This window comes from Pagrus major, chromosome 2, assembly GCF_040436345.1.
Source record: "Pagrus major chromosome 2, Pma_NU_1.0".
Classification (NCBI taxonomy): Eukaryota; Metazoa; Chordata; class Actinopteri; order Spariformes; family Sparidae; genus Pagrus; species Pagrus major.
The window spans coordinates 30,217,336-30,331,560 of record NC_133216.1 but is presented as its reverse complement, the minus strand read 5'-3'; the positions used below and the strand labels follow the sequence as shown (position 1 = coordinate 30,331,560).

The 114,225-nt window shown below is 41.2% G+C and overlaps 3 protein-coding genes across 4 annotated transcripts; 2 read left to right on the top strand and 1 right to left on the bottom strand.

Annotated features, from left to right (window-relative positions):
• Positions 1–52,497: 52,497 nt before the first annotated feature.
• Positions 52,498–68,270, bottom strand: LOC141014910 (A disintegrin and metalloproteinase with thrombospondin motifs 15-like). Its single transcript, XM_073488852.1, has 8 exons — positions 67,299–68,270; positions 64,453–64,585; positions 62,895–63,062; positions 56,748–57,031; positions 56,479–56,656; positions 55,392–55,567; positions 54,243–54,418; positions 52,498–53,275 (listed from the first exon to the last, which is right to left on the bottom strand). The coding sequence occupies exons 1-8, from the start codon at positions 68,268–68,270 to the stop codon at positions 52,498–52,500; spliced, it is 2,865 nt and encodes a 954-aa protein (XP_073344953.1).
• Positions 68,271–70,354: 2,084 nt separating this feature from the next.
• Positions 70,355–89,235, top strand: LOC141020420 (A disintegrin and metalloproteinase with thrombospondin motifs 8-like). Its single transcript, XM_073495477.1, has 10 exons — positions 70,355–70,600; positions 70,637–71,047; positions 73,339–73,578; positions 79,776–79,908; positions 80,090–80,257; positions 81,130–81,422; positions 83,248–83,434; positions 84,982–85,154; positions 86,071–86,246; positions 87,855–89,235. The coding sequence occupies exons 1-10, from the start codon at positions 70,355–70,357 to the stop codon at positions 88,597–88,599; spliced, it is 2,772 nt and encodes a 923-aa protein (XP_073351578.1). The 3' UTR covers positions 88,600–89,235.
• A 3,531-nt stretch (positions 89,236–92,766) lies between these two features.
• zbtb44 (zinc finger and BTB domain containing 44) lies at positions 92,767–110,585 on the top strand. Of its 2 annotated transcripts, none has more exons than XM_073487879.1 (6): positions 92,767–92,918; positions 95,338–96,441; positions 98,655–98,739; positions 100,330–100,481; positions 103,044–103,344; positions 106,824–110,585. In XM_073487879.1, the coding sequence occupies exons 2-6, from the start codon at positions 95,376–95,378 to the stop codon at positions 107,230–107,232; spliced, it is 2,013 nt and encodes a 670-aa protein (XP_073343980.1). In that variant the 5' UTR covers positions 92,767–92,918; positions 95,338–95,375; the 3' UTR covers positions 107,233–110,585. The 2 variants fall into 2 exon arrangements, with proteins under 2 accessions (XP_073343980.1, XP_073343989.1); XM_073487888.1 differs by having other exon boundaries at positions 92,866–92,918; positions 103,044–103,127; positions 106,824–106,922.
• Positions 110,586–114,225: the final 3,640 nt, after the last annotated feature.

Here is a 114,225-nt window from a genome sequence, read left to right as displayed (position 1 = left end):
AAGATACTTGGAGGCTACAGAGAGGTAAACATAAGGGAGGATTAGAGAGAGGCCGTCACAGATGGATGGCCCTGATATTTGCTACAGACATTAAGATGTCAAGATGAATCATACTGAGACATTTTTTTATTTGTCCAATTCTTTGGTTAAAGCTGCTGTGATTTTTTATTAAAATAAGTGTTAAACAGCTCTTTATTCCAACAGCAATCACAGAGTGTTTGGTCAGTATGTCCCTCCTCCTCCTGCTCATGCAGTAAAGAGAAAACTAATTTTCTGGTATCACTGCCCGCTTTATCCAATCAGGACAGAGAGCTCTATGAAGAGGCGGTCCTGTCTGCTCGTGAACACACAGAGAGCAGGATCCTCCTGTCTGCTGCCATGTCTGGTGATTACCGCTCCCTGTTCATATGGTGATGTAGAGAGGAGGGAGGGGATTGCTAACTGCAAAACAGGCAGTTTTGCAGTTAGCATCTATCTACCAGGGCCTGTAATGAATTTGCATCCTTCTTCAGTGCCAAAATTCATAATTTTAGAAAAGCGGTCAGTGCCACCATACGAGGTACAGGAGGTGTGTTGTCCATTTGTCCACCTAAAACCAACTCAAATACCATGACACAGTTTGATCCAATCAATGACAAAAACCTGCAAGACATAATACAGCATTTGAAAATCTTCCTCATGCTGCCTTGATATATTACAAACAGGGTTCTTCAAAAAAGTTTCAGACTGCATGACTCCAGATCTGCTACAGATTGTCAACGTGTCTCTTCTCTCAGGCATCTTCCCACAACCCACAACTGCAGTTGTTAAACCACTCCTGAAGAAGAACAATCTAGACACATCTGTAATGAATAATTATAGGCCCATATTGAACCTCCCAATTTTAAGTAAAATCATTGAAAGAAGCTGTTTTTCAACAGCAGAACAATTGCTTAATAATAAATGGCTGTTTTGATGCCTTCCAATCAGGATTTCGACCACATCACAGCACTGAGACCGCTCTAGTCAAGGTCCTCAATGACATTAATTTAAATACAGACAATGGCAAAATTTCAATCTTAGTATTACTGGATCTCAGTGCTGCGTTTGACACGGTCGACCATAATATCCTACTGGACCGACTGGATAACTGGGTGGGACGCTCTGGTACAGCACTAAACTGGTTTAAATCCTATCTAAATGATAGAGACTACTTTGTGTCTATTGGTAATTACACATCTGAGCAGATGAAAATGACAAGCGGAGTACCCCAGGGCTCCATTCTGGGGCCTCTACTATTCAACATTTACATGCTTCCTCTAGCTCAGATAATGGAAAATAACAAAATATGTTACCATAGTTATGCAGATGACACACAAATTTACATAACCATCTCACCAGGGGACTATAAACCCATACAAACGCTGAGTAGATGTGTTGAACAAATCAATGATTGGATGTGTCAGAGTTTTCTTCAGTTCAACAAAGATAAGACTGAAATAATTGTTTTTGGAGCCAAGGAAGAACGACTAACAGTCTCTGCTCAGCTTCAATCTGTAATGCTAAAAACTACAAACTGAGCCAGAAACCTCAGTGTTATCATGGACTTAGCCACAGTAAGACAATTACAAAGTCAGCCTACTATCACCATAAGAATATATCCAGGATAAAAGGACTTATGTCTCGGCAGGATTTGGAAAAACTTGTCGATGCATTTATCTTCTGCAGACTTGACTACTGTAACGGTGTCTTTACAGGACTCTAAAAAATCCATCAGGCAGCTGCAGCTGATTCAGAACGCTGCTGCTCGAGTCCTAACAAGAACCAAAAAAGTAGATCACATCAGTCCAGTTCTCAGATCTTTACACTGGCTTCCTATCAGTCAAAGAATAGATTTCAAAATCCTGCTGTTGGTTTATAAAGCACTGGATGGTTTCTGATCTGCTGCCACGTTATGAACCATCCAGACCTCTGAGGTCATCAGGTACAGGTCTGCTTTCAGTCCCTAGAGTCAAAACTAAACATGGAGAAGCAGCGTTCAGTTATTATGCGCCACATATCTGGAACAAACTCCCAGAAAACTGCAGGTCTGCTCTGACTGTCACCTCTTTTAAATCAAGGCTGAAGACCTTTCTGTTTGCCACTGCCTTTCATTGAAGCAAGTTTAAGGCTTTGAACTGCACTGTGACTTTTACTTTCTAGTCTTGTCTTTTTTAAACCTCTTCTATTTTATCTTACTTTCCTATTTCTTAACTTGTTTTAATGTTTTGTTTCTTGATGTCTTCCTACTTGTTTTTAATGTATTTTAAATGACATTTTTAATTTCTTGTAATGTAATTTTTCTGCCCCTGTAAAGCACTTTGAGTTGCCTTGTGTCTGAATTGTGTGATACAAATAAACTGCCTTGCCTTGCCTCTGAGATATAATGGAGTAGAAGAATAACGTTTAGGTTTAAATGGTATTTATCCTGTATATGTTTTTTGTGAGAGAAGCGCCATCTGATGGTGACACCCTGCAATTGAATGAATGGGTGTGTTTACAGTGGACTCGCAGCGGCTGGCAGCGGAAAGGCTTTGACCTTGTGTTCAGTACTAATTATCAAATGTTAGCATGCTAACAAGCTTTATTACACACTACGATGGGGACAATGCAATTATAATACCTGTTAAACATCTGTATGTTTGCATTGTTATTGGTAACATTACCGTTGTATCTCAATGCACCGCTGTGCCTTGGTACAGCCTCGCACAGCAGCGCCAGCATGGCTGAAGAGTCTGTACATTTCTTTTGTATTATGACAAGTAATGTGATTATGGCTGAACCCTGACAATCACTGCTTTTGGCTGTATTGAATGTTTTGTCTGTAACAGCTGTCGACTGAAGAAACCCTTTATCTCAAAGAGACTGAACCAGATAAACAAAGTTATATAAAGAAAAAAAAGACAAATCAAACAAGCGCCCTAATAAGGAAAGGCTCAGCAGTCCATAGGAAGACTGGATTTGGACTGAACTGTCTGTGAAATGACCCAGTATAGCGTGTCCTGTGTACTCATTACATATCTGATTAACTGGCCAGCTAATTTGGTCTGTATGTGTGCTGGTTCAGAAGCACCCCAAACACACATGTTTAATAAAAGTAATAAATGTTCATGGATCTTCTTTTTAGTCATACTGGCCTGATGTGGTAACTGATGGGACATGTTTAAAAATCATAGCAAAGAAGTCAGGTCTATAGCATCACATAGTCCCAGTGTTCTCCAGCACAGGCATGATTTCAAGTAACAGAAACAGATTTCTTCAGACATCTAGTCTCAATTATTCAGTGTGTCAATAAGCTTTCAGCCTTTGGGCACAACCAGAAAAAAAACACTTTCAAAGATCTACATGGTGGACATGAAACCATAATCTGAGTTACACATGCCACATCATACAGTATGTGGTTGACTTTCAAAGCCTCACTTATGCAATAGCTGTTCCACTGACTCATTGTGCTGGCAGGATATTATATTAGGGACTTTTTGGAATGGTAATCAGCCCACTAGCTCATACATTAGGTGAGTAAATGCCCTAGTTTACTCTCAGGCATATATTTACTGTGTAATGTATGTTTATGGGCTGTTTTGTGCTTGAATTAAACCTTTTGGAAACACCCATAAACTGAATTGATGAGTTGCCAAATCTATCCAGTCTAAATTAGCAACAGACGTGTTATTCACAGTCAGCTGACATCACGTAAACCTGTGGCTGCATTATAGAGGTATATGTTCACACACACCTAATGTACAGAGGTGGTTTGGATTTTGATTGTTTATTGCTGATACCTGTATGTAAACGTATGTATGTGTATGTGCTGTATAGCGTCACTCGTCACTACACAAGCATACTACCTCATTTCTCCTATTCTTGAAGGAATGTCGAGTGCCTGGCTTGGCAGCACTGCAGCATCATTTAGTGCAGCTGTGGAAGTCTGTGCCAGTGGCTCTGCTACGCATCAGTCATGGAGTCCTAGCAGGCCAACAGCTGACCAGGCTCCACCCAGCACCAACCACACACACGCACATTAAAAAAACTGATAAAACAGTGATGTCATTGTGTTTGACGGGACATAACAGCAGAGTTGGCTTGGCTGTTCTCTGTGGTTTGTGAAAAATAATCCCAGCTCGATAGAAAACGGCAAATCCACACCGCCCAGCCCACAAGTCTCCCACATGATCTTCTGCTGGAAGAGAACTACATGTATGTATTTTTCTGAAATGTAACTGAGTCACGGTTAGAGAACAGACATCCAGCGCGTGGGACCGAGTGAGAGATGTTCTGTAAAGTGAACAAAACAGAGCACAACCTGTTCTTAAGATATTTTCTAAAATTCTTTCAGTGCACAGTGGAACCACAATCCATTTCCAGGTTCTAGGTTTTGCTTTTGAAAAATAATTCATAAAAATATATCTAGTTTGACATTTAAAAAATGCATAATCAAACATCTATTTTTTATTAAAAGTTTTCCATGTTTTGAGATTAACAGATCATTACCATCATTGATTGTTCAGATAGAAAGTTCATTTTTCTTGGAACACAGTCTCACCATGAGGTCCAGTAGTAGCTAACCTTGAGCACTTGAATGTACCATACAGTCGTCCTAGATAGTTATCCCAGTCTTCATGTCTTTTGTCTTCAAATTTCAATAATTCCATTTTTCCATGACCATCCTAAAACATTTGAATTTTGTTTTTCCTAAGACTTTATAAGGGCTGGAAACTGCACTGCACTTTCCACCACTTCCTGTTTGCTTTGACAGTACAAACTCTGAATCATTGTAAACATGACTGACTGCAGATTAAGTCTGGAGAGCTAACAACTTGGTCGTGAGATACTATCACCAACTCAGTTTTTAGTCTGAGCCCTCAGGACTCCTGTCAGTTAGCCGTCACAAGTTAGCGAACCATCAGCTACAGTGACACCAGTTAGCACTCACAGGCAAGCAAGTAACCACACTGATACCCATTCCACAACACCCACTAAGATCTGGCTTTTGTCTTTAATGTGAATGAGTACAACTGGCATTCACTGCCCCATCAGTTGACTCTGCATAAGTCCCAGGTGTTTATCGGCTCCAGCTCTGATCGGCTGTGATGGAAAAACAACAGCCGGATGGACACGCTCATTGTCGCCCCTTTTCTGGTATGATGCTATGATGTATGTTGAAATTAAGGACACTGCCTTTTCCATCTGCCTCTGTTCTGTTGGTGCTGAGTTTTGAAAGAGAGACTGAAGTAATTAGTAATTAAAAAAGTTAACACTATAAAAATGTAAGTTGTGTTGAGCCTTGCCTTCGGAAAAAAATAAAAGCTCAGCGCACTAGTGTGTTTAGGGCGTGTCGAATTCCATTTTGCTAGTTAAACGGCGGATAATGTGGGTGCAAAGAGGTTGTATTTATAATCTGAATGAGTCAATGGTGTGTTTTGGGCGGGTGTCGTCTCCCATTCCCCTTAAGAGCCAGGTGCACCAGGACCTAATATATATTAAACAGCCAATATAAAAAAGCCATTTCAAAATCATCTGTCCCATCAACAACTCTGTTTGACTTAATCTGAGAAAATACACTGACATTAAACTGAGGACGAGGAGGAGCTGCTGCGTCCCTCTGCGTGTGCACTGATCTCAGTCCATGGATCAGACAGGACGGGTCATAAAATGTATCATCCTGATCAATAACAGGTGGGATAAGAGGGGAGAAATACGTCCTTAATGAGGAAAATATTGATGACATCACCTGCAGAGATCCTCCAGCAGCAGAAACAGTGTATCTCTACGTTAACATGCACATTTTCGCACGAGGAACAGCTGATAAAGTTTTGTTAATTACATGTGCAATGATATTTGTTACAGTGACATGACTGTGTTCATGGAACTGTGTTTAAAATAACTGAAGCAGCCTCTCAAATCATAAAATCAGTGTATGAACAGTGTGAACCTGCCTGTGTGGGCCCATCTAATGCGTCCTTTAAACAGCAGGAAACAGACTGTGCCTTTGACTTCAGACCAGCTTTTTGTTGGTCTATGGTGCTGTCACTTTCTGCTGCCTCAAGATAGCAATCCACCATCAGTGCGTCTGACCACACCTCACTTTAAGACCAACACGCCCAGGGGTGCACAGGTGGGCACAGGTACATTTACTGTTTACACAACGTGGGCGCTGGGAGTGAAAATGACAACTGCGTCAGTCTGAAACTAGCAATGACTCTTGTGCTGTTCTGTGCGCCGGTTTGTACTGAGCCTAAGATCAAGCCCATCATTTTATTGATGTTGATTGATTTTATTGTTTTAAAAATCATATCAAACAAAACATTTATACAGCACCCTCTTATTCCAGCCAGCAGGACAATCGTGCAGTTGTGGTTCATCGTTTGGCTCAATGACACTTTTAAGTCATGGACAGGAGACAGTGATTGAACCAACAACCCTGCGATTAAGCCACTGAGTGACAGCTGACCCCTTTACCGCAAATAAAGTTTGTTTTTTTTTGTCAAAAAGAGCCGTTCTCTGCATTGTGTCACAGTAACTGCTACAGACATTTTTAAAACATGTAAGCTATGAAAAACAAACAAACAATAAACTTCCTTGAAGAACATATCATGGTAAAGAGGGGAAACGCGTGCTAAATATCTATGCCTGACACAACAAAGTTGAATGTCTTGTGAAAGTATGAGGGTGAGATCTACACTCTTTACTCTGTAATATCTTCCACATGATAATAACTACAACTATATTGCAATAATGAATCCCAAATGATATAAACTCTGAAAGCAGCTGTATATCCCAAATGGGAATTGTGCTCCGAACATTGTGTACAGTACAGGATGTTATGTCCATCATGTACATTCAGTCATGTGTTTTGTGTTGATGAAAATCCAAATGAACGCGGGCCAATTCAGGCACATGTAATCTTTATTACTTTATTATTTCTCTGGCACATTGTTTGGCTTTGAAATTCTCTTACTCAAAGATGAGGCGGGAAATGTCAGAGAGTGAATGTGCACACTGGCAACATGCACGCTGCGTGAACTCCAAATAAACAAAGTCTGCTCGCCACATGACAATCTTTACAGGGTGGTAACACAATGGCAATCACACACACACACACACACACACACACACACACACACACACACACACACACACACACACACACACACACACACACACATAGTTGTCGGTGTAGCTGGTAGCATTGCTTCCAAACATTCCAGTGCTGATAAAGACATCTTGATAGCAGCTCAGAGCACTTTTGCGACACTCGAGGGGAAGGGCAATGAGACTCCTCTTGGAATTTGCTAAATGATTTTTTCAGATCCAGGGCGGTGAAGACTCGTGGTGACCAGCTCATCTCTTGGATCTGAGGATGGAGTCAACAAGCTCCACTGACGTCACTGTTTTCCACTCCTCAGTGCACTGACCTCATATCAGTTTTACCACCACAAAATACGTTGCAGCAGAAGGTGCAGAAACATTATACCTGCCTTACCCACAGCGCATCTCCCGCACGTCCCTCCAGGACATTATTCATCAGCCCTCACCTATCATTTAGGGAGAGGATAGTTGCAGGTTTCCACAGTGCCAAAGTGAACTATTGTGCTGTGGTTTTGACGGAGCCTCCCACTCAGGCAACAAATAGACGTACTTTTACCTAAGCCCTCACATATTTGTTGCTGCTAGATACCTCCAATTTATAAATTCCTCTGACAAAGAATCCTGTGTCTTCTGTTTGTGTCTCTACTTGACTGTCATTTCTCCCCTTCTCATCTCATTTTATTTAGCGTTATAGGGATTGCTGGGTTTACTTACACACAGTTTATCCATCAGGACAACACACCCTCATGCCTAAACGGCAGAATACGTCGATTGACAGTGACTCCCAAAACAACATGACTGTTGCAGCATACAGGCGCCTGGTGCAGCAGACCTTCATTGTTAGGTTGCAGCCTGGTCAGGTTTAGGCAACAAAACTTCTTGGTTAGGCTCTGGTAAAGATTGTAGTTTGGATTAAAGTAAGTCACTCATGTAACTTCAGTTATGACGTCTACGTACAATAAGTATGTAACTTAATTTACATTATGTTTGTGATGCAAGTTAACTACGTTACTAAGTTAAAACAACTTACTTTTGGTTTTAATATGTCATAGATATGTCTATGCAGTTTTCACACTTTAACCTTGTATTACATTGTCCTTTCAGGAGGATACATGCCTTCTCTGTTTTGCCTTTGTCACTCTTACTCTGTTCTATATACAGAAAAAACAGCAATGTTAAAACTCTGCCAGTTACTTATTCTTAAAAAGTATGGTAAATAATTATAACAACTGAAAAACTGGATGCAGATGTTAAATGACTGGAACATTTTTTTCTTGCTCGCATGTCCAAACCTAAACACTACCACCTTCTAGTGCTATTTTATTGTTGTCACAAGCAAACTGGTCCACATCCTATTAAACAATGAGGTATCCATGAATAAAAACTGCTTTACCAGCAACAGAAAGGCTTCTCCTGTTACATACTCAGTGTACAGTATGTGTATACTGCAGAAGCACATTCATGCAACTCTAACAATTGTTTTTCTGACTGATAGTTATGCATTAATAATCAGATCTGAGTCAGAGATAAAGGCAAATATTCATCAAAGTTATTTCAGTGTACAAATATGAGAAACACAGCGTGTTGCTTTACACAAATCAAATGTCTATTCAAGAATCAGCTATAGCAGTCACAGCCAGCACGAGCTGCGTCTCTGCTCCTGAACCAAACAAACAGCATTTCCCATGAACACAATATTACACATCCTGTTCAAGCTGTACGGAGGTGAGCTGTGATCACTGCGGCTCACAGAAGGGGATAACCTCGGTGACCCGTGCTATTGTTCTCCTGCTTGGCAGCAGGTCTGTCTGGAATCAACCCATGACTGCTCCCTCAATTAAAGCCATGTCCTGCTCTCAACTGATTGGCTCCACACGCGTGGCTCTGCTTGTGATTAGAAATAAGGTGCTATTTTCAAATATCTTGCTAGGTTCAGCTTTGAGTACTTAAGTTGTTTGTTCCTGAATCTCTCTGAGTTTTATTACAGTCTTCTTATGGATTGTTGTCCTATCACATCAGTTATCACACCATGCTAACTGTGACGAACTGTCTGTCTGCTGTTTGGTGTCAGGCAGCTATAAGTCCTTTCAGGCAAGTCTTGCCACTCCAGCCAACATATTTAGAAAGCATGGTTGAATGATGTTTATCAAATCGGCATATCAGGTCCACAGTGAAACATTGCAATGGACAATGACATTGTTGTCTTAAGAATAATAAAAGTGACATGGAGTTGGATGTTAGTGCACTGAGCAGCAAAAAACTACTCAGTCTTCCAGCAACTCTGAGGGGACACACTACTTTATTGGTCTTTATCTCTGGTCATGGGTCAGATTATTAAATCACAACGTGAGAATAATACAGTGTTCAGTATACTCGATGCCACTCAGCCATCGGTGATGGACGATAGCATTAACCATGTTACAAATACAGAAACGCACTGTGTTTTTCAGAGATCACTAAAAATTGCTGAACAGCTTGGACTTGCATGTTGTTGTAACTCATGGCGCTATTGATGTCGGGTCCATGTGTCATCCGTTAATGTTTATATTGTGGATTTCTGATTTCTGCCACTGCCTCTTCTCTGTGCACGCTCAGAATTATTTTCTTCATTTCAGTGATTTGTGAGGACATTTAGTGTTTATGACGGATATTAACATTTACTGTCCTCCCACTAATGTTGACAGACAGTCTTGTAGCCTGCATGCTAATCATATAGGCATTATTATACCAGATATATCTCAAGGTATAGACTACAGAAGGCCAGTGCTTGTGTTTTGTGTATTTGCATGTGTATCTGGAGTTGCAGTGCCTCAAGCTCTCTCGACTGCTGTATGTGTGTTTAACATTAAAAAATAATGGGCACATTTGTAAATAAAATAAGACAGGCATCAAAATCCTTTCTGGTGCAGTTTAGCCTTTGACTGCTATCAATTGCACATTTTAGGATACCTGCCCCCGGAGTGACGGCTGGATTGTCAGGATGGAGGTTTTTCACAGACAGAAGTGAAACACAAAACCTCTGTGTTGGGAAGATTTGCCTGGGACTGTTTCTTTTGACAGACTGGGCCTCTACATGCATGAGTGGCTTTAGACATGGCTTTTACCAGTTTGCAACCATTGTGAGAGGTCGGTCAATCAGTCAGCCAGCTCACAGCTGTCTTACCTTTGATGGGCAGCTAGAAACTGAAGCCTTCCAGTATTTTGGCTTCCTCTCAAAGACATTTTGTCCCTTGGCTCAGTGAGATGACGTCCTGGCAGTTGACTAACAGAGGAATGTTTAGGCCTGTCAGTGGGATCAATTCAACCCCCTGTCTAATTGTCAGTTCTGTGAAGTTTAATTATTACTTTGCCTTGAGCTATGCTTTTTCACTGCTCTCCTCCCACCCACTCAGGACAGTGGAGCTCCTGTAGCATTTATCTCCAAATACAAAGAACCTTTATTCACACTGGCTTCTTAAATTCCCCCCAAAATGTCCTGTTATTGTTGTTGAAATTGTTGCAAATGTTTCAACAAGTATTCAGAGGCCGATTTGTTCAAACCAGATCGTGTCATTTATTGGTCTTGTTTCGTTTTTTTTTTTTTTTTGGTTTTTTAATATTTTTGGAAGCATGTCAATAATATTTAGTCAAGAAAGGATTACTTCAGAAAAAATTATTTAAGTCGAGAAATCTATTCTATTCTTTGCTCATTGAATGTATTTGTTTCTCCTGCTCCCAGGTATGCCTGCCTGCAACCATTGACTGTAAAAAATAGCAGACAGAGTCACCATGACATCACCCACAGGTTTCACCATAACGCTTGACAACACCTCACATCCAAAAATATGAGAAGAGGTGGAGCGTGGATGGAGCTGGTGTGACTCGATGAAGCCTGGTGTTGTAACAAAGCTACCAAGGTAGCTAAGGCTAACAAGCCTTTTGTTATTCACGTGAGTTGATCTTGGGGTCATTTGTGTTTTTTCAATTTATTCATGCAAGTTTGATTGTTTGAAGTTTATTCACCTAAAACAGCCAGAATATCTAACTTTACTTCTCGTCCAGCCAGCAACAGCAGCCACTAAGGGTGCTTTGTTTGTGTTCAGTTTAGCCTCTGACTAAATTCAGCACTCAGAATATACTCTTCTTGTTATCCTCCTGTCATGTCTTTTTCACATCTCTTCTCTGCATGTTCATGAAGTACATTTCCTCCATTCAGCAGTCAAATAAAGAATTTCAGCACGTTATCATGGATTTGTGAAAGTGAAAATATATCCAGTTTTTAATCTAAAAAGTTTGAAAACAAACTCTGAGCTCTCCTCGACTCCAGGGGATTATGCCTCCAGAAGCTCTGGGCTCTGCCAGAGGGACAGTTTATTACTGGACAGTGTTGGAGGTGGAGTACATAAGTTACAGTTTTGGCTACATTTTATAAGCCTTTATTAAACTCTATTTGCAAGTCAGACTGCTCTTTGTTAGCCTGCAGTCTAGCTGTCTTTGTATGTGGGTCATTCCCTGCCAAGTCGCCCGGAATTCAAAACTTTTTCCAACTCAAAAAGTATTTGGAGTACAGCTATAGGATTTTGCAAGGACCCAATAATTTAATAAAGGTTTTTAAATAAATCAATGACATGAGTTGGTATGGAATGACCCGTATAGCTAGCTAACCTCTGCCATATATGCAGCAGCTAACTGAGCTAGTTGGCTACCTTGATGTTTGCCAGCTACTTAGCCAAAGCATAGAACTCATCAGTGTAACTGTGCCTGTATCTTTGTTTATACTCAGTACCACAAGTTATTTGAATTTAGTCTAATAACTACACAGCTAGCTAACTTACTAATTACTTCAAACCATCTTAAAGGACACTTTCACAATGGGATGTAGCACACTCTGATCTATTAAATCTTAGATTTAGATTCATTTAAATTTACAGGCGCAGTTAAAAGTATGTTTTTAAAGAAATACTAATGATTATAATGCCGAGGCAATGACGCTGGACTATGGGATCTACCTTGGCTAAATGTTGTTCATCTGGTGGAACCAGACAGCTATTTATAAGCTCATGAAATACAGACAGGGATTCATTTAACCATGTAAATTAAACTGATAAGCAGAACAACATTGTGCATCTGGCCAATTTTCAAAATAAAACACCCTGTGCTGACTCAGGATCTACATTACAGCAAAGTTGGAAATATTAACAACATACTTAAAACGGACAAATAACAAAATAATTCAACTACGTAGCCAACTCAACCACAGTAGAGGCAAAAAAAAAACAAGGAGAAATGATGAAATAAACAGATTCTGAGCAGGTCAACAACATCAGGCAGGCATGACGCCCCGCTTCTCAAACTCTCCCAGTGGGATATGAAGTTGAGTGGAGGATGGAACAAAACAGTGTCGCTCACCGCAGGTAACAGAGACGAGCACAGTGAAACCAGAGTGTAACACTAGTTGAGGGAGCAGGCGGGCAAACCTGAGAGCTGAGATGCGAAATAAAAAGAGGAGTGTTCTGACCCATTGTTGAAGGAGGGCAAACACATAATACAGTTATTGAGGACAATTTTTTTTATATATATATATTTTTTTTGCGTATTTTTTTTTTTTTTATATATTAATTTCCCTACAAAATATAAACAAAATATATTGCCACAGACATGTGGGTAAAACACATAAAAGAATAGGTGGACTTAACGCAGGACCCCCAAATTAAACACACTTTTACCCAGCACATAAACTCGTATACAATTGTTGACTTTTATATTACATCATCTCCCAAGGTAGAAATGATCGTCAGTACGCTCTGACGAGATGTATAAAGAATGCAGCACAGTCACAGCAGCGCCACAAGTGAACTCTCTTCTTTCAGGTTAACGGTGTGGATGTAGAGCAGTCTACCTCTGGCCTATGGGCAGGTGTTAGTTGTAAAACCCAACCGCTAAGCTCCCCCCTGCTGTTTACTAGCGCAGCAGGCCCGGCCAGGCGCGAGCCCTGCGCTGATGGTACATCAGTGCTCGGCTCTACAGCAGGTAATCTCTACCAGGTGCTGTCATTCATGCCAGCATGAGTATGTGACTGTACAGAACTATCATGAGCAACAGGAACCTAGTATGTTGAGGCATTTCACACACACACACACACACACACACACACACACACACACACACACACACACACACACACACACACACACTGTGCCTTCTTGGATAAAGTCCAGGCACAAAGAGCTCGTTCTAGTCTGGGCTCTGTTTCAGGGAAGTTACACTCAGACACTAATTGTAAGAGATTTACAAGGAGCAATATAATTGATTGACTTAATTTAACACAGTGTGAATGGCCATTTCTCACTCACTCTGTAAAATATTGCTCCAGGTGGATCAGGTGGGGACTCTGGAGGCAGAGTAGTTAAAGCAGGTCTGTGCAGACTACATGCGTATGTTACCATTATTTTTCCAGGACTAAAAGAGGCTTTAGACAAGGACACTTTTTTCACATTTATTATACAGGTTAAAAGCCTTTTTATGGATCTAACAGAATTACAGTATTGTATATTAAAAGCTATTATTTACTAGAGAAGGCACTGCTGGCCCACCCTCTGGAGGTACTCAATAACAACAGTATGTTTTCTAAACTTCCAGTCTGGGTTTTGTAGGTTTAACAGCAAAGAATCAGCTCTTTGTAGAGTTACAAATGATTTACTGATGACTTCTGACTCAGATCAATGTTCTGACTTACTATTGCTTCACCTCAGTGCAGCATTTAATACAATCGAGCATGAGGCAACAAACACGGTAACAGGGAGGTTTACTCGTAATTATTCAATACAGGCTTGTATAATGAAATGAGAGCTTGAAGTTCAGCAGTCTCTGATTTCTGTTTTTCTGAGTCCCATTTAGTCCATTTATTTTCCTGCAACCAGACATTACCCAGGAGCTGCTTAAATCCAACATGGATAAGCATGGCTTCAATCCTGACTCTCTGCCTCTCCTCCCTGGTGCGGTCCGGCTGGTCCGGTGCCATGCTCAGTGGTCGTCTCAAACTGCTCTTCATCCAAAACCTATTTCTGTCAAAGGTAATACATGTTTCTGCCAGTTGAAGGAGAAGACCTGTTTTGTTCACTCTATATACGCTAACCTTGGGACATATCATCCTCCATCACACCATCTCCTTACACAGTCATGCAGACAGTACATTTTAGTTTCTTTATGCAGATACTTCAACGGTGTAAAAAGTCTGGAAAACCTTTTATCTGAGATGAGGTGTTGATTAGTAGCCATGACCACTTTCCTAACAAATACTGCCACTCCTTGGTGACTTCACTTCTAACATAAATTTAGCCACAAGAAATGTGGGTGTTACTTTTAATTGTGTCTTAGGCATGGAGGAACAAGTTATAAATTTAGTCCAGTCATGTTTTTACAAACTGTGAAGGATCATTAAAACACAGAGATTCATACGTGCTTTTATATCCTCCCCCTTCATTATCGTTTGAACAGCCAAGTCATGGATCTCTTTGTGAAGAGTTAGTGCATCTTTGCTGTTTTAGCTCCTCGACTATGGACCAGCCTTCCTCTGAGCATCAGATCAGCTGTGCATATAAATCTCATCTTTAAAACACTCTTAGTGTTAGACGTGATAGTCCTGTACTAAAGCAAAGAAAGGAAGAATAATGGTCAAGTCATGGACTGTGTCATGGTGCTAGTTTTTTCCAGGCAATCAGCATCACATACAAGGACAGAACGACCGGAAAAGAATATGTCACTGGGTCAGAGTGAATTAAGTTGGCATACAGCATAAATTAAAGATTCATTATTAAATAAATTAAACTACAATTTTAGAATGATATCCCTGAGGAATGATGCAGCTGCAGCTCAAAATCTCTAGCAAACCATAGCAAAACATCTGAGCAGTACCTCTGCCAACTTTGATGCTAATAAAGTGAATCAGAACAGACTTAGAGAGGTTTTAGTCCAGAGTACTCAGGCAGAATCTCCAAATGTGCCATTTTGGCACCATCTGTGCCATATGCCATATGTTAACATAGGTGCTCAAAAAATAGCCCAACTGGGCTCCGCTCAGGCTTAACAGATTAATGAGGCAAATGCAGGAGTGAGGAACTGGGTGGACACCCAAAATGTTGGCAAAAGGAAAACTTTCACTGTGGAAACATTTTTAGTGATGGGATCAGTGTCATTATTAGTCTATAACAATACGTTGTTAATTTGTTCCTACAAACCACAAGACAAGCGCCAGCTGGGCTCTGACCTCCTCACAGCTAAATGGCTTCATGTCTAATAGGGTGACTCAACCACTATAAACCAGAACATAACAGAGACAAATTGGGCTTGAAGGAGGAGAGAGATGATGAGATAGGAGTGTGGGTGGATAAAGAGAAAGTGTTGGGAGGGGTGAAGGGGGCAGACACAGAAGCAGGTGACAGCACAGCAGTAAAATAAGAAAACAGGAAGTGCTATAACAATAAATGCATCAGTAGAAGCTTTCAGCCAGTCTTTCCTGAAACAGGTCAGGAGCACGTAGAGAACCTCCAGACAGCCACACTTTCTTTCTTGTTATACATGCTCACACTGTTCCACAGTAGAAAAGAAAATGAAACCTTCCAACACAAGCAGACGTCAAATGTATCTCTCAGGGATTGTTAAGAGTGTAACAGGTGCACGTCTAAGATTTTTCCAAATCAAGGGTCACAAAGGGGCCTTACTTTACACAGCAGGCCTGGCATATGTGGAAGGTCTGCCCAGGAAAATTTGGGCATTAGACACTTCATTTCCTGCATTCTGGTGACTTTTCATATGTACGTGTAAAAAAAACACAAAACCTACCTAACAGCAAATTACCATGGAGTGGAATTGTTTTTGAAAACACAAAACTCAGACACCAGACAACAATGTTATTTTTCGGAGGGGGGAGGCTGAAATTGTTCATATTTATTATAGTTTATGGACACAACATACAGAGGCTGAAAAAAAGCAACTTCACTTCATTGTATTATATTTTAGTATAATACATTCATTACAGCATACTGTATACAAGTTTCACATTTAAATTTCAGCTAATTAAAGGGGCACTTCAGGGGTCAATCAGATTTCAGCAGCGGCCCCTGTGGTACCGCCTCTAGACGAACCCATGATACCCAACCTCCAGCCCATTTGCACCTACTGAAGCAAGTGGATTTTTTTTTTCTCAGCACACAAATATGAAGTAAATTTTAAAAAAAAGCTTAACAATTTCTAAAACTCAAACTAGATTAAATAATGCATTTGTTATTTGTTTGATTCTTTTCAGTAACACATTTATGGTGGCTTTTACGAGAGCATGCTAGAAAACACAGGTTACATTTGACTATGTATAATATGTGTAAGAATTTAAGTTCAAAATATTCAAGATTTACTAAAATCACCAACAGAATGAGAGGAAATAACAGTTTTGACGTTCTATCAAAGATGTCTAAGTATTGTGTTGTAGAGATGTCTCCTGATGTTAGCATGCTAGTTCACTGAAGACTCTGTCCGGAGGGCTGACCGTCGTGATGACTTTTCCTCATTAAATTTGGTGATTTTTTTATATATAAATTGCCAGAGACAGTAACATTATCCACATCTGCTAAATGCCCTAAAATGTAAAATGTAAATGTAAAGGTTCGCCAATACTCCGCATTTGTTTGTTCACAGAGAACTTAGCAGCGCTGGTGTAAAGCCGTACCAGTGTGTCATTTCATACAGCACTCCGGCTCTACGGATCCAAAAGAGGCGTGACGGTACACATCATAATGTTGAGATCTGTGTGGTTTTTTTCAACGTGTTTCCATCGGTGTCCTCCTGTTAATAATTAATTAATTAGAAATAAACATGTACCTGCTGACTGTTAATCATATGGATGCTGTTTATAATGTGTTGTGTTTGAGATCCTGACCCACCATGCATCCTGGAAAATGTCAAAGTTAGCTAAGTTCTAAATTACATAATTACATAATTGCCATCAGTAAACAGGATGCTGTCTGACTCTCACTGGCAGGGAGGGATGCTGTTTTCTGGGGGAAAGTTCACTGAAGTCTCGGTCAGGTCAAGAAGCTGAAGACACGACCTGCTACCACATCACTGTTGTATGGTCCTGTAGCGTTGCTTTGTGTGTTGAAGTGTGGGACGTTTCTCTTTTATTTTGAGTGATATCCAGTGAAGGACCTGTTTAGTTGTCAGACTGTGAACACCATCAGAACGTCACACCCCTGTTCCGCGCTGCCGGCTTACACTGACACAGAGGTCGTCTCAGTGTGAATGGGGCTTATGTTAGCTAGCGGTTAGCTTATATTTGCTAGCTAGCCACAGTAATGGTAGCCAACATTTGAAAGCTGTTTGAATTTGAAGCAAGGAGAGAAGATGGAGAAGCAATCTAGTTTCCGTTGGCAGAGTTACAGCAGTACTTTTGTTGTCCCCCTCAGGAATTGCTCTTTAGAAAATGTCATGTTGTTGGCCCCTCCAGAATGTATATTACATTTTCACAATTGCCTCTCCTGTGCCCACCTAGGGTCTTCATCATCTCTGGAGTCATAGTCCTGGTTAGAGCTGCAGTTAATCATCTCTGTACTGTATCACTGTCGTCAAACACCAGCCTCAGTCTCAGAGGCTGTGTTCAGTCCCAGTCCAGTGTCTGGCCATATTCACTGGGAGGCTACTGAGTCCTGTTGCCCGATAATGCTCGGAGCAAATCAGCTGATAAAAACACTGACTGCAGCTAGGTTACAGACAGATAGCTATACAAAGAGGACAATGAGCAGCAGTTCATGGTTACACTGGTCATATCATGCCCCCTTATATTTTTTTGGAGTTGATCTTTGACAGGTGGCAAATTTTTACACATTAAGAAACTGCTAACATTACGAATAACATCATTTTAACCTTGTTGTTAACAGACACTGTGGGTTTTTAAATCCCTGGAAGTTTTCATCCAGTTTAATTTAAGTGTGACATTTACAGCATGGGTCCTTTCCTGTACAAGATCTTTTGCCTTTGCTTTGCTGTTTTCCATGTTTCCCACCCTGAGTGTGACTTGCATCAAACAGGCTGAACATGAACGATGACGTTATTCTATGACACAGAGTAACGTGAGGGTCAGTGAACATGCCAGAAAACAGAGCTGCTGTACGGCTGCTAGAGATGCCAAGGCTGTAACATGAACCATAGTGCCAACCAGCTGTGTTGTTATTCTTCCCTCCAGCTATGTTTGTTAAGTGTCTGTAATAGGACTCTGCACGTCTTTGACAACTGCAACAGCGAACATGAAAATAATATAAATATGGGGATTGGATTGATTACACAATACGTAATCTATATCCTGCGTCATCTATATAACATCAGAGGAAGAGAAGGAGACAAAGATCCAGCCCAGTTTGAACTGTTATCATGATCAACCCAGTAAATAAACGGGTGTGTTGACACCATAGTTACGTACGGTATCACCACAACACACACACCAGAGGATTGCAGTGATGTGTGAAACATGCAGGTGTGTTTCTTTGTGCCACATGTGATTTATTGTCCGTGACTCAGAGATCCTATCATCAGTAATAACACCTCTGTGTCATTATTACAGAGAGAGATGCTCAAGATTATTAAAAGTCATGTTAAACTGCACTTCACTGGTGTGTTTGTCAAAGTTGTTCATACACTTACATGTTCAAGATTTGACATAACATGTTGACCTGTTGCTGTTGCTAGGATTACTCATTCAGAGGGGAACAAGAACCAAGTTTAATGTTTAGGGATTTTTCCACTGTCATGGTTGGACAGCAGGTCAGAGTTCTTCTGTACTGATCTATAGGCAGAAATGACCACTTATACTATATATGTGTGTTTGACAAAAACAGACATGTATTTTTAGGAAGGTTTTACTATATTAACTAATTAATAAAGAAGTCTCTGGTATGGTTTCTGAAGTTGAGCTGAGTTCAAACTCTATATGCAAATAAACATTACTGAGACACAATTTCTTTTGAGCAAAGAAAGAAAGAACTTCATGTAGAACATTTGCAAAATTTACAAAAAGGCCCAGTTAGTAAGAATTTGTTGTAGTCAACGTTTATAAAGATTATCATAACTCAACAACTCACAAAATTGAGCAATACATTTAGTGTAAATGCTGAAATCAGCTGAAAAAAATGTTGGCAGGTAGAACACACTTTCAACACGGGAGCAGACAGGCTGGTACAGCGGTCCCACGACAGACCGATGAAAGGAAAAACTTAATATGTTGCATTTATTGCTGAATTTACAAGAAGTCATGAAGGATTTGAAATATGTTGTAGAAAGTGTTTCGTAACATTTATAAAGTTTCTCCTCACTCGACAACTCTTAAAATAAGACGATTTGTTAAGGGAGTCTGGTGATATTGTGGTTGCTAGTTCAATGGTTGGATCAGTTGAAACAGACAGTGTGTTCACAAACAGCTGCTGCTAACATCGGCAGGTTAACAGAGACCAAACATTTAATTTACATCACAGTGAAGCACATGGAGCTCAGACAGAGGGCCCTATTTAGACAGTTTAAAGCGCAGCGCACTGGTGCGTTTAGGGCGTGTCCAAGTCCATTTAGCTAGTTAAGCAGCGGATAATCTGGGCGCAGAGTGAGGCACACGCCGTAAATAGGTGGTATTTAGAAGAAGGAATAGATAAAACATATATGATTACGCATGTACACATAGTATGGCCAAACATTCCTGCAAGCAGCCACTACTAAGCCTGCAGTAGGGCTGAAAGCTGAAAAAATTAATAAATAAACAAGAAAATGAGTGATTGTGTGAAGCTCGTTGTTTTTAACATTTTGAGAACACAAACACATTTATGGATCAGTCAGTGGGTGTGTATCGGCTAAAATTTAACAAAGGTCAACACATAATGCACGATATTTGTGGCTAAAAGTTAATCACTTAGCTCAAGCAATAATCACGTTTATTGTAAAATACTTGCGATGAAACCCGATCCTGACCAAAGGCAGCTTCAAGTGAATTAAGGCTTTTTCAGAGTGAAATGAAGTTGTGAATTTAAGAACTTGTGTTCACAGAGGGATTGCAAGTCTTTCCAGAAGCTGAAGTTTGCCAGAAGATAGTTTCGTAACAGAAGCATATTTTTGGCCTCGTAACTCACACTGAAGCTGTTGTCAGAACAGTCTCCAGACTTTTAAGTTTTCCAGACCTGTCACTGATCCAGACTACAACGTGTAAGGCTGAGAAAAGGTTGAAGAGAGCAGGACACCTGTACTTTTTCTGTTGGAGTCGATTTAATTAGGAATCTTGTGAAGTATGCAGGTGATCCATCAGAGGCTGTCGGGGCTGGGCCTCCTCTGCTCTGCTCTCCTCCCTGCAGCGAACACATTCTACATATGGAATCTGAGGATGATAAATGGAGCTGGAAACGGTGAGGCAGTCAAACACCCCTGTCACGCCCACGCTTCTTAATCTCAGCTCCTCATAGCATCCTCACACCCCTGGTTTCTATCTTTCAACTGTTGCAGGAAGGCAGCTATTAGAGAGATAAAATTGGCTTTTTCCTCATCTGATATAAACTTTGGTTTTTGTGTTTGGCTTTGCTTTTGGGTGCACCTGGCAACAAATGAACTAAAGCCAAACTTCTGCACTGTACCATCCATAACTTTGAACAGGACAGCCGCAGGATTCATTACTCACAGATATTATGATCATCTGTTCGAGACCGTTCAGCTGAGCTCTCTTTAAATCTACAAATCTGTTCGAGTCAACCTGACATATTTCCAATTAATGTGGCAATTGTGACTCGATGTGACATGCTAACTATCCTGCATTGCAGAGATTTGATCCGACAACAATCCAAATAAACAGGATTTTGACATGAATCATTTCAATAACTTGTCTCTGAGTCTGACCAAAAGTAAACACAGAAAGTAGCACCTGACATCAGAGTGCCACGGGAATGAGTCTTAAAAATAAAGACACTTCTGGTTCCCTCTTCTTGAAGTCAATGGGTTTTTCTGAATGGGTTTTTGGTTAGATGCCTGAAATATCACAAGCATAAGTTATTTCAACATTTTTTTCCACAACATGAAATATGTCAGTTGATACCCCACTTGTGAATTTCGAAGTGCCTTAAAGAAGGCTTTTGCTAACAAGTGGCTAAATGAGAGGACAGACGTCGTTGGGGGCATTTAACGTCGTCACGCGAACACAGAGACATGTCTACTCACTCGTAGCCTAACATTAGCCTTTTACTTCTTTTGATCACAATTTCGTTTCAAAAATCGTAAAAAGTGGTATTTATTTGTGAAGATTATCTTGCTGGACAAAATGTGGCGAGGGGCAGTCAGGGGAGAATTAAGGGAGACGCCGAACAACGCCACCTGGAGAACTGCACCCCAGGAAATACTACTTCAACTGTGAATATGGTTTGGAAAATGGATAGTACGACACACGATCGTTCCTGAGGAGTCAGACCCAGGCTGCATTTGTGGCACAAACAAGTCGGGTTCTATTTAATATTAACAGTGATTTCATGGATGTACTGTAAATTTAGAGGGTTCTGATTATTTTTCGTATGTGTTTATGTGGGTTTAAAAAAAATAGATGGAGCACAAAGGTCCCTTAAACCCTTGTGTTTTAAAAAGTGATAATAAACTTACCCTGTAACTTGTATCATAAACCTTTGCCACAGAGCTTATTTTCTCCAATAATCCAAAAAGCTATTTAAATATCCCATAGGCTTTTTGTGAAGGAAACCAGGAGATGTTAACTTCCAGGTTAGCCAATAGAAAAAGCGCGTCATCCCTGCAGCAGTATATGACCATTATGGCTTACTGCCGAGGCTTTTATGTCCGGGTTAAGCCGGGCATACACTACGATATTTTAAATCCTTTGATTCAGCTCCATCTCAAATTGCACGACTAGATCGCAGAGTTCAAAAGTTTGCAGCCCACGAATCATGTTCTCACACTATACGGCCCGATGCTCTGATGCGACTTGACTGCTCACACTATACGTCCATATACCACACGTCAGACTTTTGTATCCGGAACTGCAACGTCAAAAAGAAGTAGAAGAAGAAGAGGAACCCGGAAGTGGGAGAGGCAGCACTAGCAATTATTGCTTGCTAATCAAAGATGACACAATCTGATTGACCGGCTTTCTGTCATCGCTGCCTCTCTTCATTCATTCCACACTCGCTCAACCGCAGCAGCAACACACACACACACACACACACACACACACACACACACACACACACACACACACACACACCACACACACACACACACAAAGTGACAGCAGCAGAGGCTAAAAATATTAGCTCCTCATCTCATCACAGCGGTGCAGCTGAGTGCTGTGTGTGTGTGACAGAGACAGACAGCGGTGCAAGCGTCTCAACTTTTAACTATTTACTTTACTTTTTTTTTACTACTGTGCGATACCTTCACCTAATGGCCACTCGAGGTGGCTACTTCTGTGTTTAATTTTGTCAGACTCGTAGACAAGTGTAAAAATTCTGCTTTTATTGAGTAAGCGGCAGGATCCTTGCACAGACTGCGCCTACATTTGTTGCTTTGTGCAAGCACTTGCTTCCCCAAATGTCTAAAAAGGAAATAGCAAGCCCAAAGTCAGTGTGACCATTAGAGTCACAATAGCCACAAAATGAGAAATACACCACGTTTAAATATAACAGAATTGTCCTTCAAGTAGCCACAGGTTGAAGTAGCAAATATTCTTTCTCCACTCAAACTCCATTTTCCATCCATTAAAACTAAAAACATTAAACATAAAACATTAAACTAAACTCTTCTCCATTCTGCGTTAGATTAATAGCATTTATGTATTCACATTATGCTTCAGGTCAGCCGTCACTATAAATGTATTTAAGTTGCACATCCAGGACCTCGTTCAGCAGAACTTGAATCATTGCTCATGTCAGGAGTCTGATAAACTACCCCCAAGTGGCTTTCATGGAGGTATTTCCACATTACAGTCAATGAAGCTGATGGATTAGAGGCTGGGAGCTGTCAATGAAGGCTGTCTGATGGATGTCCAACTCAGCCAATAGTGCTGTTAAAGTGGGATTCCTGTCTGGACATGTAAATTGATTGGCCATCTTAACAATGGAATGACCTAGAGTCAATAATGATTGGTGATGTGTGTCTTATGTTGTTTTTCTTTACTGACTGCAGGTCTACTAACTGTAATGGATTGCCACAAACCAGTAGGAGATTGGTCATTATAGTATTGATTGTTTTAAAATTAATAGATGATCTTAACACATGTGATTTGTGTAAATGACTCTGCACAGTGGAACTAATCAGGATCAACTTACACAGGATGTTGTTTTATGTATTTTCCCCTGTTTGGTCATATCAATACTCCAGAGTCCTGGTGTGTAGTGATGTAGACATGCTGCTCACCATTATTTCAACAAACAAGTATAGATAAAAAGTCTTGTTGTATTTGTGTTCTTGCATTGATAAAAGTGTTATTGTGTTCAACTGTGGTGCTCACCACAGTGCTTGGGAGGAAAATCAGCAGCCATGTCTCATTATGGACAATGTACTACCTTTATGGTATATTGTTTTAAAAAAAATACAAAATAAATACAACATAGCTAAATGATACAATTTGTGCACCATCAGACATTAATCAAATTTCAACTTCAGAATGCTGAAGTGTCATGAGATGGCTTGAATGCTGAAGCAAACTAACGTTACAAAAGGATAGCGAAATGTCTTTCCAAAGGTCTGTCCCTCAGGACCTTTGCTGTCTCACCACCACTTGTTTACTTTTTTTGTGTGTTTTTTCTATGAGTAGTTTCTTCATTTTCTTTGTCCATTGCATTGTGGGACAACAGTGTACATCAACAACCCACTCAAAGATTTTATTAGTACAGTATCTTTTGAGCCATGCAAGTGTAGGGATGGCGATGTCAGTTGGTCAGTCAGTCGGTCCTGTTTAAAGTATTAAATGTATGAGTATTAAATTAATTAATTACATTACATAATTACATCAACACAGAGTATGGTTTTGACCTGCTCAATTGGAAAGTGCCATGAGATGGCTTGTTGTGAATTGGCGCTATACAAATAAAGATGAATTGATTGATTGATATTAAAATAATGCACAGACATGTTCTGTCGGAACAATATTTCAATGAGGACGATGAACACTTATTACTTTACCTCTAGTGCTGCCAGCAGGTTGATACCTTTGGTTTATAGCCAACAATTGTGAGGATTGCTGTGAAATTTATTGCAGATTTCCAGGATGCCCAGAAGATAAATCCTAATGACTTTGGTGAACCCTTTTAATTGTTTAACTAGCCCCACCAGCCGGTCAAAGTTTAACTTCTCGAGTGACATATCTCAACATCGAACACATGGTGTAGCACAACATTTTGTAGAGACATTCATGGTTCCTAGAGGATGTATCCAAATGCTTGTGGTAATCACGTCATGAGGTTTATATTCATTTAGTCTTTTTCAGTTACATATCTTAACTATTGAATGGATTCTCATGAAAAGTGAGAGATTAGACATCTTCCTGAGGAAGAACTGCAATCACTTTGGTGATCATTTAACTTTTTATCTAGCAACACCATCTGTTCACAGTTTTAGGAGAAATACTGGCAAAACGGACATTTCCATCATCCTTAGCTATACTTCAAGATTCAATACTTTATTGCCATATCAACATAATTGAATGGGATTGATGAAATAAAATACATTAAAATAGTGTGAACAGAGAGATAGCAGATAGCACACCAGCACACATCATGGGGATTAGCCGCCCCACTAACGACCTACAGTAGTAGATTGAGTCTATGAGTGCCTACCTCATGTTTAGTGTTAATTCACAAATGTTAGTATGTTAACATGCTACTAAGATGGTGACCATGGTAAAAAATTATACCGGTTAAACAAGCTTACCATGTTAGCTATGACACATTAGCATGTAGCCCACAGAACCACTATGTCTAAATAGCCTGACAGAGCTGCTAGCATAGCTGTAACCTTCTGTGTGAGTATACTGCTTTGAATTATTCTGTAGTATGTAATCAGGACACAGCTGATAACAACATAACATAAACATAACATAAATGTTTCAGTCATTATTTGTTCAGAGATAACATTATGCCAGACTCCATTTGAAAATCTGGACCTTTGACACAGGGAAGCAGGTACCTTTGAGCAGAACAGTGTTTTTTGGTGGATGACACATTAAACATAATACTGAAGTCTATCCATGATAATTCAAAGAACTCCTACGTTTGTTGATGAACAGGGCTGCATATTGTCAGCTGCATTGTCTTGATGGTGAGTGTGCTCTCTCCATTGAGTTACACTTAATGGATGACTATTGGATGATATCATAAAAGTGGACTGCACCAGATGTTTAGCATGGCATCTGCACAGGCATTTCTGTGGCTTTACTTCACACAGAACAAATAATTGGTCAGGTCTTGCTTTAGTCCTTGGGGTCTGTGTCCGTAGAGAGGTGATTTATTTTACTCCTCATTTCATCTCAATCTTTTCGTAGACATCAAACCAGTGTCAGGTCAACCATTCACCTGGTATAAATGTGTAGCTGAACTCCAAATGCTTGGTCCTACTGTAGCTCTTAAGCTTTTCTAATACTCCCCTCTATTTTGTAGAGTATTTGCAGATAGTGCAAGGGCTGAATCACCTATTTTCATATGATGAAGGGTGTTTCATTTGTCCAGGCAGCACCCAGTTTGAAGAGAAATGCACTCAGAGGTCTGAGTTGCTTTGGATGAAAGCCCTATGAAACACTTCATGCTATTCTCATTTTTGCTTTTTTATTTTGTAATATTGGCAAAGGAGCACACTTTCAAGCATGTTTTATAATGCTTTTCAACACTGTATTTCATAAAACTGACATTTATGGCACAGGTATTTCCACTTGTGCCACAATGACGAATGGTGGACAATGATGGATGAAGCCTGACTGACTGTATATGGGTGTGAACGCTGTTCCCAGACAATGTCCTCTCCCGTCTCTGTAGGAAGACTGGAGGAAGTCTGAGTCTCACGGTTTGTTCCAGAGATGTTAGCCTTTTCATAACTGAGAGGCAGATATGGGAATCGTAAGAAACCAAATCCAACTGTGGTGTTTAATAACAGAGAGGAAACAACAGACAGAGATGAACCAGTGGAGATCGAAGGTGAGGGTGTAAATTATAATAATAAGCTAATATTGGCCGTCTGTGGCCCTGGTTTATGTGGTGTGTCCTGCATGGTTGGTGCTCTTCAACCCTTTTTGGTGTGAGAATGATGGGTAAACACTGCACCAGCACAACATTTTGTATATCTGCAGTCTGGACTCTTCAAGTTTCTCTTTTTCAAATGACGCTGTTACGTCCCCGTAAAGCCAGGGGATGAGGGGAGTAAACACAGTAATTGAAAACCGGGAGTAAAAGAATGAAAAGAAACAGGATGTAGTTGTTTAAACTAAAAAATGATTTATTTACAAAACTTGATCAACAAAAAACATGCGTCTTCCAAACAGGGCCGTCATATGCTCAGTCAGTCTGGCTCACGCAGTAATCTACAGCCCCCTGCCTGGGCTTTTTATGACCAGGCCTAATTGGTTATTAGGATCAGGGGTTGGACCTCCACACACAGGCAAGGACGGGGGGGAAGAAAGAGGGCGACACCTGAAGAAAAACACAACACAGAACACCAAACAAACACGCCCACAACACTAGGGCTATAACACACACGACAAGATCACACTTTAGGCTCTACCACAGGTTATACTCACGTGGACACTTGCAACACACACCTCAATACTTGTGTACCAACATGTCAATATGACACACAAGAACTAAACCAGTCACCTTACCCACGGGACAGCGCATCTGCCACTATGTTGTCGGCGCCCTTCTTGTGCTGAATCTGGATGTTACATCCCTGCATGAACAGAAAAATAACACACAGGATGGCTCACACCTCTTTTGCCATCCTGCAACACACTACCTGCCCCTGACGCACTGGCATCAATCTCAAGCTTGAACAGCTGTAAGAAGTTTGGGGCAGCCAGAACAGGGGCACTACAAAGAACGGACTTAGCCACTTCAAAAGCACGTTGACACACCTCACTCCACACAATAGTCTGTCATGCCTAGGAACTGCCTGAGTTCACGTCTGGTGGACGGGACAGGATACAACAACACTACCTGGACAGTAGCATCCACCGGACGGACTTGACCATGGCCCACCTGCTTTTCCCAAATAAGTGATGATGGCCTTTCCGAACTCACACTTGGAAAGGTTTAACGTCAGCGAGGCCTTAGCCAACCACTGGAACACCTCTGACAAACTGGACACGTGCTTTGTCCATGAGTGAGAATACAAGACTACATCATCTAAATACACATTACAGTTTGGCACATCTCCTAACACCAAATGCATCAGATGCTGGAAGGTAGGGGGCGCGTTCCTCAGGCCAAAAGCCATCAGGTCATACTGCAATAGAGTGGTTGGGGGTGACAAACGTGGAGATAGCAGACGCACTGGGTGTTAGCGGGACCTGCCAGTACCCTTTCAGTAGGTCTAATTTCGTGATGAGAGTGGCGGGACCAATGCTGTCAATGCAATCTTCCATACATGGCAGAGGAAATGAGTCAAGCACAGTAACAGAATTAACCCTACGAAAATCTGTACAGAAACGTGGTGTGCCATAAGCTTTAGGAGCCAACAAACTCGGGGAGCGCCAAGGGCTGCAACTAGGCTTGGCTAAACAATTTTCTAACAGATATTTGGCCTCTTTGTTTATCACCTCCCTTTTAGGGAGTGGACAGGGATAGGCATGTTGCTTAATAAACCATCATCACCCAGGGAACCCACACAAACCAACGAAACAAAGCTCCCCTCAGGAGCTGCAGTCTCTGGAGCCGTTTCCCTTATTTCTGGAATAGAAAGGCTTAGGAATGGTCACATGGCACAACCACGTCTGCGTTCAGGTGTGTGGATGACATAATCTGTGGGCGACACCTGACTTTTAACTACATAGGGACCAGAAAACTGTGCACGAAGAGCAGCACCAGGTTATGGCAATAGAACTAACACCTCATCACCAGGGTGAAACTGTTGCTCCACTGCTTTTTTATCAAATTGCCTTCATACCACTTTGAGACAAAATCCAAAACATCAGTCTTCAGGGACTCAGACATGAACTTTTCCGTTAACACCTTTAACAGACCCTGCACAATGTGCCCAAAAACTGAATCAGCCAGACTGAAACCAAGCGTTTCCTGTTTAGCATCCCCGATCGCAAACAGAAAACAAGGGACCCCCTCATCCCAGCTCTTACCAGTGTCATAACAGTATTTACGCAACATTGATTTCAAGGTCCGGTGCCATCTTTCAAGTGCACCTTGTGACTCTGGGTGGTATGCACTAGACACCAGATTTAGTCCAGGGCAATGGACCCACACAGTCAACAATCACATTTTCAAATGGCTCACCAAAAGCTGGAATGGAGTGCAAGAAACCAGTTATCAGCTTACACTTGTAGACAACATGGAGCGGCGCAGGTACAAACCCCATTTTTAAAGCAACTGCAGTACGCTCTAATGCACTGAAATATGACTCAACTCACACTTGTGAAACAGGGGAACCAGAGGAATATTTCTACTCAAGTCAAACGTGGAATCAGAACACTGGGCACCGACAGGAGAACAGACTGTTGCCTTCTGCAGCTCCAGCTGGAAGTCTCTGCCGCCACCCTTTCAAACTCCAACTCCCTTCGGAGCTGAAACTCTTGTTTTCAGAGCTGAAACTCCCGTTCCTCCCTCCTCTCCTGCTTTTCTAACTGCAAACGAGCTATCCAGAGCATTAACCGAGCATCTACCCTTCAGCCCGGAGGTGACTCGACAGAGAGTGGCTCAAACTGAGGGCCTCTCCCACCTGAGGAGCAGAGCGGCTGACGACCAAGGGTGGTCCTCACCCCACCTAACACAAATGTCACCATACTCACTGTAAAGCGGACAAAAGACACCAATCACACCTAGCCGACAGCTAGTTTAGGCTAACACACTACAGCACAATCGATCAAAACTACATCTGGTCGGTAAGCAAAACAAATCACAATCACCCCATCTACCAGCAGCGAATGCAATAATACTGACGCCCGATGACACGCACAATTATTACCTGCCCACCCTTGCAAAAACAAACCCCTCAGATCCTGCCTATCATAAACTTTACCTGTTTATCTTCTGGAGCATGAGGCAACTTGGCAAACTATCAGCGGCCGAGGCCCTGAAACGAGGCTCCTTCAGGGACTTTATCCCTGCCCAGGATTACTCCAAAAACAAGAAAGGCAAAAATAATAAAAGAGCGCCTGATGGAAAGGCTGATTAACAACCCAGCTGGACACTCACCTATCTTACCTGAGAAGCAGTCTTTAAAATTGTAAGGCTACATGCATGTGCAGAGGAAAGGTAATGTAAAGTAAAGGAAATGCTCAACACTGTGAGAATACGCTTATTTGCTTTTACAAGAGAGCAGAGCTAAGATAAAGTTTCCACATCTTTCATCTTTATGCTAAACTAGGCTAACCACCCACCTCCATATGTAACACACAGAAGAATGTTTTCGATCAAAACTATGTATTAGCATGCACACAGGAGAAAGTTTCAGAGCTGCAGGATTTTGACCTGGCTACATTTAAAGTGTATTTAAAGTTTTAGGTTTTAAAATATCAGCTGTTGGAATTTATTGGATGAAAAAAAATATTGGTTCAGATCTCACCTGTCTTTGAAAACAGATGAGATCTGAGCCATTATAACACTGACAGTCAAACTCTAGCTGACAGCAGTATGGCTTTCCATAGTCAAGGTTTTGCCCTTTGGCGCTGCATCAGTGCTTCTCCATCCAGGAAAACATCCTTCAAAAGTTACATCTTTGCATCACTGTCCACACACAACATGTAGTCTAACATGTTTCCAAGAAATATTGGGCTGAAATGACAGGATGTTGGATGTGAATTTTGAAAGCAAAACATCACCTGTAACTCATTAACTTCCCTGGAGAAGGTATTTCCCAAAATGCAGTGTGTGTTAGAGCTTGCAGTTCTTTTCAACAGTCTGGTCACAGCGATGAAATCATTACCAAGCTTCCATGTCTTCATTAGTTAATGAACCATCATTGAGACTGACTAAACTGACATTACAAAGAAGAAATTCATTTCCACATGTTAACATTTATTATCAATCATTTTGTGTTCAGATTGAATGTGAAATGATCTGTACCACATATTCATTGACTGTACCAAAGTATTGCCTGTGTACACACCAGTTATGTGGTTGGACTGTGTCTGTGTTTGTTTGACCTTGAAATGTACCAGAAACACTGTCTTAGACCTCTATCTTATTCTCTGTCCCATTATTACTTTATATTTTAGAGTCCTAAAACCTCATGATAACGCTCAAGATGACATTTTTAGTGTGCGCTTACGCATCTTTGTCTAAATTTGTGTCACTCATTTAGAAGTTTCATCTGTTTGCACTCTGAATTGAATTTACATGCACAGACCACAGTCACAGTGTAGACTGAGCTCCACATGTGTTTAGGTCCAGGCAAGACTAGCACTGTGGTTAAGGTTGAGGAAAGATTATGGTCTGTAGAGTCTACAGCCATGTTAGCTGCTCTGTGAGGCGTGCTAACGTGCTCACAATGACAATGCCAACATGCTGATGCTAAGCAGTTGTGAGTTAGTTCTTAGTTAGTTTAGTGTGTTTGGTGCTAACATGTTCTAATTAACAATCAAAACAAAGTACCAGATAAGTGTGAAGAGATTACCAAAGTCATGATTCATCCTTAGTGGAATGTGAGTGTCTGTTCCAACTCTCCATCCAAAAGTTGTCTAGATATTTTACCTTGAACCAGAAATGAGAACTTGCTGGCGGAGCTCAAGGAATAAGTCAGGGGATCACCAAAGTCAGTTTGATTCAGCCTCTGGGGACCATGAACGTATGTAAAAAAAAAGTTGTTGAGTTGTTGGATCAGAGTGGTGACTGACAACGCCACCCCAACAGCCACATGTTTACTTGGTGAACCACAATCTTTCACTCACCTTAAAGGTGCTATAAAATAATCGAAGAGCTTGTGAAAGGTAGAAAACTCATCGCTCACATAAATGTCACAGCTGAAACTGAGGGGAGACTATTTTATCTTATTATTGTCTCTTGAGGTACAAAGTATTACGAGAAAAAGACGGGCCGGGGCTAGCGGGTTAGCATGCCAACTTCAGTAGACATAAATGCCTTTGATACACAGTTGAAACTGTTATATCTTCACATTCTGTTAACTAAACTTACATTCTTACATATTGCACCTTTAAAGCAGCATTATGTAATTATTTTACCTTTAAACAACAGCTTCAAAATCCTTTTGACATGTTGATGTTCGTTATAATAGGGTGAATGGTGTCTGTCTCAGCCACAACACCCTCCTATCACTTGTGTCTGCACTATGTCACGTCTGTGAGCGAGTAGCATCACAGTGGTTAACACTTTACAGCACTACATCACACACAGCACCAGCTGACAGTGATTTTGTAGAAACTGGATCATATTTTATGGAGAAAACGTTTTCTGGTATTCCCTCTGAGTCTTCCGGCTGCTCTGCAACAACTCTCTGTGATTTACGGAGTTTCCTGAAAGCAACCCATTAATTAGGCAATGCTTTAGGTTCTACAGTGTTTGCTACAGTACAAGTGGATTGTATTACAAAAGAGAACACTGAAGGGAAAGCAATTTTAATGTTGTCACTGACCTTTTTGTTGATAAAAAATATATTTTGAGTGGCATTACATTTCTGTCAAAATTAGTAGTACATCAAAGTATTTTTTTAGGATTGGTTTAGGGGCTTTCTTCAGATACATACTTTTTAGATATCTATAGTTTCCACAATGGCTTAATGCTTTTCATTAATGAGCTAGCAGGATTGTGCAGGACAGCTTAAGGGTCAAGGATGGTCGTTCCTTCCATAACCCACTGACAAAGCTCCCAGAGAGGCTATGAAATCACTGCCAGGCTTAAATTACATCTACATTAGTGAATAATGTTTGTGGATTGCTCAACCATGACAAAAGGCGAAATGTATTTTCATAACTCATTAATGAGTTTGGCTGTCAGATGATAGTTTGAACATGTGTTAATTCTTATCTTAAATTACTTCCAAAACACAATGATGGACTGCAACAGGGATTACTGTGAGTAAAATATCGGAAGACAAAGATCCATTGTCAAGACGATAAGTCCTGAGTTAAATCCTTGGAGAGAATCATGTTCACTGTGAAAGTGGTGACAGGGTGGGCCAACTGAAAAAGCCTCAGCTAATACCAAATGTGTACGGTTTGTACAGCAGTAAATACTTATTTAGATTGGACAACATTTTGCAGAACATACTTGCACGTTTGTGTTGTTGACGGTGTTCAGCAGCTGCTCATCTGAAACAGTCAGTCTTGGCTACAGTTGCACTGTGCATTAGTGTATGTCTGTTTATACGGATAACGCTATCTACATAGAACTACACGAGTCACTGAGAATAGTATGTAAAACATGTATAGGATTTCTGACTTTAAGCCAAATAACCCTTATCCAGCCTCAGCCTACAAACTGATAACATGTCCTCAAATGGATTTCAACAGCGCAGCTTTAAGCATGAATATCTGTAAGGCACAGTACACAAAACCACACTATCATGTTCAAGTGGCTCCTGTCAGACTAAACTATTTGGAACGAGGCTACATTTGCCGTGACAGTGATGTATTGCAGAGTGTGGTAGGATGATAAGGGGGTAACCTGAGACTCCCCACACACACATGAAGACAGACGTGCACCATTTTCGCTCACACACACACACACACACACACACACACACACACACACACACACACACACACCTAACATGTTTAATACCACAAGGATTCTGTATATCAGTATACCAGGCCGCTGTGGGGACATTGCAAGAAAGTTCATCAATATTGGACAGCAGGCTTTTTGACAACCTGACAGTGAAAAAAAGAAAAAGTGAGAGCTAGAGGCTCGTGACCTCCTCTCAATGTCAATTAGAGCAAATACATGTACAGTTCAGACAGGAGAGCTTAATGTTGGCAGCCATGACTTCATCCTTTAATGCGGTCAACTGTACATCATCAACCAGTGTGAAACATCCTGTTGAAGAATTGAATCACTGCAGGTCCTAAAGATTGCAGCGGTGTTGAGATCATCCGAAGTTGATAAAAAGAAGAGGAAAGAAGAGTCCCATGTGAAGCTTTCTACTGTGGTTAACTGTGTTACCTTTTGCAGAAAGACAGGGGAAGACACTCATTTACAAATGTGAGTTTCTATAAGTTCTCCTTACTTGGACTTGTCTCTGTCTCAGCTTCAATTAAAGGTTTCACATGTTTGACTTTTCTTTTGATTCCAATGGAGTATTCAGTCAGTGCACTAACATCAAGTCTGAATCATTTATTACAGCCATCTGCATTTAAGTTTGACAGCTTCAGAGCCTGAGATAAACACTGGAAGTGACTGAGGTGATGGGACTACAGATGTACATGAACAATGAAGGCACCACTTTTCTAATACAATCATTTCAGAATTACTGATCAGCTGACTTATTTTATTGTGTTAACTGGTAGCTGTTACATCTGGTGATTACCGCCCTGTGCAAAACTGTTAGCTACATCAACAACAACGCTTACAGCAACTTTAAGAGGCAGGATCATAAATAGCATAAATATGAATTGTAGAATAATAAAAATCAATTGTAGACAATAATATAATATAACTCTGCTTTGGCTGGCTTTGGCCTGACTGCCTGGTAATTAGTCCGGTCCTCACAACAGATATATATTAGCTTTGGCTATACAATGTAAACATAAGCACTGTAGTCAATAGTCAATATCAATCCATTGCTTTCATCTTACATCAGCCCAGAGTTGTAACTAAACCAATGTGTATAATTAATATGTACTGTGTTGATATACTGACGTTAGCATGCTAACCAGCTAGCCCTGGGCCTGAGAACTTCTTTCTCCCAGCAGTCCAAAGCTTCTTTGCAAGCAGTGTAAACACCAGAACTCACCTGGTAGTCCAGCTAGCTGTACAGCTAACTGAGCTAACAAGCTAACGGTAGCTAAAGTAATTGATGAATAAAAAGAATACAGTTGGCAGCAGTTAGCAGGTACTCTGGTGATATGCTGCCCTAATTGTTGGTTGACTTCAAGGTGGCCAGCTTTAATGTATTGCATCTTTAATAAGGTCATAATACAAACTCAGAAATATGCATATTTTCCATAAGTGAATAAACAAGCTGTTCTCAGAGGAAATTAAGGTCCCAGAACACTGTTTGAAGCTAGAAAGGTGGCAGGGTCCGCCACCACATATAAACAAAGTAAAACAGCATGAAACTGTGTTGTCCTTTAAGGTCAGTTTGTTTATTCAGTTTATTCAGTCATGAAAACAAAGAGAGTTTGATTATTTAGTTTGTTAAGGCAGAAAATAATCAGCCAATGAAGATCTTTGTCTGCTCATTAACATTTCTTCAATAAAACTGCAGACTGCTCCTTTAAGAGTAATTAAGTTAAAAAAAAAAAAAAAAAGAAGAATTACACTGTGAATACTGCAACCACCAAGGGTTTGCATGTGTCTGATATGACAGTGTTATAAACAGATGCACACTGACGCAGCACAATCAGCAGTTGACAAATCTAACTTTTTGTTAAATTGTTCAGAGAATCATGATAGAGAATAATTTCAAGTGTTTCTGTAGCTGCAACGTTGCCATCCTATGAAATCTGAGTCCTGTTGTGGCCACAGGATTGTATGCAATGATTTGGACCCGTGACTGTTCCCTCAACTTGTTTGCTCTGTTCACTGCTGCTTCAGAGATTCTTTGTGGTTTGTCATCATCCCTGACCACAAATCCCTGACTTGTTGACTAAACTGAATGTCGCTGCAATATGTCAAATCTCCATAAGACATATTTGGTGTTGGGCTTTGCTAAGCTTTTCTCTAACATGCTTCATATACCGTGTGCGCCAAGAGAACCCAACCAAATAACATGTTCCTATATGACATAAGAGTCACTGTTTGATTATTTAGCTTTGATCCGCAATTTGTTGATAATACTGGAGTGGATCCAGATGCTTGTTCACTCTTTCTCACATGAACACACGCTCACACTCTTGATGTAGTTTGGCAGGGTTCACATGTGTAGTGAAGAAGAAAATAGATTCCCAAGAGCTCAGGACTTTTAAACAAGGAGACCCAACATGAAACGTAGACCCGGTTATTGGTTCCAGCGCCTGGGGCCACACACAGTTCACAGAATACAAGGTCGTCATGTTCCTGAAGTGTTCACACATTTTTCTCAGAATGACTCACAAATGTCTCAAGATCTTTTCATATGCATTGTTCAAGGTAAATATACACATTTTGTTTTACAAACATATCTGACCTGAAATAGTTGTACAATACATCAAGATTGACACTGATGCTGCCATAAATATTTGTCATGTAAAATGCAGTAAACTGGACAGTTTGACAGTTTGGTGCAAATCTTTCGTTATACTCGAGGGGTCCAGTGTGTAGGATTTAGGATCTGTTGGCAGAAATGATGTTTTCATTAGTGCATAATCACCTGAAACAAAGAATTGTAGTGTTTTTTGTTACCTTAGAATGAACCTTTTATATGTACAGCTCCTCCTCATAGATTTATATTGAACTAGACACCGGGTGGAAAGATGGTGGTCATTCAAACCCATGAGAATTTCTCGCCCAGCGCTTTCGCCAAAAAAGTTTTCTGTCTTCCATGTTTACTTCCTGGTTATGCGTCCCATTAAATATGCACAGTAGGGTTTCCCCTGCTGGCCACACGGGAAACCCTACTGTGCATATTCCCGCTCAGTCCAGAGACTTTACATTGTGATGACGTCACAGTTTTCACAGTAGCCCAGAAAGGACAAATCACACACTGACTCTAGAGAGGGACTTTCACATTTTGATTGTTTTTAGCAGCCGCCATAGGGGAGGGTGAGGAGAGGTGTGTTCAGTTAGTTGCAATCTACAACCTCACCGCTAAATGCCACTAAATCCTTCACTCTGGGCTTTTAATTATAATGTTTGTTAGGGAGGTTACTTGGAGAATGTAATCAATTACTTCTAGTAAATTACTCATTAGAAATACAACAGAAATGATTTCACTACTCATTTCATCACATTACAAGGTACTTTCTTAGAAGTCCAAAGTCACCACAACAACAGATCAAATGTTCTCTATTTACGTGTGGGACGAAAAAAAAACAAAAGTAGAAAACATTGTTGCATGGAGGCCATGAACAATTAGCTTAGCCGCGGTGACCTGTCTGCACAGTGAAGCAGCTGGGTACAAACCTCACACTCTAAACAAAACCAGGTGACTCCTCAATGTAGGCTAACCAATGACTAGCTAGTTTTATATATTTTGCTTTATACTAAGTCACCTGACACATGTAGGCAAACTTATGAGTTCCAAAACACCCACAGCCACTGATGTTAACCCTCCAATCCAACCTGCGATTAAAAGAGGATGAAGACCTGCTGAAACAGGTCTGATACCAGGGATGCAGTTTAAATAGCACGCCACTGAGGATATTTTACCTGTCATAGCTACACTTTTTGGGCTTGTCGTGTGTCATTTAATGTCATCTGTATTTATGAGTAATAGATGTGTAGGACAGGATGAAGTCAGGTGACCTTCGTCATTATGGTAGCAACAGGTGATCTGTGTTGTCACTGTCAGGTGAGCTTTGTTGTCATGGTTCCGATTATAAAAACATGGTTTACATTGTGAAAAGGTCGAAGTTTCTTTAGGTGAAGGCAACAAAACTACTGGGCTAGGTTTAGAGTAAGATGATGGATTGGGTTAAAATAAGTACGTAATGTAAGATAGAATAAGTTGACTTTTGGTTTCACACAGGGGTCCTTGTCTATGAGCCTTCCATCTCTCCCAGCCTCCTCTCTCACTCTTTATACTACTACGTCACCTGACACCCGGCCTGACATTCGTGTGTAAAATGACATGAAAAAGCTAAATGTGGATGGCGTTAAGGACCTGAAAAACAAAAAATGAGTTGTCCGAACTGTAAAACTGTAGCAACAATCCCTTCACAGTTATTCACAGCTGGTAGGACTAAACTTTATTGAGAAACTTTTTACTGGTCGTATGTGTGAGGATTGTAACGTGAAAAAACCCTAGCTTTAAGGCACTGTGCAGTCAGTGTCACATACGATCTTAATGAAGTTGAAGGATTTGAAAATATATCATTCCACTGAAATAGTCAATCACGTGAAAATAATACCTTGGTTTAAAAGTAAAAAAACACAATCACTCATCTTAAACAGAAAGCAACATTGAAATGCCACAATCAGTTTCTGGTGCTGAGCTGAATATATAATATTAATGTAGTATATTTTCTTCAGGGTAGTTAATGACACGCATATATTGTCATCATTATTATTATTATATTACATTATATTTGGCGGAAATTAACAACAGTTTAACTATAACATAACTAGAGAAAAGAAAAGACAGACGAACATGCTGAGCCTGCTACAGTCAGAGTTACTGAATATGGTTTCACTTTGGATCCGGCTCAGTTCCCGTCCCAGCTGAACTAAGCGGTCCAGTGTGAGGCATGAGACTGCTTTGAAGACGTCAGTGATTAATGGTCTGTGTTAAAGTCCTCTGCTGTGTAGGTTACATCACTCTCTTCTTCTCCCTCTCTTTCCAACATGACACCTGATACCTTGTCAAACCAAAAAGATCATGTCACCAGCATCAGAGTGTAGTGTTTCATATGTTTCAGTATCTTTGATCCAATGCCGTCACATTGAAAACAGACTGTGTGGATAGCATGAGAACACCCGTCATAAAGAGAGCCTTTTATTGCCTGTGCGTATGCAGGCTTGACCGCATGTTTTCCTCACTTCACTGTGTTGTTAAATTGCTTTGACACACACACACACACACACACACACACACACACACACACACACACACACAGGTATGAGCATGGCTATACTGTATGTGCACGCTTCCTGCAGGTGAAGCATGAAGCATTATGTAATCCAACTCAACCCTGTGATTTAGACAGAGGAGCTCTGCTGAGATCAAAACCAGTGATTCATACAAAAATGCTGTCAGTTTTTGGCAAAGCGGAAAAATGGAAGTCAAAATAATGTTATTTCAATACTAAACATAACAGTGCCTCAATCAAAGGCTGGAGTTCAGCTGTAGATGACTGTTTGAGCTGGAGATAACAAGGGTTCAAAACAACAGAAGGCGTCTGCTGAGTGGTTCTGATAGATGGGACAGAACGGGCTGGTTAGAGAGCGCAGCACAGGTAACTGATCATTTCATAAGCCCCTCCCCTCAGCAGAAATTGTCCAGTGGTTTATCTTTTTACTGAAACTTTTCCCTAGCTTTTCCAAAACCTTTTCCTGATGCTAAATTGTTAGCATGTCTGGCTAACTAACTTGTTACCTACAGTAACCAAGTGTAACCAGGGAAAGCTACCAACTCCAGCACTCTTATAATACCAAACAGGCCAAGTGATGAAAAACGCTCGAAGAAAAGAAAGGAGACGTGCAAGTGTGATGATGTGGTGAGGGGACTGCTAACTGCAAGACAGGAATTTAGCTAAAACAGCAGCTATAACTAGCTATGTTAGTGTTATGTATTACAAAAAGCCCTTTACAGTTAACTGTAACTTGCTAGCAACAGCTGATAAAAGCTGCCACTGACTAGAAATTAGAAGCTCCTGTCAGTATCTGTTTGAAGTGAAGAATTTCTGGCAGCATTATCGTTGTTAACTGTGTATGTGATGTGTGAGAAGAGGATACCGGTAACAAGCTGGACACACTGGATACCTGTGTGCTGGGTGGCGGCTGCGTTGCTGCTGCAGCGGCTCCTGCCTGTCCTCTCTGTTTACATGGAGTCTGACTTTGATAATTATCAATAAATATGATGACGTGATTTTCCTTTCCCCTGCTCGCTGAACGAGAGGGAGGGAGGGACAGAAAGAAAGAGAGTGCACAGGAAAACTAACTGCCCCCCACCTGTTATATGTGTGTGTGTGTGTGTGAGTGTTTGTGTGTATGCGTGTGTGTGTGTGTGTGTGTGTGTGTGTGTGTGTGTGTGTGTGTGTGTGTGTGTGTGTTAGATGTCCTCCAGATTGCTTCTCTTTCGCCTGACCATCCTCTGAAACGTGGCCTCCCTTCAGAGAGGCTCATCAGTGCGGGCTGAGGCGAGCTGTTCTAGTGTAAACTTGTTAAGCAAACACAGCGTGTTGTGATGAAAACCACGCTGTCTCACTCCTCGCCTTCACACAATGATAACGGCCAGCGTTATTACAGCTGAGGAATAGCTCTCGCTCTGCTTCTTCCTTCCTTTTCTATTCCAAACTTTTCCTACTTTCCTCCTAACCCACTTCTCCCTCCTTGCTCCGGTTAAGCTAAGTCCAATTCACAGTTTGAACATGCTGTGGCTGTTAGCCAAAGCAGACTAGAGGCCACTCTGTGGGATCAAAGCCTATTGGCATCTTCGGCGGATTCCTGCCATCCGTCGGTTCCATCTCCTTCAGATAACAAAAGGCGGTTTTGTTGTGTGAGAGCAAGGAAGCGTTTAAAATGTGCAAAGTCTCTGTGGGGCAAGTGAAGCACTCATTGTTGGTGTCTTCAGCAGGACGGCAGGCCGGATCCCAAAGGTGCTGCCCTCACTTTTTCATCTACTTGACCTTTGCTAACCAACTGGGAATCAGTGTAGCATCTCATATACAACTTTGCCACAAATGTGCAGCAGAAAACTGTCTATTTTAGAAGTGCCTGTTAAATGTTAATAAGGCATTTTATCCTCATGGTATACACACGTCAATCACAACATTTTAAGAGTCTAAGCACATTTGTAAAACTGTTGTTGCAGGCATTAAAGCTATAAAACTAGGAAGACCTGACTGTAAAGAGCTGTTTTTTTCTAGCATGCTGCTTTTCATTACAGCCAAAATGATTGCTGAAACATTAGGAGAGCAGTTAACTAAGCCCGGCCCTTATTTTGCAAAGTCTCCATGGCAACTTAAATCTATGTAGGCGCTGGAAAAACCCCAATTTAATCCTCATTAGGTTTTTTTACTTTGTGGGGAGCAAAGAGGAGGAAGAAGGGAGAGGAAAAGGATACAGAGGGGCTGATCTGTCTTTAGCCTGTCATGAAGGCAGATCAGAGCTGACAGGAACACTAAAACAGTCTGACAGCATAGTTTTTGTACGGTTGAGTTAAATGTTTGGAGTGTGTGTGTGTGTGGGTGTGTGTGTGTGTGTGTGTGGTAGAAAGTAACTAAATAGATTTACAATTTTGAGGACCTTGTACTTTACAGGAGTGTTTCTGCTGCTTTATACTTCTTCTCCACTACATTTCAGAGAGAAATTCCTTTTACTGTTCTCCATTTTTTTAATAACTTCAGTTACTTCTCAGATTCAGATGAATAATTCAAAATAGAACCATCAAATATATTATGATGCATTGATGACGTAACTGATTCCTGTAGAGAAATTCACAAGCTACCCAGCAGTATACAGAATAATTAAAATGACCAGCTGCAACACTGAGGTGATGGCTCATTAAAGGAGCTCTATGTTACATGAATTATTCACTTTTTTACTGGTCGTATGTGTGAGGATTGTAACGTGATGAAAAAGTAGACCTTCCACTTCTCTCTAGGTTGCCTAAACAAGCCTGTGGACGATTTGATTACATATGGCTGTATGCAGCAGGTAGAGCAGGTCGTCCACTAAGTGAAGGGCAGCTGTTTCTATCCACATCTCTTTAGTCAAAGTGTCCTTGGGCAAGATACTTAACTCCAAATTGGCTGTTCTTTGGCTCTGGGGCTGTGTGTTTTGTGCTACTGGGTTAGCTGCTGAACAACAGGCTCTGGGGCTGTGTGCTTTGTGCTACTGGGTTAGCTGCTGAACAACAGACTCTGGGGCTGTGTGCTTTGTGCTACTGGGTTAGCTGCTGAACAACAGACTCTGGGGCTGTGTGCTTTGTGCTACTGGGTTAACTGCTGAACAACAGGCTCTGGGCTGTGTGCTTTGTGATACTGGGTTAGCTGCTGAACAACAGGCTCTGGGCTGTGTGCTTTGTGATACTGGGTTAGCTGCTGAACAACAGGCTCTGGGCTGTGTGCTTTGTGATACTGGGTTATCTGCTGAACAACAGGCTCTGGGGCTGTGTGCTTTGTGCTACTGGGTTAGCTGCTGAACAACAGGCTCAGGGGCTGTGTGCTGTGAGCTCAGTGCATCGTTGTCATGTTCAACAACCTCATGTCTTCTTCATATGTAAGAACACCCCTTACATTATCATACAAATGTAAACAAACAACATGGCTGTTGTCAGTACTCAACACTGTCAAGCTAGCATGTTAGCATCACAAAACTTGCGCTTGCACATCCTCTGCCATTCTTGTGCAACAAGCTCACCAATAGCTTTAGCAAAATATCCACTCCTCTGTAGAAGATTCATTTGATCCATTGATTTCTGGAGGGATGTTAAGAGATTTTCTACCAGACAATGCTGCTAAAATAACTTATCAACCCTAGCTTTAAGGCACTGTGCAGTCAGTGTCACATACAATCTTCATGATATGAGAAGTTGACAGGATTTGAAAATATATCATTCCACTGAAAATATCCTTAAGTACAACTATACTTGCAGCACTCAGTTTGTATCAGTACCTGTCATGTGTTCCTGGTCTCGTGTTAAACTGTACAGTGTTCATTTTTGAAGATTTCAGATCATTCTGATGTGCTCCTGACTGCATCCTGTACTAAAACATAATTAAATCCACATACTGCTGAAATCGCACATGTGGCTGTGGTCTGACTGTATATTACAGTATCTCATCTCCAGTTTAAGACCATCAATCCTTCACTTTAAAACAAGATTGGTACGGGGACATGACACCGCTAATAAATTCTTGCGGATTAAGTTGACTTGACTGTTAACCTCCGCATTCACAACCCTGAGCCTTGAGAATTATTGATTTAAACCACAGCCTCTCTTCCTCCAGAGGAAAGACTCCTGCCTGACCTGAACCAAGATTTAGATATGACGACACAGGCGCCAGTGCAATGACCTTAAGTGGTTTGTGTTGACTTTGAAGCCCCATCTGCGAGCCCTGCTGTATCATGTAAGGTTCTAATAAACAAAGAGATAAATCACAGCACATATTCAAGCAAAGCCTCAGGCAGAGTATCAAACTCATTTATTCTGCTGAAGCTATTCTCCCACAGAATGACTGAGCCCTAATGCTAGCCACCATTAGCTGTGAGAACTCTGACCCCATTTACAATTTGCCACTGTGAAGATACACAAACTTCTCTGTGCATCAAAGTGTGTTATGGATAACCTCAGCTCACAATGGAGCCAATGCACGTACCTCCCAACGTGTCACATGGACAGAAAATACACAAAAATGAGCCATTTCAGACATTCTGCTGAGCACTGTGTCTGAAGCCTTCACCTTAATGTGCTGCTGCAGCGTTTATCTCATCCCTGTTCAATGCAACTGTTGAATAATTCATATAGCTGAGGGAGCGACATGAGTGAGAGCCTGTGAAGACAATAAAACTTTTGGCAGGTTCTTTTTTGGGCGCAGTTGTTAGCGCTGTTTCCCCACAGCAAGAAGGTCCTGGGTTTGAGACCTGGCTAGGGCAGGGCTCCTCTCCAGGTACTCTGGCTTCCTCCCACGATCCAAAGACATGCAAAAAGTTAGGTTAGTCGGCTACTCTAAATTGTCTGTAGATGTGAATGTGAGCGTGAATGGTTGTTTGTCCCTAAATGTCAGCCCTGTTATGAATTGGCGACTTATCCAGGGTGTACCCCGCCATCGCCCAATGTCAGCTGGGATTAGCTCCAGCCCCCCTATGACCCTGTAAAAGATAAGTAGTCACAGACAATGGATGGATGTTCATAATCCATCCATGTGTTTGTGTTATGTTGTGGATAGTCGTTAGCTAGTTGTTAGCTACAGTGCTAAAGCTTAATTCTTCTCCTGTTTAGGGGCATGGCTCGATAGAGACGGCAATGTCACTCTGTTGGTCTGTAAACCAGTTTTCTCCAGATTGTGAACGTCTCAACAACCATCAGAAGGAATGCATGAACTCTTGAACAGTCACTTACGGTCCCTATAGAATGAATCCTCCGGACTCATCTAACGCCATCATCAGGTCAGCCTTTAATTGGTCCTAAATGGTGAGTTTAGACTACAAATCAATAGGCTACAAGGCTATGAACTCCTTCCCCTTCTGGTGGACCACCATGGGACCTTATTTCAGAATAAAATGTTCTGTGTCTGTTAGTGAATGGAGAAAGGCAAATCCTTTTGGATCCCGAACCAACACTACAACAATTTGAAGAGCTGGTTCTGTATATTAGCAGCTCAAAGAACTGACTTACTCTCCTTTAGCAAAACTGCAGCTGTCAAAATAGCCAGACTTGTGATTTTAATCTTTTTTAATAATGTGGTTTTACACCAAACTAAATGGTATTTTACTACCTTTAAGACAAACTGTGAATTTCTTGACTTGGAAAATATTCTTTTAAATTTAAATTTAAATATGTATGTGTGATTCATGGCACAATTCAAACAGGATCAAAAATGTGTTTGTCTCTCACCATTGACTGCTGTCCACATCAGACACACCAGAAGGGGCAAGACTTCTCAATAGAAGCTGGCGATAATAAGCCAAAAACTGGCGACACTTGAAGTGTGAACGTAACATTAGTTTGCTTTGTTTTTTAACCAATCCCAAACAGCTTAATGTGCCTTTTCACCATTCTAACGACAGCAGTGGAGCTTACACTGACCGGCTGTACAGACTGGAAAAACAGAGATGGATACCTTCAGATTTGTACACTGACCAAATGCTGTGTCTAAAAACAGTGCATTCAATTGTATCAGGATTTTAGCTTGTATTTGCATTCCTCTCCTCTACCAAAAAGATTCATTTCCTTTACTGTACTTTACTGAGTGTGTTTTCTATTGCTGCCTGTTTCTAGTTTTGGGTAAAATGATCAATGTCACCTCCTTTCACAGCTTATCTGTCTGTTACCTTTTTTTCTTCTATGCCTAATGCATCGTTCACTCCACAGCTAAACATATAGCTTTTACACTGACATTATTTACTTTACTAAACACATCAATAGGACATATGTAGCTGCCACTGAACCTGAGTCATAGCAGTACAGTATAGGACAGTCTGTGTAAGTTTACATGCTCACTGCCCAACATACTTGTGTTTGTCAGAATAAGACATTGTAATGAAAGGACCGACCCTCTGAAAGCACCAAGCGTCAAACAATTCCCATTCCCAGCATGGAAAAATCTGTCTCCCACTGCCTGTAATGGAATAACTTCAAGGCAAGGGGACCTGCTAACAGGAGCTATAGGTCTTCTGAAGAAAGCACAGCATCATTTGTCACCTCAGGGATCCTCTGAAAGATCTCTGCAGCAACCGTTTGGCCTAAAATGGTGTTCAACAAGGTCAACCTCTGAATCCAGAGACCTTTGAAGATTATTCAGCTTTAGAGAGTGAGACGTGACGGAGTGAGAACATAGTTTATATTAACAAGCTCTCTGTTCTGTTTCTGTGCAGAGGTGAAAATATCTCTTTCACCATTGCCTTACTTTAAAAGCAGCATTACAAGCAGCACGAGGTGAGGAATATGATCACAGTTTTAATGGAGTTTGGTTCAAAGAAGAACTGAATCACAAGTAAAGTGGCACAGATCCTTTCATGTCCTGCTGTATTTTACACTGCATACTCTGGTGAATGGTAGTTCGTTTCAGTTCTATCTTGTTCCCGGCACCTTGGCTAAGTAAATGAACTTCACAGCCAGTTGTTTACAGCCCTCCACATGCATTTAATTCTGCAACGCTGGTCATTTTGACTTTGCGCTTCAGTCAATGTAAAGAAAGGCCAACTTAAAGCCTCAGTGGTTCCCATGGACTGGGAAACATTAACCCTTCATGCTCATTAGCCACGTGAGCTGGGTCTGAATAGGTGGACAGGCCTCTGGCTGGAGCAGAGGGGGGAAAAGTAAATCAGAATCCACTCAGCTCTTGGCAGAGGCCAGTGTCAACTGCTGTGTTGTTGTGTAAAGCAGATAATGTGATTTCCGGACAAGAGTTCTCTTCACACCTCTCTGCAGCAGCGGCCCACTGTGAGGTAAAACTCTTTAAGATGAACTCCAAGAGGGTGATTTTCTAAATACGCTGGACCAAAGCTCACACTCAATAGAGCTCTGATCCATTCAGGATCTTACAGGCAAAGTTCAGGTCCATTAAACTGGCCCAAGACTCACACAGTAATAGTGACACAGGAAGACACTGCTGGTCTGTGCTTCTGTACTGTATAAAAGATGGTGTGGGGGGATGAAATGGGTGGAGCTGCTGTGTAGGCCAGTGGAACAGAAGAGTAATGGCTGACTTGAGCCAGTTGATCTAATTTCCAGACACATTCAAATCAAATATTTTTATTGATGCAGTGTCATACAAGGAGTCATTCCTCAGATCCCACAAACTCTCAGAATCTAATTGTTTTGATAATTAATTCAGTACTTCAGTGTACTTGGTCACTGCATGAATCATGGCCCGGTCCATCCTGCCGCACCCTTCATTATAAACATGTTACTTTGCCAAACTTTATCAAAACTCTTGGAACAGTCTTTAAAGTCTAGTGGAGATTGCAGTGTTTGCAATATTAGTGTGTCAGGCTAAATTACTAAGTTTGCAGAGTTGTTTAAAGACATAATATGAAACCTTTCTGCATTACAATATTCAAACGTGACTTAACCTATGTTGTATATGTTGTTGAGTTATGTTGATAGAGTTGATAAAACTTTTGGGAAGGTTTCAAGTCATGTCAGGTAGATTTTCAGTGGTTGTTAAACAATTAAAACAACAATTCCCATGATCCCATGCTACTTATGTCTGCAGCTGATTACATACTGTGCATTTAACAAAATGTCCTGTTTTCCATGTATTGTAATGGGCAACAATTTAAAAATCCATCTTGTGTTCGAATATTTCACTCAGCCCATGTCACAGCTTGAAATAGGCTGAAATATTTGATTGTTGTTTCACAGGCTTAAAACCATCAACCAACTTTGAAGCAATTAAAAGGGAAACCAAAGTAGAATAATAGGGTTCAGGAAGATAATTCACTCACTTATATCATTAATATATTGTATTTAGTCTGAGGGCAACATTAGGCCTACCTCATTTTTTTCAGACTTTTTAATGGTGTCCTAATTAATGTTTTTGTACAGTATCATCACTGTATCCAATGACTATGTGTAATGTGAAATTCACAGAAAACGATCATCCAACCCTGTAATTATCTCAGTTTTGCAGAATGTTTTGGTCTCACAGCTTTAATGTTTTCAGAGAAAAGGCTCAGATAAAGCCTCTGTACACTACGAGTCCTGCATCAAACATCAGACAGACATAATACAGACTAGCTGGTGAACATAGTGGAGCATTTAGCAGCTAAAGCAGCAGCTATTTCCCTCAGGATTTGGTGTGGAGCAAAAGAGCTCAGAACATGTCTTATGTGTTACTGTAAATGTGTTACTTTGTATCTATTGAACTGGAATAAATAGTTGGCTACATAATGTAAATAGTTGAGATCAAAATTCTACTGGAAACCCTCAGACTGAATCATATAAAGAAAATGCATTTTTCAGTTAGGCAGGAAGACGTTAATAAGAGAGACTACACACCCATCTGTGTCCCTCCCAGCTTGGGCTCACTGATCTCCATCCATCCCCTCCCTGCTGGGTCGACCAGTTCACCCAGCATGCCATAATGTAACTTCATCTCACCAACGTGCTCCAGAGATCCTCCAACAAATCATTTAACCCATCACACAAGGTCCACTCTTTTATTGGACAACCAGGAGTTAGAAGATGTGACTTCATTAAATCGCATACAGTCGTGGTCATATTTACCAACCCAGCCTGTCTGCACTGCTTTATACCAGAGACACCAAAGGGACACTTCAAGAGAAAGATCCAACACTGATGAGTCACTCAGTACGTTTCCATGCACACAGCTACGGTCATAGCTCGATTAGGCCATTTAATTGGACTGCTGCCATTGTCACAGTATACAAGCATCAGGGGAGAATCGATTTATTGACAGAGGTATGTCTGACTCCACCACAGCCGTTGGTATTTTGAAACGGTTACCATTCCGTCCATGTACTTCAAAATGTTTAATTCTTTCAGCTGAGACAACATAAACTGTGTCTCCTCGTCGGCCCAAAAATGTGTATTTCTTGCTCTAGCCCTCGCCATGTTGATACCTACGTAGTCATCTTCTTCTTTTGTTTTTCCCGGCTTCCTGCTATGGATTTATGCCATTGACGACTTCCGGGTCAATGCTCGGCATGGGAACTGTGGTGCATGCGCAGAACGCAGTCCGACTTTGAGAAAATTGATTTAGTATTGTTTCAGTCGGACTAACACAATAGTCCGACTTTTTCTAACATCATGTACACGTAGTGACTGCTGTTTAGGAGACATTTAAATTGTGTGTTTAAATCAAAAACTTCACCTCCTGTGGGTGGAGACGCAGACACACTGACACCACAGCTTCATTTCTGCAAATCTGCAGCATCTCAGTTCGTATACATTGGATTTAAAAGAAGGCCTTTGGATGACCAGGGAATAGTGTTTGTGTTTTAGAAGCGTCCTCACAGGCTGCACTGACAGAGTTAAATGCTTTAAGTTTAGGCTCTTCAGGCGAGATCTGGTGGTATTCAGAGCATGTGGATATTTGCTTTGTTTATTCAGTTTATTCAGTCATGAAAACAAAGAGAGTTTGTTCATTTAAATCAGTTAATGAAGATCTTTCTCTTCTCATGAACATTTCTTCCACCAAACAACAGAGTGCTCCTTTAAAGGTCCATTTTGTAAGAGAATAGGACTGTTAACTTACATAAGTTACAATAAGTCAAACAAGCTTTGGTCCAACATATTCAGATGGCAAGAGAGATCAAATCCTGACGCTTTGGGATGGTCACCACCCCTGAGCATCATAACTTAACATATTTGACTTCCATTACATACATACATCACGTACGTAACCTTTTTTTTGTCCGCAACTGTTCTGGCAGAAAGATTTTCCTGCAGTCTTATACAGATGTTAAAGGGAAGCTTGTGCGCCTACATGAGACGCTGATGGACGTAACAAGATGTTGTCAGTATTTGATGCTCTGAGAAGGAGAATGTACTGGATGCACTTTGAATCACCACAACAATACTTACACCTGACCAAACAGTAGTTCATCAGTCCAAGGCCAGCCTCACTGTTCCTGTCAGGAGTGATATACTGCTGATTGTATTTTTCTAGTGATAAAATCATCTTACTACAGATCCTAATGTACAGCACAAGGCTCATGGCTCAGGAGTAGATTTTCTCCATGTGTGAGATGCCCTTCGACCCTCTTAAAGTTATAGGGCTGTCACTATTTTCAACCCACTTGGGTTTCAGGCACGATCTGTCCACCAGACAAAAACAACAAATTACATGGAGTATTTCAATTATGATGTTATACAAAGTGTATTTTTGTAACATCCAGCCTCATATCTCACTCGTCACTACAGGCAGGGCTGCTTGAAAAACGGCTTGCCAAACCTCATCGGGCAACGAGCTTGTCGTCTAACCAAATGTAAACGTATAGAAAAAAGTGTTGCGGTGAAAAACTGAGAATATTTAAATTATTATGTATGTTGAAATAATAACACAAAAAAAGGGCAAAGAACAGCTCAAGAGAGGGGTGCACACCAGCCGTGCTGTGCCGTAACATAGGAAAACAATAGTTTTGCTGGTGATGCGTTCTTTAGTGACGTTTCATGAGATCATGATTCATGATTCATAAGCCCCCACTGGAGTTTATGGTTTCAAACCAACCCTTCAGATCAAACTCATACTACACCTGCTTGGACGTTAATATTAACCATCCACCTCTTCCATCCAAAAATATTGATATCACGTAGTATGGCCCTTTAAAATATTATATAGGTCAAAATACTTGGGGTGAGGGTGTCCAAGTCTGAGAGACGTCTGTCCAACAATAGATCAGGCTTACTGGGCAGGCGCTGGACAAACTGGGTGTGTTATTACAGTACAGCCGGGACAACGGAGCTTAAATCAGCAGAATACCAAAGTGGATGAATGAATGTGTTTTCATCTGCGGCCATGCTTCAGTTGGAGAAGAGCTGAGGTATCAAGACTGTCTCGTCTCATGTGTTAGAAGACTGCATGGCACAGCAGAAATGTGGTGTAACAGATACTACTGGAGCAAAGAGAGATGTTCAAGAGTCAATAGATGTCTCTACTGATATCCAGTCTGTCATCAGATGATGTGGGATAGACTTACAGTAATATTTCCTTAATGTCTTAATGTAAAATATCTGGTTAATACCTGAAAACCCAAAGTTTCAGACGGATCATCAATCAGGATTCAGCATATGGTTATATTCTTATATATATACTTTATTTTATACAGTTAGATGGATGTATACATAGTATACAATACAAAAGACAACAGTAAAAAATAACATTATCTGTACATGATGTGAAAGAAAGAAAAAAACAACTATACAATACCATCTTTTAGATGGTATAATTGGGCCTCTGAACCACAACAGACTGAAGATGAAGAGTGATATGAACCGTCTGTTTAAAGGACAATTCCACCTTTAAATACACATAATCATCTATTATTGTGTGATAATTGTCTGTCGTTGTTATTTTATGATGAATGTTGGAATTGGAGGCAGTGAAAGTTTTAGTCTCAGAAGATTTCTGCCATTGTTGAACCTTGTAAAACATGTAGAACGGTCCAGAGAGACACCCTCGTACTGCGAATCTTGGGTGTGTCACCAAAACTGGACTTTTACCAAATATTTTTCAGACTGCTAATCCATTTTCTACATAGCTATACATATTTCAAAATGCAACAGCAAAATAATATTCCCTTCAAAACAACAAAAACTGAATAGAAAGTAGACCAATATGTGTGTGTGTGTGGTGAAGGATTTTGTTTTAGGGTGGATTTTCTCTTTAATGTCACAAAGGATGATGGAGATTACAAGCATTTGTCTGTTTGTGTATATGGCAGGCCAAGTAAGTAAGTAATACCAGAGAGAAATAATCAATCCATATACATTTTGATGGCTGGGACAGTAAAATGTAAAAAAATACACAACATATACATTATGTCTTGTCATTAAGGTCTGGAGGTGATGAAGCAGCCATGCAGCAGAAGGACAGATGCCAACAAGCATTTGACTCAGAGCAACACAGCAAACATGAACTTGGGGGTGACAGCTCAGCCTGTAATATCATATAACTAGTGTATGTGTTTATTTGTCCTGACAGTTGACCTATGGTCCAATTACTACATACACTGTAAATATCTTTCAGGACTGATTTTGATGGACACATGAGACCGGGACTGGGAGGATACAGTATAAACCAGTTGAAAACTCTTGCTGTGCTGGTTCCTCGTCAACCTCCCACTGAGCATCCCATCAGATAATTTTTTTTTTGCTTTGAAATGTTTAACAGTACTGTGTACCTTTTCCTCACAACTAATTCATTTTCTGTCTTTTATTGTGGGATGGCATTTTTACATAGCTAATTTCCATATATGGGTATGTTTTAGTTCTTTCATTATGAGTTCACCCCTTTTTATATTTTCTACTACTACTATGTATGTTTGCTGATTTTCATGTCATGCACCTTTTTCTTAATGCTGCTCATGTCCTGTCATTGTCTTTTTTAAAACTAGAAAAGTACTCTGTGAATAGACATTAGACTATTATTACAATTATTCTGATTAGTGAAGATATACTCACCAAATCACACATAATACAAATTTCTACAAAATGTTGCTTTAAAGTCCAACTGAAATCACATTTAGTCATCCCTTTTTGTGGTAAAATAATGTCAGTGTGTTGTTTTTATTATTATAATGAAGAAAAAAAGGTCTCTGTGAGAATTATCACAATTGTTATTTTTCATCTCAGCCTTCTCTATCTATGTAGATCAATACTTGGCAGTATTACTTTTAAAGAAACCTTGAGGGCACCACCATGAAACTGAAAACTGTCAAATATAAATTTCTCCCTTTTGGTTTCTGATTTGTTCTCAAAGGAGAACACAAGGCAAGTGATTTTCAGAGCAGATATGTATGCTGCAGCCAAAACAATACGATACAATGTCAGATGAACTCTGAGGTGATGACAGAAATATAAAGCGAGGCTACTTTGAGCAAGCCATGCTTCTATAGAGTCTCTAGCAGAGAGGTGCGTCTCACAGTACTAAGGCTCTTTGTAACTCTTTGGCAACATTGAACAAATAGCTGAGCATCGGTCAGTTTAGTTTACACAGAACGGACACAGATCCACTACATAGAATGTGCTAACATTGTAGCTCTATCTAAATTTCGTTTGCAAAATAAAATATATTCAGATTTTTGGTCACAAGTTAAATTGAGGAACCCTTTGATATTAATGGAAATCATAAAGATTGTATCAAGTGCAAAGGATATATTGTTGACTGGTTTTCATTTTTTGAAAGTTTATAAAGCTTGTGAAGATATTAGTCAAGATGATCTGACTGAATGGAAGTGTAATTGCCATCACACAACAGCCAATGACACTGAATCAAGAAAAATGACAACACAAAATCAGTTGAAACGGTGTGGACCTGCATGAATGATACAGTACTGTGTTTCACATTTTGATGAATTCTTCAGTAAAAGGAGAAAAATGTCAATTCACAGATGAGATATCTGCTGTTGACAACTGCACAGTGTGAGTGTTGAGGTTTTTCCTCACAATGCTTCGTGGACTCACCCTTTACATGTAACGATACCAACAAACTATGTTTGTGTGCAGACGTGTGTGATCACTGTCTCTGCATCTTTTCTCCTCTGTCACTCTGGCATTGTGTCATCTTTCATAGTAGAGGTAGACTAACCACGAGTCAGATGGTTTGACAGTTTACAAGAAGACAGCTCTCCTTTTCTCTCTAAATAGATGTCTCTCTTTTCAAATAATGGAGGGAGTCGTTCTCCGTCTCCGTTGACTTCCTTCGGAGCAGCAGATGTCCTTCAGACACAGCCAGGCTGCATTTGAAAATCTTTCCACCCAACACAGTCATGGAATCGTCACGCTGATTTGGGTTAAGTTTAATGTCAAATTGTCACTTTGACTGACAAAAATGAGTCCTTGGTCTGTGTCTGTTCTGCTCTAACATGGCTTCAGGTTGCAGAGGTCCAGTTCCTGAGGCTTCCTCCTTCCAGAGCAGTGGTCTCTGGGTAGGTTCAGACCATTCTCGGCCATGCAGCGCACTGGCCGCCTTTTAAAGCCCCTTCCACAGGACTTGGAGCAGTGAGACCAAGTCCCTACATCCCACATGGGACATGGATCCCCACATGCTCTCACTGCTACAGGCCTGTCAGCACTGTCACAGTCCACCGCAGGACGCCCCTCCATGCTCTGGCACTGCACCAGCCTCTTCTGCAGTCCATTCCCACAAGTCACTGTGCACGAATCCCAGCTTACTGTCACCCAGTGACTGACTGGCCTCTTACCCATCATCTGCTTCTTAGCTTCGACCCTATTACTGTCGGCCAAGACGCTGTTCTGTGCTGTGTGACTTCTCTCCTCTTTCCGCAGTGTCTTCTCTTCCTTGGTCTCCTTGGCGATGTAGAAGGAGTAACGCACCCTGGGAGGAGTCATCTTCCCCACAGAGAGCACCTCCACAGTCAGAGGCTCCTGCAGGGGTCTGGTGGCCTGAAGGATCTCCACTGATGTGGAGGTGCCACTATATCGCAGTAAGCTGCCCCTCACCAGCAGGTCGCGCTCCACAGCTGATACCACATAGTTGCCGTTCAGCAGGTACTTGCCGTGGCGATTCTTTACCGCTAAGTAGTTTTCATCACTGACCATTCCTCGATAGCCACGCTGACGGACGTCAATATTGGAAGCTCCAACAGGCAGCGTCACCACAAAGTTGTAGCCATGACTGAAAAGGAAGTGTGGAGATGAATAACATTAACAGTGCTGAGTAGCTGTTGGTGAGAAAGAAAAGAAGTGAGACTAAAAGAAATTCTACATGATAATGGATCACAGTGACAATCCTTGTTTACTTGTTCTTACATAGAAAATCTCAAATATTAATATCAATTTCATATATTTGTTTGTTGTAGAGAGAGAAAATACATAGTCCAATAACTCTAAATTGGTCTTTTCTATTTTTTACTTTTACACATTTTAACTTAGCTAGGCTAGCTGTTTCTTTCTCCTTCCAGTTTTTGAGCTAAGCTAGGCTAAGGGCCCAATCCCAATAGTACCCATGTCCCTACCACTGAGCCAAACCTCTCCGTTCTGTGCGTTTACACCGCGGGGTGTCGTGATTCTTGTTGTGATAGAGGGGTAGGACAAAGTGTCATTTCAATGTATTTTGGTCTTTTTCTTTATCACAATAGAAGAGTTTCCAATAGTTTGCTCATGTCTCTAGCCCAAAATTTAAGTTATACTGGCAAGGTAGGAGCGCTGAATGCTGGCCTGTATGATGATGGCCTATAAAGCACTACTAGAGTCCAGGTAATGAAGCAGTGTGCTTTGTTATTTGTTGACTTGATTGATGGTGTGAATTAGTGAATGAACTGCGAGCGTCCATGCTTTTCTACATCCATCAGATAAAAGTCAAATGGCATTGTGATAACACCAGGATGTAATGTCCGGTACATAAACACTGTTGAGGACAACTGATGATGTATGAGGGTCTTGAAGGGTTGTTACATTTGGGGGAGATTTCAAACGGCCTCTCAACACTTTACAGTGCCATGTTAAAGGGCTACGCTCCTTCTCCATTGGTTTTGTGTGTAGGCAAGGTACGATGGCTCCAGAGATACTACTTTGGGAACTTTGTGAACCCAAGTTGGCTTTTGGATGTAACACTATAGCGCGGTACATTTTGTGCTACTCACATAGGTTTGGTGAACATTCCTGAGACCTTCTTGCAGCCCTGGTTGTCCCCACCACACACACCGCACTTGTCAAACTTCCTGTTGGAGTCCAGCTTGCCATCACAGCCTGCCTTAATGCATTTTCCTTGAACACATACAGCTGAGGTGTCAGGAGAGCAGGGCGTCCCATCCACAACCTGCAGGGTTTGAGACATCACATCATGCGATCTTTAGATGGATCATATGTCAGTGGGAACAAAGGAGAGAATGAAAGAGCTGGACAGAAATGTTTGCCACATAAATGGTCTATCATGTTTGCATGCTTCATTCTTCTGACTTAACGAACATGAACCAAAGAGATACATAAATAGAAAGTCAAAAGTAGCAACCGTGTACAGTGTCCTTTAGTGTAAACAAGGTGTTGGCTTGGATTGCAGCTACACACTTATTTCCTTGGTGGTTGCATAAATAGTTGCTGACAAGCCACAGCTGTGAGGTGATACTTTCCCTGCATGTTTAACTTCCTCACCACTCCATCTATCTGCAGCCGCTCTCATCAGTGCCACTAACACATCCACTCTCACTGCTCTGCTGTTGATGGAAATGGCTGTTACTTCTTGCACTGTGGATGAGTTCACAACCATTGTGAACCGAGAGACGCTCAATATTTCTGCCTAAATGTTTTTCACTACACCTCCCATGAGGTTTTGACTCATGATGAGGTGTTCAATGTCAAGACATTCAGACTGCATTAGCAAGTACAATAGTTGATAACCATTAAGCTCAGACAGATCTTAGTGTGGCTGGTTTTTATTCAAGCAGCATAATAAAAGCTGACAGCATTGCTCTATGCACCATCAACAGGCTGCACCACATCTAGCAATTATCAGGCTCACATCAGCCTCCAGATGGTTGGGTAATTATCATTTGCTGGTAATGTGAATGCAGTCAATATGTCATTTGGCCCAAACTTTTCAGAGCTCATTGGAGTTTCTCTACTTTATTAACACAGCGTACCCACAGGGCTGTCTCATAAATATAATTTGTGGTGTCTAACTAATGATTTTTTTCAGTTATTAGAAAAAGTGAGCAGTTGATGAAACAGATACAATCAGATGGTAGGTTTGCAATGAGGAATGGTTGAGTGCACACAGCAAATTGGTTACATACCTTTGGAGCGAGGACATAGAAGTATCCAGTCCCGTTGGCACGGCAGATGAGCTTGCATTTGTCTTTGGGAGAGATGCCAGAGTACTTGGGAACCCAAACCACAGACGAACCCAGTCTGTTGGTGTTTAGGTTTAAGCCATTGAATGCCTCACACTGCTCCTCACGGAAACTCTTACCTGGAGATGGAAAAGCAGCCCTTAGAATAGATTGACAACTACTGTACTCCTACACTGTCGAGCTCGTAATTGACCGCTCACTAAGCCTCAGCACTCTTGGTCACTGTTGCTTAACCCATCGGCTTTCTGTTCTTGGATGGCACATATGCGTTTACAATGATAATAGTAATTTTTAAAATAAAGGGTCATCAATTTCAGGTAGACCAAAAGGATATTAGCCAAATAGTGGCCAAAATTGAGTTATGGGTGGCTGGGCTCAGCATTAGAAACAGGGTGAGGAGCACGGACATCTGGAGAGAGCTCTGAGTAGTGCCCCTGTCCTTTGTCCTTGCCACCCAGCCCTGGATAGACTGAACAATGGATGGATGAATAGAAGCTCCTCATATCTGGCCAAATGACAACTATTGCTGACAGATCTTATTCACTGGCTAGTGACTTTCTTCAGTTGACTAATATTAAAATAGGAACCCTTGAAGGGAATCTTCATTGTAAATTTGCTGGCTCCTTAGTTTAGCCTATATGCTGTGTATGTTTTACTTTTTACATGACAAGAGAAAAGGCTTACAGCATAAGCAATGTGTCAACCGGACCCGCTAACAATTGGGCTTACACATTAAGGTGGATGAACACTCTTTAATCCATTGCTTACATTGTTGGTCACTTGTCACTGTGTTTTAATCGGCTTAAAATAAAGAAACTACCCTCTATACTCAATACCTATACATATATCAAATATTGCTCTTACTACAACTCCATGTGCACTGCTTCAATGTGCTGATGCGGCCAAAGCTTAAAGGCTGTGCTAAAGTATTGTTGGACAATTGCTGTTGAGGGAAAGGTTCAGGGAATGGTCAATGACAGCTCTTAACACGTGTCGACCTGGGTGAACGTTCTCAATCAGATGTGTGTACCTGATTCAGGACAAGGGTTGAGGTTACAGGAGCGATATTTGATGCGAAGGCCGTAGCAGAATTTGCCTCCATTCTCAGGGACAGGGTTGTCACACTCTCTCTTGGCCAGCTGAACTCCTCCACCACAACTTCTGGAACAGTCTCCAAAAGCACCCCACTTCCCCCACCGCCCATCCACCTGGGACAAAAGAAAAACAGGCACATTGGTATATCAATCTGTAATAGAAAAAATGACCAGGCAGGACAGGACAGTGCTTTCTGTCTCTCACCTTGATGTCTATGGTGCTGTTCTTTTCAGTGCAGGCTCCTCGGTAGCAAACCTTGCCATTGCTGCAGCTGGTACCGTCCGCCCAAGGGAAGTGTCGGGTTTGGCAGACCAGCTGGCCGCGGGCCTTCCCGGTGCACCACAGCTTGGAGCAGGGCTGCATGTATGGGCAGGGCTTGGAGCCGGGGCCGAAGGCGAGCTCACACTGGCGATGCAGACTGTAGCTTGAACCAGGCAGGTTGTCTGAGAGAGACAGCTGCCTTTGAGGCTGGTCCAGCAGACAGTCTCCTACAGAAATAAACCAACACCACTGCAGACAGTCAGACTGATGCTGCATTGACTAATATGGATATTATAATCAAGGTGACTATATGACTAGACGTGTGCAAGTGTTCAGACATTCTTTCATTTGAGTGTAGTTTTCTGTCGTCCTCAGCTGCTGCTGATCAGCCTTTTAAACACTGAAAACATGAAGCTGCACTAATTTATATTTTTATTTTTGTATTTTCAATTCACAATGGAAGGTGCTTGACGAACCCACCAGCCCAAACAGGAGCGTTTTGGTATCTTTATGCTACCTGTCCAGCACCAAACAGCAGACGGACAACATTGGTAACTACCTGGTGAACATGTAGCAGCTAAAGAGCAAAATACTTCCCTCAGGTCTTGCTGGAGAACAAATCATACATTGGCTTTAGTAAAGCTGAAAGTTGAACTCATCTGTATGATGTGGACAGAACACAACTCTAAATGAACAACAACTGTTGTTGTATGTCTGCTGGATGTGTAACAGCTAACACATTTAACACCCTCTCAACATAATAAGGTTTGTCATATGTCAGTGTTTGTATGCAACTTGTTGCTTTGCAGAAGTGGCCAAAAAAATAATTAATACGGCTTTAAAGGTGTAATTTCTAAGAAATGGCCAGAAGGGTAGAGGTAAGGTAGCTCCAAAACTATAAGGGCTAAATAACTGCTAACAGCTGCTCACCGTACCGTTTGCTGCAGCTTTCTTTGGCTGTAGTGACCAGCTGCCGTTAGTAAGTAGCTCAGGTAGACGTGGAGCTAAGTGGCCCTGTTGGCTGAAGGTACACTGCCTGGATTACAACATCGAATCTCAGGGGGAGCCACGGCGGGCATCGGGGCTCTGCTCAACTGGGCTCAGCCACCTCTACAAAACAAAGCTGCACACCAGACTGTGACTAGACAGAGTCACGCCGAGGCCAATTTGAAGACAGACAGACTCGCCCCGTGTGGAGAAGCAGCGTGTAGTAGCGACAGGGAAGCAGAACATTGTACTGCTAAACGGGGGAGCGTACCTATGTTCCCCGGGTCCTATGTTCCCCACTGTTGCCGGGGAACATAGGACCTTTTTTCTAAGAAAGGGTCCTATGTAACTAACCATAACCCTAACCCTTTTGGGGGAAAGCGGGGAACATAGGACCCTTTTTCTAAAAATGGGTCTTATGTTCCCCGGTCACATACACAGCGGGGAACATAGGACCCTTTGGGTGAACAGCGGGGAACATGGGACCCTTTTTTTAGAAAAAGGGTCCTATGTTCCCCCGTCACATACAAAGCGGGGAACATAGGACCCGGGGAACATAGGGATGATCCCGCTAAACGGTACTGACAGCAAGATTTATTTTAGCACACCTAAAAAAATATATTTCTGTTTAAGTCTACGCTATACTTTGAATATTTTTGGTGCTTTATGTTGTCGTCAGACTGCCCTTTCCTTTGGCACAACATTCTCTCAACCGTACAACATCTGTATTCCTACACACAAGCACAGCTGTGGCTGCTGTGCACTGTATTACTGATCAGCTGTTTGGGTCGGACTTTCAGCGGCTGTCTGACGGCAGTGTAAAGCGCCAAAAATGTTCAAAATATAGCACTTAAACGGATATATATATATATTGAGTTGTGCCTTCTTTTAGGTGGCTAAAATACGTCTTGCTGTCGGTGCTGTTTAGCAGTACAACGCTCTGCTTCCCTGTCGGTGCTACACGCTGCTTCTCCACACAGAGGGAGAGCTGACAGTGACTAGAGATAAGTACCTCATACAACCCAACATATGACCCCAACTATCACTTTAAGCTCATCTTAGTTCAGTAAATGAGAGAAACTTGAAGTCAGACGGTGCACGGTTGTATTTTTCTGTTTAGTTAGGAAAATAGGTGTCAAAATATTTCCTTTCGTGACATTTTGTGAGTTTATTTTGTTGACTTATTAGACTAAGTAGTGAACTGGCTGTTTTTGTAAAAAGCGGTATTAGCGAACTGCACAGGCCGGGGCCAACTGGTTAGCATGCTAACTTCAGTAGACATCTCTGCAACACAGAACATCAGTGCTGTTGTTTCTCTGTTGATAATGTTAGGTCATCTTTTCAATGTTTCTTGCAAAATTTCTGGCCATGTCTCACATATTGTCCTCTAAGGACCAATGAAAAATCTCAAACAAACAAATAAAATCCGTACTTCTGAGTAATTTTGTGATCAATTGACTGATGTGGTGAAAATAGTACTTTTTGTGGCTAACCAAAGATTTCTTTCACCTGCATACAGTCCTTGACATTGTGATTCATAGGTCCACAAATTAATGAAGAGAATATGAAAGAGTGAAATTAACTTTTGTTATTTTCAATGGAGAGGAACATTTTACTGGATCAACCTTTAAATGTCCCTGACTATCAATTTTGCCCTTTAACCCTTGTGAAGTCTCAATTGAATTTTAAACCAAAAGTTTATTTTGCATGACAACACAACCTGTCATTCATTACAAACTTATTGAATATCTGGCTTATCCTTCTTCATAGTGCAAAAAGAATGCACACCAACTTTTTTTACAACACACCTGTCATAACTTCTTTCTTCACTATGGAAGAGATTGATGATCACTATTCTTATTGCTATAATCGTTCGGAAGATATACAAAAAAATCATAAAAAGCCCATTTTCAGAGATGGAGCCATCACAAAAACGCCACGTGGCAGCCATAACTGAATTATGTATTTTGCATCATATCACCTGAACCAAACATGATAACACAGAAAAGGTGATGTCTACCCTGATGTTTTAAAGGTCAATGATTACAGTGATACCATATACTACATCATAAACTGTTCAGGTGAACACTTAATGTTGAATTCTGTTACATTGTGAGAAGGAAAATAGAGACCATCTTGCAGTGGGAATACACCAGTTACCATTCCATTACCATGTTGACCCCTCTAAACTGGAGCTGTGTTGGATGGTGGAGGGTTTTAAATAGGTGTCTCCTCCCTCAGTGTCTCATTGATTTAGGTCCATGACATCTTTGGGGGGCTCAACAACGCCCCTGGTGCTACCCTCAGACTCCACCAATCAATGATGTTGTTAATATGATAATAGTAAAACAAATTTTACTTTAACTTACTGTTCATACTTGTTACATGTGAGCCTACAGCTGCAGCTAACTGATTTGGTTGCTCAGTAATAGTAATTTTGTTGAGAAAGCTGAAGTCATCAACATTCCTGATCACATACTTGTCTAGAAGGAAGAGGGCCGGTTCAGGATCAGATCAGAATCCTTTCAAATCCTGCAACTTTTTCACAAACAACTAGAGACCATCCTATGATAGGATCACACCAGAACAAGGAGTGTACAACATTAAACCTGGTATAGTTCACTTGTTCTCTAATGTCATCTGTTCCACCGCACCATTCATGTCACAGCAGGTGTGATCCCGCTGCAAGACAGTCTCCAGTTTTACCAAACCTCACTTTTATCTCAACAACACACCTTCAAGAGTCAAGTTGCTAAGGTCATATTGGGGGGCAGTGGTAGCCTAATCCATGGACCAGCAGCACTTGCCCCTCCCCCATCATCACCACTGAGGTGCCCTTGAGCAAGGCCCTTAACCCCAACTACTACAGTGGCTGGCAGATCAGACTGTGGTTGTACGGAGGAGCTTTCAGGTGTGAATGTGATCAGAGCGTTCCTGAACAAGAGAGCATTGCTCTCAGTGAAACTGCCTGAAATAAATTAAGGTTAAAATATATATATATATATATTGAATACTGTTCTACTCTTTACAGTCACTGTGTTAACAGGGTTAATGAATAAAAGGATTAAGCTTTAAAAATCTTCACAACATGCATGCAACTGACATGATATTAAGTCTCACCCAGGTTCTCAGATACTGTCATTTCCTTCTCATAATGTCGCTGAATTCAGCATTAACTGTCCACCTGAAACGTTTATGATGTTGCATATCATTGTAATCCTTGGCCATCAAACATCAGGGTAGACATCACCATCTCTATGTTATCATGTTGGCTTCAGGAGATATGATGCAAAATACAAACTTTTATGCATAGCAAAGGGTGCTCAGGTGAGTTCATGTAAAATCATGACTGAAGGTTGTACCACCCTGTAACCTTTATATTATTATAGCAATAATGAAATGTTCAGAAAACACACAGAAAAATATCGTTATCGCAAAACATGTTTGCACAGTATGATCACAGACAGATAATATTTGGACATTAAATAATGCATGATCTTGAAACTGCTGGTACTGTTTGTTCAGTCCCTCTGGCTTCAGTCTGGACAACAGCAGCTCTGTGAGACAGTGCAGGCACCGGATCATGTTTAGATTCAGCAAATGACTCATGCAGAAAAGACGGTCGTGATAGCTTCGGAGCGTTAAACTTAGTCAACGCTCATTTGCTTGTTGCAGTAAGTGGACTGGTCGGGGGGAGGTAATAAACTGGTGTGTTTAATTCTGTCTATTACACAGAATCCACTTACAGTCACTTACTGGAGTTTACACAGAGACAGAAAAAGACTTGGCATAAATGAGCGACTGAGGAGAAAAAGCTGCATGATATATTAATACACTTATGAATGTTACATTGAATGTAGAAGTGGAAAGTGTATATCAGCAGCATACATGAATCACATGTAGGAAATAATAGATCCTCAGATTTTTCCAGGTTTAATAATTGTTGCACTCACTGGTCACTGGTTGTTGCACACTGACTGGATTCTGATCACATGAAAGTTCATTTTTACCTTGTTGGCAGCTGGATTCATGAGATCACCTGATTGTGTGATCTAACAAATCCATCTTGCCAGGCTTCAAGCTCATTTAGCAGAAGTTTAAATGCTTTAGAATTATTTCATCATTTCAACATTTTACCATGAACTTGTCTCCGAACGAAAATATGGGTCAAGGTTTTTTTTTTCAACATGTTTACTATGAGATGGCAACTGCTGCACACGTGTCAATCACATGGTTGACATATTGTGGCCTTGATGTTGCTAACATGTTGCCTGTTTACGCATCCAGCAGACACACAGCAACATTAGCATTAATCTGAAATGATGTTTTTGACCACCTGTAAATTATAAATCTCATTCACAGTCTGTTTTCATCATCATCAACATTCAAGGGGAAAAGCTTTTTCTTTAGCTGCTGAACGCTCCAACATGTTCAGGAGCTGATCATGACTCTGTCTGTCTGGTGCTGAACAGGTCGTTTGTGGGTTTATCAGAGCTGTAGAGCTGAGGGAAACAGTCAGGTCTTTTCATTATTACTAGTGATCCATTTCACATTACACACGGGGACTTAACCTACTGTGCAGCTTTAAGTCCTCCTTTCTTGTTGATTGATCAACTTAGACATCATGTCAGTCGTGTTGATATTTTGCTGGTAGAAGGTTTTATCCTCCTGCCGTTGACTTGCGCTGTTTTATTTCATGTGAAGTGCGCTGCCTTAAGATATTAGCACATTATGGCTTTTTTATTCCATGACCCCAATTTGTAAGAATTATTGTAGAAAAAGACACTCAATAATTATATAATAATAACACTTAAAATGTCTGTTTCATCTAATAATGTGTTTTTTTTCTTTGGGCTTACATCCACCAGGATAAACCATACATTAAACCAAAACCTTGTATTATAATAATACTATAATATATGGCATGTGTGAATGTTTTATGACTTCCAAGTTGAAGCTGAAATTGAAATGACAAATTTAACCATGACCAAATAGAGTCCTGGTCTGTTTCTTGTGGGTCCAGTTAGATTTGAACCAGCTGAGGGCTTGAAGCCTGGACAGAATTTGTTAGTCCAGAGACACAGACAGGAAGTGTTTACTAACCGTGACCTCTGTCCAGGAACTCAGTAATGATGGCCGCGCTGCACACGGACCAGGGCCTGCTCCTGTCGATCTGAATCAGTGTGGGAGACATCATGTGGTTGTCCTTTAGCTTCCCAAATACCTCCTCACATGCTTTCACATTGTCGTGGGGCATGTTGAAGACGTGGCCTGAGGGATGGAGGGTGGGAAGAGAGGCAGAAGGTCAAGTATTTGTTAGAGTCAAGTTATTCTGTTTTCAGTGTCCCACGATTTAAAGCACGTTAAGCAGTAAGTAATACAGCAAAGTTTCTGTGGTGATGACAGTCAAATATGGGAATACTAGCACAAAGGGAAACTTTTTACCAGACACCAGCACATGTATGTATAAGGCAAAGAGAACTCAACTTGGACTGATTTGAACATGATGTCATAGCAGACAGGAATGCAGTTATGCATGGGAATATTCAGCGTGGCATATATCCTGGTTCTGAACCGGCCAACAGGGGAATTTATTTCCCATGGAAATCATTTTATTCCCCAAATATGAACATGTGGTACTTTCCAATAGAAAAAAAAACATAAACTGTGTTTCAGCACATTAAATCATGAGACTTAATTACTTCACATATATGAGCACAGTGTAAACCGATGCCTCTCTTGGGGGCTCAGGAGTTTGTTGTGCATCTGGTCTCAGGCATGACTCTTGCTTTGTTTAAAGCCCTCTCAACCCCTGATTATTGCAAATGTGAGAAAAAAACTGTCACTTGTATTGTTGATAGGATTAGCCTTATTAGCTAGAGAGATTTAAGAGTATGTCAAACTGCAATATACGCAGTGTAATGCCACGAAGGATTAGCAGTTCTCAATTCCAGATCCTTTTCCATTTTCACCTTCCATATCAAAACAGGTCATTCAAGGCTGCAGTAAGGAGATTTGTTTTTTTGTGAAAGAATAATTTTGCAAATTATGCTTGTTAGCTTTGGTAAACTTAGCTTAGCACAAAGACTCAAACAGCTGTAAACTGCTAGCTTGCATCACAGACTAGCTGGATTGTAGTATAATGTTATCATGAGATAGAATTCAACTGAACTTCTGATTTTTCAACTTGTTATCTCTCACTCTCCATCTGCAGCTGCCAGCGTTGTGCAGCTGTGATGTTGAACATGGATCTCTCTCTACACAGAGACCAGCTGGTTTTGATTGAGCCCATCTAATGAGGGGCTGATTTGCAAACAGAACATCAGGTGAATGTACTGAAATAGCTGGTAGGACTGAACCCCAGCAGTGCTCTGGGACCACGACTGAAAACCACAGCCATATAGATCATCAGGAAAGTTGCAAAGCCCTCCGGCCAGGCCAGCTTCCACTCTGATTATGCATGTATACATCTGTCAAAGCTTCCTGCAGCATTCCTTTGACATTTTAAGCTCAGGTTATATGCAGCTCTTGCCCTGAGCACATCTCACTCCGAGGCCAAATGCACATTAACGTAAATCTGCAACGCATAACGTAAGTGTTCAGACCCTTCTGATGAACAATGTTCCTCACAATTTTATAAATAACGGGCCAACTTTCTCACCAAGTTCGTGGGCAGTTGTGAAAGCCGAGGGCAGGCCATCATCTTCGATGACAGAGCAGCTCCTCTTCGGGTCGCACATGGTCCCAACGTCAGCCATCCCCAGTGTATCACAGGTTGTAGCCCCGCAGAGATCCTGTGACACAGAGACACAAGTGTTAACTGTGAAGTCTTTCTCTTTATTCTCATGGGAAGCTTGAAAAATCTGATAGGACTCAGGCCATGTTCCAAACATGTTTTGTATGGCTGTGCCGCGAGCTACAGAATGATCAGACCGTGAAGAGCACTAATACAAAGCACATGGGACTATGGTTTGCTTATTGCTGCTCTGTTCTTAAAACATACTGAAGCAGAGGGTCAGGGGAGATAGGCCACCACAGATTTCCTCATGGTGTTTAGTTAAAGATGTAAGAAGAGAGTTCAGGAGGACTAGATGAGGCCCACCTGTGGCACACAGCCCAGGGTAAAGTAAAACCAAGACAGTCTTGACATGTTTACCACTAACTCTCTAGCTATCTCTCCATCTCTCTGCAGGGTTGACTGGCAGAATCAGAACACCACATTTCCCTCAAATAAATATCTTCGTCAGTTTTGTGTCATGACTGTAGGATTATCTTTTCAATCATGCTAGCAGCAGAGTATAAACCCAAATCACTGAATTTCCCATTAATTCACTCCACCGACCTTTAACAAAATCCATATCCACGAGTTTCCTGTTGAGGTTACTGGGGAAACGATTATGGGTGATACTTCCGGTGCTCGTCAGAACCAGTGTTATTAACAAACTGATGCACCGGCAGCACTTTCAATAAAGAATAGTGTTTTCACTCTATGAAGTTGCTAACCTAGATCATCACGAATTAATGAAATGCCGTACCGATCGGTCTAAAAAAGAGGATTGTCGTCCTCTTACCATGGGAAACACTGGTTCCAGTTAGGTGACAAAATGCTGAAAATTCATATAAAGATTTGTCACTGTTAAACGCTCTACTCCCCTGAGCCTTCCTCTAGTGCCACCATGAGGTAAAGGAATGAGGAAATGTCTTGACATCTGTTGGTTGGACTGCCATGAAATTTAGTGCAGACACTGGTGTTCCCTTCAGGATAAATCAGACATGTGACTCAAGTCTAAAGCAAGTCCCAAGTCTTTTTTTCTTGGGTAAGTTGAGTCAAATCACAGGTTGTTTCAAGTCCTAAGTGACTGGAATCAACTTGAGTCCAAGTCACAATGACTCGAGTCCTGTGGTGATACTGTAACTTATGTCTAGCACCACCATCAGCCTCAACTGTAGTTTGTGTTTTTTGCTAATTAGCAAATGTTAGCATGCTAACATGCTAATATAAGATAAAAACATGGTGAACATCATACCTGCTTAACAGCAGCACCACATGTTAATATGTCATTTTGAGCATGTTAGTATGCTGGCATTAGCATCTCCCTCAGGAGCTATTCATTATTAATGGAAATGGCTGACTCAGCAGGAAGATGGTTGCTTTGTTCTGTCTCAAGGCTGACAGGAGAAGTTACATCTGTTGAAAATGTGTTTCATCTCTGTTTCAATATTTCTGGTCAGGACTTATGATAATATATTTAATCAACATGACTTCCCTGTGCTTTTGTAGTGTTCAAAGTAAATATGAACACATAGTAGATGATGAACTTGTTAACCCTGGCTTACAGCAATGCCAGAAGCACCCTCTGCCAGCCATGTGCACACCACACCACTTGCTCTCCGTAACCTGTTACAAGTTTTTTCCCTCCTGAGCAGCTGCACTTATTGTGCCCTACAAGGACAGCAACACCGGACCTGGACCTTCTGACATATGATGGCCCTCAGTGTAAATAAGGGATCTTTCCCAGCACTGGGGTGATTCTTCACATTCATTCTTCACTTGTTTTGATCTTGAAGTGTTTTTGTATGTTGCTATGCAGTAAAGGAGACAGGCCGTGTATCAAATGGACCAGCCTGAGCCAAACAGGACCTAATGGAAAGCAGACCAGCACCGACGAGCAGACATCAGAGAGGGAGAGACAGAGAGAAGTTAGTGACTGTGGAGAAGGATTCACTAGTTCGTGGTCACAGCTCTGGTGGCCACATGGGATTATCTGACAGCTGTGATCAGGCTGAATGCTTCAGATATTGCCAATTTATAGTCATCAGTTTGAATGAATGAAGAAGGAATCTGGATTCTGATCAGATTCTATTAAAGTATTCTGATTGTTATGAAGGTGCCTTATTGGCAGATAGTGACCCAGTTCTTATTCTGCAGAGGCAGACGGAGGTGAGGTCTTTCATGGAAACAACTGGCTCAGAGGCTCTTTTCCAGTGACTCACTGAACTAAATGAAGGAGACTTGCAGAAGTGTGTAGTTGATAGGCCGGACCAACACACATGTTCACACAGGATTACTGAGTGAGCACACAGGGCACAGGCCTCTGTGTGAAGTGACAGCTAATATTTCAGATGATTACGAAGACACACAAAACAAACCCAAAGATGCAAAGTATCAACAAAGAGACACATAATGAGTACATCTGGAGAGATTGGAACAAAAACAAAGAGACTGTAAAGTGATGACAAGAGTGTGTATCACTGAGATTCTGAGATTTCTGTTTCACTGCAAAGTTTTACTGAAAGAGAAGTCATTATACAACTCTGTCTGGTTGTCTTTCTGATATGAAGAAGGGACAGGGGGCTTTTACATGTCTGTGCTCAAGGCCAGGGGCCCATTGTCGCAGGATCTACTCATGCACAAGTATGAGTGCAACGTTTTCTATTTTATTGTTTGTGCAGCCAATGTGATGCATTGTACCTGAACTTGATGCAGCTCACTCCTCCCCTGCTTACCTGTTTGGTGAACAGGACGGCAGTGTCCCAGTACTCTGGGTGCTTGTCATTGTGTTTATTCAACTTCTTCTGCCAGGAGCAGAAGTTGCGCAGAGTCAGAGCTGCATTACTGGAAACCTTCGGCCCCTTGTCAGCTTCATTTATCACCATGAAGCCCACCACCACTACGTTTATTGAGTTGAGAATGCTGGGGTGCTTGTAAAGCCTGGCTGCTACTGACATGAGGGTCAGGAGGTAATGCTTCAGGTCATCCCCGTGAAATTTAGCCATAGATTCATCTGCTACCACCAGCACCTCCACAAATCTGGGGATGGAGGCAAACCTCTTGGACCTCCCCAAGGTCTTCAACACAGTTTCAGTTAAGCCATCAATCTCCAGCTCGCCCATGTGCTTGTATTTCTCCAGGGAAATGTTGAAGTTGGTGTCAGGTGTGACTCCACACCTGCTGGTGGAGTTGCCGCCAGAGTGCGCAGCGCGTCCCCGGCGGCGGATGACATGCGTCCTGTCGAAAGACTGAATGTATCCAGACGCGGCTGCTGCGTCTTCTGTCCTGCTTTGGCTGATAAAATACTCCATGCCATTGAAGGAGAAGCCTCCGTGGAGACCTTTACACAGGCTGAGCGCAGCGAAGGAGTCCGGATCCGCGTTGACATCCCCGGAGTAGAAGCATTCCCTGAGGTCAGCGGTGGCCGAGCCGTTGGATGCTGAGGAGCCGCTCTCAGGCGGCAAGCTGCCCGGTGCGAGGAAACTAGAATCCGGCGTGAGGTGGAGGTAAAATTCCTGTTTGAATGCACTTAGTCTAAAAACAATCAGTCTTTCATTCATGTGCTCCGCACGCCGGTGCACATGCTTTTCATGCTTTTGATGATCCACGCGAACAGGTATGCAGAAGTCTACCTCCATGCAGTATGTCAGTTTGGAATAAAGCATGAATTTGGTAAAGATAATCAGAGAACTAATGAGTATCGCCATCTCTGCTCCGGCTCTGAAAAGTCCACTCAGTAATTCAGCTGTTCAGCCCAAGAAGTTGTGCGCAATGGCACGAAGCGCCGCTTGTGCGTCCTCGGAAAACTAAGCACCCGCACTGCCCACCAGCTTCATTCCCATCTTGCACCTTTTCCACTCTGGCCACCAACTTCTCTGAGCTGCTGAGCTTTAAAGTCGCGCATACACACCGACGATCACTTTCAAGTGAGATCTGGGTATGTGCGCAAGAGAGAGCTCATTGGTCATGCGTCTTGGTTTGTGCTGCAGACCGCAGCCACTTGTAACTCTCCAAATATTATTGTTGCTGTACAGCATGTGTGACAGGAGCAGGAGCATCACCCCCTCCCACCGGCCGCACTCACTGCGAACAGGGAGCAAACACACAAGAGACAAAAGCAGACACACAAAGACACAAAGCTTTAAACGAGTGCACATGCACCATAACTCCAAACTGATAACCTGATGATGTAACATTGTATTTATTTATTTATCTATCTATCTATCTATCTATCTATCTATCTATCTATCTACCTATCTATCCAGAAAGTTCCTTTGAGATTCTCCACAATTTACCCAAAGATCTCATGTGATTTCTTTTTCTTTTTCCTTAAAAAAAATGTGTAAAGAACAAACAACAATACAGATGAATAAGTTGAATGAATAAAGAAAAACACTAAACGTCATCAGATGGGTAACACCTATGTTAGAATAAATACATGATCTTTCTTCATGCTTCAGAGAAAGTGTGAAGACAAATGCAAAGTGAACTGCGGGCAAAGAGCGACACCTGTTTGTCTCTGAGCTCCGGTGGAGCTTCAGTGCGCCAAACCGCCTGAGCAGCTTTATTGTACTGCGGCGCCATCTAGCGGTCAGAGAGTCAAACTGCACCTCCAGGATCATTTTAAGATGCTGGCGTTCTCCTGCAGACAGTCTCACTCTGGTGATTTACAAGGGGCCTGGCCGAACATGTGTCGTATTACAGCAGAAAACAAAGCATCGTGAATAAACTGCTTCTCTACGCAGCATGGCGGTGGGAGGAGATGCATGGGTACCAAGTAAAAGCCTTTTTTTAAATTCAAACACTGGGGTCCTTGTTTTAACATTTGAAGAAAATGAAATAGGTTTCTTTGAGTCATTGCTTCATTACACGCACAGTAAATGTATTAAAATCGTTCTTTATGTAAAGAACTCTGAGGAAAAACATGTTTCTTTCTGATAAAGATTGTTTTCTAAATCTTAATATTCAAAATAGTTTCTCTGCAGAAGAGTTATGGTGCAAACACACATGATTAAATAATAGTATTCCTTCTGTAGCTGCACTGATGTGATGAAACCTCCCCAGTGTTGAAGGTGGCGGTCAGCGCCAAGCGCACTCAGCGCCTCTCTCTGTCCAGCGGTGATCTTTTGTGCGGGGATAAAGCAGCCCGGCCTTGTGGGGGCTCCGGACTCTGTGGGGGCCTGCCACTCACAGACTGCTCCAAAATAACTCGAGTAGCGGACTTCCAGCTATGCGTAGTATAGATGTCCTGCCTGCCATATAGCACGCTGGGTTAATAATAGGAGCACGGTTGTCAAGCTCTTGCAGAAGGGGGGAGTGTCGGCCTATTCTCATTGGATCCGTTTTATCCGCGAGTATCTCACGAAGTGCGAGTGGGAGGAGAATTTCCAGCAACGGAGGATATCAAAAATAACCCCCCTCATGTCCAGGGAAGAGCAGAAAGTATAAATACCCCCGATGTGTCCAGACTGCAGCGGTGCTGGTGAGTGGTACAACAAGACTCAGCTTGGTTTGGAAATTAGAAACGACGACTTAGATTGACTGAAATTAAATACCACATAGTTTGACCAAGACTGGCTTTACAGCACTGGAAATCACTTTTAATTTGGAAGAGCTGATTTGAGAAGATACCCTTTCGGTTGGAGAAGACGCGCCACTGACCAGAAATAAAGGACACAAATTGTAATAAACTCTTTATTTTTTTATTTTTATTTTTTACCACACTTGAGTGCAATTTCCATTGCAGAAGATGTGCTCCACTGTGTGTCTGATATTTTCACTACTGTGCGTAATGAACGCGGCACTCCCCACTCTATTTGAATCAGAGGATATTGTACCTGTTCGGATAAATGGAAGAGTCAGCGGTCGTTTTTGGAAGAGAAGCGAGGAGCATCCGCGATTTATCCTCAGCGCCTTTGGCAAGGACTTGACCCTGAATCTCATTCCAGACACCAGCTTTATCTCGCCTTCCTTCACCATACAGCGCATCAAAGCCAGAGATGTTGGCGCTTTACGCAGCGCTTCAGGTGTCCAACCTGTAGCGGATCTCCAGAATTTCATGAACCAGACAAAGGAGAGTGAAGGGGAGCTTAGGAGCTGCTTCTACTCGGGGAGCGTAGATGACGATCAGCACTCGGTTGTATCTGTCAGTTTGTGCTCTGGTATCTTTGGCTCCTTCATAACGGAGGGGAAAGAGTATCTAATTGAGCCCAAACTTCGTGGCGGCCTGGGGCCAGACACTGCAGAGCAGCTGCATGTCATCAAGAGGAGGACATTCACCAAAAGCCACGGTGTTCCCCTCCTGTTTGATCATGCGGCGGCGGAGAGCCGAGCGGAGAAGCACAATGGGGAAAGCTTTACGCACGGCGACAGTGACGCACACAGGGAACCTCGCCGGAGACGCTTTGTTTCCGCGCCACGGTTCATAGAGACCCTGGTGGTGGCAGACTCAACCATGACCCACTTCTATGGAGATGAAATAAAGGTCAGACAGATGAACTCATTCTTTCCTGCACACACTGTTGATAGGGACCTAAACAAACTATAGCTATTTTAGCAGATTACATAAACAAACGTCATATTTTCCCTTTATTTCTCCACCCTGTTTGTACGGAGTCATAGCCATAGCCACAGTGGCAGTGACAGGTTTGTTTTTCCGAGCTGCTTCATAAAACATGTTTTGGCAATGAGGCAGCTTGGGAGGAAGTCGGTGGGCTCCCTGTTTTCCACAGGCTGAGGAAGAGGTCAGGCAACAGAAACGCGAGCAATGCTGAAGCACATTCTTCAGGACTTGGTCACGATTTGGCAGCAGAGCCTGAGCATCATCCAGGGAAGACTCACAAGCCCACAATATCTCTTCTGTAACTGTTTTTACTCAGTAGTATAAATTCATTAAATTGAGCATTTCCTCCACACATCATTTAAAACATCCAATATTTGACGTACACAATATTGTATGAACGGTGATATAATACTGTATGACAAAACTTCTGAAATCATCACCTCAATCATCATCAACACCTAACATCAGTCCTGTTTTAATCTGAAAGCTAAACCAAAGAACTGTTAAAACAAAAGTAGGACAATCCCTGGTCCTGCTACAGTCTGGAGCTGCCAAATCCTTGTCTGTTTGTATTTAACAAGCTCCTCAGCTGCCAAACCCTCTGCCTCATGCCACACTAAGTAAGTTAAGTAAACAGGCAACCAGGCACCAGGGTCACATTAGACCGATAATCTGATTTATATCAGTTTTTCATTACAAATGATCAATTATTTCAGGTTTCACCTTTTTACCCTGCGTTCCATGAGCAGGGGCGGTGTTAGTTATTTTGAGTCCCAGGCGAAAATCAACATGTGGCTCTGTGGGTGTGTGTACAGCACATGTGGAAAAAGCTTTTATGCAGGAATATTATCCCACCCTCGAAAAAAAAAAAAACTGATGGAAGACTTTTCAGTGCGCACCATGACACAATCCCCCACATTCATCGTGATTTACCAGCTCTCCGCTCAAACACAACTCCATGACAGCACTGTGGAAAACTCTGCTCGTCCCTACCTCCCATGACACAATCATGGATACTGAACCAAAACTATTTAGAGACAACGCTGTAGAGTTAATGAAGCCAAATGGGATTTTTTATTGAGTTCTTCACTGAGAAGAAGACAGTGAGGCATAAAATATTGTTTAACTTTAGTGTCAAATAGATATGAGTGTGTACAACAGAGTATGTCCTGGACCGATACTGTACATTATTAGTGGGAGGAAAACATAGACGTCCAGACTTCCATAATGACCGATCACATCTGCTCCTCTCATCCCCTTTAAAGGCAGCAGACAGTTTATTGGGCCGGGAGGAAACTCTAGGCCAACGTCTTGGAGGAGAGAGCTGTTCCTGTCCAGCAAGGCAAAAAATACTGTAGATAACAACACAGCTATGGATATGCATCACCCAGAATACTATTATACAGTATTCAGGCCAAAGACATCACATTTTGACACAGTTTTATCTGTGTCTGGTGATATAATAGAAACTTGCACTACAGTGTAGTAACTATTTATATATTTTTCAATTGATCGTTATCAAATTTTTGCTGTCACATAGTAACAATGTGTAACAACAAAAAAACTTCACACACTTAACAGTTTTTTGGGGGGATTTCAAAGAGATCTCAGCCAGTTAAAGGCATGAAAAAATTGTTTTGTATGCTAGAGCGAAGAAAGAGCATGCTACAGCCCGAACTACAAATGTAGCATTGTAAATGATTTTAGCCAATAGCTGATGTATTGTGTCAGACAATAAGTAACGAGAAATTGCAGATATGTTAGCAATGATTTAGAAGAGTCATTTAGGTGTGTTGCCATTATATTGTTTGTCCAACAGAGGGCACTAATAAGCTTCTCTCTACTTTTTAACCATAGGGTTTCCAGCTCAGTACGAATCACGATCACAATTCTTAGATAACAAATTTGAAGGAATTTTTAAAAACATGGCTGTTAGTTTGTGTTACGTAGATCTGTTAAAGATAAGTTAATATCAGTTTCTGCAACTCAGATATCACTGTTGGCCACAAAAACACAATATTGATTGGGCTGTCTGCAGCCAGAAGCATAAAAACATAAGCATGATGTCATGCACCACGTGACCTTCACGCGTTTGACTTAAACCCTGCTCCCTTTATCCCTCATTCACTGTGTCTTTGAGCTGTCTAAGCTTTGTAAAAGTCTCGAGCGAGGAAGTTGAAGTTTCTAAATGTCCTATCTTTAATCCTCACCAGCACTACCTTCTGACCCTGATGTCGATGGCTGCCCAGCTTTACAAGCACCCCAGCATAAAGAACTCAGTAAACATGGTGTTGGTGAAGATGTTGGTGGTGGAGGACGAGGAGGTCGGCCCAGAGATCTCCAGCAACGGTGGCGTGGCTCTGAGGAACTTCTGCTCCTGGCAGCAGCTCTTCAACCCACCAAGCCAGAGGGATCCAGAGCACTATGACACTGCCATGCTCTTCACCAGAGAGGTGAGTGCATGTAAATACCTGGTTGAGCTTCTTTATACTGCTGCAGACTGGCTGTTGAGGTCTCTGCAATACAACATACCATCATCCGCATATAATATTTAAAATTTGATGAGAGACAAGAAAGATGGTTGCTGACCTTGGAAGCACTATTATGATAAAAGTAGATCTTAACTCAAGGTCCACTTCCCAGCTTTTTTTGAGGGCTTTCATCTACGACTAACAAATGTCATCAATAAAATAACAAGGACCCGAGACAAGAGACCGAATGAACACCGGAAACAGACATCAGCTGTCTGTGAACACACTGAAACTGGTCACAGCATCAACTGAGACGGGGTCAAAATTCATTGACCAGAAGTCAGTGGACGGTCGAGAAATATCTAGAGGGCCATTTGCATCTGACGCCAAAGTACATCTTTGAACAGAGACAGGGGTTGCCATCTCCCATGTATAATCACGTTATCAGATGATCAAAGATCCATCCTTATCCACCCATGATGACAACTGAGCTAACTTGATCCACTGAGGAAGACAGCAAATTGCGGTTGAAATCATCAGAAAAAGCTAAGAAGTGGACCATGAGCTCTGAGTTTTTGTAGAACATTTATGTGAATTTCAAATAGCAGTGGCCCGAGAAATGATCCTTGGGGAACACCAAGTGTTGTATGAAAAGGAGCAGTAGAATCGTGGATTTTACTGGAAAGGTTTAGCTACAGGAAATGCTTGGTGTTTAGTCATGAAACTATCATTTAAAGCTGCACTATTTCATAGTTTTATAAAAATAATGACTGAAATGCCTGTGAGTAATGTGAAAAGATATCGCTCATGTTTTGGTTTTCTGGTCTAAAAATTTCAAGCAGCAGAAGGTAGTTTTCAGAGAGAAATATCTCTTAAACCGATCAAACAGCAGGCAACCAAAGTTAGTTACAGACTGGTGAGTACGAGTGGAGGAGTTAAAAAAACAGATATTTCTCTTTGGAGTTGGTGGAGACCAAAACAAAACTAAAAGGAGAGTGGATATTGGACATAGATTCTCAGGTGGCCAGAAACATGATGCTAAATACATGTCAGTGTTTCGTTGTGTCTGCTGAATGTGTGAACAGTCTATATAATTTAGCTAACACATTAGCCATAACAGCTGTAAATGGTGAACAAACCATGTTTGATTTTCAGCTTGTTGCGAAGCTCTGCCCCCAAGTGGCTAAAAAGCCAAACAAGATCAGTGCAGCTTTAAACTGATCATTATCGGCACAGAATATCTTAACACTGGTACCGGGCCTAACGGCTCACAGAGGTTTCAAAACACACAAAGATCGTGATATATTAGCATAGTTGAGGTTTTCAACAAAGCATGCTCTGTTTAGTGCACGAAACACCTTGAACAATGTTGTAAGTGCTTTACGGTGTATTATTAGAATAGACAGTCCACTCACCCATGATAGTGTGGTACATTATGTTCTCCATGCAGAAGACAATAACCCATCAAGGATGAGTCACAGATTAAACCCTGGTGGAATTCAGTGCAGCTGCGGTACACTATATGGTTTCTGAGGCCGCAGACTCAACCACACAACAATGACCTGAAACAATTATGCCTTAGAGTAACAGAGTTGCATTTAGGGCCAATTTTGCTTCAATGAAGACTCATCTCCTCACCTCCATGCCGAAGTTAGGTGAAGTTTTGTAGTCCACAAAACATTTGTGGAGCAAGTCCCCATCTAATATCAATGCTGGTTTTTTTTTCTATCACCACGGGGGAAGGTGATAATGACTGAAGATTTTCATTTTTGGGTGAACTGTTGGTTTAAAGTGGGAGTCCCAGCTCAAAAAGAGACCTTTGCTTTTGCAGTTATTTTTATCAGTCCAGGAGTGAGATCAGAGAAAAGATGAAACAAGGTGAGGTTGAGGAAAGCCTCTGTAGTCCTCTGGGTAAATTAAGGATGCTGAAAAGGTAACTTTGGGACGAAGTAGTTGTAATCTTTTCCAAGCAGAGGGAATGTCAACAGAGAGCAAACAAACTGCTTTATGGGTGATTCGACAGGAAATAAGTTCACAAGTCCTCAGGGTTTGAATGGTGATTGGCTTGTCCTGCTGCATTTGGCTGGCTTCTTCCATCTGGTATGTGGATGTTGACAAGGTGTTAGCAGACAATACATTAGGCGAGTAACTTCTGTTATTACGTTTTTATAGCTAAGTGCCCCGGTTGCAGCTTGATCTGATGACAGGCTTGGCATTTATCCGCCTACTGAATGACGTAAATCTGACATCAGATCAGGGAAATGATGAATGGAACATATGGGCTTTTGCAGTCCTGTGTTGGATTTGTGTAAGCGGCTTTCAATCGTGGAAACCATCACTCATTAAAACCCGCTTTGTGTTTGTTTTTCCATTTCTGCTGAGAAATGCTTTGAAATGTAGACGACGGAAGGTTCCTAGTGGATGAGCTAACTTTAGTGCCGCCACAAATCAGCTCTGACATGATGAGGACGCTTGAAATGGTCAGGTCTTGAGTGTGTGGCCGGGTCAGGGTTGAAAATGTATGCTATGTACCCCACAGTCAGGAGGGAAGCCTGCTGCTACTGTTGTGAAACTCAAAACTTACTCTCTGTTGCATGTAGTGGAAATATTTTCTCATGAATTTATGTGGTCTCATGCTGTATATGCGTGCTTGCACTGTATGTCTGTCTGCACTATCTGCAAATGCAATACTGTGGCTTTTGCTCTCACCCATACATCTTGTTTTGCATCTGTGTGTCTGCATACATGAGTGATGGACGCTACTGTGGAACAAGGTGTACAAACACATGCTGAGCTGTGTTCAAACGGCATGCTCCAAGTCCAGATGTCTTTTACATTACTGAGGGTTCTGCCTTGTGGTTTTTTTTGGGCTGAGGTGAGGCCATGGACATGTCCATCTCTGTCCTACACAGCCAGGCATCTTCTCAAGCAGGGAAAGATTTCTAATACACCACACTGTTCATGTTCCCACATCACAGCTGTGGACAGCTGCATGCTGAGGATATTTATTGACTTTGTTTTATGATGGAAACACTGAGCAACATGTTTCTGATTTGTTTCTTAAAATATGGCATAAAAACAACTGGACATAAATAGATGGTGAAGGTTTGCCATCCTATGTGATTAATTCAACAGTAACTTAGGCGTGCCCATATACTTACTAGATTTACTATTTGACAAAATAATGTCTTTAACTTTTTGATAGTCCACTCTGCCAGCTATATGAAGGGAACAAGGGAAAAAGGCATTATCTCGCTTTACTGTACAACAACGCCAATATGGCTATGTATTAAACATGGGATATGAAAAAAGTCTGTTGTCCACCATGTTTTGGCCACGGGTTGAGGAACACTGACTATCCATGCAGAGACCTTAACCTAAATAGATTCTAATGAAATAGTTGAATTGGATCCAATAAAAGTATGCATGTTTTTTTCAGTGGAGAGTTTAAGTGTTCCATGACACTAAAGCTGTTTGGCAGCAGTGACTGGATCAAAAAGTGTTTGTCCTAGTGACATATGTCGCTTCTGAGTGGTATGTCCCTGGTGGTTCCTGGTATGCTGCTGTGGTTCCACTGGCTTATGGCACTCATGATGTCACTCATGTTCCATGGCCACATAACTCTGTCCATTGGTACATACTGATTGTTTTTGAAATACTGCATACACCACTGCTGATTATCTTGTGCTGCTATGAGTGTGATTTGTTATGAGCAGTAGTCGTACGTATGCCACTTTGACTTATAGAATGCTGCTGCCATTAGAATAGCACATGTGGCGTAATGGTTCATACTAGCATATGTCACTCCTTTGGTAATGTTTAATACAATACATTGAAACGTAAACACTATATACACTAAATACACTAATACACTAACTAAATACTTAATACTGACACTAAATTGATAAAAAAAGAACACTGATCTAATGCCCATTGTCTTATAGCTAGCACAATTGGTTAAATGTTGTCCAAGGCTATGCTCACTGTACTACCTGTACAGGGCTAATATAGCTACAGGTAGTCCCTGTAGCTTAGCTACTAGCAACACATCCTTATACCAAAATAAATAGGTTGATTGCAAGTGACTCCTAAAATCGACATATGTCACCGTTTCCAAGACACCATGACCATAGGAGCATACCAACGACAGGCATATCGGACCCTCATCATATGGTTGCATTTCAGTATAGACAACAAAACTACGTAGTTGGGTTTAGGCACTAAAACTACTTGGTTAAGTATGTAACTTCAGTAGCGTTACGTAACTTAACTACAAAGTTAAAATAAATCAACATTGATTTTTGGATTCACACAGGAGAGCAGTCCTGTGTCTGTCTGTCCTAATGCCTCCGTCCACCCCAACCACCTGCCTATATGGGCTTCTTCACTCTTTATACTCCATCACCTGACTTCCTCCTTTGCTGCCTTAATACTTACTACAGCCACTAGAAATTGCAACCTAAAAAGAAAACTGAAATATGGGTCATAATTAGCTGCTTTCATGGTCGACCTTTGTGGTAATTTGTCTGACGAGGACTGGCTGGAACTAGAAGTATATCATATTACATCAGTGACAGCTGACACAGTATAGCATTATGGCGCTAACTGCCTGTCTGACACAGTACCTGCAGATTAAAAGTGGCACCTGTCAGTGAAACATAAGTTGCATGATGTTTTTATGCAGCACACAGCAGCGACATACTGGCAGCAGTGACACATACCTGTAATAATTGTCAGAAGCCAGTGGGGCAGTGGTATGTGCTAGCAAAAAAAAAAACTAAAAGATGGCTGACCAGCAGTCACACTTGCACTAGTCAAAGTGGTGTACTGCTAAGAGTTTAAATTAATTAAGTAAAACACGAGTAGCACACCACTGGTACATGATTTAAAAAAGTGGCATCTGCTTGTGGGAGAGCGACAAGCTGTTTAAAAGTCAGGGTACATTCAGTTGAAATCAGGTGTTGCTGCAGGCTTGTGCGGATGTGTGGGGGTGTCACTCCGTGGTCCGTGTGTGTGACGTGTTGTGAACCCTCGTTGATCAGTTTGCCGAAAGGAGAAGCTGCTATGTTGTTATGCTTCTAGCATGGAGGTCCTACTAGTGATCGTTTGTCTTCGTCGATGGATTAAAAATAACTGTTAACAACCAGGATACGAGGCAGATCATTACTGTGTGTTTTAAACTGGGGCAAACTGAGTGATCACAAGTGGAAACATCGCGCTACACAGAGAAATGTCCGTTGTGTTCCCTCTGTAGCATTAAGCCATGCTAACTAACATGCCCACTACTGACCAGTTCTGCTCTGCCTTTGATCTGTGGTCATGCCAACTGCCACAGTAAGTCCTACAGTGATCATCAGCATCCACAGATGTGTTTTAAACTGGTGCACTGTGGTTACACTGTGGTTTTAGTCATTCATGCTGCCGTGGTAAAAACTGAGTTGGCTTAAACTTTTTGCGCAGCAGCCGGCTGCATATTTTTTCGGAGCTCCCTGCGGCTAGCACCGCCGCAGCCAAAACGAACTGCCCTCATTTAAATTATTTGGGAAAACCTGCATTTTCGCCACACCGCCTGATTTGATGTGATTCCAGCCTCACCCACAGCAGTGACATCATAATTAGCAGTGACATACAAAAACTGGCATATGCCACTAAAACCAGAATGGCATACAATCCGCCACTCCTTTGTCAACCTGTATTAGATACTTGGTAACTTTAATAAGATATAATATAAAATACAGATGCGGTGAACACAAATGCTCATAATTTCACGAATTTTCTTGCATGAAAATTAAATTAAAGGTCCAGTGTCTAGGAGTTTTTTTGGGCAGAAATGGAATATAATATTCATAATCATGTCTTCATTAGCGTATAATCACCTGAAACTAAGAATAGTTTTAGTATACATTATGAGAATGAGCCTTCATATCTACAGAGGTCTTTCCACCATGTTTTACCACCATGTTTCTACAGTAGCCCAGCTCTGGAGAGGGCATTTCGCGCTTTTTGCAGCCACCATAGAGGAGGGCAAGACCAGGGGTGTTTGCTGTCTGCAACCTCAACCTCGAGATTTTGAACATCTGCTTTTGCAAGTTTTAATAAAAAGAAATCTCAGTGCTGGTATCAGCTTCATCATCATGACCTTGGCGCTCCAGTCTCAGTGTTTTCTGTGTTTGTTGCAGGACATCTGTGGACAGAAGAGCTGTGACACGTTGGGCGTGGCTGATGTCGGGACGATGTGCGATCCAAAGAGAAGCTGCTCAGTTATCGAAGACAATGGGCTGCAAGCTGCGTTCACAGCTGCACATGAGCTTGGTAAGCTAATATTTATTGTCATTTGATTGGGCTGGTGTGGGTGTAGGATTTATGGGAAAAACTGTGTAATAGGCAAGTTAAGTCGTTTTCAGTCATCCATAAATGTATGTAACTGTATAACTTTTGTGTATCTGTGAACCTGTGTGTCACATCCTTATCAGTGCCTCTTCTCCTGCTGCAGGTCATGTTCTGAGTATGCCTCACGACGACTCCAAGACCTGTGAGAGGCTGTTTGGAGATCTGGGAGGACATTACCTGATGGCTCCTCTGTTTGTCAGCCTCAACAAGACTGCGCCTTGGTCTCCCTGCAGCGCTCTCTACATCACAGAGTTCTTTGACAACGGACATGGTAGGAAATATTTGAGTTTGTCGCCCAGCGTGTTAAAAATTACACACTGAGTAAATGAGAAACTGAGAAGCCCTGTAGGGACCTTCTGCCAGCGTGGACATCTGTCACCACACTGTAGCTGTTATTAGGGCTGATTCAGAGATGAATAAACCACACTGTTATTCTTCTCGCGTTCTAACTATGTCTTTCCTGCTTAAACATGTCGCTCCCCTTTAATTATGGGGTTGTAGGAATAGTTTATCCTGCCCTTGAGTTCCACATCTTCTCTTTCCACATCCTCCTTTCCTCACCCTTTCTTTCTCTTTCTCTTTCTGGCCTCTGTTGTTCCCTCTTCCCATCCCATGTTGTGCATCTTGAGTTGTTTGTATCCTTGCTAGACCTATCAGTGAACCCTCTTTTCCACTGAGTCATACAATGGACTTCTTCCTGTTCTTCACCTCCTCAGCCAAAAGCAACAGCTGGTGTCAGCAAAATATGTTCTTTATCAGTTGGAAAATATCTCCAACAAAAACTCATGTGGCTGAGAATGTTCATTCCGAGCTGTGGACATCATCGACAACTCCACACACAAAGCTTATTGAATGTAATAAAGAATTGTTAGAGGAACAATGAATAAAGTCAGATTCAGAATAGCTGTCACATATCCAGATTCAGAGCACAGGGCTGTCTATAAAACTGCACTTCATTAGCTACATCTCAATTATTTATTTTTATAGTCAGGACACAACTTGCCCTGAATATTTTTCCAGTGTGGTCATGCCACACACAAAGAGCAACACATTTACAATGATCACAGTACCAAAAACACCATAATCTCCATAAACCACAATGTAATCAGCCTCACACAGTGTTGTTCTGTACTGTAACCACAGGGGACTGCCTGCTGGATGTCCCAGAGAGTACCATGCCGTTACCAAGAGAGCTGCCAGGCACCAAGTACAGCCTGGACCAGCAATGCCAGCAGATTTTTGGAGAAGAGTTTGTCCACTGCCCCAACACCTCCGACAGTGATATTTGCAGCCAGCTGTGGTGTCAAGAGGACGGGACGGTGCAGTGCTCCACCAAGAACGGCAGCTTGCCCTGGGCTGATGGCACTGCTTGTAGCATCAACGGGACCTGCCTCCACGGAGCATGCATGCCGACCCAGGAAGTGATGCAGCCGCTGGTAAGACTGCTTCTTTACCTGAAAGGAGTGGAGCATGTCATCAAAGCAATAACTTTTAAAGAGGAAATACCATGTTTGTCGTCATTGTTAAACTGACAGTCCTACTTGTATACTGCGCTAATCAACATTTTTATATGAACTTCAACTTTAAGTTTACTTCAAACTAAATTTTCATCCTTTTTAGCAGTTCCCCACAGCACGAATGAGCATTTTATAGCATCTTTGAGCATATTGTTTTGGTTTCCCTCATAAACCTGTGGTACTTTACCTGACCAGTACCAAACAACAGCCAGACAAAGTAAACACAGTGGAGCATTTAGCAGCTAATGAGCCAGATATCTTTTCTCCAGAGTTGGTGAAAACAAAACAGGACTAGAAGAAAAAAGACTACACATGCCTCCAAAATAATGCTAGTGTTGCCTAAAAAAATAATATAAAATAATGTAATTAATGCAGCTTTTACACACTTGAGTGATAAAAAAAGCTTGAGAGGATGTAATATGACATCAGTTAGCGGTGCAGTCTTTCCCAGTGTACTTCTCACTGCAGGCTGCCAATGTTTATTTGCTTGCACTTGCTTGCTGCTGAGAATTGCCCGTAGGTTTCGATGAGTCATTTCCTTTGAAGCACACTGCTCATTTACTTAGAAAAGTAGAGTGATCAAGTATGTAGTCGTAAAACTCATAAGTCAGCAACTTTGAGACTCCCTGAGCACATTGATGACAGATGTTTTTGATACATGTAGACGATGTGTCTGTGATTAATGTATGCCTAAAAGTCCCACAGTTCATTCTGCAACAAAAATGACATTTACTTTCCCCCTTTGTTGATTTGCCTGATTTGAAACATTTTCTCTTTGATTAATAATATCATACAATTTTGAGGGTCAAAGTTCATTCTTGACCTTGGAAAAAGAAGATCAATCTAAAGCTCTATAACAGCTCCTACACGGACATGAAAATAAGATTTTTTGTAAGTTCAACTTAATCAACATGGACAAAAGGTGTTAAAAAAAGAAGATCGATGCCTGTGTAATTCAGTTGAAAGCTCCAGATCAGTTACCGTAAGATGTGTTTGATTTCCACTGGAAATCCACTAATTTAGGGAAAAATCTTCAGGTCAGCCTGTGAAGAGAAGTCATCAATCAGACCCAAAGGAAATACCTTCTCTCAGTTAGTGGGGATATAACACTTTTCATTATTGCAGCTGTTTGCAGTATTAAGTAGGAATATATGAATGAAGTACAGGCTGAAAGTACAGATTACAGCATCATTGAACTTTGGTGAGTTTAAATCCAGCTGCTGCGTGATGCTTTTTTATATTTCCTTAAAGAACATTTAAACATCTCAGTGTTTCATTTTAGTTTGGTTGCCTTGATATCTTCTCCTTGTGTTATGATCACACATCTGTTTATGAACCCAGACGTGCTGGCAGTTGGGATGTTAGCTGGTCCAAACTCATAAAACTTCTGGAAGGGACACCCACGTTAGCAAGCACACACACACACAAACACACACACGCACACACACACACACACACACACACACTATGAATTTTGCCATACGAAGCTGCAGCATGGCAGGTTCCACGAGTGGTGAGTGACACATGTGGTAGGAATGTGGGTAGAGGCAGACAGCAGGCGCGTGCCGAACTTCAACACAGATTTAGCCTGAAGTCTCGGCACGCCAACACACTGTGCGGCCTCAAACCCAGAAGCCCAGACTGTGGTTTAGGCTACACAGCTGAGATTGCCTTTGGCACTAAGCTCTAACCAACTACTCTGACTGCTCTTTTTTCCCTCGCTTCTCGCTGTGTTTGACCACAGGTGGTTGTGGATGGTGGCTGGAGCTCGTGGGGACCGTGGCAGCAGTGCTCCAGAACATGTGGAGGTGGGGTGGAGTTCTCCTATAGGGAGTGCACTGACCCCGTGCCTCAGAATGGAGGGAAGTACTGTGAGGGCCAGAGGGTTCAGTACCAGTCCTGCAACACGCAGCCCTGTGACAACAACGAAGGTGAGAAACATCACCAAGCAGGTTTCAAAAACCCAAACTTGGCCCTGCTGACAGTCAGTGTTGTGATACAAAAATAATACTCTCCTATTTTTTATTTTTATTATTTTTCAAACTGAATATAAATATTCAATGGTGCTCCAACAACCATCATACATCAATGGTCAGTGGTTCATTCATAGTTAATTAAACTTTAGTTAAAAGATATTTGAAAGTTAACAAACAATGAAATAATTTATAAACCATTTATTAAATAATTGTTTATTGTAAAGGTCAACTGATGTTGATAATACTTAGTAAATGATTAATAAATCCTGAGTAGTTTAAACATTATTTGGATGGCCAAGTTTAATTAACTATAAATGCACCATCTATTAATGATGGCTATTATAGTATTAACAACTTTTTTTTGACATGGTAGAAAAACACAATAAATCCTTGAAAACCTGGGATGGTGATAATATTGTATAATTATAACATCATCAGTCATCATCCTGCATTCCTGTGGAGGATCTCATTGCATATATAGTGTGTTTATCCTTGAATATGTCTCATTTATATTGCTTCTTGTTTGTACTGTTATTCTTATTATTCTCTTTATTGCACAATAACTTATTCAGCACAGCCTCAGGAGTACACCACCCTGAGCTTCACTGCACATATTGCAGGAGCATGTAACAAACAAACATATCATCAAACTGCTTATTATTTCTAAACTATGTAAGTGGCATGCTGTCTCAGCCACCTACTGTATATTTAGGAGCCCCTAAAGATGATGCGTGAAGTTGTATGCACATAACTTGTGCGCACAAGTTATTAGGTGCAGGTGGTTGCATATAATATTTGTCAAGATTAGGGGTCGATCGATGCGGCTTTTTCAGGGCCGATACGAATATTAGAAATCAAGGAGACGGAAAACTGTTTGGGACCGATATTCATTTGCAGTAAAAATGAAATTGAAATGAAATTTCCAACAGTCAGTGATGAAATAATCCTAAACACAATTTACTCAAGTACTTTACTTGAGAATTTCCATTTTCTGCTACTTCATACCTCCTCTCCACTAATTTATTTGATACATTTAGTTACTTGTTACTCTGCAGATTCAGATTATTCAGTGTTTATAGGTTCTTAACTGTGACGTGTTACCAATCAGATAGTGTTGTGGGCGGGACACTGTGTGAGAGGATGTTGCATCAGAGCCGAAGTAGCACATTTTTAAATAAGTTTATTTTATCTGCAATCTGACAGAAAAATCACAGATAATACCAATTGGAAAATGTCAAGATAATTGCAGTATAATTTTTTTTTACCATATTGTGCAGTCCTACAGTTAATTGGCTAATCAAGTTGATTCATCGTCGACTATTCAGCTCTAGACTTGACTATTTGTAAGTTTTAAGGCCATTATCAGCTTGACCTACAGTGTAGTGCAGATATTCCATCAAACTGTGTACTCCTATTTGTGACTGATATAAAAATATAGATATTGTGGTATTCAGCATATTTTCACACATTTACACACTCTTTATTTCATCTTTTACCTATAGGAAAGAGTTTCAGAGAGGAGCAGTGTGAGAAGTACAACAGTCCCAACTACCTGGACTACAATGGGAATATGAAACAGTGGATACCAAAGTACGCTGGTGTTTCTCCCAGAGACAGATGTAAGCTGTTCTGCAGGGCCAGAGGCAGCAGTGAATTCAAGGTGTTTGAATCTAAGGTAAAGTTTATGCACATATTCAGAACACAACGGCATCCTGATGAAGGAATGCTAAATATGTCGAATTTGTAAAAGTTAACGTGTGTTTAAAATATGGACGAAAAAAGTGAAGCCAATGCAAAAGTGCCTCAAACCTGTATTTCCTCTAATGGCCAGCAGGGGGCAGCTCAACTGGTTGCAAAGAGAAGTCAGATTTTATATATGTGTATTTATATATTAAAAAAATGGTTGACGTCACAGTGGATAAAGTGAAAAACACATGTATTTTAAACATTATTGTCTCCTCAGTCTGAAAGTTCTTCTCGAACTTGGAAAAATCTTCTATCTTACAGGCCCAATACACCCCATGCTCCCACCACTTAGCCCTACTACTCTGTCGCCAAGAAATAGGGTGTCCTGAATCTTGTTGGCACACTTCAAACTGAGGGAGGGTTATGAAATGAAATTGAATTGCGAGCGTCTATGCTTTTCTATCTCCATCACATACTGTAAATGGTAAATGGCATTGTGATAATGTCAGGAGTGCAACAGTAACGCAAGAGAAAGTTCGGTCGTGTCCATACACATTAATGTAAACCAAGGGGTAGGGGTAAAAATTGGGAATGGGATGGAGCCACAGTCTGCACAGCAGCTGGAGGTAACGATTAGGTCCTGGACAAGCAGGAGGATCGTAACCTGTGACTGCTATCCTCTGATGAAGTCTAAGAGATTGGTTGAAATATCAAGAAAAATCTCAAATGTGGACCTTTAGTTAAGCTTCTTTGTCAAAATGTATTGTCTCTACATCTTGATATAGAATATGAGCTAAGAACAGAACAAACATAACAAAATCTGCGAGATGCAGGTGAATCTGTTACTTAACACTTGTGATAAAAGAAAGAAGAAGAAAGAACATCTTCTTGTTGTGTCCCTGCAGGTGATTGACGGCACGACTTGTGGCCCTGACACCACATCGGTGTGTGTCCAAGGCCAGTGTGTGAAGGCAGGCTGTGACCAGTTGATTGGATCCAACAAGAGACTGGATAAGTGTGGAGTGTGTGGAGGAAGTGGGCTCACCTGTAGAAAGATCACTGGCTCCTACAACAAAGCAACGTAAGTTCTCTAAAAGCTTCACTTACAAATGAAAATGATACACACACACACACACAAAAAAACTGGGTTAAATGCAGTACAGACACAATACAGGTTTAATTTTACACAGACATTGTGGGTAGGAAACATTCAACAGAGAGATTTTGATCTTATAACCCAACAGTAATGTAAAAATAACACTCACACTGGGTCTAAACATCCCATTGGTACTGTGTCAAGTTAACCCAGTAATTTGGCAATTGATAAATTCACCCCAAACTAGGGCAGCTATTAACCCAGTGTTTTTTAGTGTGTGAAGTAAAGTTTAAATTCACTGAAATGTACTGTACTATAATTGCTGAGTTTAGTGGGTTTTGCTTATAGTGCACCATCATCCATAAGCACAGCTTAATTCAGTTGTAAGACTAGTCTCTAATCTGTTTGGAGATCGTAGCATGGAAAACACATCTGCAGCAATGAGAGTTTCCATTCAATCAGCGATATTTAACTTGCTGCACACTTTGTGTTGCTTTCGTCATTTTGACAGTTTGCTCTTCTTTGTTTGTGATACAGTCATTTACTTTCACTGTTTATTATTATTAATGATAAACACATTTAAAAAAACAACCTTTCAACACCTCATTTCCAGCACTGCTAGTTTACAATATCATGACAACATCTTCATATGCACTTCATATGTTGGGTACCAGTTTGGGTTTCCAGGAAGTAAAGTCCTGCACTGCCAACAAATGGCTTATATAAGACAAATATTTCTCTCTTGATAGAGGAGTAGGATAGATAGAAAACAAAGCATCTGTGCACTCAGTATGAAGCTGGAGTGGAGATCCAATTAGTGTAGCATAGCATAGCTAGCCTACACTTTAAGTAAGATTACAAATTAACACATTTTATCTCTTTTGTTTAATCCATTCACTAACAAAAATGTAAAAAATACTATTTGTGGCTTTCTTCTGAGTTACATGTTCATGAAATCATGTTCATAAATCCAGCCAGTCCCTCTGTGCAGAGCGTTTACAGCGACACCACAGGCTGCCTGCTAACCTCCCTGTGAAGTCACTGCCCTCATCTGCTGTTTGCCAAGAAATAGTTACATAACTGAAAGACGAATCATCTTTTTTTTTACAGGTTTTTTACAGGTGTTACAGGAATTGTTTTAAATGTTGGGGGATATGCTTATTTGCTTTGTTCTCTTAAGTCAGATGAGAAGATTGATAGAACTTTGGCAGCTGTCCTTCAGATGTTAGCTGAGAGCTAGCAGTCTGCTAGCACAAACACTGAAAAGAGGGGGAAAGCTAGCCCGCTTCTTTCAGAATGTGTATAATACCCAAAATGTCAAACTACTGCATTAAGTAGTGAGCTTTACAGGTGGGCAGATGTTTGAACTTTTAAGAGTCATGTGTGCTGCTATCCCCTGCTTCCAATTTGTATAGTAAGATAAGCTAATTGCTTCTCAGCTCTAACTCTGTACTTAACACTTACTTAAATTCTCTTCTGACTCCCGGGAAGAAAACAAATAAGTGCATTAACCAAACTGTTGAACCATTTCTTTAAATTAAGGAAACATAGTGGGTACATTATCTAACTCCAGTTCTTTGTTTTCTCTACCAGCTATGGATACAGTGACATTGTCACAATTCCTGTTGGAGCTACTAATATTGACATCAAACAGCGGAGCCTCAGAGGAATCAAACATGATGGAAACTATCTGGCTATAAAGAGAGAGAATGGCGGTTACATCCTCAATGGTAATTTCTCTGTGTCCACGGTGGAGCAGGACATTCCTGTGTTGGGTGCAGTGCTAAAGTACAGTGGCTCCTCCACAACACTGGAGAGGATCCAGAGCTTCAGGCAGCTGAAGGAGGCCATCACCATTCAACTCCTGGCCACCGCAGGGGAAGATAATCTTCCCAAGGTCAAATATACCTTTTTCATCCCCAGAGATGTGACCTTTAACAGGTCCAAAGAGAGGAAGGGCTCGTTGCCGTCTTTGCATGTGATCCATCCATATGGGGTGCCTGACTGGGTGATGGGGGAATGGTCTGAGTGCTCCAAGAGCTGTGGCTCCGGATGGTCCCGGAGGAGCGTTGAATGCAGAGACAGTGCAGGCTTCCTCTCCAGCCAGTGCGACTACGACCTAAAGCCTGTAGACATTAGGCCTTGTGGAGATCTGCCATGTCCCATATGGCAGATGGGACCTTGGTCCTCCTGCTCACGAACTTGTGGTCAGGGGGAACGCCGTCGCAGCGTCTTTTGCATAGACTACACTGGGAAGACTGTGGAGCCAGAGAAGTGTGATCCAAAAAAAATCCCAGAGCTCGTCTCTGGAGAATGTCACAACCAAGAGTGCTTATGAGGAATATGAGTCAGTGAACTTTCCCTTTATGGTCTGACTGCACTCACCAACCATGAATGGGTTACAGAATGGGCACACCAGGCACAGGCCCAGAGGCTCAAGGGGTCACGTGTCAGGGACACAAAATTACCATAAAGACACACAGAAAGAGTACAACAAAACGACCCCTAAGAGACACAAAATGACAAAAAAGTGACACAAAATGACTACAAAGATACCAAATGACTGCAAAAACATGAAGATCTCTACAAACAACATGTCTTAATTAGTTTTTGTACCTCTGAGATTCAAAGAGTTCTGGTTCAGCTGCAAAATGCAATTCATACGCATCAGATCATTTTGTGTCTCTTTCAGTCTGGGGTCTGGCCTCTATGTAGGAGGGGTGGGGGGTCTTTTACACGTCTGTGCCCAGGAGCCTATTTCCTAGTAACCCGTCCATGCTACCAACTGGTCACATCAAGTCACATCAAGGGCTTCAGCCTGAATATTGTTTTGTCATCTTTTGTTGACATTTTGCAACCACTATTGAGAAACGAAACAATGGAAATCTACCTCAGGATGTACATGTGGTGCCATGTATAGATGCTAGATGAAGGTGCTGTGTGTATGTTATCTCCAGAAACAGAAGTTTTCTAGTCCCATTTTAAACAGGTACTAACTTTTTGGATGGAGTCTGATATAATCTACAGCATGTCTTTTTAAGTTAGCTGTCACTTAAAGTGGGGCTAGAACAATGGCATGAAACCTGCTGTCAAACACCAGCACAATGTAAATATACCTCCAATTGTCCTCCACAGAACTCAAGCCCCTATAAAGCTTTGATCGAGCCATTTACCTGTTATTAAGGTTAGGTAGGTACGTAGTATTGATACATTGGGATTTTAAGCCTTGGGGAAATGCGCTCCTGTTTGATTGCTTCTCTTTTCTACACCAATACCAAAATGTGATTCATGTTAAATGATTATGATAAAGATGTCTTGTCTTTATCCCTAAATATAACATTACTGAACTATGGGAAAACCTTTCAGTGACACTAAATCTGACAAGACTTTGGACAAGTATGAGCCTACAATCTAAACAGATTGTTTCAGTGCCAAAGCAGCCTCGTAGAATTTAATAGAAATTGATAGAGTTTGAGTTTACACGTTGTGTAAAAGGAATCAGCGTAGATGATGACCAGAAAAATCCATGACAGAGAATTTCCCTCTGCCCCGTAGTTTAGACTGATCATTTTCCCAGGTGCATTATGATGCAGTTGAGAGAAAACATGGTACAAAAGTGTTTCTTTGGAGGTGTTCTTACTAAGTTAAGTGATAAGCATACTATCTATCGTGTATATGAAAAATAACATTAATTTTATTCATTTCCAGACTTTTATTTGTTAATGCATCATATGCAAACACTCACCGTTGTTTTCAGACTTTTGTATGTATATTTGATTTCTTCATTCCTGTTGTTAATTTACAGTATGTTACAGAACAAAAGAGGTGGCGCATTAGGCCTATATCCCTTCAGTGAAGGACCATACTATTTTATTATTACAGCTTCCTTTGTAAGCTATTTATTTTTGTAAAGTTTTTACCTTGGACATGTAATTAACATGGCAGATGCTGCTGTCTTTGAGATTTTTGTCTATAAAAATGGTCAAATAAACACATTTATGTCAATATGTGATTCTCTTTTACTGCGACCTATCCTCCACAACAACCAAAAGGAAACTTTGTGCAACATTTCTCCAAATGTCTGCATACAGAACAATGTAACAACCCTTTCCTTCTCTCTATTGTGCAAGCTTCATTTCTTGAGGATTCTTGTGTCCAGACTTGTGGGTACATATCAACAATTGTGCCAATGTTTGGAGGAGACATACTTCATAATGACCCATAAATTCCAATCAAAATGTTCAAGTTTTCCATGATTTCCAGAGCACTCCTTTAGACTACTGTGGACCAGTGAAACCAACCCGTGAAATCCAGACTAATGGAATTCTGAAACCTTTAAGATGTTCAGTGAACTCCTCCCACGCTAGAATAACATCTCTGCTCAGACTTCTGAAATAAACACATCCATGTAAAAACATGCTCAGTAGCTGTGGTGAGGGAGGAACCTCCATTTGAAAACAGTATCCTATTTTTAATGTCAGACTGACGGCTGAATGAGCATTGAAGATGTTAAAATACCAATACTAATATACAGTATTTGATTTGGGTTATTGAAAAAATTATAATGTTTAATGAATAAAATTTTATAAAATAGAACATATCAGACTTTGTCAGGGATTGAAGAAAAAGAAAGAAAGACATGTCTGACATTAAAGGTGCACTATGTAAGAATTATAGTTTAAAACATTGAAAGATTCACTAAATTATCGACAGAATGTGAAGAAATAAGACTTTTGGCATTATGTCAAAGATGTCTATGTTCTGTGTTGCAGAGATATTTATTGAAGTTAGCATGCTAACCAGCTAGTCCCGGCCTGTAATGTCTTGTAATACAGTACCTCTCTGTGCTTCGAGTGCGGACCACAGGCCACATGGCTAAAGCTTGATTTATGCATCTGCGTTGAATTAATGCCGTACATACCGGGTAGCCTCTGCGTAGGTACACGCCTTAGCCTGACGTGCACCTCCTCAGAAATGTAACTGCACATTTCAGCGATCCGGACAGTAATGACTGTGACTGGAAGTACTGCATTTTCCGGCTTCTCCCCTGGTGCTTAGCGGCGGTGCAAATGGGGATTGTGACCTGTAGTTTCCCCAATAAACACACTGCACTCTTTAACTGTTACAGTCCCTCCTGACCGGCCGGGTGCGGCTCTTCTTGGATTATACTCCTCCTCTCTTCCCTGCTGGATTGTCTCTGGGTGAGGGAGAGTGGACAGGCTGAATGTCCGAAGGGCAGGGTGCCCCTTCACGAGCAGCCTGGTGGAAAAACGCCGGCTTACTGAAACCAAGTTGTTCAAGCTGGGAGTGTACGAAGGGGCAGCCCTCCCTGCAGACAATCTGCCTGTCCACACTGCATAGACCAGACACACCACTGCGAGCTGAATGGGTCGGTGTGTTTAAAGGAGAATGTACGGCTAGCAAACTTCTCAGGACAGCCAGAAACGCATGCCACGCACATGTCAAATGCTCAGTGTAGGCCACTTGCGTAGCTTACGGCAATGGCTCTTCGTAGAGCCTACGTGCAAACCTAAATCAGTCTTAACTGAACTAACTAGCTAACAGAGGCTACAGTAGTTAACTGTCTAGTGATATGCTGCCCCCTATTTGCGTATGAATTAAGAGGTGGTCAATTCTTAGATTGCAATAAAAATAGGAATTACAGAAAGTAGGAAACTAACTGATGTGAACAAACAATCAGACACTCACTAAATAAAAATCACCTCTTTAAACACAATGGTTGTATGACGTAGCTCAAGGTGTGATTATCAATCAATCCATCAAAAAGGAAAACAGAAAAAATATCAACATTCATTAGGGAATACTATCCAGCAGATAGCATTTGCCTTAAAGGTTGGAATATTTAAATGAAGAAAAGAGAGAATATATACCCTATAGCCATATATTTGTATGATAGAGGACAACAGAATATACAGTAATTTAGAAAATAGGAAAAAAAAAGCCCCAATAAGCTTCAATGTCATGGTGTTGAGAGAGGTTACTTGTTGATCTAAGCTGCAAATTTTGTAGAAAATATTTAAAGAGTTGGTCACAAAATAAAAAAGAATAGCGATGAAGCAATATGAACACATCATGTTGTGTGTCAAAGAACTGAGATAGGCACAAATAACACATTTAGACACAATGAGTCGGCTCTACCATCACATGAAGACACAGCTCATAACATATCTGTGGATGTTATGATGAGATGAACAGCTCTACAGAAGGCCTCATGAGTTGGATGTGACGAACATGAACAGTGTGGTGTGATTCCTGAGCAGTGTGTGCTTGTGTTGTACATGTTGCCTAATGTGAGACTTCCTGCTTCTTACTGTACTGTGGTACCGTGAGAGATGCGCGTTGCATTGTGGGGATACAAATACAGCGCAGAAAGGACAGCGGGGAGCACAAAGGAATGAAAACAGCAACTCGAAAACTTTTAACTTCAGCCTGTTGTGCTGTGAATTCATGTGGGCGCTAATTAGACTGTGAGCTTTGGCGGCTGGCAGGCTGACAACTGCCTGAGAGGCGCAGGGAATGTGAGTGATCGGAGGGAAGCGGCAGGGCGCACCGCTGTCTCCGACTATCGCTGCTTTTTGTCAGCTGAGCTGTTTGCATCCCGAGGCCCAGCCGTTATCACGGGCCTCGTCCCAGAAGGTAAACTCCCTCCACACAGTCTGTCTCGTTACGGTAACCCCGCTGTGTACGCTTTAATTCGGCTACTTTGTTGTCTGCGCAGTGATAAGGAAACAACTAATGCTAACGTTACTGTGCTTTGTCGGCTAGCGCTAGCTTGGTAGCTAACGACAGTTAGCTAATGTGCAGCCGCTGCGTTGATTCTCCCGGGTTATCCACGGTCAGACCGGAAATTTGGCCAATTCGGCTTCAAAATAAATGTAGTAAATGGAATGGCTCGTGATATTTGATACTTGCTCCAAAAAGTTTCTGTTGTGTTAATGGATGAATCAGTACAGTGGAAAGGAAAGTGCAATAATGTGATAGTAGACGAACATTTGTGAGCAGGACAGTGCGGGTCAGTTGTTAAGTGTTGACAATACATGATGGGTAAATGTCCTTATGTTTGTTTGGATTCCAGTCAAATTTATGCTAAGAATACATTTTAATATGTATAGTCAGTTAAAGCCATCATTCTAATAGCGTATTGTCATGCACTGTCGGATCACAAATTTTAGTTTTAAATAAAACGCAGAGTTAAAACCATGGCATTATGGAGACTTGTCTTTTATTTCGAAAGTAAAGCGGATGTACTTGTCATCTCTTAGTTGGCTTAACGAATCAGCTTGACACCGTTAGCTAGTGTTTGCTAAACTGTGATTGTTGTCGTAAACATGTTAATACAGCGTGTTGTTCACTGGACCCTCAGCCCTCACAGACAGACAGCCTGTGTGTCCTGTGAGCACGTCGTGTCTCAGCCCTCTGCAGTGACTGTCAGCTCAGCGCTTGCGGTCTCGTACGTGATGTAAACAGAGTAAAAGTACCAGGTTGAAGGCTACGCCTCCTCTGCCCTGTCGCCATCATACATATTCTTGTGGTGAATTTAGTTTTATTATTTAAGTTTATTTTGCTGTTGTTACAGACTCATTGTTGCTTAACTTTAACTATTCAGTTGATCTATAAGGATCTAACAAAATGTTTATAACTAATAAAATGTGGCCCAGTGATGTCTTCAAATGGCTAACCAAAGAAGAAAACAAAACAAGTGTGGGCAGCCATGAAGTTAAACAGAAAAAAAATCAACAGATATTATTGTTTTATTTTTTTATGCACATATCATAAACATGATGATTGTATGATTTTCTGTCTATCGGACCCACTGCTGTAGCTTTACAGTGAGGCAAGTGGGATAGAAATTGAATCAGTAATTTATTTGAACAGGACATTTAAGGTTCTCCCTGACTTAAGCAGTAGACCGAGGATGAATTACCACGATATTAGACACTAATTTGGAGGAAAAGTTAATGGTTTTTACTTTTTCACAGCAGTTTGACTTTTTTTTTAGAATATAACACAACTAAAAAAATATGATATTGTAGATATATTATTTCTTAAATATATAATTTATGCCAGAGAGTGTTTAAGTATTGTTTACTGAATATCAGACCATATTTAATTTGTATGCATCAGTGCTCTTTCAAGTTCATATACTCGACATGAATATTCCTTATTTGTTAGGAACAACTTTAATAAAGATCATGTAGCTCCTGCAGGAAGAGAAAACCCCAAGATGGAATTAAAGTTGTTTCTTGTAGCCCTGTTTGCTGGTGCAGACTAGGCACTCTCCTGTTGCACCGCCACAGCCCAGGTCTATAATTCACTTTGCCTTTACTGGGCCAACATAGCCCAATAGTATTTTCCTTCGGTGTGTGTGTGTGTGTAAGGGGAGCGCGCTCTCCCTGCGAGAGCCCCTTTACTTGAGATTTTGTTTGATGGAAAATCTCATGCCTCAGAGAATCCACATGTCTTGCAGACAGCTGCTGAGCATCCTGTAGTGCACTGGCCTCCACATGGGTCTGGCTCGCATCGCTGCGCATCTGCTTTGATTGTTGTTACATAACTTGGCATTTTGTCCTCCGTGCTCCTTACCCTGCTTTCAACCCCCGCCCCCCTACCTTGCCTTCCCCTCACAGAGCACCTTAGTATTTCTCTCTACCTACACCCGCTGCCTTCCATAAAGTGCTTGCCTTCTATTGTCCTGTCTTTACCACTGGACAGGTGTTTTGCAGAGTGACATTTGATATCTCATTTTGTCTTTGCACTTATTGATTTGCAATTGAGTGGTTCAGGGAGAGTACACTGTGACATCTATAATTTAACACCTGATTCTTAAACTTTGGTTGGATTTTGTCCAGTTATGTAATCATTAGTGACACTGTCATTGCTAGATACTAACAATAATGGTGTGAAGAAACTTGACACAAATAATTTAAGAATTACAAAGCGTAGCAAAAATATTTTTAATAACATTGATCTACTGTTTTTCTTTTTGAGATACAGTTTCTGTGGTTAACTTTTGCAAACTAAAGTTAAGTGTTTTGTTTTTTCCATCTCTCTGCAGGACGCATTTCCTGTACACAGTCAGACACTGACTCCAACATGGGGGTCAAAACCTTTACTCACAGCTCAACGTCCCACAGCCAGGAGATGCTGGAGAAGCTTAACGCTTTACGCAACGAGGGCCACTTATGTGATGTCACCATCCGGGTCCAAGACAAGCTCTTCCTGGCCCACAAAGTGGTCCTGGCCTGCTGCAGTGAATTCTTTCGCTCCAAACTGGTGGGCCGGCCAGAGGAGGAGGACAAGTTCGTGTTGGATCTTCATCACGTGACCGTTAGTGGCTTCGCTCCTCTGTTGGAATATGCTTACACATCTACGCTGTCCATTAGCACAGAGAATATCATTGACGTTCTGGCAGCTGCAAGTTACATGCAGATGTTTGCTGTGGCTAGCACATGTTCAGAGTTCATGAAGTCCAGTATTCTGTGGAGCCCAGGTAACAACAACAACAACAACAACCTGACAGCAGATAAACCCCATGAATCAGCACCAGAGAGCGCCTCATCAAACTGTGCCCTGACGCCATTGGATGGCAGCGTGTCACCTGTTTCATCTGACTGCAGTGTGATGGAGAGAAACGTTCCTATATGCCGTGAATCACGACGGAAACGCAAAAGCTTTGTAACGATGGCATCACCTGAGAGTCCACTCAAATGCACTACACAGATGGTTACCACCTCCCCTCAGATCCCCAACCCATCCCCTTCATTCTCTGACAGCACAGCCCAGCCTGTGGAATCCTCCTTGGCCTTCCCATGGACTTTCCCGTTCGGTATCGACCGGAGGTTCCACTCAGACAAATCAAAGCTACCGGAGAGCCCTCGTTGTTTAGAGCAGGGCACCCCAGGGACCTCAGAAGTGGTTGTTGGCCGGCGGCTCAGCGACTTCCTAACATGTGAGAGCTCCAAGGTGGTGTCATCACCAGTGGCAACAGAAGAGGAAGATGTGAGAGTGAAGGTGGAGCGTCTTAGTGATGAGGAGGTCCAAGAGGCGTCCTCGCAGCCGGTCAGTGCCTCCCAGAGCTCACTGAGTGACCAGCAGACGGTGCCAGGAAGTGAACAGGTCCAGGAGGAGCTCCTCATCAGTCCACAGTCCTCCTCTATAGGTGGTGCTATTCTCCTAACCTAACTGGTCCACAGTTTTTAGAACTGACCCGAATGTGGTTGCATATCTGTTGTGATTAACACTCCTGTATTATCAGTTATTGCTTGGCACAGACCAATGAAGTCATATATTGACCCAAATGTCCTATGCCAACACACCTCTACGCATTCCTACAGCCCTACTACCTACAGTAACAACCAACCAAAGGCAAGGGGCATGCTAGTAGCTAACTACCTAATTTAATTGGAGGTTACAATAGAAAAATACCTGTACATTATTGACATCCTCTGTGTGGGAGCCTCTCTGTTTGAGTTTAGAATAACAGTAACTGATCTGTCCTCCTCTTTACTTGGTTTGGAGAAGTGTACACTCATTGCATTGGATAGTGTTATGTTTGCTAAACCTATTGGTGATTCCTCATCCTCAAATCTTTATCTCTTTTCAAAGTGATGCAAACTGCATACAGAAACATACATTTTCAGTGTAAACACTGTTGCTTTTCAAAGTATGTTTTTTTTCTTTTTTGATTGTAATAAGGTGTGAAACCTTAAAATAAAAAAAGTAATCTTGAATTGTTGTCAGGAACAAAAACACGATGTGTCACAATGACGTGGGCCCTAATACCGCTGTCATCTTGTTCCTCTTGGTAGTGGCTGAGACACGTGTGATAGCTAGTGGTGAAATTAGGTATTAACAGTCTTGTCAGGTATTAAGTCTCATATCAGACCCTAATACTAGGGCTAACTAGTTCTACCCTGCAAAGCAGGCAAATCTTTTTACTGTATTTCCTTCAACAAGCATCATCCACTGGTGAAGATATGAAATGTTTGCAGAGGACGTACAGTTTTAATCTCTTTTAGTGTGACACCATGCATGTTGTCAGCGCCTTATTTGCAAATCTAAATGTCCCGGAACACAGACGGGGTGCTGTTCTGGTTCGTTGGGTGGAGTGAAAAAGTCAGGGAAAACAGCAAAAATCCACGGTGCCTGGAGCAGACATTTGAAAACTCCTGGGGGCTACAGTAGCAGTTAACAAAATTTGTTGCGACTGAGCAGGAGAATCTTTAGTTGATCACATATCATACAATGAACAACATAATGAAACTGGTACTCTGCATTTAACCCATCCAGAGGGAGCAATGTGCATGAGGGCTAACCCGTGCCCACTGCTCCAGATCTTACCCAGTGCCTTTGGTCCAGGGTACTGACTGGATAATCAACCTACAGTATCTGCATGTTTGGATGATGGGGGAAAGCAGAGTACACTTAAAATGCCTGCAAAAATAGGCGATGAAGCCATTTACAAAATGTATTTGATCGTGACAGAGGAGGTGATCCTATCAAATAGGACCAGCATCTATTTGATAGGATATTTGATAGGACCAGATCCTGTTAAGGCGGGATAAAAACAAATAAATTACAAACATAACAAAAAAAATCAGCCAGATGCTTTGACTTGACTTGTGAAGTTTTAGCATTAGCATTACCTAGCTAGGTACAATTGATAAAATCTGCTAGCGACTATTCAGCCACCTCATTTATTAATTATTAACCTGGAGTTTTTAATGGTATATCTACCTCTGTTATTGGAAACTGTATATATGTTGTGCGACACCATAAAGTGTAGCAACAGTTAGAAAGGGGGGTGGGATTGTTAGTGGAACCGAGGCCACAATCAATTTATTCTACTTGTGTTATTTGTTGTGTCAAAGTTTACACACTTTACCATTAGTCAATAAAGGACATGGATATATTCTCTTAAAGACACAGTTAAATCACATCAATGTGTTAGTGTTGTACTGTTATGATAGAGTCTGTGTTCTGACCCAGTTAACACTGTTGCCTGTAAAATGTGCAATCAAACCTGCCTCATTCGATCTTCAGAGCTGCTGCCCCACCTACAAGATTTTTTTGTTTGTATCGTTCAGTGGAAAGTTTTATTGTCTGATGGCCCAAATGCTGTTTGAAAGGCTTTTCTGCCCTGCTATAAACAAAAAGAAAATGGAAACACTCGTCATTTTTTCCTAAACTTCGGAATAACACAGTGAATTGGAATCCAGCAGCATCAATCCGTAAATATGGGATTAGCCCTTAAAGACCTACATTATATTAGTTTAACCCTATCCAAGATGGCATTCTCTGGACTTTATTATGGAGTCAGAAGTTCAGGAGACAGTTACCAAATGAGTAATTCTTCTTTTTCCTCTTTTCCAGGGTCGATGGATGAGGGAGTGTCTGAGGGTTTGCCATCAATGCAGAGCACCTCCAACACTGGAGGACATGCGGAAGATGATGAAAGGTATGATTTGTTACAACTCGCAGCGAGGCGACTCATGAGCAGTAAAGAATATAAAGACGTAAACCTCACAACTGGGTGTCTGAGCAACACCTGTTTAGGTAATAAATGTAGACGTGTTGAAATGCCAAAGACAAGATGCGCTGTTGTATCAAGGGTTGTAAAAGCCTCGAGACACAAATCTGTGATACATTTTATGAGCAGGCTAACAAAGCATCTTACTGGAAATCTATGAACCTCAAGTGCCGAACAATCTGACACATATCACTATCATCACTGACAAGTCAGTGTTAGACAAATGTTCTGAAACATCTTACAACATTTTTTGAATACCAGTTGTTTGACATAATTCATAGCGGGCCATTTTTCCCTGCAAAAATTACAAGCTATTTTTTAAATGCAAGGAGATAAAAAGATTACTTTGGAAGAATTACTTTATCGATACACCAGAGTAGATGTTTTTAATTATTCATACAGTTGGGTCCAAAAGTCTGAAAACACATTGAACATCTCTGTCAAGTAAACATGGAACTAATCAGATAGCTTGAGGATTTAAAAAGTAAGTGAACGTGTCAGATGTCAAATTGTTATTCTAACCAAAGGGGGGAAACTGGATCAGTTCTATCCCGAGCACCATCGGGCTGACCCAAAGTGAGCACACCATCAGAAGATCAATACATCAAGCTTAGTTCACTGAAAGGTTCCAAAGTAACTTAAAAAACAATGCAAGACTCCAAAACACTTATCGGGGGAAACCAGGACAAACACTTGAAGTGGGCTCAGAAATACCAGAATTTCACAGTGGATAATGTAAAAAGTCTATTTACTGATGAATCCCAGTGATAGATTAGTGTCAGTAACAGAAGGGTGTATGTAAGGAGACGAACAGGAGAGAGAACGATACCTCTGTGTCTCAAAGCCACAGTGAAACATGGTGCTGGAAGATTTAAGTCTGGGGCTGTTTTCAGACTCCTGCACAGAACTGACTCCACCCTGACCAAGGAGAAGCACCACTCCATTCTTCAGAGACATGCTCCACCCTCTGGTTTGATCTTTGTGGAGAAGGATTCATACTGCACCAGGATAATGAGCCCAAACACACCTCAATGCTTTGACACAACTACTGAAGACCAAAGAAGACCGAGGAGTTCTGACTGTCCTGGACTGTTCTCCACAGTCACTTGAAGACTGAGAAAGACAAACACTCGGTGACATCACAAGAAGCAGGCTGTGACATCACAAGACAGTGGACACTGTCAAGATCATGCTGGATAACATGAGTCAGCAGTTTTTTTACACTAACTTGTGGAGTCCATGCAGCTCGAGTGCCTAAAAGGGGACAAACCAAATACTGAGATATTCTGACATTCAGGGACCTTTTTCAAACATTCAACTTTTCAATCAAACTATTGAGCTGATATTATCATATGTAATCAAAAATAGTATTACATTCAAATAATCTTGTTTAGCAGTCTCAGACTTTTGGAGCCCTCTGTATATATATTTATATAGGGACAACTTCATTTTTCAATGTAAGTTAGAGCACATTCAAGCTTGATTATCACGCTGATGTTTCCTGTCTTTATGTTTCAGGTTAGAAGGTATTCAGTACCCTTACCACCTTTATATCAGCCCCTCAGCCAGGCCCGGCACCAATGGCCCCGACAGGCCCTTCCAATGTCCGACCTGCGGAGTCAGATTCACGCGCATTCAAAACCTGAAGCAGCATATGCTCATACACTCCGGTACGTGAAATGGGGAGAATGCAAACTTCAGATGAAACTGAGCATCGAGTATTGATCTGTGGGAACTTTGGGAATGTAATGTAATGTTTCATAGCTTAGAACAGAAAAAACAGATTCACCCCCACCGGGACTTTTTCATATTTATATTTACAACATTGTAATAAAGCTTTTTTTTCATCAACATAAACACATCCAAATGCTTGGTGTGTCAGACAGGTATAATGCGAGTTCTGAAAACAACTGGCTGATAAAGCGATTCTCAAAAGAGCACTCCTTTAGCTTTGTCAAACGTGTTTGGAACAAAAGTCAAAATTGATTCCACACATTCTTTTTCCTTTAAAAATGCCTTCCTTTAACTGAGCCAACGGTCACCAAATTGATAAGTTGCTGTGTTAAAGGAAAAGTTCACCTAAAAATTAAAAAGTGTAGTCCCCATCTACTTCAGTAGTTTGGCAGAATTCTGTTATGCTGTTTTGCTGCAGAAATGTTTCGTCAACTACTAAACTTCACCTGTCTTTTCATGGACATGGAGGTGAGTAAATAATAACTAAATAAATTTAATATTTGGGTGAACTTTCCTTTAAATGTAAAGAATGGATCTCATCTGATTCCACACACAGAGCTGCTTCTGCTTTAACAATACTCTGTTTTGTTCTAATGTTTCTTCAATCCGATGTGCAAGTGTCTTCATCATTTTCTCTGTAAATTCTGGACTCACAGCTTGGCAACTGAAGGCCAACATGTATTATGGTCAGTTGATACAACTAGACAGAGACATTTCTCGCACTTCTACAATAGATGCCACTAGGTACTATGAATTTTAAGCAAAGGTCTAAAATACTGATTGTAGAAAGACTAAGAAGTGACAACAATCTGATGTTTACTGTCGATGTTTTAGATGACTGAAATATTTCTTCTGTCAAACTCAACTGTAACTGAATTCAAAGTATTTTGTAAACATCACATGTAAAAAGACTTTTGGAAGACGTTTCAACAGGAATAATATACCAACAATGAAAAAATGGCCCATAAGGGCAAGGTACAGCGCTCAGAAGTATATATGTAAAAGGCTTTAAATTTATATTCTTTCTATCCCAGGATATTTGCCAGGCTACAAAACTACTTATGGGATTGTTTTACAGTCTCACTTAACTTCTGATGTCACTAAACATTAAAATGCAAGACACAATCCAACAATGTTGTAATATGCGTGAAGAATGCCAACATGGTAATTGCACAATTTCCACATGATCTAAAAATAAGCGAGAACGGAACATCCAAAACATCTTATAACAGGCGTGCTTTCAAAACTTTCCCCTCAATTTCCTAATGTATAATATACACAGCCTGTAAATGGTTTCCACTCCTGTGGAGATTATTTTCACCGTTTTGACTGAGTGAATTTAATTTAGCTTTTCTGCAAATTGATTAAATAAATCAAACAACCTGTAACCTGGTATGGAATATGCAACCACTATTTTTCTTACACTTGGCTGTTTGCCAGGATTCAGTAACCACACAAGAAAGGTCAAGATGGATAGGTAATTAGAAGGATATACAATTTACTGAGCCTACACCTCTTTTAATGTGCATGTTTCCTTTAAATGTGAGTGAAAATGTTCCATTACAGAAGAGAATGGAACATTTTAACATCTTAACTCTGCTGTGTAAGATGATTGGATGAGATCAGGCTCTGGTGAACTTCAGAGAAACTTTGCAGGTTTAAATGTATAAACAAAGTAACGCATGAGTCAGTGTGATTGACTTGACATGACTGTGATTAGCTGATGCAACACTACAGTTAGTAGGGCTGTAACAGATCACAAAATTAACGCTTTGGTATGAACCTTGGTTTAGAGTATGTTTTCGCTAAAGCAGGGAAAACAAAAACATGTAGAAAAAAATGTGGTCAATTATTTTGAAATATGTAAGCTCTCAACAACTGGTTTATATTTGCACCACTCAGACTTTTTTGGGTCACAGGGCGTACCGAACCAAGGGAGTCACATACCAGACCAAACGACCTGTACCCAATGGTTCAGGGTGAATACATGTACCATTACACCCCTAACTGAGAGCCTACATAATATGTATTATGTCTTTTCAGATTTTAATGTAAAAGCTTAGGCGAATCCCTCATTAAATCTGTGTTTGCAGATAGGTATATCCAAAGAACTCAAATTTTACCAGGCAGATTTAGACTTATTCACATTTAGCTGAATGACCACCGTACGTACGTGTTATGTTTCTGGTCTTAGGAAGTGTGAATTCAGTTTGAGAGAAAATATGTAATAAAAAATTCATTACACTTTAAGTTTACATTTTGGACCTGGATTTACAGGTGAACTAGAATCCACCAAAAGTCTACATAACAAGTTGTTTATTGTTCGGGGAATTCTGGGAAACTGTGATTTTGGAAAACAGTGAAGGGTGACGTTGTGGTAAGATGTAGTCACTAACCCTCCTTCTTACCTCACCTCACCTCAACCACACATGGATACTATCACTTGTATGATGCTAATGTACAGATCAGCTAAACTTTGTCCTTTTCTTCTTCCCCAGGCATTAAGCCTTTCCAGTGTGACCGCTGTGGGAAAAAGTTCACACGGGCCTACTCCCTAAAGATGCATCGGCTGAAGCACGAAGGTAAACGCTGTTTCCGGTGCCAGATTTGTAGCGCCACATTCACGTCCTTCGGTGAATATAAGCACCACATGAGGGTCTCCCGACACATAATCCGCAAGCCGCGGATTTACGAGTGCAAAACGTGCGGGGCCATGTTCACCAACTCTGGCAATTTAATTGTACACCTGAGGAGTCTGAACCATGAGGCATCCGAACTAGCAAACTACTTCCAGAGCAGGTGAGGAGTCCGGGGGCACTGACCCCATCATTTACTCAGATCTCACCTGGATCAGAAAATAACTTCAGTTTAGATTCTAATACCTGAGGTTCATTTGATCGTTTTTTCCTTTTGTGACTTTGGTTGTGTAGAATTGTTTTTGAGATGATTGCAATTGATTTGAATGCCCAGATCAAGTGTACCTGAAGTATTTGACTGTATTTATTGGGGAGTTTTAATTTCACTTACTTAAAGAATAGTTTGACATTTTTGGGAAACATGCTCATTTACTTTCTTCCCAGGAGTTAGATGAGAAGATTGAGACCACTCAGTTTATCCTGTGAATATGTAGATGGAGCCTGCTGCTGGTTAGTTTATTCTGCTTAAAGACTGGAAACGGAGAGAAAAGTTAGTCAGGCTTTGTCCAAATGTTAACAAAATCTGCCTACCTGCACCTCTGAAGTTCACAAATTAACACGTTATATGTCGCTTGTTAAATATGTACAGAAATGGCAGTGTAAAAACACCAATTCGCTTTTTTTATGCAGGACTATTTCTGAGTTGAGCTCAAGATAAGCTAAGCTAACTGACTGCTGGCTGTAGCTTCATATTTCCCTTAGGACCCTGGCACACCAGGCTGACTGTCATTCGGCAGGCAATGTCAGGCCATTGTTGAACGTCTTTGGCTCCAGTTCTTGCAGTGTGTCCCACACCGTTGGCATTAGTCAGCCCTTGTCAGCGGCGTTTCGGCTGACCGAGCACAATCAGTGGTGGAGCCCTTTGGCGAGGGAAATCACTCTGATTGGCTGTTCAGCTAAGGGAATAAGCGCACGGGAAGAAAAAAAAATGGTAAGGCTTTTGTGCCTGTCGCTGTAATATCCATTATTTCACCCATTTAGTGTGGGTTCTCCTTATTTTTTCCACCTCCGTCTCTTCAATAGTGCCATATGCAACTTTATATCGGACATGTGCTTGATTGGAAGTGGCTATATTAGCAGTGGAGTGGTGTGAAAATGATGCACTTTATCATGACAACGGTTTGTATATCCACAGTCTTGAATGTTCCGGTTTCCTTTTTTGAATGATGAATACACACTACTGCCACCTGGTGGTATGGAGACATATTTCCTCTCACGCAGAAGCAGAAACGGAAGAGCTAGTCAGCGGTAGTCTTTGGTGTGTTCAAGTGCAGCTTTTTGGCCGAGTTGTAGCAATCTTCTCATCGTTCTCTTGGGAAGAAAGCATATTTCCCAAAATATTGTTCTATTCCTTTAACAATCATCATGAAGAGGAGCTGGGAAATACCTCAAGACCGTGTAGTCTCTGTTTACTGACACAGTTCCATGAGATGTGAGGATGAGGAGGGTTATCAAGTCTACAAAATGAGTGAAGTTTTCTGACAACATTAGAGCCCAGCTGTACAGTGTTCTGAACCCCTTTGATAACTTCATGTTGTTTCAGTCACTCTGTTTATACTCTTCACTTTGCACATGAGAGAAACAATTGCACCTTGAAAACTTCAGTAAATATGCTCATATAATAGCTGCAAATCTCAACTTAAATCATTGTGTCATCTCTGTTTGTTCCTATTTGAATGGATTGTCCTTAACCAAACAGAGTGGGTTGTTTGTTTTTATCAGCAGCTCAGCCCACAAAACCTCGTGAAAGTCAGAACACAGTGTCTTTGTAAAGTCGAGGAGTGTTTTTATTTCCTAGACTTTTCCACTTCTTAATCAACTCAAGCCCTCACAGGTCGGCAGGACTCAAACGGGCCATTGACTCCTCGAAGGTTTTATAGTAGAAGGTCTACGTCTGAGATCATAACAGTGTGGAAAATTCTCTGGCAATCCAGACAGACTCTTAACTCTCATCCTCAGTCTTCACATAAAAAGATATGTTAACTACCCTATATTTTTTTTCTAAGTTGCTGATTTTGCAGACAGGTTTGTCAGATTCAACTGTCGTCTGTGCCACAGAGGACTGTTACATTCCACCTTAACTGTTTATTTTGGATACTAAGCTCTAATTCCCACTGTTTGATAGTGTGTACGTGTTAAGCTGCTGGATTGAGAACTTTAAATCTAGTTCACAATCAAGATCACACTGTGCACTCACACATTTTACAGGGCCTCTGTCGTAGGAATCCAAATATAATTGTGTGGGATATTCTCACATGAAGACCAAGTGGGACAAAGCCAGACTGGGAATATGAGGGTGTATAGATCAAATTTCATAAAATAGTTGAGGAAACTCTCATCTTGGTGTTGTAGTTGTTGTATATCGATGTACATATTTCTAATTAGACATTAATTGAAGCCTTTATATTGACACATCCTATTGTCACTAAACATGGAAATATCTGCCCCAACACACTAATTACACTTGAGCCATCACAAGAAGTTGCTGTCAGTGCACCTTAGATTTCTGAAGGAAGGTAAAGAAGGAATGGCAGCATGTATTGGCACTAAAATTGATCAGTGACTAAAATAAAAATCTATCAAAGACGATGCATAGACACAGATACAGTAGCAGCCTCCATAAAGCAGAATACAATGCTGCCACAAGACACCTTTTGTTTTTCAGTTTAGATCAGTGACATGTATAATCCACCTCTGAAGAACCAGACTTTGAAGCTGCTTGCGTCCCGACATGCCTACCTTTGAGTAAATTAGACTGTATGGATGAAAAGTAAAAACAATACTTCACAAAACTCCAAGTGCTTACTGCTTATTAGGAGTGCTGCTGATTATGTTCGCAGTTTATCTTTTGGTCTATAAAATGTCCAAAATAAAGCCTTTTAAAGTTCTTGTTATGTCTGACCAACAGTCCACGCAGAGACATTCAGTATTCAGCTGATCATTGAGGACAAAGACAAGCAGTGAATTCTCACAAGTGAGAAGCTGGAACAAGATTATGTTTGGTATTTTAGCTTCAAAATGGCCAAAACATCATAATAATATCAAAGTAGTTGCAGATTATTTTCTGTTGATCGATTTAGCAATGAATGAAATAATCATTTCCAGTTGTCCAATTTGATGTTTCAGTCAATCGTTACTGTTGACATTGTTATTTAATTCATTCTCCACATGTAGCATATTTTATTGGAATAAAGTCTCAGTCCAGTTTTAACAAGTTTGGGTAAAAATGAGGAATGTTTCAAAACCTAGTTCTAACTAAACTTGTTCCTGTGTCTATCAAATGTCATGGCCTTCACTAAGTTTTGAGGAAATTATTCCCTGAAGACACTGAACATCACATTTTGACAATATCTTTTCATTATCTTTTGTACTGTCTGCTGATTAGGTTCATCAGTGTTTATTTCTTAAACTTTCAGGATACAATATATGAAACTCAGCACATTGTTGTTAACCTGAAGCATGGATATTTGTGAAATGGCTAATTTACCATCTTTTAATTGTCAGCATGTACAGTTTAACAGTTTGTGACACCGTGGAAAATGAAAGATCATTGAACTCTTGACATTTTCCTGGTCTTTGCAGTGATTTCCTCGTGCCCGACTACCTGAGCCAGGTACAGGAGGAGGAGGAGGCGCTGGGAGTCCAGTATGAGCTAGAGGAGTCCCAACATCACCCAGTCTACCCGGGCAGCACCTCCACCTCCACCACAACCGCGGCCTCATCCACCTCCTCAGTCCAGATGCCCGTCATCTCCCAGGTCTCCTCCTCCACCCAGAATTGCGAGAATTCCTCTGGCTTCCTTTCACCCGAGCCCCTGGATCCCCTGGAAGCCTCAGCCTCCCTCAAGATGGACGCCGATGACACAGCAGTCATGACAGAGGAGACCAAGATGGACAACAGTGTAGGAGGCAGTTCCCCAGAGGTGCTCGAAGAAGAGCAGCAACAGCAGCATACCCAGGGCAAGGAGCTGGCTTCCATTACTATAGAGTGATTCAAGCCTTCTGCTTGCTCATCATGTCTTATTTTGCAGTCATGTCATATGGGAATATGTGTTGGAATGCCTTGGCGGCTAAAAGGGACAACTTGGACATGGGCACATGTTGAAACCTCATCATGTGAAGTCATCAAGACGCAGTGATTGAAGCTTTCTGAAGACTTCAGTCGCCTTGATGATGTTTTTCCACAAGCAACACAGATGCACTTATGTGAGTTCATGTTTTACACCAAACCAAATCCAGCAAAGTCAATTTTCTTTGTTTTCTCTTCAGTGGTGGTATAATTTCCCTGAACGTGACTCGAGCAGATACACTTGGGGCTTTTCCACTGGCACTTTGCCGCGAGTCAATCCGTGCCGCACTAATTTGCTTTTCCATTACCAGTTTTACTGCACCGAGTTGTGCCGCCGAGCCGTGTCCGAGATGACCTTCTGCAGGTTGGGGCTAAAGCGGGCGGCAGTGACTTGCTACTGTGGCTAACCTGTGACTCATCTCATGTTATGTAGGAAACCTGAGAGAAAGGTGTTTTTAACTGAATTCTTTAGTTTCTCTCCAGTGTCCCTATCGGATATCGGATGTATTTCACTGTTTCATCGTGTTCACTTTCAGCTATACGGAAGTCCAGTTAAGTTACTGCCGGAGAAAACCCAACATTTCCTGATTTTTGCTGCTTCATAATAAAGTATTTAAATAACTAGTGGAGGGACGAACTAATTGGGGAGGAAATTAAATGTGTCTATTAGCGAATTAGTGGAGCTTCGTTATTAGCGATTTTTGATAGTACTGCCGGGACGAACAATGTTTTCCACCACTTCTTTGACCACCACTCAAGACAAACTCGTCATCAGTTAAAGACGCACCTTCAAGCAGGTAGCCTCGTTGTAATGGAAATGCAAATCCCTGCTGCGCCGGGCTGATGTGCCGAGTCAAAGCGAGTCAGGCTGAGCCAGCACATGCGTATGGAAAAGCCCCACTTGTTGGTGAGATGAGATGTCAGTAGGTCATAAAATCTGTGTTCAGCCCGCCACCACACCTGAATTTCAAAGTAGTATATATCGAGTGAAAAGTATTTAAGAGCAATCTTTAAGAAGGTTGTTTTTTCCCATATGACGTGAATGCAGCACAAGCTAAAGTCATTTCTGTCTTAGCCTATTTGAGGTTTGTTTCGTACAAGCCTTGCCCTACTTTTGGAAAGTGCCTGAGAGTTCCCATGTTAACAAAGCAGCGTGTAGAGGAAGAAGAGGTCTTGACTTTGCCAACAGTGACAAATCAAGTGTTTGCAAACTGAGCTAAATAAAAACATATTGTATTTCATTTATAGTGATAATGCTAGTTTGTATGGGCTGAGACTGTGTTATTCCTTCAGTGCCGTCGCTATAGGCAAACTGTTAAATGTCAATATTATCTATATTGCAATAGCTTGTACTGTAGTTTTACTATTTGAATGCTGTGTATGTTGGGTGTTGTGAAGTATGATATGTCAGGTGTGTATGTGCATTTCTTTTTATCTCTATAAACTCAGTACATTTCATTTTTAAATGTTTAAAACTTGAAATTATATTGACAGAGTATTCCCATAAGATGTTTGTGCAGTATATAAGATTTCTGACCTATTAGAACTTATTTTTTTATTTTTTATGAACACTGTTGTTAAATCAAACATCACATCTCCAAAAAACCTAAACTCTAAGAGTTTAGGAAGACTTGGATCAGCACTGATGCATCTTTTGTTTTAAAATCTAACCAAATAAATGACAAAATAAGACTGACATTTATATAAAACAAACAAGCAAACAAACAAAACAAAAAAAAATCTAATTCGGACTTCAAAGTTTTATCATAACTGCAGTGTTATATCCCCAGACGGGCTCTACGACATGGTAATGTAGCATTAACCCCAGTTGAAGTTCGACCTGTTTGCCAAATGGCAATTTTTTGAGTTTCAAAGTCAGTTTGTGTTAAAAATATCGATATCTGACATGGGATTCAAGTTTTGATCATCCTGATTTACCAACAGGTACACTGCTGATGTTCTACGATGTTGCATGACTGTTGAAGTGATGTTTCATTTCGGTACAACACGATTGTCTTTTATAATCTTTGTGTGACTTTATGGTTGACAAACCAAGAAATATGTTATCCCAAAAGTGTGGATTAACCACCAGCTTTGTTTATTTTTTCTTTACCTAATGTCATAAAGGGAAAAACTACATTGTGAAGACTTCCCTGACTGAAATGTAAGAAAATATTGTACGTCTGCAACCAGGAAAGCAGGAAGTAGTTAATGCAAAGATTCTGATGCTGTCTGTGATGGCCAGTTCTCAGTCAGAACAGATTACCAGGCTGTTGTTGGGTTTTATGTGATAGTATTGCTTTAGAAGCAATATTAACATGCTAATGTGTGAATGCAAATACTGTGAGTGAAATCATTATAAATGATAACTTCATTATATAGGCGAGAGCTTATCCTTCATCTTAAACTGATAACAAAGTTTGGCAGTTGATGTTACTTATTTCTTTTTGAATGCTGATTTTGGGTCTAACCTTCAGCTCCTGTTACCTGTGTTGTGCCAACATGGTTGTTATTGTGTCCTTGGACATTGTGCCTGTATTTTGAGAAGATAATGATACCCATGGTGATAATCCATGAGTTGAATGCTACTGACTGTGACTTGTTCAGTGAAATCTTTGTATGTATTTTCTGTTGCCCCCTGAAAGTAGTACAAACAGCCGACATTTAGGATGATCACAGCAGGATGGAAGACCTCACACGCAGAGTTGATTGTAAATGTAAAGATGAATATTGCTGTGATGAGGGTATCAATATCCCCCTGTCCTGATCAATGAAATTCACTGAGAGCTGTCTTAAAAAGTCAGCGTGTGCCATCCTATCAGTCACTTTTTCAAAGTTGTGCCATCTGCCCTTTTATCTGGGTACAAATCACGCTTTTTCCTACAGGACCAAATGTTCTCTATCTCATTTGGGATTTGCCATGGCAATCAGTTATTGCACATAATAAAAGAAAGAGATAATCATTCAAAGTGGTCCATGGTATTTAGCAAAGGGGTCCTGCTGTTTTGCCCCTTAAAACACTGTATGATGTTGTGCATTTAAGAGGCTAGCCTTAGTAAATGGACCTATTAACTCTAGTTGCACAATATCAAAATTTTAAAAGTTTTCTATTCTCCATTTGTATGTCACGCTTTTCATCTGTTTTCTTCAGTGTCTGTACTCAAACAACTTTTTTATAATGAAATGCTGCTGTTTGTTGAAACGCAAAGTGCCCAAAATATTTTTGTGAACCAATGGTGTGCAATAAATGGACAGGTGTTGTTTTGAAAGTTTTAATTTTGTCTTTGGAATGGTGAATTCTATAAAAAAAAAAAAAAAAAAGAATGTATAATTTTGTTTTATTCAAATGTGATTGAAGGTGAATCAAATAGGCAAGGACCCCATTTGATCTGTGAAACAAAGAACAAAGCTTTGATATCAGACGACCGGTTCTATTCAGCTCCTTTTCTGTTTGTTTCTGAAGTTGCATGTTCATATCGTTCTGTGAAGTGGAGAGCATGTCTTCAGTTGGCGATGCGTTCTGTCAAGGCCTTATTTGTCGATGACTCTTCATCCAGCATAGCTTGATCTGTTGTTCAGCATGCCCTCTACTTTTCTGTACGTTTTCCCTTTTCTGTGCAATGTTTTAAAGTATCTTGATTATATACAGGACATGCCTTTTCAATGTACACTTGATGTTGTATATGTTTTCCAGTCCTTTATTTAAAATTAGGAAAATAGATGAAAAAAACCTGGTAGCTCTTCATAATGGCATATATATTTTTGGTGACTTTTGTATTATGGTTGCTGTTTCATGGCATCTTTGGATATTCTTGTTAAATGTGAATAGAACAGCTTAGTTTGGGAGTGTGGGGGGCCTTGGTAGTCTTCACTTTGTGACTGTCTGCAGTGTGTGTGTATGTATATATATAAATATACAGTATATACACTCATACTATGTTGCATATTCTTTATACTGTAGGCTACTTGATTACAACCTGCTTTGAGACAGATGTTGTATTTTGTGTCTTTGATACTGTATTTAAACTGTAGTTTGGAGAAACTGTACAAAAACATCCCAGATAGTAATGCAACCTGCACATTGTATAGGGAGAACTGACGTTTGTGGTGTTGAGTGTTTTAACTGGATCATATTCCACAGTTGGCTGTTAAAAACTGACAAGACCACTCTGTATTTTAGAGTTCATGGTTGTTCTGAATCTTTGCTAGTGTTCTGGCTTTGCAGTCCTGTTATTAAAAAAAGAGTTGTTTTTGTAAAAGTATGAAATGTAAATAAAAAAAAAAAAACCTAAGTCAGACTAAGACTAAAACACGTCTGAAGTCGTTTTTGTCACTGTAATATATCTGAGTTTACCTGAGTTTCATGGAGCACAATCTTCTCTAATATACCAGATCATCACAAAGCAGAGGCTCTGATTTTAACAGTTAAAAAACTACTTCATTGATTTATCTCCTATAAGGAGTCATGATGGACAGTTTAAAAGGATCAAAATTGATGCAGCAGAACCAAAGATATTGTGTTTTTTTTATTCCACACATTCCTTGTCAAAACCTGGCACCCACATTACCCAAAATCCAACCTGACTGCTGAAACCTGTAGTTTGTTACGCTAATGCAGCATCGAGCTTCTAGCCTCCATCAGAGATGAGGAGCGGGCGACAGAGATCTCACTTGTGTGTAACTCCTCAGCCCGAGATTTGTCTCATTTTTAGATTTGTAGTCTTCAGATTAAACCAACACTGACTCCAATGACATCACTTGAGGTCGTTTAGTGAGTTCACACAACTTCCTCTGGAGCCACAAAAAGCTTCATACTGTTTTTCACATATGCAGTATTAATCCCCAAGACCTGCAAACACTTATTCCAGCACACTTTTCCTCAGCATTGATTGATTTATCAAAAAAAGGTTGACGAGCAGTCACAATAGACCTTTCTCAAGTCGTAACACCCACACAGTGACAAAGTGCTTAAATACTGACCTCCTTCTAAACAGACTTTCTAAATTTGACCTGTGTGTTTTGGAAGTTTTTCATAACGGTAACTTTTCCACTTTTTGTGGGTTTGTTAAGAGTTGTGCATTTGGATATGTATACATGTTTTTCTATTAAAATATATTGTTCATTTTTAAAATATTTTTTTCTGTTTAAAAATATTTGTATATCTGTTTGACAATTGATTGGGGTCCTTTAAAACTCCTGGCTACATTAGTTTCAGTGGTGATATCCAGATTTTTCTTTGTTATTGTTAAAATCACAAAGGTCTTGTTGTTTTTAGACACTTAAATGCAACATTAAATCATTTAGATTGATAAAGGATTCAAGTGTAGTCCTGGTTGTAACTAAACTCAAAATTAGTTGTGGTGTTGTTTCTGCCTTCATTAGATAGAGGACGATGTGAGATGTGATCTGAGGGGAGAGGGAGGTTACGTCTGAGGACAAAGGTCCTAGCTGGATTTAAACTAGCAACATTGTGACATGGTAATCGTTTTAAACGCCTCAGCCACCACAACAATCCTTAAATTTGACCATTTTCTGCTGGAGTTTTGATCAACCAGTATTCTCACAGATGTTCTGAGGATGTGTGCTGTCTCCTGTAACCACAAGTGGTCAAAACCTCTTGGAGGTTTTCAGTTCTGCACTGCGTGCAGGCAGCGGCCGAGACATAAAGTCACTCAGAGTGCACACAGTTTAGAAAAGAGTCACATCTGCATCATTATTCTCATCTTGGAGTGTTTGTTATCTTGAAGGGCCAACACTGTGTTCACTCTAGTTTTGGCTCAGAGAGGCCTTTTTAAGCCCTCAACACATGATGAGCAGTCTGAACTGCACTAATGCTCGGCTGGATGCAGAGTTGTGGTAAAAGCTCAGGTCAACACTGACACATCATAATGTAAGACACCAGTCGTATGTATGAACAGAAAAACTCACACTGATGACATGACGGATACTGACAGGAACAACCACCAGCCACCACTGAAGTGACCCATCCAATCACAATTAATCCACAAGTCAGAACTGCCCAACAAGTGGCCTGACAGTGTGTACTAGAAAACAAGTAAAGAGTTAGAGTTTGCATTTGAATGTTCTTGTGTGTAGTTTCTGGAAAGGAAGAAGTCAAAACAAAGTAAGAAGAGCCTCATTCAAACAGTTACACCCAGCCATTATACAGGACTGCAGGAGACACTTAGCAGCTCCCAGGTGGGCATAATTAGCATGACAGCAGTACTGTAGCTGACTTCTCTTTAACACGCTCAACAGCCCACTGAGGCAATGTGATTGTGATTTTGGGCTATATAAATCAAGTTGACTGTCCTCTCAGTTCATTTATAAAGAAACCTACGCTACACAATGCTGACGATGTCTGTCTGTGGATGGACCCACAGACAGACATCGTCAGCTTTCAAGCTCCAACTGAAGGCTTGCGAAGCTTTGATTGACATTAGTTTGCTGCAGATACAAAAGGTCAAGAATGAATTTCCATCCACAGTTGTTGTCACATGGTGCTTTCATTTGGCTCTGGTCAATCTTCACATTCACATTAGTGCGCTGAAGGCTACGTCTGCGTCTGGTAATGGTTAGGAGTCAGGAGTTTGTCATTGTTCCACATTCATGCACTCTCCAACGGTGGACACTTTTCAGCACGGCTGTGTTTCAGAGATGCATATGCTGTTTTTCATGGCTCCTGTCAGTTGGTATCACCTCTTTACCTGCAAAATGTAAAAGTAGTTAATACTTTAGAACTTTGCACAAGAAGGCATAAAACTCTCAGCAGTCCACAGCTTCCAAAGATGGCATTATCTCTAATGGCGCTGTTGTCTCTTCAGACAAACAAAGGCTCAGACAGCAAAAAATATTTTCACCGCTCATCATGTGCTGTCACAGTGAGCAGCCTCCGAGCCGTTCATCTGTTTCTTCT

Excerpts from the sequence above, each read along its gene's own strand:
- LOC141014910 (XM_073488852.1), bottom strand. The coding sequence starts at position 68,270 with ATGGCGATACTCATTAGTTCTCTGATTATCTTTACCAAATTCATGCTT. Across the intron at positions 56,657-56,747 it reads ACAGCACCATAGACATCAAG|GTGGATGGGCGGTGGGGGAA; the intron begins GTGAGAGACAGA and ends CTTTTGTCCCAG. Across the intron at positions 55,568-56,478 it reads CAACCCTTGTCCTGAATCAG|GTAAGAGTTTCCGTGAGGAG; the intron begins GTACACACATCT and ends TTCCATCTCCAG.
- LOC141020420 (XM_073495477.1), top strand. The coding sequence starts at position 70,355 with ATGAACGCGGCACTCCCCACTCTATTTGAATCAGAGGATATTGTACCT. Across the intron at positions 81,423-83,247 it reads AGGAAGTGATGCAGCCGCTG|GTGGTTGTGGATGGTGGCTG; the intron begins GTAAGACTGCTT and ends GTTTGACCACAG. Across the intron at positions 83,435-84,981 it reads GCCCTGTGACAACAACGAAG|GAAAGAGTTTCAGAGAGGAG; the intron begins GTGAGAAACATC and ends TTTTACCTATAG.
- zbtb44 (XM_073487879.1), top strand. The coding sequence starts at position 95,376 with ATGGGGGTCAAAACCTTTACTCACAGCTCAACGTCCCACAGCCAGGAG. Across the intron at positions 96,442-98,654 it reads TCCACAGTCCTCCTCTATAG|GGTCGATGGATGAGGGAGTG; the intron begins GTGGTGCTATTC and ends CCTCTTTTCCAG. Across the intron at positions 103,345-106,823 it reads GCAAACTACTTCCAGAGCAG|TGATTTCCTCGTGCCCGACT; the intron begins GTGAGGAGTCCG and ends TGGTCTTTGCAG.